This window comes from Neoarius graeffei, chromosome 7 (genome assembly GCF_027579695.1).
Source record: "Neoarius graeffei isolate fNeoGra1 chromosome 7, fNeoGra1.pri, whole genome shotgun sequence".
NCBI lineage: Eukaryota > Metazoa > Chordata > Actinopteri > Siluriformes > Ariidae > Neoarius > Neoarius graeffei.
In genome coordinates this window covers 13,899,413-14,043,591 of record NC_083575.1, presented here as the reverse complement: position 1 = coordinate 14,043,591, position 144,179 = coordinate 13,899,413, and the positions used below count along the sequence as shown (strand labels likewise).

Genomic DNA, 144,179 nt, shown 5'->3' with positions numbered 1-144,179 from the left:
TTCCCCCACAGTCCAAAGACATGCAGGTTAGGTTAACTGGTGACTAAATTGACCGTAGGTGTGAATGTGAGTGTGAATGGTTGTCTGTGTCTATGTGTCAGCCCTGTGATGACCTGGCGACTTGTCCAGGGTGTACCCCGCCTTTCGCCCGTAGTCAGCTGGGATAGGCTCCAGCTTGCCTGCGACCCTGTAGAAGGATAAAGCGGCTAGAGATAATGAGAGGAGATGAGATGAGACGTACTAACTGAGAGAATTTAAAGTTTTTCCTTTTCTTTTTAAATTTTTACTTCTGAAATTACAATCTGGAATTAAAGCCACTAGCGGCCTTGACGGGCCCTCGCACATGTGGTTCTGCAACCCAGGTCATCCCGCCCATAGATTTACATAGAAGACTAGATTCCTCACCGCGTATTCCAGAACGTCTGCACAGGGCGGCCATCTTACCACAGACAAGCTTTTCCACAGAATTTGCGGTACACTGAGGTAAACTGAGGTAAGACCATTGAGGTGCTTAAATGTTTATACTCTTATCTCGCTGAAATTTTGACGTATATACAAATGGTTTGATTTCTTAAAACATTATTAATGTGGTTGTAATTCTGGGTGCTTGAGCATGCTAAAATCGTACCTTTTCTCTTCAAAAACGACTTACTGCAGCTTTGTCAAAGTTGTGTTTCATGCTAGGCTAGCTCGTAGCACCAAGTAATTTTACATGGAAGGTCATGAGATATTAATAACTGAAGTTGTACTTGCACATGGTTTTCATTTTCGGGTTGGTTAATTGAAAACAACTTACATTATGATTTCTAGAGGAAATTAAATTACTGACTGTGACGAGATGCCAGACTTCTGCACAGCCTTTGGTTGCTCGAACCGGTGATGTCTGGAAAGTAGGGCACACGGGATCACCTTTCACCAGTAAGATAATACATCATTTTTTTAAGGATAATCATTAGCGTTATTTACTTTAAATATATTGACAGCCACCACCACACTCTGCTAACACTGGTTGTGTCCCTATTTTTTAAGCTTAGACTCCACCACATTGCCAAGATGACAACCCTTTCCTTACAGAACAACAGCATGAGACAGAAGCACAACAAAGCAATACTGTTTAAAGGGCATTAGCCAAATATACAGTGTAAAAATTTTCAAGGGGTATGAAGACTTACGCAAGCACAGCACTCACATTATGATTTACAGGAAATCAAAGTACTGATTTTGATGACAAGTGTGTGTCTGTGTGTGTTTTAATTGTAGATGTTTATATCAGTATGTTTAGTTTTAACTGCACATTGGAGCCTAGTCAAATGAAATTTCAATCTTCTGTGCTAACATATATTGACTTTGACATGATAATCAGCTTTGAATGTTCTTTTTGTAAATGTAAAGATATCTTTTTATCCTTGGAAGTATAACCACAGTGATTAATTAAATGCTTTTTTTGTCACAAACTACCATGAGTCGCTGTCACTGTTTTATACTATTACTTACTCGGGCAGTGCATTTGTTATTATGCTATGATGTGAGTTTACATTTGTTATTATGCTATGATGTGAGTGCATTAGGTTTTTGAGGTGGATGAAGTATTTCTGGAGTTTCAGAAGTGAGTAAGCTGTTTATTTAACTTTAGCTTCCCCTACAGCCCTATCACATGTAAAAATATTTTCACTAAAAATTGGAAATAAATTGTATGGTTATTTGTCCTAAGGCCGCAGTTTTCCATAAGTATGCAGTGTTAGGCTTCTCACAGCATAGGAATTTCAGCATGCATCCTGTCTTACAGTCTGTAGTATACTGAAATATTTTCGCCAAGCTATGCGTATTTTTTTAAAACATAAAATGATTATTCATCATTAATATCATAAATACATACTTCCGTTTGGTTTTTTTATATAACAAACCAAACCGTTTGAATATCGATTGAAATTTGAGGAAGTTACGGTCATCTGAAAAGTACATATCGCTACCAACACAATGTAATGGGTAAGCCAGCTGTCTGAGGTAAGATGGCCGCCATGTGCGGACGTTCGACTTCGTTGACGGGCAACGGGGACGAGGCATCTAGTCTTCTATGTAAATCTATGATCCCGCCACCCAACAAAACAGTCACATGTTATATATTCATCAAATGTTCATCAGACAGGCCCATAACAGCTAAAGAGTATCAGAATCAGAATCAGTCATATTACAAGATATCGAGTTCAACATTCAGCAATATCCTACAGATATCAAATTCAACATTCAGTAATATCTTGGCATATTATATGTTATAATATTTCAACATATTACAATATATCAAAAATCATTGTGCATTTTGTCTGCAACAAAATGCACAATGATAGAAGGTCACTATTATTGTGTGTGTGTGTGTGTGTGTGTGTGTGTGTGTGTGTGTGTGTGTGTGTGTGTGTTCGATTTTTTGGTCTGCACCAGGCAGTAAAATTGTTACATTGTAGCATACAGACTGCATGTGGTCCGCATTCACACATGCAAACGAACCAATGCATCAGAATCAGAATCATATTACAAGATACCAAGTTCAACATTCAGCAATATCTTGACATATTATGTTATATTATCAAAAATCATTGTGCATTTTGTCTGCAACAAAATGCACAATGAGAGAACGTCAGTGTGTGTGTGTGTGTGTGTGTGTGTGTCTGTTTGATTATTTGGACCGCACCAGGCAGTAAAATTGTTACATTGTAGCATACAGACTGCGTGTGGTCCGCGTTCACACATGCAAACGAACCAATGCATCAGAATCATATTACAAGATATCAAGTTCAACATTCAGCAATATCTTGGCATATGTTATATTATTTCAACATACAACCCCGATTCCAAAAAAGTTGGGACAAAGTACAAATTGTAAATAAAAACGGAATGCAATGATGTGGAAGTTTCAAAATTCCATATTTTATTCAGAATAGAACATAGATGACATATCAAATGTTTAAACTGAGAAAATGTATCATTTAAAGAGAAAAATTAGGTGATTTTAAATTTCATGACAACAACACATCTCAAAAAAGTTGGGACAAGGCCATGTTTACCACTGTGAGACATCCCCTTTTCTCTTTACAACAGTCTGTAAACGTCTGGGGACTGAGGAGACAAGTTGCTCAAGTTTAGGGATAGGAGTTAACCCATTCTTGTCTAATGTAGGATTCTAGTTGCTCAACTGTCTTAGGTCTTTTTTGTCGTATCTTCCGTTTTATGATGTGCCAAATGTTTTCTATGGGTGAAAGATCTGGACTGCAGGCTGGCCAGTTCAGTACCCGGACCCTTCTTCTACACAGCCATGATGCTGTAATTGATGCAGTATGTGGTTTGGCATTTTCATGTTGGAAAATGCAAGGTCTTCCCTGAAAGAGACGTCGTCTGGATGGGAGCATATGTTGCTCTAGAACCTGGATATACCTTTCAGCATTGATGGTGTCTTTCCAGATGTGTAAGCTGCCCATGCCACACGCACTAATGCAACCCCATACCATCAGAGATGCAGGCTTCTGAACTGAGCGCTGATAACAACTTGGGTCGTCCTTCTCCTCTTTAGTCCAAATGACACGGCGTCCCTGATTTCCATAAAGAACTTCAAATTTTGATTCGTCTGACCACAGAACAGTTTTCCACTTTGCCACAGTCCATTTTAAATAAGCCTTGGCCCTGAGAAGACGTCTGCGCTTCTGGATCATGTTTAGATACGGCTTCTTCTTTGAACTATAGAGTTTTAGCTGGCAACGGCGGATGACACGGTGAATTGTGTTCACAGATAATGTTCTCTGGAAATATTCCTGAGCCCATTTTGTGATTTCCAATACAGAAGCATGCCTGTATGTAATGCAGTGCCATCTAAGGGCCCGAAGATCACGGGCACCCAGTATGGTTTTCCAGCCTTGACCCTTATGCACAGAGATTCTTCCAGATTCTCTGAATCTTTTGATGATATTATGCACTGTAGATGATGATATGTTCAAACTCTTTGCAATTTTACACTGTCGAACTCCTTTCTGATATTGCTCTACTATTTGTCGGCACAGAATTAGGGGGATTGGTGATCCTCTTCCCATCTTTACTTCTGAGAGCCGCTGCCACTCCAAGATGCTCTTTTTATACCCAGTCATGTTAATGACCTATTGCCAATTGACCTAATGAGTTGCAATTTGGTCCTCCAACTGTTCCTTTTTTGTACCTTTAACTTTTCCAGCCTCTTATTGCCCTTGTCCCAACTTTTTTGAGATGTGTTGCGGTCATGAAATTTCAAATGAGCCAATATTTGGCATGAAATTTCAAAATGTCTCACTTTCGACATTTGATATGTTGTCTATGTTCTATTGTGAATACAATATCAGTTTTTGAGATTTGTAAATTATTGCATTCCATTTTTATTTACAATTTGTACTTTGTCCCAACTTTTTTGGAATCAGGGTTGTATTACAACATATCAAAAATCCGTTAGCAATTCAACTTCAGCAATATCTTGGCATCATGTTTGCCAAGTTTGAAATGAATTTGATGAACCGTCTAGGAGGAGTACGTTAAAAATGACCATATGTAATTTCACTCCAAATGGCCTTATGACATCATCATTCCAAAGTTCTACCCATTCAGTTCAATGGGAAATGGAAAAAGGGGCGCTATGAATTCCCTGGGCCATGCCCGGGGCCAAAAGTCTGTGGCTGAGTAGCGAGGACAATGACTGATGTGTGTATCAAATTACATGAGTTTTCGTGCATGGGAAATGCCTCAAGTAAGGCCAAACACGGCAGAATAATAATAATAATAATAATAATAATAATAATTCGAAAAACAATAGGGTCTTCACACCAAACGGTGCTCGGGCCCTAATAATCCTTCGAAAAACAATAGGGTCTCGCACCAAACGGTGCTCGGGCCCTAATTAGTCTGATAATGGATTTAGGAATAAATGTCACATTAAAAAAACAGCTTGTTTCTTGCTGTTATATTGGAGTTTTAACTGCAGCTGGTTGTATGTGTGTGTAATTACATGGACCTACTTATATCATCGCAACAGGAAATGTATTCAAAAGGAAAAATGTAAAGTACATTAATCCCCTTTTCAATTAAACACACATGCAATTTATTAATAATTCAATAATAAAATATTTACAGGTTTTATACTGTTTTTACTATTGAAGACCTGTGTGATTTCCTGTTAAATACTTTTCCTCACTCCCCGTGTCCGCGTGGGTTTCCTCTGGGTGCTCCGGTTTCCCCCACAGTCCAAAGACATGCAGGTTAGGTTAACCGGTGACTCTAAATTGACCGTAGGTGTGAATGGGAGTGTGAATGGTTGTCTGTGTCTATGTGTCAGTCCTGTGATGACCTGGCGACTTGTCCAGGGTGTACCCCGCCTTTCTCCCGTAGTCAGCTGGGATAGGCTCCAGCTTGCCTGCGACCCTGTAGAACAGGATAAAGCAGCTAGAGATAATGAGATGAGACACTTTTCCTCATCATTACTGCTCATTTATTGTTCATAAACCACAAAGAAATCTATTGCAATATTTGGGACCCACTGTCTCTAATACCTCTGTGTGTGTGTGTGTGTGTGTGTGTGTGTGTGTGTGTGTGTGTGTGTGTGTGTGTGTGTGCAAATAAATTCCACTGACTATTTTACATTTGGTAATCATTTTATTGAAGAATGCTGATAAAAATTACAGAATATAATTTCAGACAAAGCATACAGAGACATGAACTAAGGCATTTTTCAAAAAATAATATTCCAGTTCTCCTGTCTCCATCATACATGTCAACCTATACAGAATGTCCATATTTTATACGGATTTGATTCAATAAACGTAGTATACGGGCGGATAAATAAAGTTATACGGATTCTTTAAAAAAACTTCAATATTTATTTAGAGCTATAATCAATTCCCATGATGATAAAAGAGCGCATAACATTTACAAACGTACTGTACAGCACAGATAGCCAGTAAAGAGTCTTATGAAATCACACATTATCTTGTGGTAGCGAGACTTCATTCCACTTTTGATCATGCACACACCGCATTGCGAGAATCCCGCCAACCGTGAAGTCATAGACATATAAACATAGACGCCGCCTTCTGCATAGAATCATACGTCATCCTCGCCGCCATATTGGATGTGGCAAAGTAGAGATTCTTCAACTGTCTCTGGTATAGCGTCTAGACAGTAGCCGAGAATAAAGATGCCTCATTCATGTGCTGCGTTTAACTGTACCAACAGGTTTACCGTCCAAACGAGATCACATGGGATTACCTTTCACAGGTGAGACTGGAAAAATACTTTTCATTGTATTTGGTCATTATAACATAATTTTATGAACAGATTTTTCTGACTTTGTGGCTAACATGAAGTCTCGCGCATAATAGCCGCTCGGTGAAACCTGTCTCCAAACACCGAAGTATTTCCTTCGTAACTACGCTGATAACACTTTGTGTTTTTGTCAAACATTGGAGCTTTGTATTCATTCTGAAGGTTTATTGTTATTAATATTGAATAAAAAGTAACTGGGATATATCATTGTTAATTATCATTCAAATTTTAGGTAAATTATTTTAATTTGCATCTTATACGGATTTTATAAGGGAAATACGGATTTTGGAGGTTGGTTATACAGGTTTGATTGACCAAAAGTTGACATGTATGCTCCATGCTCATGACTACAGGCAGTACATCCATTTCTCCAGGTGTCTAGCTGCACTTTTCAGCACTGGTGCGCTAACTCAGCGGTGCTGACAGAGCCGGGTGGTTCAGGTGGCACATGTAGGTTCGTCCAGAGCTCCAGCACTCTGGGCTGAGTTTCAGCATGCTGCTTTGGAAGAAGGTGCCATCAGATTGACGCTGAGATGGACTCGTCTGCACCTCAGCACCTGATACAGCGCTGCCATTAGCAGACTAGGTCAAAGTGGCACTGTCAGGATGGAACCCCTGCGCCAGACACACCACCTTGATTTCATCACCTGAGGAGAGAAACTGAGAGGGAGTCAGCAGAACAAGGGACGGAGGAGATGGAGAAGCTGGAGGAGAGACCGGGGGGGAGGCAAGGGAGCAAATAATAGTTATTATTTATAGACGGAGTCTCCATCATCAGCACTTTATAAAAGTCAGAAGTAAAGCTGTAACTTGAGGTTTTCCACCATAGGAAAGTCTTCTGGACCTTGCACTTCACAGTAACAAGACAAACTGCATTTTATTTTATTTTTTATCTTATTAACTTCAAGAGAGAGAAAAGAGAGGCTGGTGAGAGACTGCTTACAGCTGACATCAAGTATAAAATAACAGGAATTGACTTGTTTCAACAATGTTCTACAACATTCAACACAACTATAAATGCAAAAAAAAATCACACCATTTTAATCAATAAATAAACACTGCTGTGATATGAGAGGAATAGTACCCTTTGGGATGTGCTGTTATAGAAAAATAATCAACTTTGGAGTGGTAACTCTGCATCCTTCAAGTCCACATAACTGAAGTGAATTAATGATACATTTCTGGTGCAAACATTTCACAATATTGAAATAATAATAATAAAAAAGGTTCTCAATAATGATCACATCCTTGCGCTCATTTGTAGTTTAAAAGTGCAAACTCCTACACTTTTAGCATTTCTTGATTATTTATTTATTAATCTTTTGTTGAGGTTGTTGTTTGGAATTAAAAATATTATTTGGAAAGTAATATATAATCAACCATAAATATGACATTATTTAAAAAAGAAAAGTAGATTGTGTATAACTACAAAAATGTCTAAAAAGCATGTACACTATAAATACTCATCACATTTATTTAATGATATATTTGTTCAGCTTTACTTCACACTTCTGTGTCATTAAAAATGAACACAAGATTTTACTCACCAGTAGTGACTTCAGTTCCTCCACTGAAAACTACAGTGTAGCACAGTGTGAGAGCTCAGTACAAAAACCTCAGGGCCAGAGCTCACTGTTCCTGCTCACACTGAACACTTCACTGATCACGACTATAGAACCTAAACACGCTAAAGAGGACAAAATTAGCAGAATACATAGTTTTCACTGACGTCACAGCATTCCGGGGAAAGCCCTCCAGCTGCCATCTTGTGGGGCAAACAAAACGGATCATCACCATTACCGGCTACGTTATCTCGGACGAATTTATGAAGTTATATAGTCAGTTTTCTAAAATAAAGATCAATGTCGGAAAAATCAAGCAAACAGAAGTATATAGATACATTAGACGACTGTGGCAGCGGGGGCGTGGTCTAGCATCGGTCTGTGACAGGAGGGCGGAGTCGGGGAAGTTAAGTGGCAGAATCATTACACCTGTTGTTAATTGATGTGTTTGTGTGTCTTCCCAGTGACCGCGCCCTTCTTAAGGAGAGAGAGTGAGAGCAGAGGGAGGCTCTCCACAGCAGATAGCTGATGTGTGTGCGTGTGTGTATTTACAGCTGAAAAGCTGAATAAAGAGTTTTTTTTGTATTCTCAGTTCTGTCCTGCCGTCCTTCTGTGCTCCACCCATTTACACGAACTGCCACAGTGGTGCCGAAACCGGGAAATGAGCACAGAAGACAACAGCCCCATGGAGTCCTCCACCTTCGCCGACCTGATCCACGCCCTCGCCACGGCCCAACAGAGCCAGCACCAGGGGCTGCTCGCCCTCCGAAAGGAGCAAGAACAACAGTTCGAGGCCCTGGTGCTGGCGCAACAGGAAGATCGTTGGGCGTTCCGGTACCTCCTCGCGTCGGCGGGGTCCACCAACTCCACCGCCGCGGGCCCTTCCCCCCTCACCCTCATGAAGATGGGCCCACAGGACGACCCCGAGGCATTCTTCACGCTCTTTGAGCAGGTAGCAGAGACCTCGGGGTGGCCGGTGGAACAGCGCGCGGCGCGCCTCCTCCCCCTGCTAATGGGAGAGGCGCAGCTGGCCGTGCTACAGCTCCCCGCCGACCGCCGGCTGGCCTACGCGGACCTTCGCCGGGCCGTCCTCCAGCGGGTGGGACGCACCCCGGAGCAACATCATCAGCGTTTCCGCGCTCTGCGCTTGGAGGAAGTCGGCCGGCCGTTCGCGTTTGGCCAGCAACTCCGGGACGCCTGCTGGCAGTGGTTGAGGGCCGACAGCTGCGACGCCGAGGGACTCATCGACCAGGTGGTACTGGAACAGTTCGTCGCGCGTCTACCAGCAGGAACCGCAGAGTGGGTCCAGTGCCACCGCCCAGTGTCGCTGGATCAGGCAATCGAGCTGGCGGAGGATCATCTGGCGGCTGTCCCGACGGCAGGACAGCAGACGACCTCTTCTCTTCTCTCCTCTCTCTCCTCCTCCTGTGTCTTCTCCTCGCCCCATTCCCCCACCGCGGAGACGGGGGCCGGCGCCACCTCAGCCGGCCCGCCGCACCCGCGGTGCCCTTCCGTGTCTCCCGTCTGTGTCTGTCTCTCCCCCCCCCTCAGGTGAATGAGCCCCAGAGCACTAGTGCAGAGAGGAAGCCCGGGCCGGTTTGCTGGCGCTGCGGGGAACCGGGCCACCTCCAACAGCAGTGCTCGATAATGGAGGTGGGCGCGGTGGTTCGGATCCCCAACGCGCCAGGAGCCGCCCTCGATCGGGCCGGAGCGTATCGCATACCGGTGAGTATCCAAGGGGATACATATCAGGCGTTGGTGGATTCGGGCTGTAATCAGACCTCAATCCACCAAAACCTGGTGCAAGACGAGGCATTGGGGGGAGCACAATTGGTGAAGGTGTTATGTGTGCACGGGGATGTTCACAACTACCCTTTAGTGTCGGTCCACATTATTTTCAGAGGGGAAAAATTTATAGTAAAGGCGGCGGTTAATCCTCGCCTTACCCACTCTTTAATTTTGGGGACGGATTGGCCGGGATTTCGGGGTTTAATGACACACTTAGTCAAGAGTGGGTCCTGCCATTTGACAGGGGGAGGTCCCAGTGTCGCTTTGGTGGGAGCAGCTGTCACAGAGCCGTCTACGTCATCTCCGTGACAGAGTGAGGAGCCGCTGGCTCCTCCTCTCTCTATTGGGGAATCCCTCGCGGATTTCCCATTAGAGCAATCGTGAGACGAGACTCTGCGGCATGCTTTTGACCAAGTGAGAGTAATCGATGGTCAAACGCTCCAGCTGAACGCCACCCTGTCCTTCCCCTACTTCGCGATTATGAAGGATAGATTATACCAAGTGACGCAGGACACTCAAACGAAAGAGCGAGTCACGCAGCTTTTAATTCCGAAGAGCCGCCGGGAATTGGTATTCCAGGTGGCTCACTTTAATCCCATGGCTGGACGCTTAGGGCAGGATAAAACACTAGCCCGAATAATGGCCCGATTCTATTGGCCGGGGATTCGCGGCGATGTCCGTAGGTGGTGTACGGCATGCCGCGAATGCCAGTTAGTAAACCCAGCGGCCATTCCAAAAGCGCCTTTGCGCCCTCTACCGTTAATCGAGACCCCGTTCGAAAGAATTGGCATGGATCTCGTCGGGCCATTAGATCGGTCAACACGAGGGTACCGCTTTATATTAGTTCTGGTGGACTATGCAACACGATACCCGGAAGCGGTGCCTCTTCGCAATATCTCAGCACGCAGTATTGCGGAGGCACTCTTCCGCGTCATCTCCCGAGTTGGAATCCCGAAAGAGATTCTGACTGACCAAGGCACCTCGTTTATGTCACAAACACTGAAGGAACTGTATGGGTTATTAGGTATTAAGCCGATCCGCACCAGCGTTTATCACCCACAAACGGACGGCTTAGTGGAACGGTTTAATCGCACCCTTAAAAACATAATTAAGAAATTTGTAAGTGAGGACGCGCGTAACTGGGATAAATGGCTCGAACCCTTGCTCTTTGCAGTGCGAGAAGTCTCCCAAGCCTCCACGGGGTTCTCCCCGTTTGAATTACTATATGGACGTAAGCCGTGCGGCATTTTAGATGTGCTGCGAGAAAATTGGGAGGAGGGACTTTCACCAAGCAAAAATGAAATTCAATATGTTATTGACCTGCGCGCAAAACTCCACACACTCACACAACTAACCCAGGAGAATTTGCGGCAGGCCCAAGAACGGCAAACCCGCCTGTACGACAAGGGTATGCGCCTTAGAGAGTTTGCACCGGGAGAGAAAGTACTCGTACTCTTGCCCACATCGAGCTCTAAATTAGTTGCCAAGTGGCAAGGACCCTTTGAGGTCACACGGCGAGTCAGGGACGTCGACTATGAGGTGAAACGAACGGACAGGGGTGGGGCGCTACAGATTTACCACCTCAACCTACTCAAACTCTGGAACGAGGAGGTCCCCGTGGCGTTGGTGTCAGTGGTTCCAGAGAAGGCGGAGCTGGGGCCGGAGGTTCAAAAAGGAACATTGGCATCACGTCCCTCTCCGGTCCCCTGTGGAGACCACCTCTCCCCGACCCAACTCGCGGAGGTTGCCCAGTTGCAGACCGAGTTTTCGGACGTGTTCTCACCCCTGCCCGGCCGCACTAACCTCATAGAGCACCACATTGAGACGCCCCCGGGGGTGGTAGTGCGTAGCCGCCCTTACAGGTTACCCGAACACAAGAAAAAGGTGGTTCGGGAAGAACTCGAGGCCATGCTCGAAATGGGCATCGTCGAGGAGTCCCACAGTGACTGGAGCAGCCCGGTGGTCTTGGTACCCAAGGCCGACGGGTCGGTCCGGTTCTGTGTGGACTATAGAAAAGTCAACGCGGTGTCTAAATTCGATGCGTACCCAATGTCTCGTATTGATGAGTTGCTCGATCGGCTAGGCACGGCTCGTTTTTACTCGACACTGGATTTAACAAAGGGTTATTGGCAGATCCCCTTGACTCCATTATCCCGTGAAAAAACGGCCTTTTCCACACCATTCGGCTTACACCAATTCGTCACACTTCCTTTTGGGCTGTTTGGGGCGCCTGCTACGTTTCAGCGGCTGATGGACAGGGTCCTCCGCCCCCATGCCACCTATGCGGCTGCGTACTTGGATGATATTATTATTTATAGTAATGACTGGCCGCGGCACCTACAACACCTGAGGGCCGTCCTTAGGTCGCTGAGGCAGGCGGGTCTCACGGCCAACCCGAAGAAGTGTGCGATTGGGCGGGTGGAAGTACGGTATCTGGGCTTCCACTTGGGCAACGGGCAGGTGCGTCCCCAAATTAACAAGACTGCAGCGATTGCGGCCTGCCCGAGGCCCAAGACCAAAAAGGGGGTGAGACAGTTCCTGGGGCTGGCTGGCTATTATCGTAGGTTTATACCTAATTATTCGGACGTCACCAGCCCGCTGACTGATCTGACTAAAAAGGGGGCACCAGATCCGGTCCAGTGGACGGAGCAATGCCAGCGGGCTTTTTCTAAGGTTAAGGCTGCACTGTGTGGGGGGCCACTTTTACACTCCCCTGACTTTTCTCTCCCTTTTATGTTGCAGACGGATGCATCAGACAGAGGGCTGGGGGCTGTTTTGTCCCAGCAGGTGGAGGGGGAGGATCGCCCTGTCTTGTACATTAGCCGCAAGCTGTCGGTGCGTGAGGGGCGCTACAGTACCATTGAAAAGGAGTGCCTAGCAATCAAGTGGGCGGTCCTCGCCCTCCGGTACTACCTGCTGGGACGCACTTTCACCCTCTGTTGACCCCCTCTGTTTCACCCTCTGTTGACAAATGTGTGCAGCTTTCAGATTTAAACTGTTTTTTTCTCATCCTTATACTTCCTATGTTTCATGGACTGTAACGGATTTGCTTATTTAGTAATTTTAATACAGAATTTACTTTGAAATTATAATCAGACACTCCAACGCCCCCCCCCCAAAAAAAAAATCGGATCTGCGCCATTCAATCGTGAAAAAGGCGGCATCCACCAAAAGGCGCACTGTTTGCATCCCTGGTTGATTAAACACAAATCAAATCATACAGAATAGACCTAAAATGTTTTTCAAAAATGACCCTTGCGTGAGTGAAGTGACAAGTGTCAAATAGAAACGTGACAAACGAGCAATATTAAACGTACATTACAGTGTAAACATACACTCAGCGGTTCCAGTTAGGCATTCTCCAGAGATTGTTTACATGATGTTTTGGTTTCCAAAAACAAACTTACACAATTGATTGTTTATTTAAACGACTTACCACTTATAAAATGATCGGAGCAGACTTTGCTGTGTTTGGAAGGCTGATAATCCTTGCAGTTCATTCTCGCAAGCCATAGATTTCTCCTTTGTATGCTGAGTTTCTTTGTTTGCTCGCCTTCGTGCTCCCATACAGTGGGAATTCCATTAAAGCTCCGCTTGACATCATCATCTGACCTATTACGACAGCCGTGAATACAACAGGTGTGCACCATTGCTAGCTTTAAATAGCCTGCTTGGGTTCTTTTGAAGACTTTGTACTCACGCGTTACAATGTGTGCTCAGTGACCCGTACGGTAAGCTTGACCCACAAGATTGCCGCTATTAGGGAATCCCCGACTCTGTGACGTCATGTGCAAACTATGTATTGGGACAGGAATTAGTGTAGAACTTGTGACTGTGCTCATACTGAACATGACAGTGTGGGTCTGTGTGGAACTGGGAGAGGTTTAACTCATTTATGTCCAGTTTAGGTCATGTTGGTGTAGCACCCCTCTATGCTACTAGGAAAAATATAAGTACATTTAAGAAAGGTGCTATCTAACTAATATCAGGCAGTTCATTTAGTTTAGGCCAGTTCTAGGTACGGCATTACAGGGGGAGTGAATTGACAAAAGGCAACCATTTAAAAGGTAGAAAAAACAGTATAATATTTATTAAATGATGCAGATTAAATTTGACCCTTTCTCTTAATAGAGAATAAAGAAAATAGTAACAAAAAGATTCAAATAATAAATACACCAAAAAATAAATAAAAGAGAGCTCTTCAAATTCAAAGTATCAAATCAAACAAAATGTCCAAAAGAGAAGAAAAGTGCGGGTGTAAAATATCAGTGCGTATGTGCTTAGCATAATCCAGCTGATGGCGCTGATCTTCCAGATGGTCCAGAGGAGGTTCCAGGATCCAGGGACTGACTCGCCATCCAATTTCAATTCACATCAAAAACCAATCTGCGGTATAGCAGTTTAATCAGAAATCAACATTTCACTCAATGAGGCTCAGCTACAACATACCGTCATTCACTCACGTAATGAGAGAGAAGAGGTGCCGTTCTCTCTCTCACACACACAGGCTACTGTGCGCATGCCCCCTAACATTCCACACCGCTTTTTAACGTCTCCCATTTCTGAGGAGTCCGGTACTATTAGCATTTACATAGATCATAAATACAATATATCACACTGACAATAATAAACTCATCCCAGAACATAAACAAACATACACTAGTAGAACAGCAAAAGAGTAAACATCTCCGATTGTTTTTTTTTTTAACATCGATAAAATATCTGTCCATAAATATTACCCTAGCACGCTAATATGCTAGCCCCATACAATTCAATGCATCGCCAAGGGATGCTAACGGAAACAAAAATCAGAATAACTCACTGGAGAGATCCAGAAGGAAATTAAACAAGGGAAAGATGAATGTTCAGGCAGTATAAAGAGTGAAGTAATTTGAGAGTGTAAGTGATCTGGGAAATAAATGCTGAAAGATAATTTAAGGTTCAAGAGAGATCAAGTTATCCACTATTAAAGCTATCGAAGGAATCAAGCGTCAAGAGCGGAAAAAATAATACAATGCCCATCCTAAGCAACAAGAACAACCTTGCCAAAATAAAAGCCCTGCTTCCTGTTAACAGCAAACAATATTCATAAACTTCTAAGTAGTTCTATTAATCTATTTATCCATATGTATATATTTATGTATTTAAATATGTATCCGTATATTTATCATATTTACTCAATATATTTAGGTTTAGTAACCAAATCTTTAGGTGGGTTACATCCTCCCCCCTTAAATCACCCTAAGTCCCTTGGGTGTCTATAGGTCTAACTAGTTCAGAATTAGATCTGCAGGAGTGAGTGGTCCTCCAACTCATTAAATGAGATCAAAGCTCTATTAAATCCCTCTAACACTGTGTGTGCAAAGGAGATAAGGGGGTTCTCTAACTGTGTGTACTGAAAGCGGCTGGGAGCTCTCCTGAATCTTTCAGATCTTCTCGGAGGACCATCTTCAGTGCTCCCAGCAGACACTTCAGTTCCATCAAGCACCTCATGGCTTGTACTGCTGTGTGTGTCAGTCACTCCTGAGGGCTGTCTCTCAATTGGCTCTGCCCAGTTTCCAGAGAGGGGGTAATCTAGGAATTCTCCAGCCGTGTCTCTCGGACAACTGTCGACAGGTGCAGGTAAGTCGCTTCCATGGTTAGCCAGTTCTCTTGTGGGAGCAGCATGGATGGGACTTTGGACAACAGCAACAGGACTCTCAGCATCACCATCAATAGGACCTTCAATGGCAGCAGCGTGGACAGGAATTTCAACAGCAGCAACAGGACTACCAGCTCCGTCACCATGAACAGGTAAGGTATCGTCATCCATGGATCCCACAGGAAAGTATCTGTCCTGGCAACCAAGTCCATCTGGGCAAACAGCTGGGGACACATTGCAGCCTTTGGGAATCTTGAAAACTCTGGAGAATTTTGTCTCAGGAAATGGAGGGCTTCCAGAGTAAAATGAGTCATCACTCTCAGAGTCTGAAACTTCACTTTCAGATTGTTGAATAGGGTGGTTTCTTGTTCGGGGCTGACGCTTTACTCTGACTTCAGCGTCTTCATCTTCCTCATCCCTCAAGACTCCACAGGACAGCAGCAAGTCTCTGTGCAGGGTACGGGTAAGACCATCTGTCCCCTTAGGTTGAACCACATAGACAGGTATGTTGTCCACTTGCTTGATGACCCTATAGACAATTGGTTCCCACCGGTCAGCCAGTTTGTGTTTGTTCCGTAGCCGCAGGTTACGAACCAAGACACGGTCTCCCTCTTCTAGAGTGGACTCCCGGACAGAAGTGTCAAAACCTCTCTTGTTTCGGCCAGCCACCTTCTCTGCATTCTTCATGGCCAGTTTGTAACTCTCTTTGAGGTGAGACTTCAGCTTACTCATGTACTGAGAGTGGGAGGTTGACTGGACTCCTCAAACTGGCAATCCAAATGCGATGTCGACTGGGAGGTGAGGTTGTCTGCCAAACATCAACTCATAAGGGGAGAAACCGGTGACTTCATTCCTAGTGCAGTTGTAGGCGAGTGAGAGAGAGGTTTTACAAAGTCACGCCATCTGCTCTTCTCCTTATCCTTCAGAGTTCCCAGCATACTGAGAAGTGTTCAGTTGTACCTCTCCACGGGGTTACCTCTTGAATGGTATGGACTGGTCCTCACCTTCCTGATTCCAGTGATGGCACAGAGCTCCTTGATGGTGTGTGACTCAAAGTCTCTTCCCTGGTCACTATAGAGTCTCTCTGGAAATCCGTAGTGGACAAAGAACTGCTCCCACAGACATCTAGCAACAGTGCAGGCTTTCTGGTCTTTCGTTGGTATAGCAACTGCATATTTGGTGTAGTGGTCGGTGATCACCAAGATGTCTTTGGTGTTCTTGCTGTCAGGTTCAAGCAACAGGAAATCCATACACACCAGCTCCATTGGCCTTGTGGTTTGAATGTTCACAAGTGGTGCAGCTTTCTCAGGCTGAGTCTTTCGTCTGACACACCTGCCGCAGGACTTAATTCTTCTCTCAACCTCAGCAGCCATTTTAGGCCAATAAAACCTGGATCTGACCAGTTCCAGGGTGCGTTCAACTCCCAGATGCCCCATGTCATCATGAAGACTCTTGAGGACAGCCGGTCTTAGCTGTTGAGGTAGCACAAGCTGACAGACAGGATGGGAGTCACACTGACGGTTCCTGTACAAGACTCCATCCTTCAATTCCAGGCGGCTCCACTCCCTTGCCATCAACTTGAACTCAGGAGGATCGGCTAGACCGGATATGGCCTTTTGACCTGATTCAAGCAGGGAGATGATTTGTCCAATGACAGGATTGGCGTTTTGGTGTCATCGCAGCTCATCTTCAGAAAACGTGGGGATGGTGACTTGTCCCTCCAGTTCTTCATTTTCTTCAAAGACATCTGGCACCACCTCAGGATGGAGTGCGAGGGATTCGACCAGTGTCATAGGTATGGAATCTGGCTGGGTTTGGCAGAGATGCCTGTGACAGGCAGTGGTGACTACGTCTACAGGCAAGTTCCACTGTTCAGCTGAAGACGGCAAGTGCTGAGAGGTGAACTGCTCGATCCTCTGCCTTTCCTCCTGCGATGCCCAATCATTTCTCACCTCATCATGAGGACGTCTTGAGAGGCCATCTGCATCCTGATTTTGCTTTCCAGCTCGGTACTTGATGTCAAAGTTGAACGTTGAGAGGGCTGCCAACCAGTGATAGCTTGATGCATCAAGTTTGGCTGAAGTCAGGATGTAGGTCAAGGGGTTATTGTCAGTTATGACCGTAAAGGTGTTTCCATACAGATAGTCATGAAATTTTTCAACAATAGCCCACTTCAAGGCCAAAAACTCTAGCTTGTGTGCTGGGTATCTTGATTCACTGGATGACAATCCTCGACTGGCATAGGCAATGACACGGCTTTGTCCATCCTGTATCTGATACAGAGCTGCTGCTAGGCCGCTGGTGCTGGCATCTGTGTGGAGCACAAAGGGTAGCTTTTGATCAGCAAACCCAAGATTGGGGATGTTGTCAACTTGTCAATGAGGGTCTCAAAGGCCTGCTGACACACTGGGGTCCAGCGCTCCACAAACGGCTCCTTGGGGTGGAAGTATTTCCCGCCACTGCCAGTTTTGTTCTTAAGCCCCTTCCGGGCTGGTGGATAGCCGGTGGTGAGGGCAGTCAAGGGTTTCACGATCTTTGAGTAATCACTGATGAAGCGGCAATAATATCCAGAGAATCCCAAAAAAGATTGCAGCTCCTTCAGAGTTTTCGGTACTGGCCAGGTGGTTAGGGCTTGTATCTTCTCTGGGTCAGTATGAACTCCATCTCTTGAGACAACATGTCCCAGATAATGCACAGATGTCTGGAAAAAAGACACTTATCTGGGGACAGCTTGAGGCCATTTTCTCTGAGTCTTGAAAGGACTTTGGTGAGTTGGATTTCATGATCTTCTAAAGAGCTGGAAAAAACTATCAGATCATCAATGAATACAAGAACTTCCTTCAAATTGATGTCTCCCATGCACTTCTCCATGAGCCATTGGAAGGTGGAGGGGGCATTGGTTATCCCCTGTGGCATACGATTGAACTCGTAGAAGCCCAATGGGCAGACGAAGGCAGTTTTGGACTTGTCAGACTCTTCCATCTCAATCTGATAGTATCCAGACTTCAGGTCCATGACTGAGAACCACTGGGATCCAGAGAGAGCAGAAAATGAGTCCTCCATGTTGGGCAAGGCATAGGCGTCTTTGATGGTGAACTTCCTGTAATCGACGCACAGCCTGACATCCCCACTATTCTTCTGGACAACCACGATGGGGGAAGAGAAAGGAGACTCAGACTCACGTATGAATCCAGCATCAAGGAGTGTCTGGAGATGTTTTCGGACAGCTTCATAGTCCTGTGGGTGGATAGGCCTTGAACGCTGTCTGAATGGTGTCTCATCTTTGAATTTGATGTGATGTTTGACTTTGGTCGCATGACCGTAATCCAACTCATGGTGGGCAAAGACATCAGAAAACTGATTCAATTTCCTTGTGATTCTGTTCTTCCAAGACTCTGGTAAAGGAGAATCACCGAAGTCAAACGTCAAGTCAGGTGCTTGAACTGAACCTGGCTGCTGGCAGGACAGCTGACAACACTTGACTGTTTCAGGTTGCTTGAATCCTGAAGAAGGGTAGGCAATGATGTCGTGGGGGATGGTCAGCTCAGCGATGACACAATTGGCAGGCAGGGTGATGTCGTGATCTGTTTCATTTTGGACCCAAACAGGGAACTTGAAAGGATACTGTGATGGCAAAGTGACAAGGCAAGAGTCCACAAAGATTCCACCTGGTAGGGCTGACATGGTTGGCTGCTCAATCAGAGCACATTGTTCAGCGGTGACATTGCTGGTTCTTACATGACCCTCTAATGGAACCTTCCATCCAGCTGGGATGACTTTGGGCTGCTTCTCTCTCATTGATATTCTCCCAAGGTGTCCACTGGTGCGCTGTTCCTTCCGAAGTGCCAACATTTTCAAAATCTGAGAGTATCCAGGTAAGGCTGAAGTCAAGCTGGACTTGTTATGGTCACAGTGCTCATCATACAGCATGTCAAGGGTGTTGGTGCCAATCAGCACAGGTGTGTCACTGCTGGAGCAGATGTCAGGGGTGACTAAAGCCAAGGTAAGTATTTCAGGGGCAGCCTGAATGAACTCTTTGAGGAAAACTATCCTCAGCTCTATATACCCAAGGTATGGAACAGACTGACCGTTAGCTCCCTCAACTTCAAGAAGATGGCTCATGGGCTTGATGGGCTGATGTGACAAGTGGTCTCTGTAGAATGACAGAGACTGTGGTCACCTGAGAGCCCATGTCAAGCAAGCTGTTGCAGTGCATTCCAGCAATAATGATGTTAGCAGTGCACTTATGGCCTGTGAGCCCTCTTGGAAGGTTGGAATATTGCCTTGAATCTGTGTAGCAAAGCCTTGCTTTGGTTGTGGTGGTGGATGTGGGGCAGGGGGGTGTTGCAGTTCCTGTTGGCCCCACAACAGGAACTACTGATCGTTTAAATGGGAGGAGCCGATACCACTATGAACTTTGTCCCAGGCCTGCTGCTTTTCCCCAAGTTCCTTTCTCTTTGTGTCGACAAGCGCTGGATCTGCCTGGCCACTGCACACTGAGGAGACATGGCCATCTTCTCCACAAATGAAACAGTACCAGGGCTTCGGTCTCTTGGGAACAGACTCACTTTGAGTGGCTACTGTAGAGTGGGTCAGAGCACTGTTGACATCTTTTTTTCTTCTTCGAATAAGCTCTGGAATGCTCCCCTGGTGAAGCTTTGGGGGAGGCAAGTTGAGCAATCTCTTTCTGCATCCGTTGCTCACCAGCAGAGAGTGTTTTGGAGAACTGAGTGTCGAAGTCAAGCTCATCTGCACTGTGGTCACAGACATGGTGGTGTTTAGCCTGGACTTTGGTTCTTGAGATGCCCAAGTGCTGTGACATTCGAGAGGATTTGGCAGCCTGTCTATCCTCTTCGGTCCGGAGGAGAAGCAACAGGTCAGAGAATGGAGGCGGCACACTCTTCTTGTGTTCAAGCTGAAGGTTTGAGATGAGGGTGTTGTTCCAGCAGCCTCTACAGAACTGTTTCAGCAACTGGCAGTCAAAATCACTTGCCACAATGCCTCCTCTCCTCATAATCTGGTTAAGTGCTGTCTGTAATCGACTCAGGTGAGCAGAGGACTTCTTGCCAGCGTCCTGGTACGTGCTCAGAAACTTTGTGAAAAGCTCATCACCATCTTCAACAGTGCCGTAAGCTGAATCAAGAATGTGCAGATAGACTTTCACGTCTGTATGCGGCCCTAAGTGCTTGATGAGATTCGAAGCTGGAGGCAACAAACTCTCCACAACCTTCCTCGTTACGTGCCGTGCAGCTAGACTTGGGTCGGCAAGCAAGAAATCAGTGTGGCTGCACCATGTTTCATAGTCCACTTCATGGTGCTGTGTAGGCAGTCTACCAGAAAAGAACCTGAGTTTTGTGCTGCTGTGAGAGGAGGCCTCAGTGCCTCGAACAATGTGCTCCACCACAACCCTTTGAACTTCAGGTGTAGTAAGCTGACTTACAGGCAGTGTGTAGGTGGATCTACTGTTGGATGGGGAAACTCCAGCATCAAGCAAAACAGAGGTATGATGGCCATCCAGAACGTTGACCGCTGCAACAGATGGTGGAGCTGAACTGGTGCGGTCAGGAGATGCTTGAACATGAGAGAACACTGCTGGGCTCTGCATGGTGGAGATGCCAGAACTTTCATGATCCTTGGAGGGAGATGAAGTGCATGCTTCAGTTCGAACAGAGCCCTGAATTCGAGTGAGCTCTTCACTCAGTAAAGATTGCAAATCCAGGCCACTCAGATTAGCTATGTCTTTAAGTGAGTCCAAGTACATCTGGGTTAAACTGCTATCTACATACTTAGAATACACACTAGATAGCTATCTAATTCAGTGAACTGTATGAGGATCATCTGGGGAAGGCCTATAGCATGGTAGCTGACCAAGCTTTTCTATCGTAAGCCCTGACTCAAACTCAATGATGACTGTGCTCTTTAAGTCTGGATCAGAGCTACTTATGTGAATCACCCTTGAGAATGTCCCATGCTCCTCTAAGAACCTCAAAATTTCCCCATCTGCATCACTATCACTTAAACCACTAACACAGAGTTAGGTATCTTGATGTTTTAACTCTAACAATTTCCATTTTCAAACTGTAACATTTCAAGTAACACACGTATCTTCAATGAGAAAAAGAAAAAAATTTGTAGAAAGAAAAATATACACTTATGTAAATATATTCACTAAAATGTGAATAAGTACACTAAAATATTCAAATTCAATTGCAACTTAATTGTCAACACTGCCCCCTCCTGGCTAACTCGCCAAGTTTTATGTAGCACCCCTCTACTCTACTAGGAAAAATATAAGTACATTTAAGAAAGGTGCTATCTAACTAATATCAGGCAGTTCATTTAATTTAGGCCAGTTCTAGGTACGGCATTACAGGGAGAGTGAATTGACAAAAGGCAACCATTTAAAAAGGTAGAAAAAAAACAGTATAATATTTATTAAATGATACAGATTAAATTTGACCCTTTCTCTTAATAGAGAATAAAGAAAATAGTAACAAAAAGATTAAAATAATAAATACACCAAAAAATAAATAAAAGAGAGCTCTTCAAATTCAAAGTATCAAATCAAACAAAATGTCCAAAAGAGAAGAAAAGTGTGGGTGTAAAATATCAGTGCGTATGTGCTTAGCATAATCCAGCTGATGGCGCTGATCTTCCAGATGGTCCAGAGGAGGTTCCAGGATCCAGGGACTGACTCGCCATCCAATTTCAATTCACATCAAAAACCAATCTGCGGTATAGCAGTTTAATCAGAAATCAACATTTCACTCAATGAGGCTCAGCTACAACATACCGTCATTCACTCACGTAATGAGAGAGAAGAGGTGCCGTTCTCTCTCACACACACACAGGCTACTGTGCGCGTGCCCCCTAACATTCCACACCACTCTTTAACGTCTCCCATTTCTGAGGAGTCCGGTACTATTAACATTTACATAGATCATAAATACAATATATCACACTGACAATAATAAACTCATCCCAGAACATAAACAAACATACACTAGTAGAACAGCAAAAGAGTAAACATCTCCAATTGTTTTTTTTTAACATCGATAAATATCTGTCCATAAATATTACCCTAGCACGCTAATATGCTAGCCCCATACAATTCAAAGCATCGCCAAGTGATGCTAACGGAAACAAAAATCAGAATAACTCACTGGAGAGATCCAGAAGGAAATTAAACAAGGGAAAGATGAATGTTCGGGCAGTATAAAGAGTGAAGTAATTTGAGAGTGTAAGTGATCTGGGAAGTAAATGTTGAAAGATAATTTAAGGTTCAAGAGAGATCAAGTTATCCACTATTAAAGCTATCGAAGGAATCAAGCGTCAAGAGTGGGAAAAATAATACAATGCCCGTCCTAGGCAACAAGAACAACCTTGCCAAAATAAAAGCCCTGCTTCCTGTTAACAGCAAACAATATTCATAAACTTCTAAGTAGTTCTATTAATCTATTTATCCATATGTATATATTTATGTATTTAAATATGTATCCATATATTTATCATAGGCGGCACGGTGGTGTAGGGGTTAGCACTGTCGCCTCACAGCAAGAAGGTCCTGGGTTCGAGCCCCGGGGCCGGCGAGGGCCTTTCTGTGTGGAGTTTGCATGTTCTCCCCGTGTCCGCGTGGGTTTCCTCCGGGTGCTCCGGTTTCCCCCACAGTCCAAAGACATGCAGGTTAGGTTAACTGGTGACTCTAAATTGACTGTAGGTGTGAATGTGAGTGTGAATGGTTGTCTGTGTCTATTGCCGCTTTTCCACTACAAACGCGGCTGAGCCGTGCCGTGCCGAGTCGAGCTGAGTCGAGCTGAGCGGGGCTGTTGGAGTTGCATTTCGACTACAACCGCGCTGAACCATGCTGGCTGGAAGTGGGTGGACACATTGGGTGGAGTTAGTGAAAGTGGGTGGACGTCACGTGATGTCGTTAAGCAGCGCAAACAGTGACATCAGTGACAGTGGCGGAACAAGTCAGAGCCGGGCCGGGGCAAATGACTGGGCACTTTATTAAAGCTTATCATAACATCATTTTAGGCTACAAAATGTCCGCAACTGCGGTGTTTACCAATTTCAACACTACCGGGTGCAACTATATGTTATTTAGTACATCAAGTCCTTCAAACGAACATGTAACTCAGAAACAAAAAACATTAGGATACTGTACATGGCTCATAATAAAACATCAATAGCCTATACTGCGCACATTATTTGAAGGGCATACGAATGAGCGCTCAGAGTGGTGACAGGAAGAGTCAGAAATAAAAGGAGGGCGGTGCAAACCTCACTGAATGCACTGTGTTTACCAATTTCAACACTCCGGGGTGCAACTATGTTATTTTGTACATTAAGTCCTTCAAACGAACATGTAACTCAGAAACAAAAAAACATTAGGCGACATACTGTACATGGCTCATAATAAAACATCAATAGCCTACTGCGCGCATTATTTGAAGGGCATACGAATGAGCGCTCAGAGTGGTGACAGGAAGAGTCAGAAATAAAAGGAGGGCGGTGCAAACCTCACTGAATGCACTGTGTTTACCAATTTCAACACTCCGGGGTGCAACTATGTTATTTTGTACATTAAGTCCTTCAAACGAACATGTAACTCAGAAACAAAAAAACATTAGGCGACATACTGTACATGGCTCATAATAAAACATCAATAGCCTACTGCGCGCATTATTTGAAGGGCATACGACGAGCCTTGCGCTCCGCGAACTCGTGCACGATGCTCTGTATGTCACTGATTCAGTGAGCTTTTAAGCGGTAGTCTCACGACCCGAATAGTAAACAATAAACATGGAGGACATGGAGTCGTTAGTGTTGCTGGTCTTGGTGCTGTGGCTTGTTGTCACCGACAACGCCAACAGATACTGGCAAGAGCGTATAGATGAGGCGAGGCGCATAAGGCTTCAGAAATTCTCGTAATTCGTAATTATTCTCCTTCCGGGTTTGCGGTGTTTACAGATCCCAGCGCGCTCGCGGGGCGTGTGTGGGTATGTGAGGACACTCCTCCTCACCAATCAGTGCACAGGGGAGTGTCTGCTCACGCCCCCAACCTCAGTCGGCACGGCTTGGCTCGCTTCAGCCCCACTCCAAAACGGTGCGAGTTTTAGGGGCTAAGCAGGGCTGAAACGAGCTGAGTCGTGCCGGTTTTTGGTAGTCGAAACGCGAGCCGTGTCGGGCTGAAGTGAGCTGAAGCGAGCTGAAGTGAGCTGAAAAAGGGTAGTGGAAAAGGGCCATATGTGTCAGCCCTGTGATGACCTGGCGACTTGTCCAGGGTGTACCCCGCCTCTCGCCCATAGTCAGCTGGGATAGGCTCCAGCTTGCCTGCGACCCTGTAGAAGGATAAAGCGGCTAGAGATAATGAGATGAGATGAGATGAGATATTTATCATATTTATTCAATATATTTAGGTTTAGTAACCAAATCTTTAGGTGGGTTACATCGGGGTTTTTGTACAAGAGATTCAGTGAACTGCAGCACTGTGCTGCTTCCCTCACAACTGTGACAAGCGCTGTAATAGACGGCTTCATCTTCAGCCTGAACACTATTAATATGCAGATATTCTTGTGATCCAGATTCACTGTAAGTGAATGGACTTGGCAGTCCACTCACTCTGGTGTTATCGTAGAGCAAGAATGTTGGAGATTTTCCGGGTTTCTGTTGATACCATGTTATGACCCAGCTACCTGTACTGGGTGAACACAGAATCTTGACATGTTGCCCAGCCTGAACAGACCTTCTCCTGAGTGCTGACAAGAGCTTTCAAACCTGTTCAAACAAACACTTTGCTTTGATTCCCACATTCTTCTCATGCAGCATCATTAAAATTCAGAAATCACACAAGATTATGATCAATTTTGGACAAGATACTTTTTTTTTGCACTAGAAAGCGTGTTGAAATTTTGAGTAAAGTTACCTGAGAGAGTGAGCAAGATGGTGGTGAGGGAAATGGTGTTGAGGATCATCATGTTCAGATCTCTAAAGGATAGGGTTGCCACCTGTGTCTGACAAAAATCCTGGACATTTCGACCATCCAGTCGACCTTTTTGCTTGTAAGCAACGGCGCCCTTCGCACATCTAACCCAAGACAAAAATCGCCCTTCTACGCTGAAATTGTATTGCTCTAATTAGTAAAAATGACGCTTTTGCTAGTTATTTGTTTAGTTAATTGCTTTACATAATATAGCAGGTCTTCATTATTTTGGTTTATTTCCAACAGTTTTTGGTTGTGGACACCTGGGGGCAGTAGTGGGCACAGGTAAAAGGGGAATACATAATTAAGTTCTGTTTGTTTACTTATGTGGAATAAAAATAAATAATCTAATTTTTCATTGTATCTAAGAATACCTGAATGTAGCAATGTAAGGTGTAGTGTCAAACAGCTTACCTGATTGCTTAGAGTGTGGTGTGTGCTTTGCCTGTGCTTCTGCTGCTCTTGGCTAAACAAATACATAGGAGGACATGTAACTGATATAACTGGGCACATACAGTACATACAGGAGTATGTACTACACCAGGGCTTTTCAAAGTGTGGGGCGTGCCTCCCCTAGGGGGCGCCAGAGTTCGGGGGGGGCGCAACGTGAGGAAAAATAAACCAGAATAAGTTACTATTACGGACACTTGGCGAACTTCAGCTAGCCTTTGCCAGAGACAAAATGGATCGATTTTTAGTACCTAAAGCTACAGTGAGTGAGGAGACAGAGTCTGGGCCAAGCAAAAAAAGAAGGAAGTATGACCACGATTATTTAAAGTTTGGATTTTCATGGACTGGATCTGAAGATGCTCCACTGCCACAGTGTGTTGTCTGCCAAGAGGTGCTAGCTAACGATGCTATGAGATGTTTAAAATGTGTAAAACAAGATGTTTTTTTTAAAAAAGCACAGGTGTTTAAAATGTGTAAAAAAAAAAAGTTTTAAAAAGCACAGATGTTTTAAATGTGTAAAAAAATGTTTTCAAAAAGCACAGATGTTTAAAATGTGTAAAAGAAAAAAATTAAAATGTGTACAACCATTTTTTTAAATAAGAATGGAACATTCAGTATAGCAATAAAAAAAATTGTAAGGGGGGGGCGCTGTTGTTTATTTGCTCTCTGAGGGGGGGCTGACTCTCCCACACTTTGAAAACCCCTGTACTACACTATATCATTTAATTCACTAAAACCTTACCTAATCTTCCATTTATATTTGGTGTTTTTCTTTGCTGCTGCTATGAGTCCTGGCTGATTTTCAATGAATGTCTTGAACTCAGTACAGGACAACTGAAAGTTTAGCCTGACTTGAAGCTCAGCCTTCACCATTGCAACAGAGAGTCTGTTTCTTTTATCAGTCCAAGCCGGTTCCAGGCTAGCACCAACTCTTTGCTGGGCCAGAGGAAAGAACCACTTATGTCAGTGGGGGGGGCGGAGTTGTTAAGACCAACAACAATAGCAAGACCGCGAAAGATCGCCATTTTTAAGCACCGAGAAGCAGTAGCTGTACAAACGGGAAGTCATCCATTATTATTATTATTGTTGTTGTTGTTGCTGCTGCTTCTTCCGTGTTGTTTTTGCCTCGACATTCGTGCCAAGGTTTATGTAAACGTGGCGCCGTAACTGACGTATACAGCGACGTAATGACGTGGCTCCGCTTAGCATGGCGAGCTACGGAAAAGCAAACTGGTTCTCAGCTGGCTCGCAAGTTGAAATACACATTTTGCCCATCATGTACAAAAAACCGGGACATTCAGTGTCCCGGATTTTTATTTTTTTTTCCGGGACAGACCATGAAAATCCGGGACAATCAGGAAAAACCGGGACAGGTGGCAACACTACGTAAAGGATGAGAGAAAAGATACTCGGGCTTAATTCTTTTGAAAGCAGATTCAAGCTGCACACACACTGAAACACTGCTCCTTTTAAACAGAGTACAAGGATTCACAGAAAACACACCTCCATGAGCACACACACTGCACTTCACATTAACAAAGTGCAAGACATTTGCATTGACATTGTTGACTTGTATCACATGACTTGTATTTGAATCAGCTATCAATAACTTGAAGAAACATTAAATATTACAGGAAGTTAAGTTTCAGTAGTTATTCATCACAAAACTTTCTTCATGCAGTGAAGCATTGCAGTAAGCAAGCTGAAAATAGGCAGTTTATGGAAAGAGTCTCCATTCCTAGAAAATTTTCCGACAAAGGAAATTCTGTTTTTTTGTTTTATTAACTTTAAAAGAGCAGAAAAAAAAAAGTTAATGTAATGAGTGTTTATAGCTGCTATAAAACAAGTAATAACTGTAACTAAGTTGTCTTGCTAACATTCCACAACATCAATGTAACTATGAACAGATAAAAAGCACAATACATTGTTCATTCATACATTAACCATTACCAAATTGCTGTAAAATAAGTGGAATAAAACACTTTTGGACATGTCCTTATTGGAAAATAAATCAAATCAAGTTTATTTGTACAGCGCTTTTAACAATAAACATTGTCGCAAAGCAGTTTTACAGAATTTGAACGACTTAAAACATGAGCTAATTTTATCCCTAATCTATCCCCAATGAGCAAGCCTGTGGCGACGGTGGCAAGGAAAAACTCCCTCAGACGACATGAGGAAGAAACCTCGAGAGGAACCAGACTCAAAAGGGAACCCATCCTCATTTGGGCAACAACAGACAGCCTGACTATAATATTAACAGTTTTAACAGGTATAACCCTCAACTGTCCTCATGGGGCCGTCCTTCACAGGAGTGGGGCGATAAAACTCCGACCAGACACAGGGCACCAGGATGGATCAAGCAGGTCCGAGGGGCAGAAGAGGCCAGCATCTCAATCCCAGGATCAACATGTAACTCAGAGGGACAGATGGGGGGGGGGGGGGGGGAGAGAGAGAGAGAGAAAGAAAACACGTTAGGTATGCCCTAAAAATGACAAGTATTAAATCTGTGTGGTAGGCTTGCAGAGACGAGAGTCTTGACATCAGGCATAACACACAATGGCATGTTAATATGGTAAAAAATATATCATGACCTGCTCTGGCTGGATGCTTGATTGGGTGATGGGAGCACACTCCTCAGCAATGATGAGATGCAGATGGGACCCTTAGGCCTGGCCAAGACAATTCAGTTACATTTCACCGGGTCTGGGACATGCGACAGAATGTCTGACGGCCGATTCCCTGCAGGCTACGATAGCCAGTCGAGGTCCCCACCGTCTCCACCAAAATAACCAACTTCAGAGTAATAGTAGTCAGTTGGCTTCATGTCAGGATGTATCACAAAATGTTATCGTTGATTTTTTTTTTTTTTGCCTGTAACAGCACATCCCCAAGTGTTTATTCCTGACTTATAGAATCAAGAAGTGAGAGAAAGAGTGAAACTGGACTGTTAGGGTTTTGCTGGGATTCGAACCTGGTTCACTGGTGTGATAATCCAGCAAACCCCCACTAGGCCACCAGGGGGATGACCCAAATGCAGAGGCGTGAGGCGGAAGTAGAAAAAGTATCAAAAGGTTTATTTACAATATTTACAAAAAAATCCAAAAAGTATAATCCAAAACGCTCAGAAGATCTAAGGGAAAAAATAAAAAAATCCAAAAGTTCAAAGTCAATACAAAGCCAAAAAACTAGAAAAGAAAAGGAAAAAAATACCAAATGCTCAGAAGATCCACAAAGTCAAAAACAAAAGCAAAAATATAAAGAACACAAGGACATAGATGAGGAAATCGGAACAGAGGTAACTGGAGCTTAAACATAACAGCACAAAGACTCCGTGACAAGAGGACTGAACTCAGGGGGTATAAATACACAAAATAAATTGGAAACAGGTGACACTAATGAAAACAGGCAATCAACACCAACCCAAAACACAGTGGCGACCTCTAGAGGCCAAAACAAACAGACAAAAAACAGGAAATAACAGCGGCCTCTAGAGGCCAAAACAGTCCCAGTCCTAACAGGACACCCCCCCAGGAGCGTCTCCTGACGTTCCCAGGGCGATCCGGATGGGCCAAACGGAAGTCCCGACAGTTCTTTATCTAAGACATCCCAAGCGGGAACCCAGCAGTGCTCCTCAGGACCACAGCCCTCCCAGTCCACAAGATATTGCAGCCCGCCGTGGACCTGGCAGGAGTCAAGCAGGCGATGCACGGTGAACACAGTCTGACCCTGGAAGATGTGGGGGTGGGGGGTTCCTAGGGATAGGGGCATACGTGGACGTCAGTATGGGCCGCAACAGGGAAACAGGAAACATGGAATGTGGGGTTGATCCTCAGAGTCCGGGGCAACTGGAGCCGGTAGGAGACAGGGTTCACCCTGCGCACCACCTTGAAGGGGCCAATGTTGCGAGGAGCCAGCTTGCGGTTCTCCACCCGCAGCGGAAGGTCCTTAGTGGACAGCCAAACCCGCTGCCCAGGGCGGAAAGCGTGGGCAGGTCTTCTATGGCGGTTGGCCTGAGTCTGGTTGGTTCTGGAGATCTGGATGAGGGTCTTCCTGACCTTGCTCCAGGTCTTGCAACACCGTCTCACATATTGGTTGACCGAGGGCACCCCCGCATCCTCCTCCTGGTCCGGGAACAGAGGTGGCTGGAACCCGAATTGGCACTGGAATGGCGACAGCTTGGTGGCTGATTACTGCAGGGTGTTGTGGGCATACTCTGCCCATGGCAGCCAGGTGCTCCACGAAGTCAGGTTATCCATAGCCAGGCCTCCCTTGATGGGGTCAGACAGACCATGGTGGAAGGCTGACACCAGGGCAGTCTCGTTCCATCCACTTACTGCTGCGAGCGTCCGGAACGAGATGGCGTAATCTGCAACGCTTCCTCCTTGCCGGATGGACATGAGCTTTCTGGCTGTGTCGGGACTGATGTCCGCCTGGTCGAAGACCCAAAGCATCTCTTCAGTAAATAGTTCAAAATCAGAGCACTCGGGTCCCCGTCTCTGCCAGATAGCTGTTGCCCAAGCTTGTGCCTTACCAGCTAACAAGTTTATCACAAAGGCGATCTTGCGGCGATCCGTAGTGTAGGTGGTAGGCTGGAGCTCAAAAGGTGAGTTGGCACTGGGTAAGGAACTCCCGGCACTCACCATGCTTGCCATCATACCTCTGTGGTGCAGGAAGGCTGGGTTCGCGAGGTGAAGGAGACAGTGTGGCGGGAGGCACTGGAGCAAGAACAGGAGCTGGATCAGGATATGCAGGCAGAGGTGTCAGCTGTGCCAGGGTTTTCCCAATTTGCTGAAGCAGTTCCTTGTGGCGAGCAAGGGCCTCACGTTGGTTGGTGAGCGTTCATCCATGAGCATCCATGGTCGCGCCAAAGCATGTCAAAGCTGCCATAATTCCCTGAAGGTTGGCTGGGTAGACAGTTGAAGCAGCCTCTGCTGAGTCAGTCATGACGGAGTCTTTCCGTTAGGGTTCTGCTGGGATTCAAACCTGGCTCGCTGGTGTGATAATCCAGCAAACCCCCACTAGGCCACCAGGGGGATGACTCAAATGCAGAGGCATGAGGTGGAAGTAGAAAAAGCATCAAAAGGTTTATTTACAATATTTACAAAAAATCCAAAAAGTATAATCCAAAACGCTCAGAAGATCTAAGGGAAAAAATAAAAAAAATCCAAAAGTTCAAAGTCAATACAAAGCCAAAAAACTAGAAAAGAAAAGGAAAAAATACCAAACGCTCAGAAGATCCACAAAGTCAAAAACAAAATCCACAAAGTCCAAAAGAAAGCAAAAATACAAAGAACACAAGGACATAGACGAGGAAATCGGAACAGAGGTAACTGGAGCTTAAACATAACAGCACAAAGACTCCGTGACAAGAGGACTGAACTCAGGGGGTATAAATACACAAAATAAATTGGAAACAGGTGACACTAATGAAAACAGGCAATCAACACCAACCCAAAACACAGGACACAGTGGCGACCTCTAGAGGCCAAAACAAACATAGACAAAAAACAGGAAATAACAGCGGCCTCTAGAGGCCAAAACAGTCCCAGTCCTAACATGGACGAGTTAAGATCAGTTTAAAAAAGAGAACTTGAACAGAAACTGTATTTGCCAGTGTAAAATATGCAGTGTCAAAGTATTTTAATTCTTTCTGAGTTCTTCCAACAATGGACAGAGTAAAATTGAACAAGATAACTTCCAGTGTTGGTAAAAATAATTGGAGTTAACAGAGGTTTTACACTGTCAGTGTCATATATTTAGTGTTAAAGTAAATTGACTCTCTCAGAGTTAATTCTACACCAATTAGAGCACAATACCTTCCAGTGTAAAAAAAAAAAAATTACTCTGAAAAGCCCCGCCCACCAACTTCCCCAGTCAAACTGACAACGTCGACTCTGGCATCGCCATCTTCCTCGCATCAAAAGATTGTGGTAAGTTTTTCCAAATAAACTATTAGTTGTTGTTTTTTCATTCAAGCAGAATCTGTGTGTAAGAATAAAGGTACGTCATCATTTACCATACCTGTCAATGTTGGGTACGTGTCTTCAAATACTGAATTTCAAATGGCTAACATGATATTGGGTTGGCGGCTAGCTTAAATGTACCAGCCACATGGAGATAATTAAGGCTGACCACGCAACGCCAAACTGAACAAAAACGGCATGAGGTAACGTTAATGTCAGCGAGGATGGGCTGTTGTGTTGTGTGTCATGCTTGCACATTTATTCCAGTAAAATAGCCAACACTGCACGTGTTAGGAGTCAGCTAAAGTAGCTAACATTAGTGACTTGGTGTCTGTGGTGGCTAACGCGGTAATGCTGCAGGGAGATAAACGTGCATGCTGGCATGAAGATTTTAGTCGAACGTGGCCTTGAATGAATCAGTTTCCGGTGTCGGTCGGTGCAGTCGGTGCTCCGGATGTGTTTACATGCCGCGCACCGTGGCTGCTAAAACATGGTCGCTGCCGCTAAAATTTCATATGCCAATCAATATCAATGATTTTTGTTATGTTTTACTAGCGCGGTGTGAGCACATCAGCACAGGATGTCGTGCCGTCAGCTGTGGGGGCTGGGGAGGTGGTGGTGCGTGCAGAATGGCTTTAATTGTAAATTGTGAGTCACAATAAATTGGACAGAAATACTGTGTGTGTTGGACTTTGAAATATTTTCATACCCACATTTGAGATGGCTTTGTTTTCCTGGGTTTTTTTCATAATATGCATATTTTCTTTTCTTTTTTCTTTCAGATTGTTCTGTAATGTACTGTGGTGCTCTGGTGGCAAGTAATAAGTTGATGCACTTGATACAAAATTGAATTGTCTTTACTTTTATCTGACCCCTCTTTCTGTGAATTAATTCTTCATCCATTGATACTTTCCTTTGGATAAACAAAACTCCTAACACGTCTTACTCTTTACTATGGGATACCCTCAAAGATTACCTTAGAGGATACATCATATCATATGCATCGCACCAAAATAAAATTAGGAAAGCTAAACAGATGGACCTTTCTAATGCCATTCTTAACATTGATCGTCAGTATGCACTGAATCCATCTCCTGAGCTCTATAAACAACGCCTTGACCTTCAGGCCGAGTTTGACCTCCTGTCAACAGGGGCAGCAAAGAGGTTATTGCTAAAGTCTCGTGGCTCTTACTACAAATATGGTGATAAAGCAAGTCGCCTTCTAGCACATCAGCTAAAGTGTCAGGCAGCAGAGCGCACTATTCCACAAATTAAAAACCTCTTGGGAACATTAACTTTCGACCCTGTTGAGATAAACTCTACTTTTAAGTCCTATTATTCTTCACTTTATACCTCTGAGTTCCCAACCAACTCCAACAACACGATCCATTTTCTTAATAGCTTGGATATCCCTAATATAAATTCCACTCTAGCTGATCAACTTGATGTCTCTATAAATTTGGATGAGGTTGTGGGTTCTATCATGTCATTGCAATCAGGCAAAGCTCCTGGTCCAGATGGTTTTCCCCCTGAATTTTATAAGAAATTTCACATTCAATTAGTCCCGTTGCTTCTATCTGTGTTTGAGGAATCTCTAAAGCAAGGTTCACTCCCCCCCACTCTAAGACAAGCTTCAATTTCTCTTCTGTTAAAGGAGGGGATCTGTGTGGCTCCTACAGGCCCCTGAGTCTCCTCAATGCCGACATAAAGGTCCTGGCTAAGCTGTTAGCTACCTGCATTGAAAAATGTTTTTCCCAGTATAATATCTGATGAGCAGACTGGTTTCATAAAAGGCAGGCATTCATTTTTCAATATTAGAACGCTGTTTAATATTATCTACTCCAAAGACACAAGTCAACTCCCTGAAGTAGTCATCTCTCTGGACGCTGAAAAGGCTTTTGATAGAGTCGAGTGGGAGTACCTTTTAACTGTTCTGAAAAAGTTTGGCTTTGGGGATACACTAATATCCTGGCTGCGCCTCTTGTACACCTCACCCCTAGCCTCTGTCAACACCAATAATATCAGGTCTGAATATTTCAATTTATCTTGTGGCACTCGCCAGGGTTGTCCACTCTCTCCCTTGCTTTTTGCCATTGCTATAGAGCCCCTCTCTATAGCTATCAGAAATTCACCTTCATTCCTGGGGATAACCCGTAGGGGCACTGAACACAGGCTTGTGATGTATGCAGATGACTTGCTTTTGTACGTTACTGATCCTCTTTCTCAACTACCCAACATTCTGTCTTTATTACAAAACTTTGGCTCTTTTTCTGGGTACAAGCTCAATCTACAAAAGAGTCAATGTCTCCCTATAAACTCAAAGGCTCTCCTGCTTTCTCAGTCTGACCTACCATTTAATCTGAATAACTGTAGCATCAAATACTTGGGAGTAACTGTTACTTGTACACTGTCTGCTTTATTAGATGCAAATTTTACCCCACTACTCAGCCACATGAGGGCTGCTTTCCAGAGGTGGCATAATCTGCCCCTGTCTATGCTTGGTAAAATTAATGCAGTTAAGATGAACATTCTTCCAAAATTTCTGTATCTTTTTCAATGCATCCCTCTATTTTTGCCAAAATCATACAACCCCGATTCCAAAAAAGTTGGGACAAAGTACAAATTGTAAATAAAAATGGAAAGCAATGATGTGGAAGTTTCAAAATGCCATATTTTATTCAGAATAGAACATAGATGACATATCAAATGTTTAAACTGAGAAAATGTATCATTTAAAGAGAAAAATTAGGTGATTTTAAATTTCATGACAACAACACATCTCAAAAAAGTTGGGACAAGGCCATGTTTACCACTGTGAGACTTCCCCTTTTCTCTTTACAACAGTCTGTAAACGTCTGGGGACTGAAGAGACAAGTTGCTCAAGTTTAAGGATAGGAATGTTAACCCATTCTTGTCTAATGTAGGATTCTAGTTGCTCAACTGTCTTAGGTCTTTTTTGTCGTATCTTCCGTTTTATGATGCGCCAAATCTTTTCTATGGGTGAAAGATCTGGACTGCAGGCTGGCCAGTTCAGTACCCGGACCCTTCTTCTACGCAGCCATGATGCTGTAGTTGATGCAGTATGTGGTTTGGCATTGTCATGTTGGAAAATGCAAGGTCTTCCCTGAAAGAGATGTCGTCTGGATGGGAGCATATGTTGCTCTAGAACCTGGATATACCTTTCAGCATTGATGGTGTCTTTCCAGATGTGTAAGCTGCCCATGCCACATACACTAATGCAACCCCATACCATCAGAGATGCAGGCTTCTGAACTGAGCGCTGATAACAACTTGGGTCATCCTTCTCCTCTTTAGTCCGAATGACACGGCGTCCCTGATTTCCATAAAGAACTTCAAATTTTGATTCGTCTGACCACAGAACAGTTTTCCACTTTGCCACAGTCCATTTTAAATGAGCCTTGGCCCAGAGATATTGTCTGCGCTTCTGGATCATGTTTAGATACGGCTTCTTCTTTGAACTATAGAGTTTTAGCTGGCAACGGCGGATGGCACGGTGAATTGTGTTCACAGATAATGTTCTCTGGAAATATTCCTGAGCCCATTTTGTGATTTCTAATACAGAAGCATGCCTGTATGTGATGCAGTGCCGTCTAAGGGCCCGAAGAGCACGGGCACCCAGTATGGTTTTCTGGCCTTGACCCTTACGCACAGAGATTCTTCCAGATTCTCTGAATCTTTTGATGATATTATGCACTGTAGATGATGATATGTTCAAACTCTTTGCAATTTTACACTGTCAAACTCCTTTCTGATATTGCTCCACTATTTGTCAGCGCAGAATTAGGGGGATTGGTGATCCTCTTCCCATCTTTACTTCTGAGAGCCGCTGCCACTCCAAGATGCTCTTTTTATACCCAGTCATGTTAATGACCTATTGCCAATTGACCTAATGAGTTGCAATTTGGTCCTCCAGCTGTTCCTTTTTTGTACCTTTAACTTTTCCAGCCTCTTATTACCCCTGTCCCAACTTTTTTGAGATGTGTTGCTGTCATGAAATTTCAAAATGTCTCACTTTCAACATTTGATATGTTGTCTATGTTCTATTGTGAATACAATATCAGTTTTTGAGATTTGTAAATTATTGCATTCCGTTTTTATTTACAATTTGTACTTTGTCCCAACTTTTTTGGAATCGGGGTTGTATTTTAAATCTATTGATCAAGCTGTCATTTCCTTCATATGGGGAGGAAAGACTCCTAGGATTAGGAAGTCCCTCTTGCAGCAGTGCTCACTCAGTGGAGGACTCTCATTGCCAAATTTTATGTACTATTACTGGTCAGCAAATATCCATAAATTTCTGTTTTGGGTACATAACCCCCAAACCCTGTGGTGCCAACTTGAGTTGAGGTCTTGTGTGTCGTCCTCTCTTCCTGCTCTTCTCTTCTCATCACTCCCGACATCTCCCTCTCATTACACAGATAACCAAATTGCCTCCTTGAAAATTTGGTATCAATTCAGGCACCATTTTAAGTCATACTCCCCCTCTACTCTTATGCCTATAACCCGCAATCATCTTTTCCCACCTTCTGTTTTAGACCCTGCATTTCGCTTGTGGGAGAGAAGTGGCATACAGACGTTCAACGAATTATACACAGGCAGAGTTTTTGGTAGCTTCACAGATCTATCAGCTTCACATGATTTGCCCAAAACACATTTATTTAGATATTTTCAAATTAGGCATTGTGTCTTAAATATTTTTTCTGACTTCCCCTCTCCACCCCCTAAGCAGCCATGGGAAGACTTCTTTAAACTTAAACCCAATCAGAGGTCACTTGTTTCCCTAATTTATCAAGGTCTTCTGTCATTTAACACAGAGCATTGCTCTAAAAGCTGTGCTCTCTGGGAGCAAGAGCTGGGCATAGAGTTTGAGGAAGATTTCTGGGAGAGAGCCATTAATGGAATATATCATTCTTCATCATGTGCCCGTTTGGGTTTGATTTAATTTAAAATTGTGCAAAGATTGCATCTGTCGAGTTCAAGGCTATCAAAAATATACCCTGACATTGAGGACACCTGTGTGAAGTGTGAAGGCACACCTTGCCACTTGACTCATATGTTTGCATTATGCCCCAAACTTGAATATTACTGGAACGCCATCTTTAAAATCCTCTCAGAAATATTAGGAATCACTCTGGAACCTTGCCCTCTTGTAGCCATATTTGGTGTTTCACCCAGCCCACATGTTCTCAGCAAGACCCATGCAAATGTTGTGGCTTTCGCCACCCTACTGGCTAGGTGTAGAATTCTACTTAACTGGAAATCACCACAGACCCCTCTTCTATCTGTCTGGTTGAAAGACCTCATGTTTTTCTTAAAATTAGAGAAAGTCCTTTTACAGAATACTTTACTGACTTACATACACTCCCATGATCTAGTATGTTTAAGACTACTTTCCAACCCACCAATTTTTAACTGTTCTCCTTCTATACCAGCCTAGTACTTAGGATATATATCTAATCTCCTCAGTGGTGCTGTAAAGTCTTCCTATTCTTCACCTTAGGGCCTCTATTACTCTTTTGTTATGATGTTATCACAAATACACCATAACTGTGATTGTTATGCAGACAACCACCAAGGATCTGGCATATATATAATGTGTGTGTAACCCGGTTAAAAACATGCAGGATCATTAAGTATTATAAGCACATAAATAGTGAGATTAAAAAAGGTTGAAATTCCTTAAAACACTATGATAAAAATCTTAAGGTTAAAATTCATTAAAATGATATTAAAAGGTTGTTAAAAGCAGTTTAAAAATTATTACATGTTTATTGTTTTATTTAAAAGATAATGTATCTGTGAAAACTCTCATAACTAGCATTTATGGGGTTAATATCAATTGGCCGGAACGCCAGATCCGGGGGTTTTCTGCACGGACAGGTAGAGGGAGACACCAGGATGAGAGAGCGGCCAGAGTAAGCTAGAGAGTGAGCGTGACTCTGAGATTTTCGGAGTTAATTAGTGAGTCACAGTGCACAAACCAGTGTTTAGCTCGTTATCTTGTGATTGTTTGCACAACAACCAAAGAGAAGGGTGACGGACTGCATTGGGAGAAACGGGAAGGATTTCTACCCAAAGTTCAAAGACTGTTTAAGTTTGTGCTACTGCTCATGCTAACGCTTAGCTATCTGGAAGTATAGACCCTTTTCAGTCACGTGACCTTTGTAAACGCGACCACCATTTTGGACAACATTTTGGACCCTTTCGGTTCTCGCTCATCTAGCTGCTACAATGACTGCTTAGACTGCAACAATAATACCTAACACACATTTAAGTATCTGTCGTAAAGACGTGAAACTCGTCGAGTGACGAGTGTGTTCATTGATAAGCTAACACAATCTAAAAGGAGACATACCATCACACTGCCCTGGCGCTGTGTACAGTTTCCCTTCTATGGTTTGTGCACTCACTATTTGCCATTACTTTCTCCAACCGTTGTGACAGATTACAGGGAACGGCCTGGATTTAAGAGACAAATACATGTTCCTCTTATTTTGAACACTTATTTGTAGGCAGTGCTTAATTTGTAAAGTGGGAGGTCCCGGAGCGCAGAGGATGAGCGGCTCTGGTGCGGAAAAAAAGAGAAGAGGAGAGGGGCGCGGCGCTGCGCTTCTGGGCATGTTTTGTAATAACACTGCAAATTAAGTTCATCTGCAGATATTTTGTGGATGTTGTTTCATGAGAGAAATCACCAACAAGACAGATATCAAAATCAGACATTAACACTAAATAAACTTGCATTTTTTTATTTAATTATTATTATTATTTTTGTTACATAGTCAAAAGAGGTGTCGGATCACCGGATCCAGTGTAAATAGCTGCCGGAGCCAACGCCCGAGGTTCCGGAGCGCGCTCCGGCTTGCTCCCCCTCAAATTAAGCACTGTTTGTAGGACACTGCCTCTGATCTGTCCTACAGTCTACCAACAGCAAAGGAACACAATGCTAGCTAATAGCTACTACAGAAGAACAAAGAGGTTACAATGGGTTATTTTAGCCTATTTGGTTACACACTCGCCGCCACAGAATGTTAACAGCAATGTAATGCCTTTTCTGGCTAATTTTATTCGTCTTACCTCCAACAAAGTGGTCACTACACAAGCGCTGGTATGCCGCTATCCATCTTCTCCGTCGGTCAGCATCTACCGGGATCCGATAAAATGATAACCCTTGCCTTGTTTGTTGATGGTTACTACATCCAGGTGCACAACAATATAGTAGCATGATGGAAGTCTTGCTGAAAATAAACACTTTCTTTGCTGCCGTTCCTCAATGTTGACTGTGGTAAACTACTGGTAGTACACGTCCAAAATGGCGGCCGCGTTTGTCGTGACGTCACGTGAAAAGGGTCCATAGGCCCGCATCAGGTCATTACCACTGAACGGACATTTTCAAGTTAAAGTTTGATTTCCTCAGTTGAACTGTTTAAGGGTTTTAGCCAGGGCTGCCAATTTTTCGAAATTCCTTGGAGTGAGATTGTTTTTTTGGGGGGGGGGGTCGACGGCAAAATTTTTCCGCACACCATGCAGTAAGTGGGAATTTTGTATTCAGTTTGATATTCACTTGTCCCCCTGCATTCTGGTGTTTTGTTTGTGGGTCATCCAGCTGGAGATGGACAGTGGGGGGGGGGGGGGGGGGGGGGGGTTGAGATTTTGGATTTAGTAGATGTTCCTGCATTCTGGTGGATTTTTGGAGTGGCCTGCTGTGCCATACCTACATTCTTACACACCCTGACTTGCCAGGCCTTCAGCTTGTGGCCAACAAAAGCACCAAGTTTTGGCTTAAAAGCCCCCACACTAGAAAACTACAGATGACTGCCAATGTTCCTGTAGCCCTATAGACCTGTGTTTCAGATTTAAAGGCAAGTTCATGTTTGAAAATATTTCATCAGCTAAGCCTAAACACCTTCTGAATTGAAACTAAATGTTAAGTTTTTAATAACTGTTGCAAAAAATAAGATTGTCCCTCACTGACTATTCATTATGCATTTAAGGGCTTTCCCCACCACTGGGTTCAGCAGAAGATTGGCATGGGGAAAAATATCAACAGCAAAAGAACAAATAAAATGCTTAAACAGTAAGCAAAATGTGCATGTGCTACAAGAAACATTAAAATGATTAAGTTTGAACAGTATTGAAACACAAAAAGCTGAACCTTGGCCATAAGTGGGACTGTGCACACAAAGTTGGGCTTAAAAATTTTGGTGATACTTAAATAAGCTATATTAATATCTCATCTCATTATCTCTAGCCGCTTTATCCTTCTACAGGGTTGCAGGCAAGCTGGAGCCTATCCCAGCTGACGACGGGCAAAAGGCGGGGTACACCCTGGACAAGTTGCCAGGTCATCACAGGGCTGACACATAGACACAGACAACCATTCACATTCACACCTACGGTCAATTTAGAGTCACCAGTTAACCTAACCTGCATGTCTTTGGACTGTGGGGGAAACCGGAGCACCCGGAGGAAACCCACGCGGACACAGGGAGAACATGCAAACTCCGCACAGAAAGGCCCTCGCCGGCCACGGGGCTCGAACCCAGACCTTCTTGCTGTGAGGCAACAGCGCTAACCACTACACCACCGTGCCGCCCCCTATATTAATATATTTCTTATTAATTTATTTCTTATCTATGTTTCTTATTAGTAATAGAGCATTCGTCAGGGCCTGTTATCTGACAAATATTCTCTACCTGTCTTGCCCTCTTTGAAACCCTGTCTCCTCAGTATATTGTTCTCTGTCTTTTTTTTTAATTATTCACAAGTTCAGGTTCTTTGATATTACAGGTGACCATGCTTTATTTACTTTAACTGAGCAATTACATGCATCATAAATAATTAAAAATAAATACCCTGTAAATAAACAATAGGTATGGTGGCTAATGGCTCTTCTTGCATTTGTAATATTATATCTTACTTGCTTTATTTTACAACATTTCCAGTATGGCTTCAAATAAAGTCATAAAGTATGATAACATACAGTAAACAAACTAAAAATGCGCCTTAATAAACGTGTGCTAAGGAGGTGCTCTCCCGTGCTGCTTGTTGGGGAAAATAGAGGCTGTGGCATGGCAGTAGGCCTATAATGATTTAGCATGCCTAGTACACAGCTCTCGATATGGCATTAAATATTCTCACAACACTTATAGGCTAAAACGATTAAGAAACTTTATATAAGTTCATAATTACGCCAGTAACACCACACATTAGCGTGCATATGTACAAACCTGTCTGAGACACCCGTCTTCAACTCGGATACCTTCTTCTGTCTCCTCTTCCTCTAAATTGATGGTAGGCAATTATCCAACTTCCGGCGAGTGCAGCATCATTAGATGTGCCACCTACCATAGGGGAGTGTGTACAGAAGGGAACACCTCTCTGCATGTTTAGCCGTGCGTAAGGCGTAATTGATCAATCACAAGTGGTTGGCGCGACGCAATGGGTAACCTAGATCAGATAGATAAACTACAGTAGATTTTTTTTCTAGCGTGAGAAATCGGAGGTATGGCGTGTGAGCGTGTGAAGACAATCAAATGCATACCTCACGCTCATTGCATGAGAGTTGGCAGCCCAGTTTTAGCTGCTGTTTCCGACTGGGAAACAGAGAAGAGACTCAGACAGAGCGTGGAGCAACAAAGACTTTCACTCGTGAGTGTTCTGGCAATGTGGAGGAAAAAAGAGAGACAGACGGATTCTCTGTGGAAAAGCTGATTGGATGTTGAGTCTGCGCCTGCGAGAGAAAGGACGGGACAGACACATAAACTCAGGTATTATTCATTTATTTTGCTCGCTGAAGAGTGAAGCGGCCATTAAGTTTTGGGCCACAACGAACACAAGCATCACCTCAGGCCTGCTACGGTACATTTTAGTTTACAGTAATTTTAGTTGCCGGCTTTAGTACAGTACTTTAAGGCGTGCGTGGGCCCACATATTGGTTTAAGTGATTTTGAAGTGAAATTAAGGTTTTCTGAATTACTCCATTGAAGGGTTAAAGGTGTTATATTGTGGGGGTTTTCCATTTGCATATGGTACAGTATTTCCTGTAAAAAGAGAGAGAATTCATTTACAGTGTTAACCTAAAGAAGAAGAGGTATATTTAATTTAAGTGGTTTCCTGGAAAAGGAGGGACATTTTGTTTTGGAGAGTTAGAAGAATATTCACATTATTCAATTTTCTTAATGCATTAATCATTTTTATTAAGTAAATAGTTGAGAAGTATTTTTCTAAAGACCTTGTGTTGTGTACTTTATTACTTACCTAAAAAGAGAAAATAATTTAATTCCAAAAGAGATACATAGACTCATGGGTTAAAAATGTTTATTAAAAATATAACTTAGGTGAATTCCTAGGTGATTTAAAAACAGTCCATGTGTGTAGCGTACTTTAAAAACGAAATCCAAAATAATATTTAAAACTGACTTAATCAGGGTTAAGACATTTGATAAGTTTTTTAAAAGAACCCAAAAGCCCTGCCCTCATCCACATAACTACTGAGGGGAGCGCTACATATACAAGTACATGGTGGTGTAGTGGTTGGCGCTGTCACCTCACAGCGAGAAGGTCCGGGTTTAGGCCCCGTGGCTGACGAGGGCCTTTCTGTGCGGAGTTTGCATGTTCTCCCCGTGTCCGCATGGGTTTCCTCCAGGTGCTCCGGTTTCCCCCACAGTCCAAAGACATGCAGGTTAGGTTAACTGGTGACTCTAAATTGACCATAGGTGTGAGTGTGAATGGTTGTGTCCATGTGTCAGCCCTGTGATGACCTGGCGACTTGTCCAAGGTGTACCCCGCCTTTCGCCCATAGTCAGCTGGGATAGGCTCCAGCTTGCCTGCGACCCTGTAGAAGGATAAAGCGGCTAGAGATAATGAGATGAGATGAGCTATGGGTGTGTATTTATTCTTTACAGTTTATTTGTCTTGTTTTTGCTTTGTTCTCATTTTTTTGTTCTCCTTTACTGTTAATGTTTTAGATGTCCTTGCTTGTGATTTGTGTGCCTGTGATGTATGTGTATGCCTGTTTTGTGAAAGGATAGGAATGGTTGGGTGGGGGGAGTTTGTGCTCTGACTTTCATATGAATATTTGTACTGTAAATGTAAATTTTACATTTGTGCTTTAAAAATGAATAAATAAACCTTGACCAAAAAAAAATTTGAATTGTGTGTTTGTGATTTTTAAAGCTGAAATAGGTCATTTCAGTTTGTCTATTTACCTTTTGTGCCACAGCTTATACTGCTGTGTTGTGGATCATAATGTTGATTTCAGTTTGCTGTCTTTGCAGATACCATCATGTTAATCAAAACCAGAATCTACAATACACAGAAATATGTCAAGATAAACGAGCCAAGCCTTGAGGAATTCTTAAATTCTGGTAAGCCACAGTCAGTATGATGCTGTCAGTTACACACCATTTGTTAAAACTAAAGGAACTAAGAGTGTTGGTGTGTTCATTTTTTAAAATTGAAAATAATCTTTGTCTTCACCTTTTTGGCAAGCTACCCTATGGGCATGTTTAGGGGTCAGCAATTAAGATCTGAGTTTTGTGGTCGGTTTAGTTGAGTTGTATTTACAGTTGTACACCACTGAAAGATTCAATGCATGGCAGCATCAGTGCATTAGTATGTATGTTAGCACCTCAGACCATGCAACACTGATGTGTTTTTGGAGAATGGCCTTGGTTAATCTTGAGCATTTTGTATGGATTGAAATCTTGTTTGTTTGTTTGTTTGTTTTTTGGTCATAGTTTTCTTGAAGTTCTCAGTTCCACCAGTCAGTGAAGGTGTCAAGGTTTTTGATGAAACAGGAACTGAGGTGGATGCGGAGGTCTTCTCTGACATAGCGCAGCAGCCTAACACTGGCATACTTACCATCAAATTTAATGACAGTATAATTGCTCTTTATTGATTCTATTTAAGTCACTATAATCAATGGAATGTACTGATAAATTGCTTTTGTATTGTTAAAAAATAAAACAAATTGGTGTTATTTTGTCCTGTCTCTTTCTGCTGAACTACAGATTTCAAGGAAATTTTGTCCAGCAGTTCCCAAGAAACAAATTCCAGTGCACTGTCTGCTGGTAGTATTTTATGTTTACTTTTAATGCCAATATTTCATGTTTTCTTTGAATAAATTAGTATTAAAGTTATGGATATAATTGTGTCCCCCCCCCCCCCTGCAAGCATAAGTTTTGTGTTATAGCTCTAGTCAAGTCAAGTTTATTTGTATAGCACTTTTAACAATAAACATTGTCGCAAAGCAGCTTTACAGAATTTGAACAACTTAAAACATGAGCTAATTTTATCCCTAATCTATCCCCAATGAGCAAGCCTGTGGCGACGGTGGCAAGGAAAAACTCCCTCAGACGACATGAGGAAGAAACCTCGAGAGGAACCAGACTCAAAAGGGAACCCATCCTCATTTGGGCAACAACAGACAGCCTGACTATAATATTAACAGTTTTAACATGAGGACAGTTTCGTTGATGTTATAACTCTTCATTGATGGAAACTTGAGTGCAAAACTGATTCATGATAACTGCAGTCCTAAAGTTAGCAAGACAACTGTAGTCCTCAGCCATAAAAGCATTACTGTAAGAGTTAAGAGCATCCTCCAGGTATAACCCTCAACTATCCTCATGGGGCCGTCCTTCACAGGAGCGGTGCGATAAAACTCCGACCAGACACAGGGCACCATGATGGATCAAGCAGGTCCGAGGGGCAGAAGAGGCCAGCATCTCAATCCCAGGATCAACATGTAACTCAGAGGGACAGATTGGGGGGGAAGAGAGAGAGAAAGAAAACACATGTTGTTAGGTATGCCCTAAAAATGACAAGTATTAAATCTGTGTGGTAGGCTTGCAGAGACGAGAGTCTTGACATCAGGCATAACACACAACAATGGCATGTTAATATGGTAAAAAATATATCATGACCTGTTCTGGCTGGATGCTTGATTGGGTGATGGGAGCACAGTCCTCAGCAATGATGAGATGCAGATGGGACCCTTAGGGCTGGCCAAGACAATTCAGTTACATTTCACCGGGTCTGGGACATGCGACAGAAGTCTGACGGCCAATTCCCTGCAGGCTACGATAGCCAGTCGAGGTCTCCACCCTCTCCACCTAAAGATTTCCTGTTGACTCCATGTAACTCAGAGGGACAGATCTGGGGTGGGGGAGGGAAAGAAAACCCAGGTTGTTAGGTATGCCCAATGTCACCTGAATAAGTAGGAGCAGTATACATATTGCACCGAGTACAAGCAGGGACTCCGGCAACTAACTAATGCCGCTTTTCCACTACAAACGCGGCTGAGTCGGGCTGAGCCGTGCCGTGTTGAGTTGGGCTGAGTTGAGCTGAGCGGGGCTGTTGTAGTTGCATTTCGACTACAACCGCGCTGAACCGTGCTGGCTGGAAGTGGGTGGACACATTGGGTGGAGTTAGCGAAAGTGGGTGGACGTCACGTGATGTCGTTAAGCAGCGCAAACAGTGACATCAGTGAGCTTTTAAGCGGTAGTCTCACGACCCGAATAGTAAACAATAAACATGGAGTCGTTAGTGTTGCTGGTCTTGGTGCTGTGGCTTGTTGTCACCGACAACGCCAACAGATACTGGCAAGAGCGTATAGATGAGGCGAGGCGCATAAGGCTTCAGAAATTCTCGTAATTCGTAATTCTTCTTCTTCCGGGTTTACGGTGTTTACAGATCCCAGCGTGCTCGCGGGGCGTGTGTGGGCATGTGAGGACACTCCTCCTCACTAATCAGTGCACAGGGGAGTGTCTGCTCACGCCCCCAGCCTCACTCGGCTCGCTTTGGCTCGCTTCAGCCCCACTCCAAAACGGTGCAAGTTTTAGGGGCTAAGCAGGGCTGAAGCGAGCTGAGTCGTGCTGTTCTTTGGTAGTCGAAACGCGAGCCGTGTCGGGCTGAAGTGAGCTGAAAAAGGGTAGTGGAAAAGGGCCATAAGACAGCATAACTAAAAGGAGAGAGCCAGAAGGTAACACAGGCATGAGGGAGCCCCGGGACATAAAGCAGCCAGCCACTACACCGTCAACAAACTCGAGTGAGCAAGCGAGTGGGGACTGACAGCATCCATACATCCCAGTTTACCAAAACACTCTATGTCTGAGGACCCTCTAGATCTACACCTTTACCTCATAAACACCATTAACAAATGGCTTGACTAAACAGATATGTTTTCAGCCTAGACTTAAATGCTGAGACTGTGTCTGATTCCCGAACATTACTTGGAAGGCTGTTGTTGGAAGGATGTTGGTGAGGGCTCCCACTTGTCACGAGTGCGCCTGACTTGCTTCACCCACTTCGCATGCAGCTCGGGATCTCTGGGAAACTTGAATAAACTTACCCCATCCTTGTGGGTTTTGGAGCAAAAGTTGGCAACACAACGTGAAGGCATAATAACTATATATATATATATATATATATATATATATATATATATATATATATATAATAATAATACTAAACTGAACACCTCTCGCATCAACAACAAACTGGTAAGTTAGGAGGAAGATTCTTTCGCTGACGTCATATAGCCCCTCCTCTTTCATCTCCTGGGTGCTGCAGCCCCGTCAAATTTGCCCAAATAGCTACGTTTTTTTATCATAACTTGTAAAATAGGCGCCTTCGTGAATTAATATATGGATCATCGGGAATTACTTTTTATGTTATAAAACATCGCCAAAGATGTCAAAAACGTGTCATCAGCCCTTTAAGTAGGTTTAACACTGGAAAAGTTATTTCATCACACTTAACTCTTCAGTGTTGAATGTGAATAACACTATGGGTGTTACTTCTCACATAATGTAAAACTTGATTGACACTTCTTAGAGTAGTATAAAATATTAACTCTTACCGGAGTAAAATTGACTCTGGAAATTTAACTCTATGTTCAGTGTACATTTTACACTCTGTAGATAGGGACCATATGTTCACTGAGGTAGTGTTGAAATTAACTCTAAGTGTTATATTAAAGGTGCCCTTCCACCAAAAACGTTTAATACTGGCTCTTTTTGAAATACCATAGTTCACTCCAAGTTGCATATGCATGCTGCATGTGAAAATGTAATTCTACCCCCATTCCCTGTATCAGCTTATGAAAGAAAATAGTCGGAAAAACGAGCGGATCTGAAAAAGCCATACGATCTTACGTCACTTCGTAAATTAGTATTCATGGCCTCGCCTACCTTGGCTTGCGACAGCCCATGGGAAGGAAGTTCGGATTTAAGCGCAAGGAGAGATAGGAGAGCCAGTGTTGCCAGATTGGGCGATTTTGAACATGTTTTGGGCTGGAAAACGTCAGCAGTATCTGGCAACACTGAGCAGAGCCCATCTCGTCAGTAGCTAACAAAGAGGACCTAACAGCAAGTTGAAAACATGTCTGAACAAGTTCGTGCCTGTGTTATTTGTGGCAGTAAGACATCAACATTGCATTTCTTGCCCAAGATAGAAGAGGTGAAGAAGAAATGGTTGGAATTTATCTTTGGAACACCATCAGCGAAGTATAATGCAGTGTTAGTACTGTGTTCTGATCATTTCAACCACAGTGACTTTTCAAACTTCGGTGCCTTCAGTAGTGGTTTTGCTTCGAGGTTGCATTTAATCCCTGGATCTGTACCGTCGACCACCAGCTCACAAGCTCTAAGTAAAACATTAACTTTTTGCTCAAAGGTTTTTGTTACAAAATAGCATGTTCATATTCTCCACGTTAGCATGCATGACATGGTCACAAGCTAGGCAGGGATGAGAGTTTTCCGCTTTTTCTGAGTAAAAACCGACCTTTTTATACTATGCCAAATCCGTTGAGAATTTTTTTAATTAATTTCAGGGGGTTGGGGTATGTTCCTTCATGCTGTTCAAACTTTAACTCCAACGATGTTTACACATTATTTGTAAGTTGCCATCTTTAGTCGCGTTTAATGCTGCCTTCACATGGTATGGGAAAGATGATCCTTTCCACTTGTGAAGTGGAAATTACGAGTGCATTGTGTTCAAGTGCTTTTGTTGTCGGAGTTAAGTGAAACATGGCGGACCCAGAGTTTGCCCTGACCTGTTTCTTGCTTGCAACTGCATCTCGTTGTGCGAACGGGCACTCACCTGATCCAGCAGATCTGGGTGGAACTATTTGCAGAGCAGTGGTGAAATCCTGATCCATGAACAACCTGCCATCTCCTCCTTCCCGTTGATAGAGTTTGGGCTATGGGCTGGGTCATGTCCTGGTCCCAGTACAACATACTGTCTCTGGCGTACACTACAGACCAAATAAAGTCACGTGAGAAAATTGCATTCGAGCACAGACTGCACAGTACTAGCCTACGGGAGGCTATAACGTTATCCTCGACTGACTGCTAGCTTGCATCTGCTTTTTAAAACCAAATAATAACAGTATTTTTAAAGATGGCAACAAGTATAAATGGTGATGTTATTACAATTGTGTATGCCACAGCATTATGTAGGCTACAAACTAACAGCAGTAGAGGACGTTTAACAATGCAATGCTTACCATTCACGAAACTTTCGCTACTCTCCCCCATGTTGAAAGGTCAAAGTTTATCTCATCTCAGCAGTTCGTGTATCAAAAAATTCTTCCAGCTTTCCAGTGGAAATTATGACGTGAGTGGGTGTTCATGTGCAATTTTGACATCGGTTTTTGGTATTGTAATGGAAATTTCTAATAAACACTTCAGAACGCTTAGCAGTTGTCTTTTCAGTCATTTATTATAGTAGATCATATAAAAGATATATAAAAAAGGAAAGGAAGGGGGCGTCATGGCTCAGGTGGATGGGGCGCCGTGCCATGGGTCCGGGGACCCGGGTTCGATTCCGGCCTGGGGTCGTTTCCCGATCCCTCCCCGTCTCTCTCTCCCGCTCATTTCCTGTCTCTACACTGTCCTATCCAATAATAAAGGTGAAAAAAGCCCAAAAAATATCTTAAAGGGAATAGAAGAAGACACCACTTCTGATGATGCCTCTGAGTTGTGTTTTAGTGGCTGTTATCTATTATACTCTAAAGGCATTCGTTTACTGCTTGCATCTTCACGTGACTGGCTCAAGATTTTCTATGAAGCTTTGTTAAAGCGTGCACCTCTGGTATGTGCAGGTGGATGCATAGTTATGGAGAACTCAGGCACCCTGCTTATCACCAAGGCCACAGAAAAGCGATTACAGCATGTGGAAAAACATCTCTTCTCAGTAACTAAGCCACTTTAGCTCAACATACAGAAACACAGAGAATAATAATGTTCGTCCATTAAATTTCCCTCACATTCTCCCCCCTTTTTATCCTACAGGATAATAATTGTTAAAAGGAAAAGAACTGTACACAGTTTCAGTGATAAGAGTTCTCAGAGATATTCGACTTAACACGTCATTGAGTGTGCAGGGATAATGCTAAGGCTATTTTGTAAGACATAGACGTCTTAAGTTAATGCTAGCAAGCTATATACATAGATCAGGAAACAATAGAACAGGAAACAACCACAAATGAAAATGTTTTAAGTTCAGGCTAATTTCATGTCAACTGTGCTGATGTCATCGAACGGTGGGTTGTGGTCTTTGTGTGGGTTTTGGAGGCCAGTCAGGTAAGTCGTCTGAGTCTATTTTCCCATCTGGTAACCAATATTTGTTAGCTGCCTCTGAAACACAGACATACAACATTGACAGAAAACAGGGAGCAAACAGCATCACAATCACTAAGCCCAGGACCGGTATGGTGGATAGAATTAGAGTCTTCCATCCACTAAACCAACATGATCAGCTGTCTTCAACTCCTCCATGTTCATCTGCTCATAACTGTTCAGCAACCTTGCACATCTTGTTCAGTGCCTCAGTAATGTTACCGAGTTAACCCTTGCCCTTCTTGACGTGTATTGGTGCTCAGAGGGCGGGCACGCCCTATCAGCCCTCGTCCTACCTCACCGGGACTTGGAGGAAACTCGAAACCCGAAGGCTTATCTATCGGCTAGACACTGAAGTACTCTCCCTATTGAGGGTGCATGCGTGATTGATGTGATACTCGCGCTGTTCCATGTAGTGATGCCTTTCTTCCTCACGAGCTTTACCAGCATCCAGGTCACTTAGGCCTTCCTTTTCCTCCTGCTCAGCCGGTTTAGGAACCCTCCTGCAGTGGCTAGCGTGGATCCACATCACTCTGCCTGTGACCTTCACAGGCAGAGTTGGGGTCGTGAGCAGGACCTGGAATGGGCCATTCCACCGTGGCTTGTTCCACTTGGTTCGTCGGAAGTCCTTCACTACTATCCAATCCCCTGGTTGTAGATCCCTCAGCGAGTTTGGGAAGTGCTTCTTTTACCTGTTTATGGATAAATTTCAAAGCAGAGGACAACGTTGCACAGTAATTCAACATTGCATCATCACACAGTCTGCTGTTCGGCAGTGTTCCTTGAACTGGCCCTATCCCCGTGTTGGGTACTCGTCCAAACAGAATTTCAAAATGGGCTTAACCCATGTTTAGGTCTAGTTTGCATCCTCATTTGTGTGAGTACTATAGGGAAGACCTTTGTCCATCCTAGCCCTGTTTCTGCATAAGCTTTACTTAGTTTATTTTTAAGGGACCCATTTTCCCTCTCTACTGCTCCCGCACTGGCAGGATGGTAGGCACAGTGTTGTTTCAGGTCTATCCCTAGGAATGCTCCTATTTTCTTTAGGGCTGCATTAACAAAGGGTGTTCCATTGTCACTTGAGATTTTGCTAGGTATACCCCACCTACGGTAGGAATTATATCTCTCAGGAGTGCTTTGACTACCGCCTCCGAGTCTTGTTTAGCTGTGGGGAATACTTCAACCCATTTTGAAAACGTCAACTATTACCAGGCAATACCTTTTCCCTTCACTAGGTGTCAGTTCAATGAAATCCATTTGGAGATGATCAAATGGTTTGTCTGGTATTGGGTGTGCTGCTTGAGTTAGTCTGATACCTTGACCTGCATTATGTTGTGCACATATCAAGCATTGCTTGCAAAATTTCGCAGCATAATTTGAAAACCCCTTTGTGAACCATCTCTTTGTTACTTCTGCTACCATCCCCCCTTTTGGCACATGGGTGAGCCCATGTGACAATTTTGCATAGAAAGGGAACATGTATTTTGGTAGACAGGGACGGCCCGAGGGACAAACCTAGACCAAGTTTGCTAAGATACAGCCTGCCTGTTTCCAGACTCGTCTCTCGTCCTGAGTGGCAGTGCTCTGAAGGTCCGCTAGCTGTAAACAAGGGGTAGAAACCTGAGGAAAAGCAAGGTTAGAGGGTGAACTGGAAGCTGAGGCTGCACACTTAGCTGCTGTGTCCGCCCTGGCATTCCCTTGAGACACAAGATCAGTATTGTTAGTATGGGCAGCACACTTACACACAGCAATGGCTCTAGGGAGTAGAATAGCATCCAACAACTCAGAGACCAGTTTATGATGTGCAATGGGAGATCCTGTGCCAGTGAGAAAATTTCTGTGTTTCCAAATGGTGCCAAAATCGTGCACAACACCAAATGCATACCTACTGTCCGTAAAAATATTGACAGATTGCCCTGCAGCCAATTTGCATGCCTCAATAAGGGCACAGAGCTCTGCGGCCTGCACTGACAGGTTTGAGGGCAGACACGACGCCTTGAGAATCTCGTGATCTGAGACGACGGCAAAACCTAGTTTGTCCTTTCCCGTCTCTGGGTCTCTGGAGGCTGAACCATCCACATAGAGGACTATGTCTGGATTTTCCAAAGGGTCGCCCTGGGGGAACAAAAATCGTTAGTGAGAGCAACACAGTCATGTGGCTCTCCATCATCCCCTATAGGGAGAAGAGAGGCAGGATTCAGAACAGTACAACATTTCACAATGATGTTAGGCATATCAAGCATGACCGTGTTATACTTCAACCATCTCTGTGCTGACAAATGTGACATCTTTTTCTCCAACAGAAGCAGGGAGACAGCATGTGGGACCAAAAGGGTGAGGTTAGAATACCCCACAATATTTTTGGAGGCAGTTACCGCCTTTTCAGCTGCAGCAACTGCAGGCAGGCAAACAGGAAGTCCAGCCACCACTGGATCCAGCCTGCTGGAGAAGTAGGCTACAGGTCTCAATCTATCCCCATGTTTCTGCAAAAGAACAGAGGTCATAAAAACCCTTCTTTTCATCTACACTTTGAACAAATGGTTTATTGGGGTCAGGCAGTCCCAGAGTGGGTGTGGTCTGCAGAGCACTCTTTAGGGACGTCAGGCGCGCACGGGACAGCCGCAGCATTGACTGCTTGCAGATCTTGGACAAACCTCCACTCATCGGGCTGGGACGGTTTTCTTGTCTTCTTAACTGGAAAAACAGGAGTGCGCACTGGAGAGTCCGGGCAAGGGACAATTACACCTGCCTTCAGCAACGAATCAAAGACCGGTTTTATACCTGCGATTGCTTCTGGTTTTAGTGGGTACTGGGTCTGTCTAGGCCTGAAATCTGATTTGGGGGTGATCACCGCTGGTTCAGCATTCTTTATTAGGCCCACATCATGTTTACCCTTCGCCCAAACGGAATTTGGAACTCCTGCCAATTTGGGGTGCACCTCTGCTGGAGTTATGCCTGTGGAAACAGAGACAAACAGGCCACTATGGCTGGGGTCCCCAGGACCCTGGTCATCAGTGGCTAATATTACGCTACGCTTAACATACACACACATAGCATGACTTTGTTTGTAGACCCCAAGCTTTTGGCAAAACAACACACTAGGGTCCTCTGTTTGGGACCACTCATTGCCATTGGCTGCGCACTTCTTGACACACTTCCCCACGTCTTTCCAATGGGCGGCTCGCAGTTTTGCTAATGAGACATGGGGTATAGAATTAAAGATGTCAAAGAAATCATACTGGCAGCAGTCAACCTCAGAGTCCTCTGTCATGAGGCCACGTATAACATGTTTGAGAACACTGCGATGAGCATTGTTGCAGCTGTTTGGACAACGAGTAAAATGGACCTACACAGCGCAATAATGTTTAGACCAATATGTAGTTTTGAGGGTCAATCTTTCACGTACATGGGGGTCTGCAAACCAAGTCTTTTCAAACTCCACATCTTGACCTTGGTGAACATGTGCTGTGCAATGTAAATCTTCCTCTTTCATATAATCTGTGTCAACTGATGAGGTGTTCAAGTGTGCGAGCTGTACAAGGTGTTTTGGAGTTTGTGTGAGTTGATCTGAGCAGAGCCGCCAGACATACACATACAGAGGGCTTCCAAACCCATACTGTACACCGCACATTTCACTTACTTCAATAGTTAGTCCATCTGGAGTGGACGTGAGATTTACTCCTAATTTGCACATTAAATCACGTGCTAACAAATTTACTGGACATGTATGTGAGATGAGGAATCAATGGGACGTAACTATTCCTCCCTCGCTTTTACACGGGAGGTTGACTGAGAAAGTTTCAGTTACATGTCATCCTGAGATGCCCATCATCTGAATAGAATTTGAGCTGAGCGGTGGGTCTACTGGAAGTGCCCCATGTTGTATCACTGAGTGTCCTGCTCCAGAATCTACTAAAAAGGTTAACACATGCCCACATACAGTGAGGGGCATACAAGGGAGTTTAGAAAAGGGAGTAGTTGTGTATTTTAACAAACTTAATGCAACTTCAGGTGTATCTATTTGGACTGGTGTATTGGGTGTTTCTATGCAGGTGCTGCTACTAATGTGTTTAATGTTATGTGAATGCTCCTGTCTATGTGTATGTGTATCATCAGGTGTGCGTGTGTATGTGTTACCTCCCCTGTTCTCTGTGCGGGGCCCGTTCCCGGAGTCCACCCATCAGTCTGCTTTTCTGTACTCCTCACAGGGCCTCTGGCTGCTACTGTGGAGACAATTTCGAGCAATGTGTCCCTTCTGATTGCAGTTGTAGCAGGTTGCACCTTTTATCCAGGACGAGTAACTCCAGGTCATCCTGTCTCGGCCCCTACTTCGACCTCTTCCTCCTTGTCCAGGCTGAACAGTCTGGAAAAGAGTGAGAGTGGCGGCGTGTAGGTCTTGGTCTCTTTGTGCCGACTTTGTCTTCTCCTTCTCTTTCAGCAGCTTTCCTGCATGCACAGCATACTGCTTGATCTTGGTGAGGCTCAGGAGTACCCTCCACTGCAGCCAAGTTCACGGGCCTGGTCAGGCCACTGTGGGTTTTTTCTCATGCGCAGCGGTGAGACGGACGAGAAACACTGACACACCTTCTCCATCTTCTTGCTTACACATACTGATCTTAGTAATGTCTATGTTCAAGGGAAAAGCACTGTCCAGACGAGCACAGAGAGCAGTGAGGGTATTTCTGTACTCACGATTACCATCCGCTGGTCAGCTTCTGGCCACTCTTTGGAAACCTTATTCCAATCTATACCCATCTTGATCATGAGTAGGCGGCGAAGCTCATGGGTGGTTGGTCGGAATTCTCTGCAAAATATCAACAGCTCATTACCAAATCTCTTTCCTCCTACCTCTCTCACGTTGGGAAGAGAAGCCATGCTTTCCTTCATGTCAGCTGTCATCCAGGGTCTGTGGACTAAAAGCACGCCGTCAGCTCCAGCCACTTCCATCATTGGAAGATGAAGGACTTCAGACTTTAGATTATAGCCTTGTGGACCCACTGGTGAGCACGTGGTCAGGTCCAGGAGAGTGTCTTTTCCATCGCCATATGCAAGACCGGATCTCGTGTGTGATGGAGAAGCGCTGAGAGGTGCTGGTGCTGGAGGCGGCTGGTAGGCTGGAGGAGATTCCAGAGGCTCAGTTTTTTCTTTGTCTCGACTTCTCCCCTTCTCTGTGGGTGAGGCGCTTGTGGGAATGATGCTCTGCCTTGCTGAGGAGGCAGTGTGTGTCGGGGTGGTGGGGCAGACTCCAGGTCAGGGTCCATCTGAAATTTCAAACACTGAGAAGAGGGTGAGAGCCCTGCCTGTCATTTCTCTCTTTTGTACTCTCTCTTAAGTGTTTCTTCTTTCCATGCAGAAAACACCCTCCAGTCCCCTAAGAACTTAACATTATCTGCAGACTCTTCTTTTTCCTTCCGTTTCAACTTTTCTTCTAACCGTTCTATCTGCCTGGGACTAAAACTGCCCTTCTCAGGGAATCCTAAGTCCTTTACCCATATGTCAAACTGTGCCAAATAATCCTCACCATACGAGGTTTTCATAAACTGGATGTTTGGGCTGTCATAGGAACACCCAATTCTTATTATAGCACATGTAGCTTCACACTTACTTGCTTTTTCTTTTCTTTCCCTAACTTACTGTTTCTGTTCCTCACTGTAGACTGTTATATCAATAGGTTATGACAACAATGGCTGAGTTTTTATTAGGATCACAAGAAGAACAAGTTGGACTATGTCCAAAAATGCGACACAATAATCCTTTAGGTGTGTTCTTATTAGTAAACAATTTATCTGACATTTGCCTTAAACTAAAGTAGGTATCATTTAGCACAACAACCTCAAAGACAACTCATACATGTGTACAAAATCTGTTTCTCTGTTTCAGAATTTGGAGGAGGACAGTACTCTGTTAATTCATCAATATTTTGCGTGCACACCGGTGTGTCTTTGCAACTTCATGATCGAACCTCTCTATCCCGTTCCTCTGATGGGCCAGTTGTTCACACAGAACAAAGGGAGCAAGATTCAATTCTTTCCAGTTATGAATCGCTGAACGTGAGTCCGTCAAGACATGCACCCGTACTTCCTTTGCTCAAGTAGGTGAGCCGTTACCCAGTTGTCACTTGGGCGGATAATTCTCTTACACAACCCAATAAACTATTCACAGTTTACACTACATTCAGACTGCAACCTGAAACGACCCATATCCGATTTGTTGTGAAATCCAATTTTTTTGTTAGGCCGTTCACATTACCAATTATATGAGACTTATATGCGATCTCCAATATGAACGGAAAACGACCCAAAAGTGTCCCGCATGCGCAAATTGACACGTAATAAGCACATCTACGTAATATGTAAACAAAAAAAAGCGCACTCTTCAAGGAGATGAGGCGAGACCTGGCGATGTGGTTTTGGCGGCGGAACTCACACAATAACCTGGTATTGTGGAGGCGAGTGAGAAGCAGGAGGGCAAGGACTTTGGTCCAGGCGCTGTGTGGGGTCGTGGCAGCAACCTCCGTTGAAAGGAGGGTATGGATGCGGAGTCGCAGCCAGGAGTGGTGGGATGTTAACGTGCTGCGCTTCTCTGATAATGATTTCGTCAACAACTTTCGGCTTACGAGAAACACCTTTACCTACCTCTGTGAGCGACTGCGTGTGCCACTGTCGCGGGTGGAAACGCAACTTCGGCAGCCAATTTCCATGAGTAAACGCGTTGCCGTCGGGCTGTATTGGCTTGCAACAGGTGCATGTTACCGCACAATCGCAAACCTATTTGGCATAGCCAAGTCTACAGTGTGCTCCATCATCAGAGAGTTCTGCGAGGCAGTTCGACAGGTTCTGATGCCAGAGTACATCAAACTGCCTCGGGGAGCTGAACTCCAAGAGGTTGTGGAGGGCTCTGAACACAGATGGGGCTTCCCCCAGTGTGGAGGCGCAATAGATGGGACCCACATCCCTATCCTTGCACCTGAAGACCACCATGCTGACTACTTTAACCGAAAGGGGTGGCACTCAGTCATTCTGCAGGGTGTTGTTGATCATCGATACTGGTAAGTACTCACAGTACAATGTAAATGTTTTATTTTTATAGTTTATATAACAACTGTGGCTATGACATTCATCTCAATGTCTGACAAGTGTAGTCCAGCCATAATATGTAGTGCAACACTGCCTTAAATAAAATATATTAAAATTTTACATTATATTTAGGAATGAACTACCAACATCTTCGTCTATGTCTTCCAACAGCTTCACCAACATAAATGTTGGATGGCCAGGGAGCGTCCACAATGCCAGAGTTCTCAGAAATTCCCACATCTATTCACTGGCAGAGAGAGGAGAGCTTTTTCCCATGGTGAGTGTGGAGCAATCTAGTAATGTGTATCCCCTAGCAGCTGTTTCACCTAAGACCTCACCACCACACCGTTGCAGTTTTTTGCATTTATTTGGCCACAAAGATGCCTACGCATGTCGGCCTAATAGGCCTTTTCAGGGCTTATCCTGAAAAAGGCATAAGGCTGAAATGCGTAGGCATCTTTGTAGCCAAATAAATGTAAAAAAAAAACCCTGCCATCGAGTGCCTCGGACTTCCTTGCCTAAACCAAGTTTGAGAGTCCTACTCCCAACACTGATGAGCACCAAGGAGAAAAGGTGAACACCCTGAAGCACTCCTAATTATAATTATACTCCTAATTAATCAGGGGTGTCTCAAAAAGTGCTGTGTAAAAACCTGTGTGTTGTTATTGATGGCATTGCACTGAGTCCTAATGATGACTTATCTGTGTACCTCAAGACCACTGAAGACATCATGGGTGTTGAGGTGCCCATCCTGCTTCTGGAAGATCCTGCCTACCCTCTGCGAACCTGGCTCTTGAAAGGGTACTCCGACACAGGAAACCTCTCAGCACAGCAGAGGTACTTCAATTTGCGCCACAGCAGAGCCAGAATGACCGTGGAGTGTGCGTTCGGGCGGCTGAAAGGGCGGTGGAGGTGCCTTGGTAAACGGCTGGATGTGGACATCTCCATCGTCCCCACGGTTGTCAGTGCATGCTGCACACTCCACAATGTGTGTGAAATTCATGGGGAGGCCTACGAAGAACCCAGTGGAGCTGCTCTCAATGTTGACAGAGGGCCTGAAGGAGGGGCCTTGCCAGATATGCAACCAGCATTAGTGAGGGAAGCACTGATACAACTGTTCTATAGCCAGCTGTAGCCATATGTATCCTATTTGTCAATATAGCACGTTAAAAATGTGCAAATACATTGATATCTGATTCCTGATTTAAAAAGATAAACAGTACATTTCATTTCAACATATTTTTGTTAGTTTATTTGCTACCACTGCTTTAAGAATTAATAAACGGTTCACACACTTGTTTTGGTGTTGCTTGTGTATTTATTACACCATAGTTATAAAAAAAACCCAACAACTTCAAGTTGAAAACTGAACATGGTATGTTGCTTGTGTATTTATTACACCATAGTTATAAAAAAACAACAACTTGAAAAACTGAACATGGTATTAGCCCTTACTATTCATCCTCAGGTCTAAAGGAGGGGGGGTGATCCTGGGGGTGGAAAGCATGTGGCAGTGGCTGGTTGAGATCCTGAAGGAAAGGCTGAGTTGGAGATGGGGATAGGGACATTGGATAGGCTCGGGAATGATGTGGATAGTTTGGGTTGTAAATTGGGGCCTGGTAATGTGGCTGGGGTGGCTGTCGGTCCATAAACTGGGCGAACATCTGGAACATCCTGCGGTCATGCTCATGTTGAGCCGCCTGCAATTTCAGGAGCAGGTCATCTTCAGCCTTAAAGGCTTTACTGATTCTGTCAGCAAACACCTCCAGAGTACTTTCCATTTTTGACTTCCTCTTACAAGTCTTTGCAGGTGCAGCTACAAAGGGAATAACATAGGAATGGGTTAGTAGCCCCCCTCTGGCCCAGATGAAAAACCAGCTCAAAGCATACCTCTTCACAGAAGCCTTTGTCCCTCTATCCCACACACTCCCTGTACATACACACATGCATGCACACACAGTACATACTCATGCACACCATGTAAAGTGACCTTGGGTATTTGGAGAGGCGCTTTATAAATCAAAGGGTTTTTTTTGTTCTTGTTGTATTACTATTACTATTACTTTTATTATTATTATTATTGTTATTATTGTTGTTGTGTTTTCAGGTAGGTTGTTGCCAAAAGATGTAGCTTAAATTATAATGACAAAAAACGGCAATACTTACAGCCAATGGATGTAGATGCAGAAGAGTTGCGTGGTGCATCAGTAGCCCTACTGTTTTGTGTCTCTTCCGCGATGGAACCAGGGGAACCTGGGGACAGTGATGCTGGCCCATCCCCTGTGCATGTAATCAATAACACAATACAGTTAATGTTACGCTAGTACAGTGTTTTTTTATAGAATTACTGGATGTTATTAAAATAAGCAACAAAGTTTCATCATTTTCAACCATTTCAAACCACTGCGGTAGTATTTCGAACTGCAAAACAACCAGTTAACTCGGACAGCATGTGCACCCACCTGTATGGGAGTTGGTAGGGCTATCTGCCCTAGCAGCATGACCTGCGCTGTCGTCGGTGCCCGCCTCGGTGCAGGCTTCCTCCGCACTATCCAGCAGCAGTTCTGTAGGGTCCACGCGAGGTTTGTCACCCAGAATACGGTCGAGCAGGTCGTAATGTGGACATGTCACACGACGCCGGCCGCTTCTTTTGTTGGCATCCATAGCTTCTTTATATTTAGCATGAAGGCTCTTCACCTTTCGCTGGCACTGAAGCCAGGACCTTGTGTACCCGCGGTCGGCCAGTGCTTTCGCTATCGTTTCAAAAACAGCGCGATTTCGGTATGACCCCTCCAATTTCGCCTGCATAGCTTTATCCCCCCAAATGTTAAGTAATTCAAGCACCTCACAGTCCCTCCACTGGGTGCCCTCGGAGGTTTCTGCAGCATCTCCATGGCCGCCTGCCGAGTTCTCGTCCGCCATTGTTGTTGTTTTGAGGCGGGATTAGCCAATGCAGAATAGTGACGTTTGTCTCTTGTTGATGACGTGTAGGTCGCATGAATGCGACCTGTCCGGTCAGACTGCAGTCGCATGTGAAAATATCGGATATGCATCGGAATTAGGACCACATATCCAAGCGGCCTGGGTCGCATGTGAAAAAATCGGATCTGTCGTTCAGATTGTCAATAACAAATCGGATACAGGTCGCATATGGGCAAAAAAATCGGATATGGGTCGTTTCAGGGTGCAGTCTGAACATAGTCTTATTGTCTCAAAATTGTGTTTTATCCGTTTTCTGCAAACATATTGATGGCATCACAGCTTAGCAGTCCTCCTGGGCTCGGACAAACTTCTGTCCGTCTCATATCAGTCTTCCTTGACTGGGACAATCTCTGTCCATCTCTTATATCATTCTTTAAATACTAGGACAAATCTCTGTCCATTTCTTGTATCATTCTTTAAATACTGTTTCCACTGATTTCTTTACACAAGAATGCAAAGTTATCACTTACTGGTTCGGTGAGCCCTGACGGTCTGGTCTCTCGTCTGAGTTCTCAGCTCCACACCGTAGCCTTGGGAGTGTCCCGTCGTCTGAGGATCAGACGCGTAGGGCCCACCCAGGGGACACCAAATTGTAATGGAGATTTCTAATAAACACTTCAGAACGCTTAGCAGTTGTCTTTTCAGTCATTTATTATAGTAGATCATATAAAAGATATAGGAAAGGAAAGAGAAGAATAGAAGAAGACACCACTTCTGATGATGCCGAGAGTATGCGCACTCTGAGTTGTGTTTTAGTGGCTGTTATCTATTATACTCTAAAGGCATTCGCTTACTGCTTGCATCTTCATGTGATTGGCTCAAGATTTTCTATGAAGCTTTGTTAAAGCATGCACCTGGCATGCTCTGGTATGTGCAGGCGGATGCGTAGTTATGGAGAACTCAGGCACCTGCTTATCACCAAGGCCACAGAAAAGCGATTACAGCATGTGGAAAAACATCTCTTCTCAGTAACTAAGTCACTTTAGCTCAACATACAGAAACACAGAGAATAATAATGTTCATCCATTACATTTCCCTCACAGTATTTACTATAATTACCAGAGGACGTGAAGGCACCATAAATCTAGTTGAATGTGATGTAAAATTAGTGTTATCTACACTGTTATTGGTCAAAACATCGACGTCGAGACCATAATAGCCAATCAAAACAGTTTTTACAAAGACACCCACATTCTTTTTTTTAAGTCACTCGTTCATTTTATTCGTTTTTGTTCAGTAAAAACCCAAACATTTGTTGAATTTTTCTTATTTCCTCGCGTCGTCAGTGCGCGGTATTTTTCCCTTCACGGTTTGTTCCTTCTCTCTCGCCACATCCTCTTGTTCTGACTCACTGGAGGTAGCGTCACAGTGCTGTTAGCCAATCAGAGGTAATATGTTTACATCATGAATATTAATGAGTAAGAGCTGAAACCCTGTCATTCTCCCGCCACCCACTCCTCCAGCAAACTAGAACAGCCTGAAACAGGAGAACCACAGCATTTTTTTTTTCACCAAAACCGTCTCACAGGGCATTCATTCATACTAGAGACCACCGCACAATTAATGAAAAAACGATGCAAGGAGACCTTTAACACCGGCGAGTTTACTGTGTATATAAATGAGATCTCTTGGGATTCCAAAAGGAGACTTTGAGAATAAAACTCTATTGGAACATAAAAATTAACATCACATAAAATAAAGATTCATCTGAAGTAAAGAAAACACCACTCATGAATTTCATATTGAATATAGACACCTGTAGTGAAAAAGGTGAACAACGTGTGTGGTGGTGTTTTTGTGTTAAACCATCCCTGATTGGACATTTTCTTTTTCTAATCTGTGAAAGTACTTCAGTATGGCATTTCAAAGTTGAAATGAAGTTAAAATACTAAAATGTTTCAATAAGTTTAATTTTGTCTTTTCATGTCTGAGCTTACTTTAACTGATTCAATGAATCCATGTTCAATGAGATGGGCATTCGATAGTGTGTATACCTCCACCAAGCCACAGATTAGAATATCCAGATGTTTACTAATCTGGGATGTTGATGCTGATCCGGATCAACGTCAAAATCAAATCACTTGAACCTTGGATCAAGTGTACACCACCTAAAGCTGTACACCAAATTTCATCAAAATCCGTTCACTACTTTTTAAGTTACATTGGGAACAGACAAGAAAATCCTGGGTCCACATACATATCTGGATTTGTATCAAAATAATCTCATCAACTGTTCATTGGCCCATGGCCCACCTTTCCTCAAAATTTCATCAAAATCCATTCAATACTTTTTAATGTTGAGAACAGCGAACAAACAAAGAAAGAAAAAAACACCAGAATTGTGTGTTTCAAAGATGTGTTGTAAAGTTCCACACACCATTTTGTCTCATCATTTTACTGTGGAAGTCTGTTGGGATGAGCAAAGCACCTACAGGAACATGAAACGTTCTTCATCGCCTCTAAAAACACAGCAAACCTCAGAATAGAAAACACTGTGACATGAAGTAAAGCAGCTGTCCGTAAAGCATATGATTTAATCGCTTTACCCTCTCTCCATGCTGATGACTACAGGCAGCACATCCATTTCTCCAGCTGTCTAGCTGCATTTTTAAGCACTGGCGCTCTGACTCAGTGGTGCTGACAGAGCTGGGTGGTTCAGGTGGCACATCGAGGTTCGTCTGGAGCTCCAGCACTCTGGGCTGAGTTTCAGCATGCTGCTTTGGATGAAGGTGCCATCAGATTGACGCTGAGACGGACTCGTCTGCACCTCAGTTCCTGATACAGTGCTGCTGTTATCAGACCAGGTCAAAGTGGCACTGTCAGGACGGAACCCCTACACCAGACACACCACCCTGATTTCATCACCTGAGGAGAGAGACTGAGAGGGAGCCAGTAGAACGAGGGATGGAGGAGAGGGAGATGCTGAAGGAGAGACGGGGGGGGGGCAAATAATAAAGCTATTATTTATAGAAGGAGTATCCATCAGCACTTTGTAAAAGTCAGAAGTAAAGCTGTAACTTGAGGTTTTCCACCATAGGAAAGTCTTCTGGACTTTGCACTTCACAGTAACAAGACAAACTGCATTTTGTTTTATATCTTATTAACTTCAAGAGAGAGAAAAGAGAGGCTGGTGAGAGACTACTTATAGCTGACATCTAGTATAAAAGAACAGGAACTGACTTGTTTCACCAATGTTCCAATTCAACACAACTATAAATGCAAAAAAAATCACACCATTTTTTAATCAATAAATAAACACTGCTGTAATATGAGAGGAATAATACCCTTTGGGATGTGCTGTTATCGAAAAATAATCAACTCTGGAGTGGTAACTCTGCATCCTTCAAGTCCACATAACTGAACTGAATTCATGATAAATTTCTGATGCAAACATTTCACAATATTGTAATAATAATGATAAAGTTTCTCAATAATGATCACATCCTTGCACTCATTTGTAGTTTAAAAGTGCAAACTCCTACACTTTTAGCATTTCCTGCTTTATTTATTTATTTTTTAATCTTTTGTTGAGGTTGTTGTTTGGAATTAAAAATCTCATCTCATCTCATTATCTGTAGCCGCTTTATCCTGTCCTACAGGGTCGCAGGCAAGCTGGAGCCTATCCCAGCTGACTACGGGCGAAAGGCGGGGTACACCCTGGACAAGTCGCCAGGTCATCACAGGGCTGACACATAGACAACCATTCACACTCACATTCACACCTACGGTCAATTTAGAGTCACCAGTTAACCTAACCTGCATGTCTTTGGACTGTGGGGGAAACCGGAGCACCCGGAGGAAACCCACGCGGACACGGGGAGAACATGCAAACTCCACACAGAAAGGCCCTCGCCGGCCACGGGGCTCGAACCCGGACCTTCTTGCTGTGAGGCGACAGCGCTAACCACTACACCACCGTGCTGCCCCGGAATTAAAAATATTATTTGGAAAGTAATATCTATAAATCAACCATAAATATGACATTATTTAAAAAAAGAAAAATAGATGGTGTATAACTACAAAAATGTCTAAAAAGCATGTGCACTATAAATACTCCACGTTTATTTAATGATGTATTTGTTCAGGTTTACTTCACACATCTGTGTCATTAAAAACGAACACGAATAAGATTTTACTCACCAGTAGTGACTTCAGTTCCTCCACCGAAAACTACAGTGTAGCAGTGTGAGAGCTCAGTACAAAAACCTCACTGTTCCTGCTCACACTGAACACTTCACTGATCACGACTATAGAACCTAAACACACTAAAGAGTACAAAATGAGCAGAATTGGGACACAAATTAGTGTAGAACTCATGACCATGCTCATACTGAACATGACAGTGTGGGTCTGTGTGGAACTGGGAGTGTTTTGACTCATTTATGTCCAGTTTAGGTCGTGTAGGGGTTTTTGTACGAGAGATTCAGTGAACTGCAGCACTGTGCCGCTTCCCTCACAGCCGTGACAGGCGCAGTAATAGACGGCTTCATCTTCAGCCTGAACACTATTAATATGCAGATATTCTTGTGATCCAGATCCACTGTAAGTGAATCAACTTGGCAGTCCACTCGCCCTGGTGCTATTGCAGAGCAAGAATGTTGGAGATTTTCCTGGTTTCTGTTGGTACCATGCTAAATAGTAATCTCTAGAAGCATCTGATCTGCAGGAAATCTTAACATGTTCTCCTGGTTTGACTGGCATCACTTTCTCCTGTGTAATCACAAGTTTCCAAACCTACTGGAAAAGAACACATTCTGATATGAAATTATATTACAGAAACAAAGTACAACCCTGATTCCAAAAAAGTTGGGACAAAGTACAAATTGTAAATAAAAACGGAATGCAATAATTTACAAATCTCAAAAACTGATTGTGGCAGTTCGTACAAGTGGGCGGAGCAAAGAAGACGGCAGGACAGAGCTAAGTTTTGTAAACCTTTTTATTCTGAACACTTTTCAGTGGTCTCTCACTAATAATACACAGACACAAGCGCACGCACACACATCCGGTGTCTGGTTCAGGGGAGAGCTCCCTCTGCTCTCGCTCTCTCTCCTTAAATAGAGCGCGGTCACTGGGGAAGACACACAAACACATTAATTAACATCAGGTGCAGTGATTCTGCCACTTACCTTCCCTGACTCCGCCCTCCGGTCACAGACCACTGCTTGACCACGGCCCCGCTGCCACATACCCCCACTGCCCGACTCAGGCCGGGAGGCTGTCCGGCCTGCAGCTGACTCCCCCCCCGAAGGGAGAGGAAGTCCGCCACGACCATCTGTGCCCCCGGCCTGTGGATCACCTTGAAGTTAAAGGGTTGGAGTGCCAGATACCAACGGGTGATCTGCGCGTTGGCATCCTTCATGTGGTGGAGCCACTGGAGGAGCGCGTAGTCCGAACAGAGGGTGAAAGGGCATCCCAGCAGGTAGTAACGGAGGGCGAGGACCACCCATTTGATTGCTAGGCACTCCTTTTCAATAGTGCTGTAGCGTCCCTCATGCACCGACAGCTTTCTACTGATATACAGCACTGGGCGGTCTTCCCCCTCCACCTCCTGGGACAAATCAGCCCCCAGCCCTCTGTCCGATGCATCCGTCTGTAACATAAAGGGGAGAGAAAAGTCAGGGGAGTGTAAAAGTGGCCCCCACACAGTGCAGCCTTTACCTCTGAGAAAGCCCACTGGCATTGCTCCGTCCACTGGACCGGATCTGGTGCCCCCTTTTTTAGTCAGATCAGTCAGCGGGCTGGTGACGTCTGAATAATTAGGTATAAACCTACGATAATAGCCAGCCAGCCCCAGGAACTGTCTCACCCCCTTTTTGGTCTTGGGCCTTGGGCAGGCCGCAATTGCTGCTGTCTTGTTAATTTGGGGACGCACCTGCCCATTGCCCAAGTGGAAGCCCAGATACCGTACTTCCACCCGCCCAATCGCACACTTCTTCGGGTTGGCTGTGAGACCCACTCGCCTCAGCGACCTAAGGATGGCCCTCAGATGTTGTAGGTGCCTCGGCCAGTCATTACTATAAATAATGATGTCATCGAGGTATGCGGCCGCATAGGTGGCGTGGGGGCGGAGGACCCTATCCATCAGCCGCCGAAATGTAGCAGGCGCCCCAAACAGCCCAAAAGGAAGTGTGACAAACTGGTGTAAGCCAAACGGTGTGGAAAAGGCCGTTTTTTCTCGGGATAATGGAGTCAAGGGGATCTGCCAATAACCCTTTGTCAAATCCAGTGTTGAGTAAAAGCGAGCCGTGCCTAGTCGATTGAGCAACTCATGAATACGAGGCATTGGGTACGCGTCGAATTTAGACACCGCGTTGACTTTTCTATAGTCTACACATAACCGGACCGACCTGTCGGCCTTGGGTACCAAGACCACCGGGCTGCTCCAGTCACTGTGGGACTCCTCGACGATGCCCATTTCGAGCATGGCCTCAAGTTCTTCCCGAACCACTTTTTTCTTGTCTTTGGGTAGCCTGTAAGGGCGGCTACGCACTACCACCCCCAGGGGCATCTCAGTGTGGTGCTCTATGAGGTTGGTGCAGCCGGGCAGGGCTGAGAACACGTCCGAAAACTCGGTCTGCAACTGGGCAACCTCCGCGAGTTGGGTCGGGGAGAGGTGGTCTCCACAGGGGACCGGAGAGATACGTGATGCCAATGCTCCCTTTTGAACCTCCGGCCTCAGCTCCGCCTTCTCCAGAACCACTGACACCAACACCACGGGGACCTTCTCGTTCCAGAGTTTGAGCAGATTGAGGTGGTAAATCTGTAGCGCCCCACCCCTGTCCGTTCGCCACACCTCATAGTCAACGTCCCTGACTCGTCGTGTGACCTCAAAGGGTCCTTGCCATTTGGCGACCAATTTGGAGCTCGATGTGGGCAACAGTATGAATACTTTATCTCCCGGTGCGAACTCCCTAAGGCGCGTACCCTTGTCGTACAGGCGGGTTTGTCGTTCTTGGGCCTGCCACAAATTCTCCTGGGTTAGGTGTGTGAGTGTGTGGAGTTTTGCGCGCAGGTCAATAACGTATCGAATTTCATTTTTACTTGGTGAAGGTCCCTCCTCCCAATTTTCTCACAGCACATCTAGAATGCTTCGCGGCTTACGCCCATATAACAATTAAAACGGGGAGAACCCCGTGGAGGCTTGTGGGACCTCTCGCACTGCAAATAACAAGGGTTCGAGCCATTTATCTCAATTACGTGCATCCTCACTTACAAATTTTTTAATTATATTCTTGAGGATGCGATTGAACTGTTCAACTAAACCGTCCGTTTGTGGGTGATGCACGCTGGTGCGGATCGGCTTAATACCCAACAACCCATACAGTTCGTTCAGTGAACGTGACATAAACGAGGTGCCTTGGTCAGTCAGAATCTCTTTCAGGATTCCAACTCGGGAGATGACGCGGAAGAACGCTTCTGCAATACTGCATGCTGAGATATTGCGAAGAGGCACTGTTTCCGGGTATCGTGTTGCATAGTCCACCAGAACTAATATAAAGCGGTACCCACGTGTTGACCGATCTAGTGGCCCGATGAGATCCATCCCAATTCTTTTGAATGGGGTCTCGATTAATGGGAGCGGTCGCAAAGGCGCTTTTGGGATGGCCGCTGGATTTACTAACTGGCATTCGCGGCACGCCGTACACCACCTACGGACATCGCCGCGAATCCCTGGCCAATAGAACTGGGCCATTATTCGGGCTAGTGTTTTATCCTGCCCTAAGTGTCCAGCCATGGGATTAAAGTGAGCCGCCTGGAATACCAATTCCCGGCGGCTCTTCGGAATCAAAAGCTGCGTGACTTGCTCTTTAGTCTGAGTGTCCTGTGTCATTTGGTATAATCTATCCTTTGTAATTGCGAAGTAGGGGAAGGATGGGGTGGCGTTTGGCTGGAGCGTTTGACCATCGATTACTCTCACTTGATCAAACGCATGCCGCAGAGTCTCGTCTCGCGACTGCTCTAATGGAAAATCCGCGAGGGATTCCCCAATAGAGAGAGGAGGAGCCAGCGGCTCCTCACCCTGACGTGGAGATGACATAGACGGCTCTGTGACAGCTGCTCCCGCCAACGCAACACCGGGACCTCCCCCTGTTAAACTACGGCAGGACCCACTCTTCACTAAATGACTCATTAATTCCCCAAATTCCGGCCAATCAGTCCCCAAAATTATCGAGTGAGTGAGGCGAGGATTAACCGCCGCATTTACTATAAATTTTTCCCCTCGAAAAAGAATGTGGACCGACACTAAAGGGTAGTTGTGAACATCCCCGTGCACACACAACACTTTCACCAATTGTGCTCCCCCCAATGCCTTGTCTTGCACCAGGCTTTGGTGGATTGAGGTCTGATTACAACCAGAATCTACCAACGCCTGATATGTATCCCCTTGGACACTCACCGGTATGCGATACGCTTCGGCCCGATCGAGGGCGACTTCTGGCGTGTTGGGGATCTGAACCACTGCGCCCACCTCCATTACCAAGCACTGCTGTTGGAGGTGGCCCGGCTCCCTGCAGTGCCAGCAAACTGGCCCGGGCTTCCTCTCTGCACTGGTGCTCTGGGGCTCACTCACCTGAGGGGGGGTTGAGACAGACACAGAAGGGAGAAACGGGAGGGCACCGCGGGTGTGGCGGGCCGGCTGGAGTGGCGCCGGCCCCTGCCTCCGCGGTGGGGTAACAGGGCGAGGATGAGGCACAGGAGGAGAGGGAGAGAGAGAGAGAGAGAGAGAGAGGAGAGGGGAGAAGAGGTTGTCTGCTGTCCTGCCATCGGGACAGCCGCCAAATGGTCCTCTGCCAGCTCGATTGCCTGATCCAGCGACGCTGGGCGGTGGCACTGGACCCACTCTGCGGTTCCTGCTGGTAAGCGCGTGATGAACTGCTCCAGTACCACCTGGTCGATGATTGACTCCCTCGGCGTCGCGGTTGTCGGCCCTCAACCACCGCCAGCAGGCGTCCCCGAGTTGCTGGCCAAACACGAACGGCCGGCCAACTTCCTCCAAGCGCAAAGCGCGGAAGCGCTGTCGTTGTTGCTCAGGAGTGCGCCCAACACGCTGGAGGACAGCCTGGCGAAGGTCCGCGTAGGCCAGCCGGCGGTCGGCGGGGAGCTGTAGCGTGGCCAGCTGCGCCTCTCCTGTTAGCAGGGGGAGGAGGCGCGCCACGCGCTGTTCCATCGGCCACCCCGAGGTCTCTGCTACCTGCTCAAAGAGCGTGAGGAAGGCCTCGGGGTCGTCCTGTGGGCCCATCTTTGTTAGGGTGAGCGGGGAAGGGCCCGTGGCAGTGGAGTTGGTGGACCCCGCCGACGCGAGGAGGTGCCGGAACGCCTGTCGATCTTCCTGCTGAGCCAACACCAGGGCCTCGAACCGTTGCTCCTGCTCCTCCCAGAGGGCGACTAGTGCCTGGTGCTGGCTTTGCTGGGTTGTGGCGAGAGCGTGGACCAGGTCGGCGAAAGGGGAGGACTCCATGGGGCTGTTCTGCTTTTGCGCTCCACGTCACGGGTTTCGGCACCACTGTGGCAGTTCGTACGAGTGGGCGGAGCACAGAAGATGGTAGGACAGAGCTACGTTTTGTAAACCTTTTTATTTTGAACACTTTTCAGTGGTCTCTCACTAATAATACACAGATACGTGCACGCACACACATCCGGTGTCTGGTTCGGGGGAGAGCTCCCTCTGCTCTCACTCTCTCTCCTTAAATAGGGCGTAGTCATGGGGGAAGACACAGAAACATTAACATCAGGTGCAGTGATTCTGCCACTTACCTTCCCTGACTCCGCCCTCCAGTCACAGACCGACGCTTAACCACGCCCCCGCTGCCACACTGATATTGTATTCACAATAGAACATAGACAACATATCAAATGTTGAAAATGAGACATTTTGAAATTTCATGCCAAATATTGGCTCATTTGAAATTTCATGACAGCAACACATCTCAAAAAAGTTGGGACAGGGGCAATAAGAGGCTGGAAAAGTTAAAGGTACAAAAAAGGAACAGTTGGAGGACCAAATTGCAACTCATTAGGTCAATTGGCAATAGGTCATTAACATGACTGGGTATAAAAAGAGCATCTTGGAGTGGCAGCGGCTCTCAGAAGTAAAGATGGGAAGAGGATCACCAATCCCCCTAATTCTGCGCCGACAAATAGTGGAGCAATATCAGAAAGGAGTTCGACAGTGTAAAATTGCAAAGAGTTTGAACATATCATCATCATCTACAGTGCATAATATCATCAAAAGATTCAGAGAATCTGGAAGAATCTCTGTGCGTAAGGGTCAAGGCAGGAAAACCATACTGGCTGCCCGTGACGGCACATACAGGCATGCTTCGGTATTGGAAATCACAAAATGGGCTCAGGAATATTTCCAGAGAACATTATCTGTGAACACAATTCACCGCGCCATCCGCCGTTGCCAGCTAAAACTCTATAGTTCAAAGAATAAGCCGTATCTAAACATGATCCAGAAGCGCAGACAATATCTCTGGGCCAAGGCTCATTTAAAATGGACTGTGGCAAAGTGGAAAACTGTTCTGTGGTCAGACGAATCAAAATTTGAAGTTCTTTATGGAAATCAGGGACGCCGTGTCATTCGGACTAAAGAGGAGAAGGACGACCCAAGTTGTTATCAGCGCTCAGTTCAGAAGCCTGCATCTCTGATGGTATGGGGTTGCATTAGTGCGTGTGGCATGGGCAGCTTACACATCTGGAAAGACACCATCAATGCTGAAAGGTATATCCAGGTTCTAGAGCAACATATGCTCCCATCCAGACGACGTCTCTTTCAGGGGAGACCTTGCATTTTCCAACATGATAATGCCAAACTACATACTGCATCAATTACAGCATCATGACTGTGTAGAAGAAGGGTCCGGGTACTGAACTGGCCAGCCTGGAGTCCAGATCTTTCACCCATAGAAAACATTTGGCGCATCATAAAACGGAAGATACGACAAAAAAGACCTAAGACAGTTGAGCAACTAGAATCCTACATTAGACAAGAATGGGTTAACATTCCTATCCCTAAACTTGAGCAACTTGTCTCCTCAGTCCCCAGACGTTTACAGACTGTTGTAAAGAGAAAAGGGGATGTCTCACAGTGGTAAACATGGCTGTCCCAACTTTTTTGAGATGTGGTGGTGTCATGAAACTTAAAATCACCTAATTTTTCTCTTTAAATGATACATTTTCTCAGTTTAAACATTTGATATGTCATCTCTGTTCTATTCTGAATAAAATATGGAATTTCAAAACTTCCACATCATTGCATTCTGTTTTTATTTACAATTTGTACTTTGTCCCAACTTTTTTGGAATCGGGATTGTAGTTTCTCAACAAGAAACTTCATGTGCTTCATTTCAAGTTTCTCTATCAACATGACGTGATAAACAGCCTCACCAGGAAGAGTGAAGAGGAGAGCCAGAGTGCACTATGAATGTTTAAATCAACAAATATACTTTTAGAGCTAAATTACACTTGCCGTGTTCCTCAGGGCTCTATCATGGGAACTGTACAGTTTAGTTGTATATGGTTCTTCTTTTGCCTAATTTACACTGTATCTCCTGAAAATAGTTCTATGCAACTTCTACTTGATTGTCTCATGGCTATTAAATGACAGATGAAGTTAAGATAGAATGTGAGGACTAGTTAAAACTGCACAAGATTCACAAATGGAATATATATATTTTTTAATTCAGCCAAATCGTTTGCAATGCTGTAGTCTTACTCACTGGGTGAAGTATTGATCATGAGACAGCCAGGGGGTTAATACTTAAATCTTGCTGAAAGTAGAAAGAAACTGAAAATGGGTATTTAGTTACGGTACAGCTCACTTGGCACACTTTTGGGAATGGCTCGACCTATGGAATCAAACTGTGCCATAAGACAATGTCCAGCGGAAAAGCTCTAATAATAAATGCTTTGAGGTTTTAGATATATCACATTGGCTCCGACTTGGCAGCTCTTTATACAACCCCCCATAAAACAGCTTCATCATTGTCATCATGATGTTCTTCCAGATATGGACAGAAAGGATCAGAGGTTAATCTTCAGGGCAAGACACCCACTCAGTCACAGATTGCTCCTTATGAAGAGACACAGCACACTGGCAGACAACCTCTCCTCCTGCACGTATGCACACAAAGGAAAGATTAGGAGACGTGATGTGTGAATGAATGGAAACTATGCAAGTCTCATATCTGGGGACTCTATAGATCTCTGCGATTTCGACAGGTGTCAACCAACAAAGTGCAACTACTTACATCTGATTTTAAGTTTTAACCTGACAATTTTAAATGTTTAGTTTCTATATTTTAAAAGAAACAAAATCTTTACTTTCTACTGCATTTACACTACAGTACTCCCAGAGATATCACCATTTTAATCTTCTGATAAACATGAACAAACCTGATTATCTTAAATGCACATTTCATAATGAAGTGAAGAAATCACCCACGCCATATTTAACCCAACTCATATTGCTCTGTGACTGCTTTTCCACCTGCACGGAGTATTTCTCTGACAAGAAATACAAAACAGAAGTGATCATTACTCTCCTTTTTTAGTGCTACTTAAAAGCACCAGATTTGCTTAATCATCCGAAACCTGAGAATAATCATTCTGAAAGCTTAAAAAAAAAAAAAAATCCAGACAAATATCCAGGTTAGAAATAACTGATTTAATCAACAAAAAAGAAAAAAAATTATATAAAATCATGCAAACATTTTATCAACAAATTTTATTACAACACATTTGTATTAGAAAATGTTTTTCAGGGAGAAAACAGAATGACCTCAGATGTTCTGTTTCCTGAATACTGATCGTGGATTCATAAGGACGCTTTGTATAGAGAGCTCACAAATACTATTTTCTTAGAAAGTGAGCTTCATTTACATTTACCCAGGTTGACTTGTAGTGTGAAGACAAACCTTGTCTCAAGCCCATAGAAAGCAACAAGATATGGATTACTTGGTTAAAAAGCAAAAAAGCTCAACCTTGCTTAATAATCAAAAGAACCACTTGCTGTAGTGTGTACTGGTGATTTGGAGGAACAATTGCAAAAAGTGTTACAAGTGAATATGCCAGCAGTAAAAAGTAAATATATGTATGCACACACAGAGTATTGTGTTAAACTCAGACTATGTGACTTGTAAGGCTTTGAAAAAAATAAAATCAACTGTGAGACTTGACGAACGTATTTCACTGTGGAACATGTGCATTTCCTCTATATATGTGTATATATACATTGCACTAAACTCAATGGTTAACTTGGTCCACCCTACTGGAGTGACGGACGAGTCATATGACCAATCCGGTTTGTCCAAATGGGAAGCAGAAAGCAGAGGTCCGATTGAAAGCAAGTAGGCATTGTGGCGTACACCCGAGTTTCTAACCAACACACATCCCTCTTTTTTTGTCTCAACACTCCTCCGTTCCTCTTTCGCCCTGTGCCTTGACTTCAGTTATTTTATTGGTCCCTGGACTCATACAGCAGCTTGGCAGCCTGTTGATGAACAGAGATAAAAGCACACGACAGTTTAGACATGACTGAATAAGATACTGGACAAGATGGATACCAATACGATATCAGTCACAATAGCATGAAATTTGAGGTGTGGTATTCATTAAAAAAAAAGAGAAAAAAAAGTTACATAAATACATCCAGCACAATAGCTTTTTAAACCATTTCTAAAATAATTACAAACTAACTGGAGGCAGCTGATTGGGGGGGGGGGGGAATAATACTGAATGGCATGAAATTTTTTACAGTTAAATAAAATTAAATGTTAAATTTACAATTAATGTTATTTTACTGTGATTATATTTGTTTTATTTGCTCTTGTAAAGCACTTTGTGACTTTTGTCTGTGAAGTGCTATATAAATAAATTTTACTTACTAAACATAAAAATTAGATACAATCACTACACATTTGTTTCTTAATAATGAACACCTATTATTTTTACTGTGTCTAACATTTTTAAATGCAACACTCCCACAGGCAGTCTGTGAGCAAATATACTGGATGTATACATCCTGACACATACGTATGTATCAGAGGTCATATTTCCTGCCCTGACAGCCATGATAGAAACACCCAGAGTTCTTTATTAATTTTATAACTACATAGGTAATTCATTTTCTATAGTTGTCAGGGTTCCTACACATTTTCCATTTAAAAATTCCATACTTTATCCATACTCAAATTTCCAGACTTCATGGTATGTTTTTCAGACCAAATTTGACACTACAGTACAAATAACTAGATTTTTATTATTTAAATAAATTTCAAAATCCAAAAATGTTACTATGCATGTTACATTGTGAGTATGTAAGCTTGTATGTTGCCAAATAATTGCTCAAAGCAAGCAAGTAATTGCTGATGTATTCTTTCATAGGGCCCAAAATTTCTAGTGGCACCCTGTGGCAAGGTACTGCAGCTCATACAAAATCAATTAAAACCAAACCCATACAAGTTCAATACACAGAATTTTATTCAAGCTGCAATGCTAAAACAATGCAATGTTATTCTGTCTCTGCCATATAAATTTGAAAAACTAAACTGATATTTTCTACCCGTAACAGTAACAGGAGGGATGTTGATGTACAACTCATCAAAAGAAAAGGGAACAGAAGTCCACTGACTTTGCTCCATTTAATATTAGATAGAATTCAACTGTTTACTGTAAACACTGTTCAACAAGGAACTATAAAGTCTCATCTCATTATCTCTAGCCGCTTTATCCTGTTCTACAGGGTTGCAGGCAAGCTGGAGCCTATCCCAGCTGACTACGGGCGAAAGGCGGGGTCGCCAGGTCATCACAGGGCTGACACAGACAACCATTCACACTCTCATTCACACCTACGGTCAATTTAGAGTCACCAGTTAACCTAACCTGCATGTCTTTGGACTGTGGGGGAAACCGGAGCACCCGGAGGAAACCCACACAGACACGGGGAGAACATGCAAACTCCACACAGAAAGGCCCTCGCCAGCCACGGGGCTCGAACCCGGACCTTCTTGCTGTGAGGCGACAGCGCTAACCACCGTGCCGCCCAACTATAAAGTCAAATAATTAAATCATACATTAAAAGAACGTATTTTGAAAACTTAACATAGAACTGAGAGTAAAATGTAAAAAAAAAAAAAATCACTGGTCACAAAAAGTTTAGAGCACTCTCCCCCTGTGTCTTTTTAGGTCTCTCCTTCTGTCATAAACGCGCTCTCACACACACACACACACACACACACACACACACACACAAAATGGAAACAGAGGAAACTAGTTGCATCCTGCTGCAAAGACTGGTTTAGTCTTTGACTGAGACATCCATACAAACACGTACAAATATGAAAAACAAAACATGGTAGTAAGACAGATATTAGGCTAAGAAGCCTTGTGGGAGTGTGCCATACACAAATAAGTAAGGGCAACCATGTTCTCGCTCGCGCGCGCACGCACACACATCTGTTCTAACACATACACACACGTAGGAACTTACAGACACACACAGAGACAAAAGGCAAATGCATGGTCATGCAGATACACAAATACACACACAGACAGACAGACAGACATACAATATTTGCCATCAGTCACGCCTGGGGGCGGCTCCACAACACCAGCAAAACTTGCCATCTCTCAGAAAACTTGCAATTACCCAATCTTACATTTGTAGTGTTGCAATACACATTTGTGCCGATTTTTTGTAGTTCTGCAGAGGTGCGATGTAGCTCAACATGCTAACGTCAGACAGTTCATTGATGGCAGATGCCACAGAAATCACCTCAGGACACATCACGAGCACATCTTACCTCGCTTAAATTAAACATCAAATCATACTCACACTGGTTTGAATATTTTAACTAAATTTTATGTTCTAGAAAAGAAAGTAGGGGCAATCGTCTGAAAACAGAAGAAATATTTTCCATACTCCATTTTCCATACTTATCCAGACCTGGAAATTACTAAAATGAAATTCCATACTTTTCCATATTGCAAAGGAACCCTGTGCTTTTTTTGTGCCAATTTACTGCTGCTTGGCCTTTATTAAGAGGTCATCACAGGATGACCTCTTAATAGATATCTGGTCACTGCACAAAATAAAGGTGCAATCTTTAAACCAGCTTAAACTGTTCACTGGTAGGACTGATCATTCCAAACAAATACCCTGCTTCAAAATACATGAGACGACAGCACCCTCATGTGCTGAAGCACAAAATATCACTCATTGCATGTTATTTTGCTTGCTTTCATGACCGGTGCCCTTCAAGGAGCTAGCCTTTTGATCAAGTTTCATCAGATTGATGTACACACAGCAAATGTCCTTTTTGCAAGTTACGCAGCAAATTAATTCGGGGGGTGTTAACAGCCTGGATTTGTTAAGCTGCTAAAAGTAATTTGTCTCTGTGTTTAATAATCTATACTTAAACAGGGGCATAGCTGGGGGGGGGGGGGGGTCCTGGGGTGCCTGTGACACCCCCCTTGTCGGACCATACATTTTTTTTCAATAGCCGCATAAGAATATTAGAAAAGCGCCCACTGTAATTTTAACTTTTTTTTTTTTAAACTAGATTGTCACCTCAGCCTCATTAGGGTTTCTATAACCTTGTATGGACTTCATGTGGTTTGTTTGCGAAAACCCAGTTCTGCGCAAGCTGAGTACGATCGCACTAGAAAGCATGGTCAAGCTGCCAGTGTAGCTGCAGTCTTTTTAGTTGCGAATAACGAGTATATCCTTATCTTAATAATTCGCCATGTCAAAACAAGCGAAACTTTCCTCCTTCTTTTGACGTGAAGAGAGGTAAGCAATTTATTATATTTCTTTCCATCAAAGTTGCATTTTGTGGTTTCGAAACCAAGTTTAGTGTGCCATTTCTAGAACACATCAAGAAAACGTGGAAGAAACAACAAATACGTAATGGAAGAGCCGGTTACTAAACTACCTAAAACCACAGGTAACCCAGGCTAACGATTTGTACAAGATGTATGTACTGTATACACACACACACAAAAAAAAAAATTGTCTAAATTTCACAAAGCTACGGAGCCGTAGAGGGGACATGGTGAATAAAAAAATAAAGCGTGGGAACGACTTAAGGCGTGTGCACGAGATATTAATGCGCGCGCACGAGTTATAACCCGTGCGCACGCTTTGCGTTAAGGCGTGCGCTCGGGTAGTTAAAAGTGAGGGGACGAGTTACAAATCGTTCCCTCGCTTTCATTAAGGCGTGTGCACGATATATTAAATCGTTCCCTCGCTTTCATTAAGGCGTGAGCACGAGATATTAATACGTGCGCTCGAGTTATAAAGGCGTGCGCACGGGTTATTAAAAAGTGAGGGAACGTCTTTAAACGCGTTCCCTCGGTTTATATCCAAGGCGTGGGAATGATATCCTATGTCGTTCCCTCGACTTATTAAAATATTCCCACAATATCCTTGTTTTCGTTGATCTCGTTGCCTACACACACACACACACACACACACACACACACACACACGTACACACAGGCTGTAGGTCACCATGGTAGCTCCGGAAATACTAGACGCTATTTTATTATATTTTAATACTGGACTCAGATACACAGAAATCCTCGATGCACTTGCATCCCAATATGGCTTTATTATAAGTCTGAGACACCTCAAGAGAGTTCTGAGAGAGAATGGGCTTCGCCGTCGTAGTTTTTCTGACCTAGGAACGACTATAGATAGCCCAGGTCGCCTCCACGGGTACCGCTGGATGCACGCAAAGTGCCTGGAACATGGCATTCAGGAAAAAACAGAGGATGTACGGATTATCCTTCAACTACTGGACCCAGAGAGTGTTGCGCTACGCCGTCGTCGTACACTTCAGCGCAGACAGTACTTTTCCAAAGGACCCAATTTCATTTGGCATGTCGATTCTTATGACAAACTAAAACCGTTCGGAATCTGCATAAACGGATGCATAGACGGGTTTTCCCGTAGGATCGTCTGGCTGAAAGCCGCACACACAAGTAGTAACCCGCGAGTGATTGGCAGTTACTATGTGGATGCAGTGGAGAGGTTAGGTGGATGCCCGAGAATCGTACGAACTGATTTTGGAACTGAGAATGTGACTGTGCGAGACATCCAGAAGTTCTTCAGGCGTGACGGAGAAGACGACAGGGCAGGGGACCGAAGCTACATCTCCGGGGCCAGCACTGCAAATCAGCGTATTGAATCTTGGTGGGGCCAGTTGCGTAGACAAGGGGCTGAATACTGGATCGAGTTCTTCGGAGAGCTGAAGAACTTCTGGATGTCTCGCACAGTCACATTCTCAGTTCCAAAAAGTTCGTACGATTCTCGGGCATCCACCTAACCTCTCCACTGCATCCACATAGTAACTGCCAATCACTCGCGGGTTACTACTTGTGTGTGCGGCTTTCAGCCAGACGATCCTACGGGAAAACCCGTCTATGCATCCGTTTATGCAGATTCCGAACGGTTTTAGTTTGTCATAAGAATCGACATGCCAAATGAAATTGGGTCCTTTGGAAAAGTACTGTCTGCGCTGAAGTGTACGACGACGGCGTAGCGCAACACTCTCTGGGTCCAGTAGTTGAAGGATAATCCGTACATCCTCTGTTTTTTCCTGAATGCCATGTTCCAGGCACTTTGCGTGCATCCAGCGGTACCCGTGGAGGCGACCTGGGCTATTTAGTTGGCTGATGATGAAATCTATAGTCGTTCCTAGGTCAGAAAAACTACGACGGCGAAGCCCATTCTCTCTCAGAACTCTCTTGAGGTGTCTCAGACTTATAATAAACAGAGGTGTCAAAAGTATTACCATTTATTACTCAAATAGAAGTATAGATACTATGGTTTAGAAATACTTTTCATGAAGTAAAAGTATCAGCTGAAGCTTTTTACTCAAGTAAAAAGTATACTGATTTCTAAACTACTTTAAAGTACAAAAGTAAAAGTAATGAAAGAGGAAAAAATGCTATTAAGGACAAAGGCGCAGCCTAGAAGTCCACATACAGTCCATTCTCCTGACCCATTAAAATGTGTTTCATGGAGTAATAATGACTTGTTGTCTGTAAGTGTTGTAATGGTGTAAAACTTCATACCTCAGAAGTAAGTTATCAATACATTTTTATTGAAAATGTATATATTAAAACACACACACACACACACACACACACACACACACACACACACGTCTCGACCACATCACCCCATCCTACTGATCCACACAGATGGAAAAAACAACTAAAGTAATACGATTTATTTGAAAAGATTGCAGCATTGTAATGTCCAAAATATTGTATAACGCAATATTTTTGCAGTATGCTGGCAATCATTTTGTGTCCAAAGTTGCATTGCATTCACTGTCTAAACGGCAGTAATACAGTATTTGAATGCTATGAATGAATGAATGAATGAATACTACACTAACACTACTGTAAAATTACAGTTTTTTTCTTTTTCATATGGGACGTGCAGTAGAGGCAGCAGGTTCCAGTTAAAATGCAAGAAAAACACTTTCTCATCCCTACTAGTTACTGGCTCACCGAGAGAAGTCAACAGAATGTTTGTGTTCCAGCAATGCGAGGCTGAACACAGGCGAGGAGAGAAAGGGCGGCCGCTGGAATGCCGACACACTACAAGCTAATATAACGTTTACTAAGCTAAGACCTGTCACTTTACTCACTAACCCCCACCAAGATACCATAACTGCGTTTGTAAACTTAACCTGACTCAGAAAAGAGAATGCCGCATGGTTCGTGGGGGGGGGGGGGGGGGGGGGATTCCACTCCTGACAAACGAACGAGAGCCCGCAATTTACTAACGGTGTTGAAGTCAGAGCTCTGATTGCTGTGTGCTTGGAGCGCCCTGAGTGGCAGTTTATTAGGTGGACAAAGTAATATAAAGATTGGCGCAATGAAATGCAAGTAACGAGACTATTATAAACGTAACGAAGTAAAAGTAAATGCTTGAAAATGTAACGAGTAGAGATAAAAAGTAGGTTGAAAATTATTACTCCAGTAAAGTAGAAAGTACCAAAATTTCTACTTAAGTAAAGTAACGAAGTATTTGTACTTCGTTACTTGACACCTCTGATAATAAAGCCATATTGGGATGCAAGTGCATCGAGGATTTCTGTGTATCTGAGTCCAGTATTAAAATATAATAAAATAGCGTCTAGTATTTCCGGAGCTACCATGGTGACCTACAGCCTGTGTGTACGTGTGTGTGTGTAGGCAACGAGATCAACGAAAACAAGGACATTGTGGGAATATTTTAATAAGTCGAGGGAACGACATAGGATATCATTCCCACGCCTTGGATATAAACCGAGGGAACGCGTTTTAAGACGTTCCCTCACTTTTTAATAACCCGTGCGCACGCCTTTATAACTCGAGCGCACGTATTAATATTTCGTGCTCACGCCTTAATGAAAGCGAGGGAACGATTTAATATCTCGTGCACACGCCTTAATGAAAGCGAGGGAACGATTTGTAACTCGTCCCCTCACTTTTAACTACCCGAGCGCACGCCTTAACGCAAAGCGTGCGCACGGGTTATAACTCGTGCGCGCGCATTAATATCTCGTGCACACGCCTTATAAGTCGTTCCCACGCTTTGTTATTTTTTTATTCACCATGTCCCCTCTACGGCTCCGTACAAAGCTTAGATTGCAAGAAAACAAGCGCACTTACAGTGTCATGCACGTATTTGGTCATTTTAAGCGTATTTTAGACATTTTTGGGTTCCTCATACTTTTGTTACCTAAAATGAAGGTTGCAAACCACCACGCCAAGTCACTCTGCTTCCACCTTATTTTGACTAAAAATGAGGATTCTTCCAGATTTAAACTCACCAGGCAAAAGAAGAATGTCTAAGGATAATCAGGAGGTATTTCAATACAAAATCTCTTTTAACTAATAGCATAAATTTCACCGTTTAATTACAAAAAGCAACAGGCCAAACTTCTTGCCCCGGAAAAGCTGGACGGAAACGAGTACGTTACGCCACAGGAAACCCGAAACCAAACGTTATCTCGAAGTTGATTGGACCATTACGAACAATAGGTAATACAAACAAACATTCTCTTACTATGGGGGAGTACCGAGGGCAAAGTAGTCCGACAAATCAAAGCTAAGCGGGGGAGGGTACAATATTACCCTGGCAGCCAATCAGAAACACACCTGACGAAGCAGGGAAAAGTGTTGGCAATTTTAAATCCCAAACCGGCTCTGTAATAAATTGCAAATAAACCAAAAGCAAGCTACGATTCTTCAAGCAGTCAGCAGTGGCCACAGTAATCTTGTTAGCAGCCCTGCTGGGACTGGAAAGCCATTCCTTGTAAAACATACTAGTTAGGTCACTACGATCTCAGGGGGAAAAAAAGTGGTTGTTATCTTGTGCTCCACTGGTATCGCCTGCACTGTCTATGGTGAGGAATTTCGCCATTTTGTCTGGACACTGCACAGTTTCTTTGGCATTGGAATGGCTGATCTCCCAAGCTCAATGGTCGTAAGTCATGCTCTCACCAAAAATCTAGTTCGTGAACGTGTAAAAGAGACTGACGCTATTATAATTGAGGAGATAAGTATGGTGAGTCGCAGAATTTTTGAAACCGTAAATCGCATCATCCATGAACTTTGTGACGATGAATCGCCTGTCAAGTTTTCGCCTTTTGGTGGGAAACGGCTTGTTTTGGTCGGGAATTTTCTGTACCCTCCCCCACTTAGCTTTGATTTGTCGGACTACTTTTGCCCTCGGTACTCCCCCATAGTAAGAGAATGTTTGAATTACCTATTGTTCGTAACGGTCTAATCAGCTTCGAGATAACGTTTGGTTTCAGGTTTCCTGTGGCGTAACGTACTCGTTTCCGTCTAGCTTTTCCTGGGTAAGAAGTTTGGCCTGTTGCTTTTCGTAATTAAACGGTGAAGTTTATACTATTAGTTAAAAGTTATTTTGTACTGAAATACCTCCTGATTATCCTTAGGCATTCTTCTTTTGTCTGGTGAGTTTAAATCTGGAAGAATCCTCATTTTTAGTCACAAAAAAAAAAAATCAGGTGGAAGCAGAGTGATTTGGCACGGTGGTTCACTGGAGTCTCCAACCTTCTTTTTAGGTAACAGAAGAGTATGGGGTAACCAAAAATGTCTAAAATACGCTTAAAATTACCAAATACGTGCACGACACGGTAAGTACAATCTAAGCTTTATTTGTGAAATTTGGACAATCTTTTTTATATTAATTTGTATACAGTACATACATCTTATACAAATCGTCAGCCAGGGTTACCTGTGCCTAAAACTAGCAATGGTGTTATTTTTTTAAACATATTTTTCATAGTTCTATTCTAATACCAAGTCAATTTATGATAAAACAGACTCAAAACAAGATGTAAAGGTGCTGATTGCAAAGTTGCATTCTGGGCAAAATGTTCTATGAACTGTTGGAGTTTCCCAACGAACCCAGGAAGATGAGAAAAAGAGAGAGTTGCAGTTAAACAGGAAGACTGGATGATAAAGGCGTTCCTGTGTGTGTGGAGAACATTTTATCAGGTTGGTGTGAAAGCTCTGTGCAACGTTAAAAATGCATCTCTGGATGTGGGCCTTGAACATATTCTATTAGACCTAATGCTTGACTTGCAGCATGTTTGCCATGTACGGATAATGTAGACTCAGCTAAACACCATAAAATACACTAGATCTAGGCTCTGGATTATTACTATTAAAATTTTAATAAATTACTGAGAATTTCCCGTAACATGCACAAAACCTGCCTCAAAATACTGATAGGCATCTGTACTTTTGTGAGCCTTTAGCATCTCTGGTGTACTTAGAAGTCCCAAATACTAAATAGGTCAAGATGTCGTAGTGTCCCAAATCCGATAACTGGTTTGCCAAACACTAAGTGGAATAAATACATTTGTGGGTAAATTAAGAAGTCGTCTTTATTTTTGTCACATGTACACTCGAGCACAGTGAAATTCCTCCTCTGCATTTAACCCAATCTGGAGCAGAGAATGCGTACACGCACAGAGAGAGCACCATAGGCAGAAGAAATAATAAATAAATTTGTGGGTAAATTATATATGATCTATGACGCATGCACGTTTGACACGATGTTTGACACGATGTTTTCCACACGTCGCCATCTTGGTGTGACATAGTTCCATAGTTAATGTTACTAAATAGGTTACTAAATGTTACTAAATAATGTTACTGAATAGTTAATATTACATAGTTAATAGGGGTGTTCACACGGCACATATTTGCATCGATGCTGCACCGATGTATTTTGTTGCGATATATCTTACACCGGTGTAAATTTTGCGCAGCGTTCACACGTCACAACCCTGCTTACTAGAGAGAAGCGTGTCAGCACCGGTGCAGCCCCACTTGCGGTCACACGGCAGTTTCTGCGACCGTGTTATAGTAGCAAAAACTTTATTACTATCATTTCCGATAGTAATAATGCGGAAATGAAATATGCGCATGCGTGAAAATGTACTTCTTTTTCCCGGTTGTCATGGCATCACCAAGCGCCGGGAAAACAACGTGGATGAAGACACCAGTGTTGCCAGATATTGCTGACGTTTTCCAGCCCAAAATATGTTCAAATCCGCCAAAATGCACTTAAAACTGCCAAATCTGGCAACACTGGAAGACACGCAGTTCTGTTGTTGTTGATATTCGCCATTTTGGAAGCGCAAAATACCAGGATGCAAATTATGCAATACCCTGATGTAATCAACTCTCCAAACGCGTAGCGAGTCTACCCCTGTAGCGTTCAGACGGCCCATTTTATATCGGTGCTGCCCCGCAAACTAGCATTTACTCCGGAGTAAATTTCTTAAACCACCTCCCGAGCAGGGTTAGATTTGCACCGGTTTAAGCAGCTTTCAGGGGCTGCACCGGTATAACTTTGTACCGTGTGAACGCTCTACCGGGGCAGCCCCGGTGCTACACCGGAGTAAAAGTTGCCGTGTGAACACCCCTAATGTTCCATAGTCTAATTACTTAGAGCTTCTCACTTTCCAAAAAAAAAAAAAAAACCCAAACCCTCCTTGCATCCTCGTTACTTCAAAAGGTAGGAAAACGGCCCCAAAACGGAGAAAAAAAAAAAGTGACCCTCAGCACATCAAAATTCACACCACATCCACACATTGTTCTTGCGAGACATAGTAAAATACCATACACACTTTTTTTGAAAATTTCAGAGGACTTTAGTCAGCACCTTTAAATAAGGGTGAAATATTCTTCTCCGTTTTATTAAAAAAACAGGCCAGGTGGTAGTATGGAGTAACTGTATATTCACAACTCCATCTTCTGTTTTATGTGAAACAGTTTTCACACTCCATTATCTCTTTACTGTCGACAACCCATCAGTGTAAATCACTTCCTAATCCAGACAGCTACAAACCTTGTGCATGGCAGCAAGCCAGGAGGAGGCGCTCTTTTTGTCGTCGGCTGCCTCCATGCGAAGCTGCTGAGATTCCTGTGAACCCGGGGGCTTATAGTGTAGCAGCATACCTGTGGCATGGGACACCCCTCCTGTGCAAGAGTTCAGAGCCAAGTGATTTGTCCTGAAATTATTTTTTATAATTTAAAAATATGAACAAAACAGGAATTGTCTGAAGTGGACTTGCAAAACATTTATGGAACACCACATCAAGGTTTGCAGTATATATATATATATATATATATATATATATATACGCTGCAGTTACCTTAAATGGCAATGACAGTGTTGGAAAAATTGTGTATAACAAATTTATTTAGAACCAGAAGCTTTCAGGGAGTAATTTAAAAATAAATTATGCATACTATTGTGGACAGTTATAAAAGCAATGGTGGTTAGTTGTTGTCTCATCTCATTATCTCTAGCCGCTGGAGCCTATCCCAGCTGACTACGGGCGTAGTTGTTGTAATAATAAAAATAATACAACCAAGGTTTATATATGATTTATGACTAACTTATCACAAATGTCATTTTTGCAAAAATAGTGCAAAAATAAGTTTGGCTTAAAGTGCATATCCTGGACCTATATATATATATATATATATATATATATATATATATATATATATATATATATATTTTTTTTTTTTTTAAATATGAAAGTATGTCCCTTTACACACTCATCCAGAAGGGTAATTTTGCACAAGGCCATCTGTCTACAGCAGAAAAAAAATTAAAAAACGCATCTGAAAAAATCCCAAGGGAGTCTGGAGCCAGATTCGTGACGTCACCTGCGGAACTGCCAGCAGGCTGCAAGAGCTTGCACGATTTCAGTGCACAGCCTGTGTAGACCAAGTTTAGCAGCTAGCAATTTTGCATTGAAATATGGAATTGTCACCTGAGTGCAAGGTTACTTCACCTTTGGATGAAAAATATAATGAGATGTCAGAATTATTTCTTACCCTGGCAACAGTCAACTTGTCAATTGCCAATTTTCTTGGTCTTTTTCTCGGCTCTGTTTGGTCCTTGGCTTCGAGGGCCTCAGTGGATGTAGCACTTCGCGTTCTGTTGGGAAGACGAACACGGCTGGCTCCTTTGGTGACGGTGACAGATGGAGACGGTGTTGCTTTGGGCATTCTGACATATGGAACTGTTTTTCAGATCAAGTTGTCTCGCGAAGCCCATTTCCCACTGCAAAGAGTTCTCAAAGTCGTCGGGTTTTATGAAGTGAGCACTGCAAATAATGCTGTAGTCTGTAGCCAGTTTTTCCAGGTGCCTCGCATGAAGCGCTCCCATTTCGCTCTCATTGTCTGGTCTTTTGGAAAATGATGAGTACTAATCCCATTAAGATTGGTGTTGCTACACCCTCCTACGATACATCTGTTAACCAATTTTAATAATTACGTGATAACATTGAAATTTGCAGAAAACCACCAGGTTGTATTCTCAAACAAACCAGCGCTGACGTAGGATTCAGAAGGAGGCGTCCCGCACATGACGTCACGAAAACCAATGCTTGCCAGGAAATCCAAATGCCAAGTTTTTCAGAGGCAGACGAATTCATCTCAAATGGCTTGATTTCAACTGAATTTTTCTGGTATTGCGCAAGGTAAAAAAAAAAAAAAAAAAATTGTGCAAAATGCAAAAATGTGACAGATATTTGACAAAGTTTAATATAAAATAGAATTACATTGATCTTGCTCCTGAATTTACAGTACCCATGATATGCACTAAATGCTAATTTCATTGAGAGGACTTGTCAAGGTGTGGCAACAGTTTTGGCATGTTGAATCTCTCATCAGAAGATCATACTGGATATAGGTGTTACTGCATCATAACATAAAAGCTAGTCACGTCCCAATATGCAAATCGGGAAGGCGTGGCATCATATTCGCCGACTCTTACTCAATTTGTTTCTGTGAAACTGCTTCAGTATTCATCAATTTGAGAAAATATGCTATGTTTGAGCATATTTAAGCTACTTATTGCTCCTGGAAATGTTCTCGTCTTCATTTCATTATCTTGGCATTTCATGATTGCACTAAGATGTGATAAAGGTTTATGGTATTGCATTATTGATTATTAAGCAAGAAAGGAAGTGGTCTAAGATACCAAGCCCATTACTGTATCACTGGACATTCTGCCAAGCCGTATTATAATATAGAGGACACATCCTTAATACCATGCAAAGCCATGCTGAGATGTACAATTTTATGAAAGGAGATGTCCACTGCACACAACAGGCTCTTAATATGGTTGCCTTTTTAATTTTATGCACAGTGTGTGTAATGAAAAGCAAATCCATTTAAAAGCGACAGTAAAAACAAGCAACATTTGGGAAGTAAAGGACAGAGAAAGAGACTGAGAGATGCTAACCTTCCGATATATAATGACTGTCCAGCAGAGTGGTGTAAGTGTGAATATCTTTCTCTGGGCCCAGAAAAGAAACAAGACACCAAGCAGCCCAGAGAAAACACAAAGGGGAGAGGGGGAAGAGCCCAAGAAAATGTTAACACATTACAAAAGCTGTCTCATTCCTGTAAAGAAGTTCACACAGCATTAATGTAAGTTACAGTAGCATTTAAATCCTGAAGCAGTTAATGTTCCAGGTTTGGGCTGGGTGATATGACGATATAATACAGATATTGTGATCAATTACTAGGTCATGGTATGCTTTTCTGAAATATTGTGGATTTTTATTTTAAATAATTACAGACAAACTACAAACAGCTGATGTTAAAGTCCTTAGCTTTTTAAACATAAAAAAAAAATCCCTAACTCCTTCATAATGTACTTATTTATAATATTAATAAATATTGGCAATTTGTAATATTGGCAAACCTATATATAGTGACTCACAGTTCAGGTATCAGAGAAATGCCTTCCAGAACCATGACAATGACATTTTTGTCACATCACCCATCCCGTTACAGACAGTGTTATAATGCAGCAAGTGCACACCACTTCAGCAAAACCAAACAGATTCAGCAGAGCTATGCTGACTCGTGTTCATTCGAAACAAGAATAAAACGTTACTTTCTGAATCAATAACCGCATGACATCCAGAAAACAATTAGCTTTTAGACTCGATGCTTCTTGAGAGCTCTTTGGCAAGCACACCAAATGTGAGATTAAGCATACTGTGCATGTGCAAAACACAATAAGTTAATCGCAGTTCTGAATACTGAATTTATTTTTTAGAACATTTTTACCTGGACTGAGTTTCAATGGGCAGAGTTTTACTTAACATGAACCTCAGCAGGCATGACATATGTCTGCATCAAGTAGCCAAAATAAAATCTCATCATGTCTGCATTGTGGTAGTCTTCTCTTAGCTTGCGATTCTTACTCATACCACATGGGGGCGCGTGATTAATACGCATTTAACCTCCTTCACAACTGAAATGAACACATATTCTGCAAGATAAAAGGACTGCTCAAATCATGTTACTGTAATGGCTTTCACTTATTTTGTGTGTTAAATGTGTTATGTTATAGACAGTTAAACATCATTAGTTCCAGTAAGCTCAGCTTTCACAGCAAACAGCTACAACCCCGATTCCAAAAAAGTTGGGACAAAGAACAAATTGTAAATAAAAACGGAATGCAATAATTTACAAAATCTCAAAAACTGATATTGTATTCACAATAGAACATAGACAACATATCAAATGTCCAAAGTGAGACATTTTGAAATTTCATGACAGCAACATCTGACAAAAAGTTGGGACAGGGGCAATAAGAGGCTGGAAAAGTTAAAAGGTACAAAAAAAGGAACAGCTGGAGGACCAAATTGCAACTCATTAGGGTCAATTGGCAATAGGTCATTAACATGACTGGGTATAAAAAGAGCATCTTGGAGTGGCAGCGGCTCTCAAAAGTAAAGATGGGAAGAGGATCACCAATCCCCCTAATTCTGCGCAGACAAATGGTGGAGCAATATCAGAAAGGAGTTTGACAGTGTAAAATTGCAAAGAGTTTGAACATATCATCATCTACAGTGCATATCATCATCAAAAGATTCAGAGAATCTGGAAGAATCTCTGTGCGTAAGGGTCAAGGCCGGAAAACCATACTGGGTGCCCGTGATCTTCGGGCCCTTAGACGGCACTGCATCACATACAGGCATGCTTCTGTATTGGAAATCACAAAATGGGCTCAGGAATACCTCCAGAGAACATTATCTGTGAACACAATTCACCGTGCCATCCGCCGTTGCCAGCTAAAACTCTATAGTTCAAAGAAGAAGCCGTATCTAAACGTGATCCAGAAGCGCAGACGTCTTCTCTGGGCCAAGGCTCATTTAAAATGGACTGTGGCAAAGTGGAAAACTGTTCTGTGGTCAGATGAATCAAAATTTGAAGTTCTTTATGGAAATCAGGGACGCCGTGTCATTCGGACTAAAGAGGAGAAGGACGACCCAAGTTATCAGCGCTCAGTTCAGAAGCCTGCATCTCTGATGGTATGGGGTTGCATTAGTGCGTGTGGCATGGGCAGCTTACACATCTGGAAAGACACCATCAATGCTGAAAGGTATATCCAGGTTCTAGAGCAACATATGCTCCCATCCAGACGACATCTCTTTCATGGAAGACCTTGCATTTTCCAACATGACAATGCCAAACCACATACTGCATCAATTACAGTATCATGGCTGCGTAGAAGGGTCCGGGTACTGAACTGGCCAGCCTGCAGTCCAGGTCTTTCACCCATAGAAAACATTTGGCGCATCATAAAACGGAAGATATGACAAAAAAGACCTAAGACAGTTGAGCAACTAGAATCCTACATTAGACAAGAATGGGTTAACATTCCTATCCCTAAACTTGAGCAACTTGTCTCCTCAGTCCCCAGACGTTTACAGACTGTTGTAAAGAGAAAAGGGGATGTCTCACAGTGGTAAACATGGCCTTGTCCCAACTTTGAGATGTGTTGTTGTCATGAAATTTAAAAATCACCTAATTTTTCTCTTTAAATGATACATTTTCTCAGTTTAAACATTTGATATGTCATCTATGTTCTATTCTGAATAAAATATGGAATTTTGAAACTTCCACATCATTGCATTCCGTTTTTACTTACAATTTGTACTTTGTCCCAACTTTTTTGGAATCGGGGTTGTATTATGTGGAAAATGTCAACAACCCACGGTTCGGAAGAAATCAGGCCCAGTGTGCCGACATGATTAAAAACATTTCCACATCATAGGCGAGTGCCCAATTCCTTTGTGGGTTTGCTAATAAAACTGACCTAAATTCCCTGAATAAGCCTATACATGAATAAAAGACAAAATAACCCTAGAAAATACATCTCTGATAAGAAAAATGTTCATTAGTCCTTTAGACAGAATCAAAAGTATACACCAATCAGCCATAATATTATGACCACTGACAGATGACGTGAATAACATTGATTGTAATGAAATAATGGCAATTGTCAAGGTGCCATTACTTCATATTGGGCAGCAAGAACGGTCAGTTCTTGAAGTCGATGTGTTGGAAGCAGGAAAAATGGGCAAGCGTAAGGATCTGAGTGACTTTAGCAAGGGCCAAATTGTGATGGCTAGATGACTGGGTCTGAGCATCTCCAAAATGGCATACCTTGTAGGATGTTCCCAGTATGTAGTGGTTAGTATCTACCAAAAGTGGTCCAAGGAAGGACAACCAGTGAACCGGCTACAGGGTCATGGGTATCGAAGGCTCACTGATTCGCATGGGGCACGAAGGCTAGCCCATATGGTCCAGTCCCACAGAAGAACTATTGTAGCACAAACTGCTAAAAAAGTTCATGCTTACACCTTTCTGTTTTAGCCAGCATTAACTTTAATGCTGGGTCCAGCATTAACCGGTTCACTGGTTGTCCTTCCTTGGACCCCTTTTGGTAGGTACTAACCACTACATACTGGGAACACTCCACATGGTGTGCCATTTTGAAGATGCTCAGACCCAGTCATCTAGCAGTCACAATTTGGCCCTTGCCAAAGTCACCCAGATCCTTACGCTTGCCCATTTTTCCTGCTTCCAACACATCAACTTCAAGAACTGACTGTTCTATTGCTGCCTAATGTATCTCACCCCTTAACAGGTGCCATTATAACATTCACTTCACCTGTCAGTAGTCATAATGTTATGGCGTGTGTGTGTGTGTGTGTGTGTGAGAGAGAGACATTACAACTATTTGTCACAAATACATTTGTAATAAACTGACTAAACCCTTGGCCTGAGCCTTACCTCCAGGGGTGGAACCCTCTGTCTCCGTCAGCACTTGCATCGTGGAGATCCGAGACAGCTCCACCTCAAAATGGCTTTCTCCATCCAGGAAAAGATATCTGATTGAAGTAGATATAACTATCTCTAGTTAGAGAGTGACATGTTTTCATGCATCTCTGGATGTGCATATATACACTACCTACCTGTGGTTATTTGACAGCCGGCACACCATGGTCTCCGATTTCTCTGAGAAGCCTACTGTGACCAGGAACGTACCTCCTAATGGAACCACAACATGAGAACAGGAATTGTGGGGATAATTCATAGCAGGCATGAAAACGGGTCAGGGGTGAAAAAGGTGAGAAGGGTGCGCGAGTGGTGACGTGGCCTCTGGTGTTGTTTTATTTTGTTTGGGGGGGTCCTCCCCCAGAATAAATATTATAGCCTCCTTACTAAGTATACTCTATTGACATTTGCACAAGGACATACAGTACAAATACATGTAGTTATAGTGAAATTATGCCCTGGAAAAAAATGTGAATAATAGAACGAAGAAAGTGGAGAACACACAAGGAATAGTGATAATTTTTTCCTTTTATTTGCCTGGACCACCAGTGTCTCCATGGCCCACTTTCGCTGAGTTGCCACATGTTTCAGCCTTGCCCGCTTCTCTCCTTCAGCAGTCTGTTTCTTGGCCTGCTGAGCACTGCAAGTTGCTTGAGAGCCATACTTGCTCTGCTGCTGCTCTTCCTCCTTGTTCACCCTCTGCTGGCGTTTGTATGCGGCTGCTACAGAGTTAATGTTCTTGCACAATGTTCTGTCCACTTCCCCAAACTTCACGTCCTCCCTTCTAAAGAGCTGCATAGCTGTCTTCCCCCTGGACATCAGCGTGTACTTGACCATCTGTATTGCATTAAATGTTTCCACATTCATGTTGCCACTCCTTTGATCAAGTACATCATTCATCAGACTAAATGAGGACTCGACTCTAGGTCCATGAAAGATGGAGAGGCAACGCTTAACCAGTGCACCCAGGGAGGGGTACTTGTCTGGTTTGTCGAAGACATGACCCCACCACTCCATGATGCTTTCTCCCTCCTTGAAGCTGGGGATGGTCAGGTCAACACTGAACTGCACAAGTTCCCTCTGGATATCCTGGTCTGCTGGCAAGAGGTGCCCCAGCATACCACTCAGCCTGCCAAGATATGGAAGTACCTGCAGCTTTCAGTTCTTTTTAAATCAAGGCTGAATACTTTCTTCTTTGCTGCTGTCTTTTATTAAATCAAATTTGAGACTTTTAATTTGATTTCTTTCAGCACGGACAGCACTACAAAATGGCGTCTCCACTATACAGTGCCCTATATAGTGAGTAGGGAGCGATTTCGGACACAGGGATTGTCAAAGGATGCGCGCGCCCTCTTTCGAATGCTGACATAATCAAGCTGGAAGTTTTGTTTGTTTTGATAGCAATCAGGAAAGTTTGAAAAAAGTAGGAAATTCAGTCCGATGACTCAATCCAGCTTCCAGCTTCTGGTGATCTGGTCTGCACTCTGACTGATGTGTGCACGCTCTGGCCAGCAGGAGAAGAGGCGCGAAATGATGCTGCTTGCCCTTCACAGCGAGATGTACTCGTCGCTATGGCGTCAATATCAAAGCAGGAGGAGGAGGCGCAAACCGGCACGAACTGTCTATGGGTGCGAAGCGACCTCCTTGCCCTTTTGGTCAATATCAAACACCCCCCCCACACACACACACACAATTTTTCTCATCGGATCTACATGATTCACGTAGGTCACCCATTTTGGTTTCAAAACGGCGAAGTTCGCCGAAAGGTGAGGGATTTTCATGTATGCATAGGCACGTTTCATTATTCTCAAGGGTTTTTTTTTTGGGGGGGGGGGGGTTGCATTTACATGGCAGGAAGTTTTGATGCTCTTGTGAATAATAACCTGTTTGCCATCAGAACACTACTGACTGGCCTCATTTGTAAAGAATATAAATGTTCCTAAATTTACATGTAAGCTTATTTCTTATGAACAACACACACAAATTCCACAACCCTTCCCCCTATGTTCACTGCCTCTTTTTGATGTGCAACAGAAGTCAATATGTGGTGTTTATCATTTTTAAGCACATACTAATTGAGCTTGAGACCAGACAGTGTTTTTGTAATCCAAACAAAAGCATTTATTCAGGGTTCTCCACGGATTGAAAATATAGGGGGGTGGGGGTCAATCGGATGACCTTGAAACAAATTTGCATAAATTTACATAATCCATTTGCATAAAATACTCTCAAATAGTAATCATTTAGAATAGAGGAATCAATTGGACTGGTACAAAACACATAATACATCAAACATTACACACACATTCAGACACATTGTTTGAAATGGAACTGGAAAAAATATTTTTTTATTTAGCAAACTACAAAAAAAAAGAACAGACATTTCGACAGAGTGTACGCACTTCAAGAGCTACAGTAACACTGACAGCCAGGTTATATCCTCACGGTTTTATAGGCAATATCACGCTTGCTGCACCAACTTTGAACTTTGTTTTTATCCTTTATTTCTCTGCCGACAATAACAATCAGTTATCTCGAACTTGGTGTCGATTCACACGTTATTATAAAGGCGTGTTATCTCCAGACGCAAGAACAATGTGTCAAAAACGCCGAAGTGTGAAACGCTTTTCTTAGACTATAATCGTCAGACTGACTAAACTAATTGCTGGTAAGTGAGTTTCACACTCGGGTAGGGCTGCACGATTTTAAGAAAAAATTGAATTGTGATTTTTCTGGCAGATATTGCGATTTCAACCACGATTTTTTTTCTTTAAATTAGGGATGCAAACAGCGCGCCTTTTGGCGGATGCCGCCTTTTTCACGGCTGAATCGCGCAGATCCGAATTTTTTTTAAGGGGCGGCGTTGGAGTGTCTGATTATAATTTCAAAGTAAATTCTGTCTTAAAATTACTAAATAAGCAAATCCGTTACAGCCCATGAAACAGGAAGTATAAGGATGAGAAAAAAAACAGTTTAAATCGGGAAGCTGCGCACATTTGTGCAGCCTGAGCGTCAGGACTGCGCAAATGTGCGCAGCTTCCCGATTTAAACTGTTTTTTTTCTCATCCTTATACTTCCTGTTTCATGGGCTGTAACGGATTTGCTTATTTAGTAATTTTAAGACAGAATTTACTTTGAAATTATAATCAGACACTCCAACGCCCCCCCTAAAAAAAAAATTCGGATCTGCGCGATTCAGCCATGAAAAAGGCGGCATCCGCCAAAAGGCGCGCTGTTTGCATCCCTGTTAAATCGAGTTTCAGTGCAAATGAATTAATACAATGAATTCCATAAAGCTAATGCAAGAATGAAAACTGAGGTCAACACATTTCAAATGTAGGCCTGTTTATTAACATTGAGTGCCTGAGGAACAAGTTATAATAACTTAAAATAAAAAAAGAGCCATCTTTAAGTAAACTTTTGCTTCTTTTACTTTTCCCATCTACAACATGGACATAAAAAAAAGGTTGATCAATGGCTCAGCAGCATCAAAATATTGCACTTTTGTAAAAGAATGTACATAAGCATTATAACTAGATCCAACAATTCCCCTGTGGGAAATTGAGAGTGATGCAGTGGCTGTAGCAGTCGCGATTACAGGAGCTGAGCTGTACTGTGTGAATGTGTGATTTGCCATGAAGCTACAAGCCTGTCTCTCTCTGAGGCCCTGTCCACACGGCAACGGATTCAGGTGAATCTGATACAATTGTTTATCGTTTCGGCCTGGCATCCACACGGCACCGGTGTTTTGGGTGCCCCAAAACGCAATCTTTTGAGAACGGGTCCCAGAGTGGAAAGATCTGGCAACGTTGCCGTTGCGAAGTCATCTGGATGAATAGAACGGATTTGTTTACGACGACGTCACAACCACATGACTGTGAGTGCTTCACGCCGGGTAGAAGTGTAACGAACTCGATGCGAGTTGTCAACAAATCCTATAACTTGGTTCATGAAACGCGCTTACAAAATATTTTCACTGTGAATATTTATTGTGTAATGGTGCAGAGAGAGAGAGAGAGAGAATAGCCCTTAGGGCAGAGTCAATCCCGCCAGTAAAAATAGGGAAAAAAGGAGCGATCTCACCTCTTCAGATGTTGGTTTAAGTCCTACAATACATTCCACAAAAAGGGCATAGAAGAACAAATTAATCCATCAACGTGTAGCATTCAATTTATTCCGGACCATTAAAGACGCCGCCTTCCGTGTAGAATCATACATCATCCTCGCCGCCATATTGGATGGGTCAAAGCGGAGAATAAAGATGCCACATTCATGTGCTGCGTTTAACTGTACCAACAGGTTTGCCGTCCAAACGAGATCACATGGGGTTACCTTTCACAGGTGAGACTGGAAAAATACTTTTCATTGTATTTGGTCATTATAATGTAATTTTGCAAACAGATTTTTCTGACTTTGTGGCCGCACCTCTAAAACCCCTCGTGGAGAACCCTGTTTATTATAACATTTATAATAAATATTTTCCCACTAGTCTGTGAAAGTACAAGAGGATTTGTATTAATGCTTTTGCCAACTCATTACATCACTTATCTTTGGAATAATTCCAAACAAATGAGCTTTCTTTGACTTATAGGCTGCAACAAATTTTAAACCTCCATGCCTGTGAACAAAATCAAGTTAACTGACAAAACGCCTTCAAATATTCTGATGACAAGAAACAGTTCAGTACTTCATTTTGAAATTTTACCACAAACATTAATTAGTTATTTTCAGCTTGTTTGCTTACCCATTTAATATTTCAACCCATGACGACATGACCACCAGTATGCTTCACCATTAGCATGAAGCCACATGTAATGCTTTGAACCAAGGCCAAAAATGTTTCATTTATTTATTTAAACACTGGCGTGTCAAAGAGCATGCATTCGTGTGTATTCTGTGAACTTATCAGCCTTACCTGCAGTGAGCACTTTGAGCTGTTTGTCGTAAAAGTCATGTTCTTTCTGCGAGATGAGGCTGCATTCCCCACACTGCCTGACTGGATCTACAAAGCACATCCTGGGCAAGGCGACCTTCTTACTGCAGCATTTATCACAGAAACACCGGCCACATCGTCGACAGTGGTGCTGCAGATGCACAAATGAAACATCTAAAAATGTTTGCACATAAGACTCATTTCTAACAGCAGTGCACACATATGGTATACACACACACTTGACAAATGCGGTAGTGGACAAATCAGGAGCAACTTGATTTTATGAATCCTAGACAACTATTAGGGCTTGTGAGAAATCACAAGGATACCTTCTTGTACTTGCATGCAGAGACCTTGCAACAAAACCATAAAAATACAAACACCACCTTCATAAATTACATTCATTCCGGTCATGTCTTCTGCATTTGAGTAAAATATTTACTAGAGAGTTTGAGGCAAAAAAAACATGACCGGTCATGAATTATTGTGCGCACACACACCACAAAGCCTTAATTGCATGCATATAAACATGAACTTAACACTGGGTTTATGGTCTGTGCAATTACGTTAGAAATTCCAACAGTTGAGAAATTGTTAGTAGTCCATAACATTCACCTAATGTTATAGCATGTGTAATAGTTTGTATTATAAGATTAAGTGTAGCTTTAAGCAGGGCTGGGAGAAACAAATGAAGTGATTCTCGGAGAGGACATTTTTTCTGACAATTCAGAATCCACTACTTCCATAGTGCTTTTAAATAAGGCTGTCAGCTTTGTTAGTTGTCTCTAATATTTATGTCCCAATATCTTGACCACATTTTAGGATAAAAATCATTTTAGATATGTTATTTTATATTGAAAAATTAGCTGTCTCGGAGAGGATATTTTGATACAATTACATACTAATTTGATCAAAATAGTCTGAAAACTTACTGGCATTCAACATTAAAACTTAACTATGTTTCCAATGATATGGAACCAAATATTTGTTTTATGGTATAAAGAATGATTTAAGTGCATCCCTTTTGGAGCTACCTGTGGTCAAAAAAAGCACTTTCTAAATGACATGAGTAATTTTGCTAAATATGACATTGCCATACATTCACCAAAAATAACGTTATCACCAATTTTTTTTTTTTTTTGCATGGTAAATAGAGCTATCACAGGGCTACAATAAACAACCAAGTTTATTTAGTCAAGCCTTTAGTCAAGATATTGAACATAAGTGTTAAATGTGATTTTTAGCTTGCGTACCCTGATTGTAAAACAACCCTTAACAGAAAAAGAAAAATCCTTTCACTGCGTACCTTTCGAGTGATGAAGTCAAATTTGGTGTCACACTGCATGCATCTGGGACACTGAAAGAGCAAAACACATAAGCTGGTGAGAAAACTACTGTTTCTAGCTGCAGGCAAATGTAACCATACAAAGTACAAGTCATAATTAACAAATTAAAAACTAATTGTTGGCTAGTAATCTAGTTTATCAAACTGTCTTACCATGGCATCCACTTAATCTCTGGAAAACAATACTGCTATTTTATCGACTTTATCAGAACATGCTTCCAGCACAAAACTAGAGGCAATGTTCACAAAATGGCTCCTACATTGACATTTGAAAGGGCACTCACTCCCCTGACTTCCCCACTCCCCATACACACTCCCGACTTCTCCGCACTCACACTCCTCACTATTACGTCCTCAGTCTCCATACTCACTCTCCTAACTAATCTACACTCAGACCCTACTGTCGCCTGGTTAGTTTTTGACAGTTATTGCCGTTTATCCATCAGCTGACTAGTCAGGACTTTTTCACAAAATACAATTTGCATATTTCCTTAAAATATTTACTCTGAAAGCAATCCAAAGCTATGCAGTTAGCGAATGAGACACTATAGCCAAAATCTCTTGAGCCTCATTTGTTATTAAAGAGAACTTTCCGCTCCAGACGGACTGAGCTAATAACGCTAGCTCGAATTAGCAAAACAACAACGCCCAAATAAGTCCAGTTTAGAGTAGTGCACGGTTATTCCGCTTCATACCTCTTTATCCGGAACCCACTGAGGTTCGTCTAACGAAAACGGACTGCTGAAAGCTCCATTCTCCGGCACCATACGCAGACCGCTTGGGCTTCGCACCAGCTTTTTACCATCGGGCACGGCTGACATTTTTACCTTCTGCGGAGTCGAATACAAGCAGCCCGTGCCACCCGTAAACCTCGCAAAGGTTTGGGTCAATCCCAAATCCTTCCTTACTTCCTACAGAGACACACTCTATAGGGTGGTATGTAATAGCTTCTGCACCCTATCTAGTGCCCTTGTTTACGACAATGACTCGCGTTTTGGATTCAGACACTACTTTTGTTTCTCAATCACGCGGGACGAATCTCAAATGACTCCGTGCTCTATACAAATGACAACTTCGTCAGATATGAACTCGTGGCCTGGTGCACCCTACGCAGGGCACTACATGTATACCAGGAAGTTGTTTGGGATGTGCTGTTTTACTCGTGAATATTTCTCGTCTCACGTGCAGATGAATGTTGTAATTAAAAACAACAACAAACGTTGACACAAACAATATTTACAATTTGACTGAAATATTTTTGTATTGGAACTTTTTTTTGCTGTATTTATGCAAACTCTAAGTACAGAAGCATGACTTATGCAAATAAATAAATGTGAAATATTTATTTCAGTGTGAAGGCACTCACTGTCAAAAGAAATACTTTTACAGCAAAGTTTATTTCTTTAATCAAGAAAAACACAATGCACTGTTTTTTAAATAATAATAATGTAATTTTAGTGTAAAATGTAACATAAATCCAAATGAAATTGTAAAGTAATGAATGTCATGCGTCATCTAGAAACAGATTTGTTTTAACCTGAAAGTAGATAAATACTTTATAAATAACAAATATTTCTCAAAAATAATAACATTTCACTTGAAGTGAAATTAGCAAAGTAAAACCATTAAATAAATATAGTGTCTGAATTATGCTTGTGCATCTTCATTGTCCGAATCCCAAATGACTGCCTATTGTACTTGTTGTGTAGTGCACTATAATGTCCAAGTCAACCCTATATAGTGCACCTATATAGGCAGTATGAAAGTATTCGGAATCGAGCCATCATCTCCCCACAGAGAGCCCGCTAGCGCCCTCTGGTGCTGCTCTGTAGGATTGATTCCTGCTTTTTGGCCATGAAAATGCCACGGTGGCTTTAGCTGGCAAAGGTGTGCGTGTGGATGTTTACTGAAATAAACACGTGTTTGGATTTCAGCGATTACTTTTCGTACTGTTCTTCGGCTTTTTTCTCAGTGTAAAGGTCGCTTTATGAAAGCTACAATCTGGATCGCGGCAGCGGAAACAGAAAGAAGATAGAGGAATTCTCTCGGTCTTCTCGCGAAAAACTTCTCCAATCCAAGAACAAAATGTTCTCCAAATTCACCTCGATTCTTCAGCATGCGGTGGAAGCGGTGAGCCTTTTGTGTTCTTGTGAAATGTTGTGTTTTAAGGACAAAGCCCGAGCGAGTTTGTCTGTGTTATTGGACAGAGCAGCGGGCCTAGCTAGCGAAACAAAACTAGCCTTAGGCTAGCTTGCTTTGACGTAGCCTTCACTAAGCGAGATATGACTAGAAGCCTTCTTTGACTGTTTAATTTACTTTAAAATTACAGAGTTAATTATAGAAGTTCGTAGTCACCACTAACCTTATCTCGTTATATTTGAAAATTTAGATAGTTAAACTAGCTTATTCGGGAGGTTAGATGCGAATGAGTAACAGGCTGAATCCCAAATAAACGCCGTATTTACTACACGTAGTGCCCTTCACAGGGTGCATCAGTTATTAGCTTATACTCAATGTCAACTTGGATCGCGCAAAAAAAGTAACGAGTTATTTGAGATTGAATCAACGTCAGTTACCCAATTGTTCCCGCCTACGCTGTATGCTAGCATATTTAGCTTGTTTACGTAGACTTCAAGCTGGATATGGCTACAAATCTAAATTAGCTAGCTGGCTATTTTGTTAACTTATTGAGGTTAAAACGTTAGGGAGGGATCTAGGTTTGTACTGTTACCTAGTTACCAAGCGAGCTAATCTAATCGACGGAAACGCCTGTGAGTCACAGACTGAATCCCAAATAGCATCCGTATTTGCTACATATAGTGCACTAGATAGTGTGTAGGGTTATTAGCTTAAACTCTGTGTAGTCAAGTAAGATAGGCGGAATGGGTTATTTGAGAGTGAACCAACGTTAATTAGCCACTATGAGCTAATGTTTTTGTTCAGGGCCGAGCTAACTGGCTAACGCTAGGTAATTCATTATTATGGGTAGTATTGTTGTATTGGGAATAAAGTATAACGCACACATCATAACCTACAGCTGTTAATGCGTCATTTTTAAGTACAAAGTATGCTTAAACAGTGTAGCTAAGTAATTGTCTTGATAGCAGTGTAGCTAGCGTGTAAACATTGTCTTCAGGTTGCACCATTTCTATACATAGTTGAGAAGTGTTCCAAAAAGATGTATGTATTTTAGAATAAAATTGCTCATAAACAGTAAAGAATGATGTTTAAACAGCTGGTGAAGAAATGAAACCCCTCTGAGGTAATGATGAGTTGAGAAACAGTCCTTCAAGGAAATTTGGACTTGAATACAAATTACACACATACAGTTGCACTAAATAACATCCAGTGTTCCCTTTCTATTAATGGATGGGGTAGAGCCCAGGTTCTTGATCCTGGTCCAGGAGTACACACTGTCCTGCACCCGCTTCAACTCGTTTAAGGGTTGTTTTACAATCAGGGTACGCAAACTAGAAATCACATTTAACACTTATTATCTTCAATATCAAAAGGCTTGACTAAATAAACTTGGTTGTTTATTGTAGCCCTGTGATAGCTCTGTTTACCATGCAAAAAAAAATTTTGGTGATAACGTTATTTTTGGTGAATGTATGGCAATATATGTCATATTTAGCAAAATTACTCGTGTCATTTAGAAAAAGTGCTTTTTTTGACCACAGGTAGCTCCAAAAGGGATGCACTTATGGCCCTTTTCCACTACCCTTTTTCAGCTCACTTCAGCTCGCTTCAGCCCGACACGGCTCGCGTTTCGACTACCAAAAACCAGCACGACTCAGCTCGTTTCAGCCCTGCTTAGCCCCTAAAACTCGCACCGTTTTGGAGTGGGGCTGAAGCGAGCCAAGCCGTGCCAAGTGAGGTTGGGGGCGTGAGCAGACACTCCCCTGTGCACTGATTGGTGAGGAGGAGTGTCCTCACACGCCCACACAAGCCCCGCGAGCGCACTGGGATCTGTAAACACCGCAAACCCGGAAGAATAATAATTACGAATTACGAGAATTTCTGAAGCCTTATGCGCCTCGCCTCATCTATACGCTCTTGCCAGTATCTGTCCGCGTTGTCGGTGACAACAAGCCACAGCACCAAGACCAGCAACACTAACGACTCCATGTCCTCCATGTTTATTGTTTACTCTCCGGGTCGTGAGACTACCGCTTAAAAGATCACTGAATCAGTGACATACAGAGCATCGTGCACGAGTTCGCGGAGCACAAGGCTCGTCGTATGCCCTTCAAATAATGCGCGCAGTAGGCTATTGATGTTTTATTATGAGCCATGTACAGTATGTCGCCGAATGTTTTTTTGTTTCTGAGTTACATGTTCGTTTGAAGGACTTAATGTACAAAATAACATAGTTGCACCCCGTAGTGTTGAAATTGGTAAACACAGTGCATTCAGTGAGGTTTGCACCGCCCTCCTTTTATTTCTGACTCTTCCTGTCACCGTTGCAACCTCTGAGCGCTCATTCGTATGCCCTTCAAATAATGTGCGCAGTATAGGCTATTGATGTTTTATTATGAGCCATGTACAGTATCCTAATGTTTTTTGTTTCTGAGTTACATGTTCGTTTGAAGGACTTGATGTACTAAATAACATAGTTGCACCCGGTAGTGTTGAAATTAGTAAACACCGCAGTTGCGGACATTTTGTAGCCTAAAATGATGTTATGATAAGCTTTAATAAAGGGCCCGGTCATTTGCCCCGCCCCCGGCCCGGCTCTGACTTGTTCCGCCACTGTCACTGATGTCACTGTTTGCGCTGCTTAACGACATCACGTGACGTCCACCCACTTTCGCTAACTCCACCCAATGTGTCCACCCACTTCCAGCCAGCATGGTTCAGCGCGGTTCAGTGCGGTTGTAGTCGAAATGCAACTCCAACAGCCCCGCTCAGCCCGACTCAGCTCGACTCGGCACAGCACGGCTCAGCCGCGTTTGTAGTGGAAAAGCGGCATTAAATCATTCTTTATACCATAAAACAAATATTTGGTTCCATGTCATTGGAAACATAGTTAAGTTTTAATGTTGAATGCCAGTAAGTTTTCAGACTATTTTGATCAAATTAGTATGTAATTGTATCAAAAAAAGTCCTCTCCGAGACAGCTAATTTTTCAATATAAAATATCATATCTAAAATGATTTTTATCCTAAAATGTGGTCAAGATATTGGGACATAAATATTAGAGACAACTAACACAAAGCTTACAGCCTTATATTTAAAAGCACTATGGAAGTAGTGGATTCTGAATTGTCAGAAAAAAATGTCCTCTCCGAGAATCACTTCATTTGTTTCTCCCATCTTATAGCAGATTACACAAAACTACCATACACATATGTCAAAAAATTACCTGAAATCTGTTCTCTAACTTGTCCTTCACTTAAAAACTGGTACAAGAACCAGTTTGAATCAATTTGAATTTTGAACCCCTGTGACACAAACTTTGTACCCTGATTGTAAAACAACCCTTAAGTATCTGGCTGGTTAAATCAGGTGTGTTTGGACTGGAGAATAGTGAACCCTAAAATGTTTTGGATGGGAATCATTCACAAATTAAAGAGGTTGTCGCATCCAGAACTTGAGTTCGAGAAAAAAGTAGATTGACACTGAAATGTGGCTTTTTTTTGTTGTTGTTCTGTATACCTCTTTTTTTTTTTTTTTTTTCAGCTTGCACCATCACTGCCCTTGCAGGAAGACTTTGTCTACCACTGGAAGGCCATCACACATTACTACATAGAGACTTCAGGTAATATTTCTACAGCCTCACAAACTCTGTCAAACAAAGGAAATACAAGAGTTTGCCAATCTTCTGTGCATGCACTTTTTCAGGGTTCCCCTGGGTTCTGAAAAATATTCTCCACTTTATTCCTTGAAAAATAAAGTCAAATAAGTATTCTTAACTTTTTCTTTGTCTGTATTTTTTCTTAGTTACTGACATATCAGCGTGGACTTAATACAGGTTTATACCAACCAAACTGGCACACTTCAAATATTAGTACAGGTACAGCAAGGCCTCTCCATTCCATATAAAATTTGGGCTCCACTCCAGCCTCTAATAAGAGATTTGATTCAAGCTAAAATAAACCTCTTTAGTTTGAGCTTACGTAAGGTTATTTTAGCATGGAATTATTCAAAAGAGGTATTGGGACTCCCTTTACTTCAATCGAAAACTTGATTTGCAATTGAACATAGTCGAGAAGAATCTTGGAACAACTAACAGTGAAGAAATTCAAATTTCCCACCATTTTACAAACTGAACACAGAATGACACTGCATTTTTCATCATACGTTAGTTAGCACCCACAGGAACTCAACACGACGTGACCCCTGAAACATAGCGCCTTTCAGTTTCTTGCTGGCTGATGGCACTTTCACCTTGGCGATTTTTACCGACCCCAGTATTACTGACATTGTCCGATGTGCTCGGAGACAGTAGGGGCTCGGAGTGTGCCTTCCCCGTGCCTGTTTTAGCCCTTAAATCATCTTCAGTGCTTGAAGAAGCCCAGTCAAAAACTTCATCAGCTTAGACTGCACTGTTGTTTGATTCATGCAGAGAGATTTACACTACCACACCAGGCCGATTAAGGCTCACTATGATTGGTCAAAAGCTTGGTGCTCATTTGGTCATTATGTGTAGTCTTTTTCTTTTCTTCTATTGGTCACAAACACATGGTCATTGTTTACACTCTGGCCTTCTGGGAAGTCTGTTCACTGGGGTTGGATTTCAGCAAACAGAGGGATTTCTATAAAAGATGACTTATGATAAAGATGACAAATATATTTGTCACTGTAACAACTGCTATTCATTTTCTCTTCATCACTGATGGATTATGTTCGTCAGTTACGAGCGCTCGCGAGAACCTTGCTTTTTGAAATCACTCATGATGCATCGTATTCACATGTAAAGTAGTATCATGCCATGATATAGTCTGCATGTGTCAGCCCTGTGACGACCTGGCGACTTGTCCAGGGTGTACCCCGCCTTTCGCCCGTAGTCAGCTGGGATAGGCTCCAGCTTGCCTGCGACCCTGTAGAAGGATAAAGCGGCTAGAGATAATGAGATGAGATATAGTCTGCATTATTAACGTGACTAACTAAACAAACCACTTTTTTTTCCCCCTCCTCCTGTTTGCAGATGATAAAGCCCCAGTAACGGACACTAACATCCCTTCCCACCTGGAGCAGATGCTGGATATCCTGATCCAGGAGGAGGAAGAGAGGGAGTCGGGTGAGACGGGGCCCTGCATGGAGTACCTGCTCCATCACAAGATCCTGGAGACGCTGTACACTCTGGGCAAGGCTGATGTGAGCATTGTTCTCTTGGTGGTGTTGGGTTTGAGTTGCCTGGATATTTATTCTGGAAATATCCCAGTATTGAATGACCTGGCATTGTGGTTAGATTGTAAAATAGTGGTGTAGTATTTGGGTTCTCGATTTGTAGATAGTTAAACTGTTCAAAAATGTTTTGTTTGTAGTGTCCACCTGGTATGAAGCAGCAGGTTCTGAGCTTCTACACCAAGTTACTGGGCCGGATTCGCCAGCCACTCCTGCCTCACATCAACGTGCACAGACCTGTACAAGTAAGTTGTCACATGTGCTGCTGGATTTGTGGCTCACTGTTCAGTCCAGTCACAGTTTGTTTTTTCTGTAGGGTGTAAGTAGATTTGGTTAGAAGAAAAGCAGAACTCCGATAATTAATCACTGACGATTTCTGGAGTGACAGTGTAATCAGCCAATTGCATTTGGGACTGTTCAGTACCATATAAATGTTGTTTGACCTCAACCTAAAATGCACTCAAAGCTATGTTAAGTGTATTCCAGTGTTCTCTGATTTCCACAGAAACTGATCCGTCTGTGTGGCGAAGTTCTTGCTGCTCCGACAGAGAATGAAGAGATCCAATTTCTCTGCATAGTCTGTGCCAAACTTAAACAAGACCCCTACCTGGTGAACTTCTTCTTGGAGGTAAGCATTGTGCCAAACATAGTCTGTTAAAAAACATCCAGAAATCCAGTAATTAATGTTTCCATGCACAGAAGCAGTTGGATAAGTCTTAGGGTTTACACTGATCAGATCTTAATTGGACTTGGCGGCTAAAGAATTTCCTGAAGTGAGATCATGGTGTGCTTAGTTTTAAATCCCGTTTTGTTATACCCCCGCTCCGGAGGAGGGGGAATGATACTGGTTTACCTCTGTCTGTCTGACACACCTTTTTTCTCAGCAACCACAAATCGTAGCTACTTGGTACCGAGCTTCAGCTTGAGGTTCTATACCGTGTATACCATTTTCAGGTCTGTCGCACATCAACTTCCTGTTTACCGACTGAACGTATTTATGAAGCATATAAGGTCAGGGTCTCCGCGGATCCTTAAAAAGTCTTAAAAAGTCTTATTTTTAATATGTGTTTTTTAAGGTCTTAAAAAGCATTATATTTCGCTATTTTTTGAGCTATGGTATTAAATTTCACATGGGAGGTATTAAATTTCATCCGGGTAGCCTACGGTAAATGAAAAAAAAACATATGTCTGGATTTTTTTTCCGCGCTAACGTTATTTATTCAACCAGCGTCGTTTGTTATCAAGATGCTGAACAAGTAGCACAAGAGCCGTTGTGTGTCTAGCACTAGTTCTAATAGCGCAGGAACCACGCCACAGGGGGCAGTGTGTTCTTTTATCCATGTAGTAGAACCACTGAGAGTAGAGCAGACGAGGAAGAAGTGGTTGAACTTGAACATGAGCGGAGATGGGGAAGTGTAAGTTTAGTAACAAGTGGCTTGAGGAGCCAAAATACAAAAGTTGGCTAACAACAGCAACTTCAGAATATGAAGCGAGATGTAAGGCATGTCGGAAAGACATCAAGTTAACAACAATGGGCTGTAAAGCCCTTGACGCTCACCAGGGGAAAAGCATATGCGCTATGCTGCTAGTCGGGCAACAACAGTCCCCATGCCAATGTTCGCCTCTACGGTCACAAAAAGTGCAACGCCAGCTTTAGCGTCTCCGGCAGCGCTCGAAACTAACGGTGTCCCGACGTCCCGGGGACCATAAAAAATGTCATCGGGACACAAAATTATCATATCTGGGACAATCCCGGGACAATGGAAAAAAATAGATCTAGAAAAAAAGTTCTACATTAATATTATTTACAAAGCCGTAAACCATACGTAGACATTCACCTAATTTGTCAATTTTAATTTTAAAACGTTAACAGCGAAAAATACATAGTAGCTACACTTTGGATGCACCTGCATCAGTAGGCTACAGAGCAGCGCATTCTGTTCTAGAATCTTCGGCCGGAGTCCGCATTATATGGACTTGGAATGGAATTGCTACCGCACACGCTGCGCCGACTCTTGCCAGAACAAAAATGCTGAAGTGGTTGAAGCGGACCGACCGCGGGGAAGAAACTGAAAGCCCAGACATAACGTCTCCGGGACCTTCAGGATCCAAAGTGTCATCGCCTGGTCTGCAGGCAACGCTAGCAACTGAATGAACTTAATGAACACTGTTAGACACGTTATAAAATACAACAGGAATGATGTGGCTGGATAACGGAAAAAATGGATAAAATGGATAACGGAAAGTTCATAAAATGGATAACGGAAAGTTCATAAAATGGATAACGGAAAGTTCATAAAATGGATAACGGTAATGGATAACGGAAAGTTCATAAAATGGATAACGGTAATGGTGAAAATTATAAGTTGGCCTTATAAGTGCCAACAGATATTCAAGGTATAAGTAGATGAAATGAACATAAAAGGGGATTTATTTTCAACTAAAGTGTACTGCAGATGTAGGGAGTTGAAACATTTTCTGAATGAGCTAGTTGGCCCCTTTAAATAAACGGGTATCTATTCATACAGTGAGATCGCCAAAGTTTAATAAACTGAAAATGCAATAACTGTAATTTTGAAGTAGATGATGTATAGGACATGTGTCGCTTGTGTCTTGTGACTTATTGTAAAAATGATATAAAGGGTTCAAAATCGCATAGTTACAAATATAATAGTAACTTCATATGATAATATTAACCACTGGTTATTTCAGAGAGGAAAAAAATGGGGACACTGTTGCTTCCATTCAGGACAATACAACACAGAATTCGGGACCACTGGGGGACACAAAGAAAAAAAGTTAATTTCGAGCCCTGGTCTCCGGGTCCCAGCACAAGTGCTTTCGCGGTATTCGCCCCAACCGCTACGCTGAAGGCAGAAATACTGTGGGTTCTGCAGAAGATGCACTTATTTATTTAAAAAAAATGCTTTGAACTTAACCTAGAGTGTGCTTTTTTTTTTTTTTACTGTACGTATTTGTTCCGCGGTAGTGGTCTTATTTTTTATACTCAGTTGTCTTAAAATGGTCTTAAAAAGTATTATTTTTGCTGGTCAGAAATGTGCAGAGACCCTGAAGGTGGATTTTGATGCTATTTCAAGAAGCAAAGTGCTATTTCAAAATGACAGTTTACCAGGATGCTATTTGAAATACCTGGTGAGAATGCTGCTCTTTACTTACTTGTTTCAGAGTTAATTATTTGTTGAAGTCAACATTCATAATAAGTGTCCTATTCCTTCGATGGCTTGCATTCTGATATAACTTCTGGACATCGGCACAGTTCATAATGAGCTTAAACATCGCCTGTTGGACTTGACTTTCTCCTGCGTCTGGACCCAGCCAACTCCAGCAGGCAAGACACGGCAGTAGCGGCACCGCCGGCAACCAGAGCGCCTGAGGCGGAGAGGCAAGAGAGGGGGGGCTACATGCTAGGCTAAAGGCTAGGGCTACACGACTACCACTACCTAGCCTGCTGCTAGTGAATGTACACTCACTAGAAAACAAGATGGATGAGCTGAGAACCAGGACTACCACCCAGCATGAAATAAGGGAACGTTGTGCTCATATTTTCATGGTAACCTGGCTTTTGGACTGCGTGCCAGACACTGCTCTCCTGCTCCACACACACTCCATCTACCGCGGAGACCGCACATTGGTCTCGGGGAAGATGAGCGGAGGCGGTGTCTGCGTGTACATCAACAACAGATGGTGCGGGAATGTGCAGGTAGTTGAAAAACATTGCTCTACGGACATTTAACTGTTAATGGTAAAGTCCAGACCTTTTTTAATTTACCTGGGGAGTTCAGTGCTGTGTTTCTGCTGGCTGTTTACATTTCGCCTCAGGCGGATCACGTGACAGCGCTGGGGACACTGCATGACATCATCAGCACGCAGGAGACAGCGCATCCAGATGCTGTGTTCGTTGTGGCCGGTGATTTTAACCACTGCAACCTCAGGAATGTCCTCCCCCAGTACCATCAACATGTGTGCTTCCCACCAAGAGAGAATAACACTCTTGATCAGATGTAGAGCAATGTGAAGGACACCTATAAGGTTGCACCCCGGCCACACTGGACAGCCAGACCACATCTCAGTGTTCCTCTATCCGTCCTACAGACAGCTCCTCAAGCGAGGACCCCCCCAGTAAGTAAAACTGTTAGTGTGGGCTGAGGAATCAGATCTGGTGCTTCAGACCTGCTTTGATAGCACAGACTGGGATGTGTTTAAAACTGCTGCTATGAGGGAAGACGCTACTGTCGACAGTATGCTGCAGCTTTAACTGGCTATATCAGCACATGCACTGAGAGCATTATTCCAGCAAAATGCAGTAGGACCTACCCCAATGACAAACCCTCGATCAGCGGGGAAGTGCAGTCCATGCTGCGTGCTTGCACCACTGCATTTACCTCAGGTGATGCTGAAGAATATAAAAGGGCCAGATACAACCTGCGCAGCTCCATCACACGGGCCAAGAGGCACTATAGGCTGAAGCTGGAGGAACATTACACTGCTGCAGATTCCCGGTGCATATGGCAAGTGCTGCAACACATCATGGAGTACGGGCAGAAAAATCTGGGGGCCATAACTAACAAAAGCACGCTCCCAGATGAACTGAACCAATTCTATGCTCGCTTCGATGCCCTTAATTCCAATACTGGGATTCTGACTATGCAGAGCAAGCTGGGAACACTGTTCTCTGTGTCCTCAGCAGAGTAAGCACAGCTCTAAGGAGGATGAACCCACGGAAGGCAGCTGGCCCAGATAACATCCCAGGGCGAGTGTTCAGGGCTTGCTCATCTGAGCTGGCTGATGTGTTTACAGACATCTTTAATCTGTCCCTCGCTCAGGCCTTGGTGCCCATCTGCTTTAAAACACCTATGGTGCCCATCCCCAAGAAAAACACAGTGGCCTGCTTAAAGGGAAACTGAAGGCAATTTTATTATTATTTTTTTAAATTCTCAATTCTATTTATCTCATTTTATAAAATGTAGGAATGCATTTCTGATAGCTATTTTGTCACTGCTTTAGCAAGTTATGAGTGTTTGAAATATGCTATGTAATATATTGGTCCGTATGTCAAAACAATGGCCGTAAACGAGATTTGCTGAGACCTGTGCGAGACATCATAGGACGAAAGTAAAACGTACAGCGGAAATCAAAGTGACCAACATCTGCCAACGTTGTCAAAAGACGCATGTGCCGTCTTTCAAATGATGACGTAATCAAGCCGGAAGTTTTCCCTGTGTCCGAAATCGCTCCCTACTCACTATATAGGGCACTATATAGTGGGGACACCATTTTGTAGTGCTGTCCGAAACCTTAGTGAGGATTATGTGGGGAAATGTGCTCAGTATAATATGTATTTATTACTTTGAAAACCCACCAGCCACCTGATCTGGCACATTTTAATTGTGCGACAGTAATGACGTAAATACCAGCGCAACGGACTAGTCCTTATCCTGTCGTCTTTCCAACTCTTCGAATCAACGTGGAGTAGAGAAGTTGTATGGAATAATCTCCATCGCTGATGAAGCTGGCAAATCTCGAAATTAATCTAAATTGGAATGATATGGCGATCTGGCCGCTGTGTAAAATTTAAAAAATGGCGGCGTTGACACTTCACGTTTTGAAGTCTCGCGCAAGTCTCGTGAAGATTACGCTGATAAGCGACGCCTGCCGTGGACCATAGGAACTACATTCAACATGGCTAAAAACCGAAAAGGCCGATAAGTGTAATATCATGACTCGTATTGGCATATTATATAAGGTTAATAAAACCGAAAACGTAATTGAATAACACATTAATTCAGAAATAAAGCAAGTTTAAAAATGACTTCAGTTCTCCTTTAAACGGTTATCGCCCCATTGCACTTACTAAAACTGTAATGAAGTGCTTTGACAAGATAGTCATGACATACATAAAAAGGACTATACCACCCACTTTGAACCCCTTACAGTTTGCATATAGACAGAACCGGTCCACTGATGATGCTGTCAACACTGCCATCCATACAGCCCTCACTCACTTGGAGAACAAGGACACATATGTTAGAATGCTATTCATAGACTACAGCTCAGCATTTAACATAGTCATACCACACAGACTGTCTGAAAAGTTCCTCACCCTTGGAGTGTCACCGTCCCTCTGCAACTGGGTGCTGAACTTTGTCAAACAGTCAGAGTAGGAAACTGGACATCAGGCATCAGAGCTGTGAGCACAGGGCCCCCCCCCCCCCCCCCCCCCCCGGGTTGCGTGCTGAGCCCTCTGCTGTACACCCTCTTCATTTATGACTATGTGGCCTCGGAGTCCAATACCAGCATTATAAAGTTTGCGGACGACACCACGGTCATTGGACTGATCACTGGTGGAGAAGAGACAGCATATAGGAGAGAGGTGGCAGGACTGGTGGCCTGGTGCCAGGAAAATAATCTCTCCTTAAATACAGACAAGACCAAGGAGATGATTATTGATCCTAGGAGGAGGAGGGAGCAGCACACCCCAACATACATTGGGGAGACAGAGGTGGAGAGGGTAAGAACTTATAAGTTCCTTGGCACTCACATTAGTGAGGACCTCACCTGGTCTCACAACACTCAGCAGCTTCTGAAGAAGTCACAGCAGAGACTGTATTTCTTGAGAAGGCTGAGGAAGTTTGGCATGCCAACCAAAATCCTCAGCAACTTCTACAGGTGCACAGTTGATTGTTTATACCAGCTCCATCACAGTGTGGTATGGAAACTGCACTGCTCAGGACAAGAAGGCTCTCCAGCGGGTGATAAGGACTGCCCAGTCCATCTATGGAACAGCCTTCCCATCACTACAGGGCATTTATAACACCGGGGTCATCAGGAGGGCCCATAATGTTATTAAGGACAACACACACCCACAACACAGTCTCTTTACACTCCTGCCATCAGGGAGACGCTACCGGAGTGTCAAGTCAAGGACTACAGGACTCTCAAGCAGTTTCTATCCACAGGCTATCAGGCTCCTAAACAATACAACACACTAAATACTGCACTCCCCATTCTCCAGCATCCCCACTGCAGCTACCTGTTTGCACAAAGCACAGAGTCACTTTACAAATTAACTCAGGTTTTTCTGGCACTTGTTTTACCTATTTTAGTTTTAATACATTTACTACTTTTATTACTTCAGTTTTAGTTTTTACTTTAGGGGGTTTTAAGTTTTTTGTTTAGTTTTACTACTTTTATTATTTTTATTCCCTTTTTGGGCATCTTTTTTGTCATGTGTTTGAGTGTATATGTTATTGTTGTGTGTAAGGAGAGCAGCAAAGTAAGAATTTCATTGCATTGTCTGAACCTTTGTATTTTTACTATGTATATGACAAACTTCTTGAATCTTGATAGAAGCGAGAGCGGGGTATACATAAGTGAGCAGTAGCTCACAGTTGATCTTGTTATTCATGTATTGTGCTGTGTGCAGAATAAGGGAAAACGAGCAGACAACAGAGAATCGGGAGCTGACTGGTTTAAGGAGGATCCGTCATCTCCAGATACAGGTCAGCAGCAGAGTGCTGGTGTGGCGTGTGACATGAGCAGCCCTGCAGACGGGGCCGGAGCTACAGTACATGCCAACAACAACGGTAGCTACAACCTGGTCAGCTCTCTGCTCAACCTGACCAAGAGCCCAGTGAGTCAGCCTCATGTTCAGTTGACTGTGTGCTTGTGTTGATGAAATGACAATCTTTTTACTAAAAGCACCACGGTAACATGGTGCTATGACATTGTGTTCCTGTTCCCCACAGGATGCCCGCGTGGTGGTGAAGGCGTGTGAGGGTCTGATGCTGCTGGTCAGCTTGCCGGAGCCTGCAGCGGCAAAGACGCTAACGGAAAGCACAGAGCTGTGTGAGCTGCTCACGTCTCGCCTCACCGTGTTCTATCAGGCATTGCCTCAGTCTATGGACCCGCTTGATATCGAGACAGTCGAATCTGTCAACTGGGGGTGGGTTGCACTTTTTTTTTTCTTAATAATATTTCTGAACCCAGATTCTGGATGATGAGATTACTTTGTTTTTGGTTTTGCTTTAATGTATTTGCTGTATGTATTCATTCATTGATTTTCAATATTATTTTTTTGGCAGGCTGGATGTATACAACTTGAAAGAAGATGCTGCTGCTTTTGCAGGGAAGCGAGCGCTCATTTCCTTCCTCTCTTGGCTGGACTACTGCGATCAGCTGATCAAAGAGGCCCAGAAGGTAATCAGGATGGAAACATAAATTAACAGCAAGCTCACAGTAGAGCCTAAAGTGCTGCGCGTGTGTGCATGTGGTCGTTTATACACTTCTTTCCATGTTGACCCGTAGACCGCGGCAGCAGTTTTAGCTCGAGCAGTGCGAGAACGCTTCTTTCTACCTGTGATGGAGCCACAGCTCATGCAAACGTAAGTGACTTACACAGTGATGGAACTAGAGTTAGGGAAACAGGTATACTTGCATGTAACCTGGGGTGCTTGCATCACTCTGCAGTCACACGAGTAGATGTCAAGTCACTCATGTCACTTGCAGACGGACTCTTGTGGGTGGGTGTCGCACCACAAGTGCTGAAATGAGAGTAACTAAAGTGTATACACTCTACTGCCAAAATTTTATATGAATTATGTTATGCATGATTGCACCCAGGAAGACACAATAGTATAGTTTTTTTTTTTTCTTTCTTTTTCCTGTTTTGAGTATCAAATCCAGGTAGGAAATGCAAGTTGATATTTTGCAGGAGCCTGCACTGTCGGATTTTGTTAGAGGCATTCACTGGAGCTGGTTGCTCAGATTTATCCCTTTACAACTTCCCTTTTAATATACACACACTCTGCTATGTGTAGTTTCAAATATTTCAATAAAGGTAATTACAATGATGATATCTGTGGTCCTCCATTACAAAACCAGTCATATGGGTCAATTTTTCAAAAACAGGTTTTTTTGTTATTGTGCTTGAAAGGCCTTTCAAAAGCTTTCCATTGGTGCATAGATCAAGAAAATTGACCAATGCGCCACTGAGTTATGGGCATTTGAAAGAGTCAGTTTCTACTTTTAATGAAAAGTCAGAAATTGAGAAATCTGCTTGAAAGTTTAGAATATAAACTCTTTTGCAGCTCATATTTCAAGTGAAGACATTAAAGTGAAATTTGGGGCACATATGTATTATGGCTTCACAGATGTGCACACCAATATTCCCCCCCCCCACCCACCCACCCACCCACCCCCAAAGTGTACCTTTTTAGGAACATGTTATTAACATGTATTTCCAAAATGTAGATTTTATTTTTTACAGGATTCTTTCCCTTTGTCTCCTCAATACATAATTGGGGTTCCTGAAGTTCTGGATAAGTATGGAAAAAGGAAAATGGAGTATGGAAAAATGTTTCCAGACTGTTGCCCCTACCGTGTTTTCTAAAATATAAATTTAAGCCAAAATGTTCAAACCAGTGTGAGTATGATGTTGAATTTAAGTGAGGCATGACATGCGTGCGATATATCTGAGATGATTTCTGTGGCATCTGCCATCAGTGAACTGTCTGATATTAGTACATTGGGCTACGTTGTACCTGTACAGAACTACAAAAAATTGGCACAAATGCGTACTGCAACATTACAAATGTAAGATTAGGTAATGCAGGCCTTTCAGTTACATAATTTGGGCTACACTCTGTGTTTCTGAATTTGGGCTTTTTCTGTCGTGATACAGGGTAACTTGGGCTTTTCTGCATGCGCAAAGTGCTGTTTTCCGAGTGCTGTGTTTAAACCTGCTGCTGCTTTTTTAGCTACAAAGATATGAATAAATAAAGAAATCTATGAATGTTATTTTTACCTTTATTGCAAAATGTCTACAGTATTAATCCCTCTTGATGTACATGACCAAAAATAATTAGAATACAGTTAGTATTTAAAAGATGTGTTGGAGCCTGAGGAGAGCCTGGAGGAAAGGAGCCAGTGAATGAAAAAACAAGTTCTGCACCGTTGCCATCAAAGAGACAAACCTGTAATTATCAATAAAATCTTCTACAAATTCCTGCAATAAAAGCAGAAACCTTAAATTATAATTTCTGGTGTACTTAAGACAAAAAACAAAATACAAATTGCTGCATTCAAGTCCTATTACACAGAATACATCTTTACTATATACAACAAAGATAACAAATGTGATTCGGCCAACTCTGAAGATTAATATTAAATATATACAACTGAAAATAGATACCTTTTAACAAGTTTTGATTTTACGAAATATACATAATGCAAATGTTGCCTCACAATGTTAGGAATCATTTTGATTCTGTTAAAGTGCAATAAACAGGAGTTTAAAAATAAGTGAAATTAAGTTACAAATGAAAGGAAATTTTCCTGTAGTTTCTAGGTACTTGAAACGTAAATACTCTAAACAATATAAAAAAATTAAATAATGGTAGTTTATGAAAGTACTATTTAAGATAATGTAAATCTTGGTGAAAGTGATGATCATCCCATTACCATGTCAACAGTCTTTTTATGAATGTGGAAGTGGGCTCTCAGTGCGCCAAGTCCAGTGTGACTGAGGAAGGTGACAAGTTTTGTGTCATCTAATTTAGGTCATTTAAAAACTATATTATTTGTCACTGGACATATAGGAAAGTGTAAAGTTTATCATGCTTGTATGATTTAAAAAACTCGAAGATATTTATCTAAGTGCATGGCCTACTCGTTCTTCGCTGCCGAAGCTCTCAAAACTCATAGTATTTTGCTTCCATTCGAGCCTCGTTTTGAAGTCTGACCAATAAGAACGCTTTCCTATATATACACTTTCCTATATTTTTTTGGTGGTAAATTTGATTTTCTCAATTTAACTTCGATGTATGGAAAGCACGTGCACCGGGCATGCCCCGGGAAACTGCTGACCATTGACAAAAATGTCCACAGAAATGCACAAAATTGCTTCACAAAACAACAAAATTTCACAACTTTGGTTGGCAAGGGTTAGTATAAAACTTATAGGCCGTGTTTGGGGATTTATGGCCGTGTTTTTTGAGAATTGGCCACGTAAAACACGGATCTCTAGCTAAGCCTGTGGAGCAGATGTGTGTGAGAACATGGTTGCCCTTATGTGTATGGCACACTCACACAAGGTTTCTTAGCCTAATTTCTGTCTTACTGCCATGGTTTATTTTCATATTTGAACGTGTGTCTCTGTCACTCAACCAGTTTTTGCAGCAGGATGCAACTGGTTTCCTCTGTGTTTCCACTGCTATGTGTGCATGTATTTGAGTGGTGTGTGTGTGCGCACGCTTATGACAGAAGGAGAGATGACAAAGGAGGAGAGTGTTCTAAACTTTTTGTGACCAATGATTTTTACATTTTACTCTGTTCTATGTTAAATTTTCAAAATGCATTCTTTTAATGTATTATTTATTAATTATTTGACTATTTATAGTTCTTTGTTGAACAGTGTGTTAGTGTTTACAGTAAACAGTTTTACGGTAGAAGGTATCAGTTTAGTTTTTCTGATTTACATGGCAGACACAGAATAACATTGCATTGTTTTAGCATTGCAGCTTGAATAAAATGCTGTGCATTGAACTTGTCTGGGTTTGGTTTTAATTGACTTGTATAGCTGCAAGACCTTGCCACAGGGGTGCCACTAGAAATCTTGGGCCCTATGAAAGAATATATTATCAGCAAGTACTTGCTTGCTTTTGGCAACATACAAGCTTACATACTCACAATGTAACATACATAGTTGGATTTTGAAATTTATTTAAAGTGTACCTGTAGTGAATTTTAATTACTAGCTATTTCAAAAGATCGCGTATGATACCAGTGGTTCCATCATGTAACGTTCGTCATAAACTCTTGTCAAGTACACGTGAGTTTTAAGTCACTGCTCCGCCAGTCAGGCATGGTCAGCGACATGTTGCCTCCTTCATGGGCTGTTCTGGCACTGGTAGTGATGCACAGGCATTGGTTTGTCCTATTGGCTGGGCTACAGTGGACTGGTCACTGACCCCGTGTTGCAAACACCAGTCTAAGATAACACATTATCAACCGATCTGCTCATAAGAAATAGAAGAAATATTTACACTTACTCAAGCTGATCTTTGGCTGGATCAAGTCGAAGTTTTAAAAAAAAAGCACTGTTCATCAGTTTCGCAGTTCTCGAGATTGAACCAAATTGCTGTCCTGAATCATGAACTGAATCATAAATTGACTCGCTGTCCTGAATCAGCCGAAGCACATAAAATCCGCGTACCATCTTGAAACAAGTTTTACCTCCAAATAGCCTGAACTATGTCAGACAGATTTTATCCTGTTTACAGTGGGCGTTCCCACCGCGAAAGAGAACCCAGTCAAAACCGAAAGGGTGAAAGTGATTATCATGCCATTACCATCCCTGTGTCAGAAATCGCTTACTTGTTTCCTACTCCCTATATAGGGAATTACTATATAGTGAGCTCATTGGTAAAATGAAAAAACACTTTCGGACACTAGTCCGTCGCGCTGGTATTTTCGTCAATACTGTCACACAATTAAAACGTGCCAGATCAGCCGGCTGGTGGGTTTTCAGAATAAAAATGCATGTATTTATTGTGATAAATGCATCTTATACTGAGCGTATTTCCCACATTTAATCAATACAAAGTACCTGTATCTTTTCAGTTTTGTTTTGTTTTTTTAAATCAAGGCTGAATACTTCCTTCTTTGCCACCTGTCTTTTTATTAAATCAAATTTGAGACTTTTAATTTGATTTCTTTCATTGCAACCGCAATGCATGATGGGATATATTGCTTGGTTCGTGACCGTTGGTTGTACACTACTTTTTCATGATGCATTGTGGGATACTTTGAGTGCACTATATAGAGTGTAATAATCCTCACTATTGTTTTGGACAGCACTTCAAAATGGCGTCTTCACTATATCGTGCCCTATATAGTGAGTAGGGAGTTATTTCGGACACAGGGCATGCGAATAGTCTTTTACGAATGTGGAAGTGGGCGCTCAGCCCTCCAACTCCGGTGTGACTGAGTAAGGTGACAAGTTTTGTTTCATCTAATTTAGGTAATTTACAAACTAAAGTGGGCACATATGAAAGTGTAAAGTTTCTGTCAATATGTTTATCATGCTTCTATGATTTAAAAAAATAACTCGAAGATATTTATCTCAATACATGACCTACTCATTCTAAACCTATCGAGCTTCGCTGGTGAAGCTCTCGACCCCAAAGTACAACCATATCTACTTGCACATAATGCCATGAAATAGTAGATATGTGCCATAAAATAAAGATGTATTACAAGTATTAGATCTATATTTATTCAACATGTTCTGAAGTTACTTGACTGGGAACTGGGAATCTCAACCCACAGAACACTGCTTGTTTACTCGCACCCAATAACCCGGAATCAACAACTGTACACCACTTCCAGCCGGCAATGGCTGCTCCCCGTGGTCCTGCCTCCATGGGTAATTCATGGAATAAAATTGTCCACAAAAGTGCTTTTACAGTGTTTAATTTTTTTTTTTTTGGACTGGATTTGCACGTCTTTTTTTGTTTATAAGTAAATACATAAAGCATGATTAATGTTGTAAGCATGACCAGTACTGGTACACTTTTTTAAATAATAAACATCTAGTTATTTGTACTGTGGCATCAAATGTGGTTTGAAAAATGTAACGTGAAGTATGGAAAAAGTGTAGGAACCCTGTGTATTCCCCCCCCCCATCTTAAAGCAGATATGCAGAACCTTTATTTTTAAATAAATTTGAGTGTATAGTATCTCCATCCTTGACTCTTGTATGCTGCATAAATGGGAATAAAAAACTAGATATTTTTAAGAGTTAAAATCGACCGCAAAGTTGGCATTTGAGCTGAGCCAGCCAGCTCTGAGTGCATGACGTTACAGTGGTAACTGGTTTTAAGGCCGAGGCCTTTGACAGCTATAGACCAAAGTCATATAAATAAAAATTTATGGTGAAAGTAAGAAATACCGTGACCGACTTGCTCAACTAAGACTGATTTGACTTCAGTGATTGTGGGTTGACTCTCATTAAAACAGGATGGGTGTTATAACTTATGCAACATGCATGCATTTTCACTGATAAAATGGAAAAGGCTAATTAAATAATTGGATGAACTGAGACAATCACATTCTGAAGCAAATTAAATAATCTTATACTGGTAACTTAAACACAATGCAAGTTACATGTATTAATCTAAATGGAGGTAAACAACATCTTTTTGTTGTTCTGTATCCAAGTGAGAGTCGGAGCTTACCCATCTGTGTTCTCGCTTCTTGAAGGCCGATCTTGTGGCCGATTTGTTTCAAAACAAGCTGACTTTTCAGTTGTTCGTTCAGTTATCCGTTCATTCGCTTCTTCTATGTAAGGGCAAGATGGCAGCAATATCCAGCAGAGAAATCAGACGACTGCTCCACTTATTCTCTGTTTTCTCCATACGGAGTACTCTGCCATTACTGCTCGGCTCAGGCAGTTACTAAAACCCAGGATGGGACGTCACCGGTTTTAGCAACAACCGCGGGGAGGTCACTGCCTGAGCGATAATATTCTGTCCCGGGTTTTACCAACAACCCTCGACTCACACTCCAGGAGAACTGGTGCAACTGAACTTGCTTTCCTTTAAAAAAAAAAAAAACCTTTTATTGTAGTTTGATTTAATTGTTGGTACTGCACCCTCTTTCAATACGGGCTTATAGCCAACGCTCCTCAACAGATCAGAGGTCTCGTACGAGTCTTCAGTAAAATGTGCGGAGCAGAGGAGACACCACTTCGTAGCCGCCCAATGTGCCCATGAACTTCTCGCAAAACATGTCCAAATCTTTGCAGTTTGAACATTCTTGGGCCATAAATCCACCTTCTGTCGTGTTGCTGCACCGGCCAGCAACACATCTACGTGGCATGGCAATAAATTAGCTCAAAATGGAGGATCGGAGTTGCAGTCAGCTCTGTGTTTTAGTATAGCGGAAATGGCGATGAGACCAATAGACTTTCTGCTGTGATGTTGCAGACGTCAAGGTCATTCACTCAGACCGCTACCTGTATGAATCACTTTAATTGTATAAATTACTATATTAGATTTATTGTTAACGCTTAAAACTATTCCTGTGCCATTCTTGAGGTCTCAAGGCATTTATAAACGAAAGTGAGACCATGGTTCTGCTTTAAAGGAACAGTCCACCGTACTTCCATAATGAAATATGCTCTTATCTGAATTGAGACGAGCTGCTCCGTACCTCTCCGAGCTTTGCGCGACCTCCCAGTCAGTCAGACGCAGTCAGACGCGCTGTCACTCCTGTTAGCAATGTAGCTAGGCTCAGTATGGCCAATGGTATTTTTTGGGGCTGTAGTTAGATGCGACCAAACTCTTCCGCGTTTTTCCTGTTTACATAGGTTTATATGACCAGTGATATGAAACAAGTTCAGTTACACAAATTGAAACGTAGCGATTTTCTATGCTATGGAAAGGCCGCACTATAATGACAGGCGTAGTAACACCTTCTGCGCGCTTCAGCAGCGCATTGATATCTGAGCTCCGTATCAATGCGCTGCCGAAGCGTGCAGAAGGTGTTAGTACGCCTGTCATTATAGTGCGGACTTTCCATAGCATAGAAAATCGCTACATTTCAATTTGTGTAACTGAACTTGTTTCATATCACTGGTCATATAAACCTATGTAAACAGGAAAAACGCGGAAGAGTTTGGTCGCATCTAACTACAGCCCCAAAAAATACCATTGGCCATACTGAGCCTAGCTACATTGCTAACAGGAGTGACAGCGTGTCTGACTGCGTCTGACTGACTGGGAGGTCGCGCAAAGCTCGGAGAGGTACGGAGCAGCTCGTCTCAATTCAGATAAGAGTATATTTCGTTATGGAAGTACGGTGGACTGTTCCTTTAAGGCTATGGCCACATACATGCATTGCCCACATCCATTTTCCGTGGTACTGTCCTCCTTGTCCTTTATCTACCTGCATCTGTATCTCTTCTGCCTCTGACCTATCAAGAGGTAGCACATCTGGTTTAGGCCACCCTATGTCCTTGTAGGGCTTATAGGGTTAGGAACAAAGGCTCAATGTGTTTGTAGAGATGCTGTTGCCTAGCTTGTGGAAGCCCAGGTGAGGGAAGTCTGACTGGACGACTACCTGGATCATTTCTTTGGGTACAAAAAGGTGATAACACAGTGTTCCATCAGGCCTGATCTAACATGCAGCTGGAAAAAAGGAGTTCATTGAGCTGTAGGAATCTAATACAACAAAAGATATTTGGCCGATTTCATTAAATTTGGTCTCATCTGTCATGTGCAGCCACTGTAGGCACTCAGTATCACAACCCATGCTCATCCTTGAATTCATTTTCATTGTTATTGATATCAGTGATTTTAATATCCTCTTTCCAGAGGTGTACGAATAAATCCATTGCAATTTAAGTTTAAGAGCTTTGCGATTTCTTGTGCTTTATACAGGAACTATGCTATGCATGATGTATAAAGAAGGCTTCTGATTGGCTGCAGTATGTCTTCATGTATGCAGTTCACAACACCTAGCCAATCAGAAGCCTTCTTATAGATCATACATAAGGGTTTTGTATCTCATAAGACAAAATTTGTTTACACAAAGATGAGTTTGTTTTATACTGTTTGTTTGGCTGCTTGTTGAAAGTATGTCAGAAGGAATACTGAATCGAGTGACTGGGAAATCTGGATTTTGATACCAGACATAAAGGGTTTTCCTCAGAAATACATGATCACTGGTACAAAGTCTGAAGCTCTTTTTACAAATTTCTACCAGGATTTGAATATCTCATCTCAATAAAAGCATGTTTTAAAGGTCATAAGGAATTAATTTCTGCACAATTCTTTCAAAGCATGAAAATATCAGAGTGTAGTGTCTACATTTATGCAAATCTAAAATTCAGCAGTTTTAGCCCACGCAATATATTGTATTTCCCCATTTTTCTCAAAATTGTGGCTTGAGACTTCCAGCCGGTTTTGTACTGGAGGGTCACGTTTTGGAATAGAATCATGGACAAAAAATGGTTATTGGTGTCTGCATTTTTCCTTTTTTTATTGTGTGTGTGTGTGTGTGTGTGTAGGTCAGAGGTGGGTATCCTGACCTCCACAGCACTGTTGAACAGGATTATCAGGCAGGTCACATCGAAGGCCTTACTGCAGGAGACTGTTTACTTCCTGTTGGGAGAAGAACTGGGTCCTGAGACGCCGGCCAGCATTACTCAGAATCCCCTGAGGCACAGACTTGTAGGGCACTGCGACCACCTTTCAGATGAGGTACACGTGCAGTCATGGCACTAGATTCGCAGCGATGATGACAGATTTTTCTCTTATTCATGATCATTAGTAAATTGTATGTAAGTGTGGTTTGGGGCTTTTACATAAACTGCTGTCTTTTTAAAACAGCAACAATACAATTTAGTCAAACTATTTCTCTAGCGGAAAAGACGAGTGCAGTTTTGAAACCCACTGTATGATCTTCCAAATTTTACTGACATCCCTGGACATTTGTTGTTTAGATGTACAGTGGTGCTTGAAAGTTTGTGAACCCTTCAGTTTTCTATATTTCTGCATAAAGACAACCTAAAGCATCATCAGATTTTCACACAAGTCCTAAAAGTAGATAAAGAGAAACCAGTTAAACAAATGAGACAAAAATATTTTACTTGGTCATTTATTTATTGAGGTAAATGATCCAATATTACATATCTGTGAGTGGCAAAAGTATGTGAACCTTTAGGATTAGCAGTTAATTGGAAGGTGAAAATAGAGTAAGGTGTTTTCAATCAATGGGATGACAATCAGGTGTGAGTGGGCACCCTGTTTTATTTAAAGAACAGGGATCTATCAAAGTTTGATTTTCACAGCACGTTTGTGGAAGTGTATCATGGCACGAACAAAGGAGATTTCTGAGGACCTCAGAAAAAGTGTTGTTGATGCTCATCAGGCTGGAAAAGGTTACAAAACCATCTCTAAAGAGTTTGGACTCCACCAATCCACAGTCAGACGGATTGTGTACAAATGGAGGAAATTCAAGACCATTGTTACCTTCCCCAGGAGTGGTTGACCAACAAAGATCACTCTAAGAGCAAGGCGTGTAATAGGCTGCGAGGTCACAAAGGACCCCAGGGTAACTTCTGAGCAATTGAAGGCCTCTCTCGCATTGGCTAATGTTCATGATTCCACCATCAGGAGAACACTGAACAACAATGGTGTGCATGGCAGGGTTGCAAGGAGAAAGCCACTGCTCTCCAAAAAGAGCATTGCTTTTCGTCTGCAATTTGCTAAAGATCACGTAGACAAGCCAGAAGGCTATAGATAGTTTTCACATGACATCACAGAGTCGGGGATTCCCTAGTGGCGGCCATCTTGCGGGTCAAGCTTACCATACGGGTGACTGAGCACACATTATAACGCGCGAGTACAAAGTCTTCAAAAGAACCCAAGCAGGCTATTTAAAGCTAGCAATGGTGCACACCTGTTGTATTCACGGCTGTCGTAATAGGTCAAATGATGAAGTCAAGCGGAGCTTTTATGGAATTCCCACTGTACGGGAGCACGAAGGCAAGCAAACAAAGAAACTCAGCATACAAAGGAGAAATCTATGGCTTGCGAGAATCAACCACAAGGATTATCAGCCTTCCAAACACAGCAAAGTCTGCTCCGATCCTTTTATAAGTGGTAAGTTGTTTAAATAAACAATCAGTTGTGTTTAAGTTTGTTTTTGGAAACCAAAACATCATGTGAACAATCTCTGGAGAATGCCTAACTGGAACTGCTGAGTGTACGTTTACATTGTAATGTACACTTAATATCGCTCGTTTGTCAAGTTTCTATTTGAAACTTGTCACTTCACTCACGCAAGGGTCATTTTTGAAAAACATTTTGGGTCTATTCTGTATGATTTTGATTTGTGTTTGGAATGCAAACAACGCGCCTTTTGGCGGATGCCGCCTGAATCGCGCAGATCCGATTTTTTTTTTTTAGGGGGGGCGTTGGAGTGTCTGATTATAATTTCAAAGTAAATTCTGTATTAAAATAAGCAAATCCATTACAGTCCATGAAACAGGAAGTATAAGGATGAGAGAAAAAAACAGTTTAAATTGGAAAGCTGCGCACATTTGTGCAGCCCGAGCAGTGTGCAGGACTGCGCAAATATGCGCAGCTTTCCGATTTAAACTGTTTTTTTTTCTCATCCTTATACTTCCTGTTTCATGGACTGTAATGGATTTGCTTATTTAGTAATTTTAATACAGAATTTACTTTGAAATTATAATCAGACACTCCAACGCGCCCCCCCCCCCCCCCCCCCCCCCAAAAAAAAATTTGGATCTGCGCGATTCAGCCGTGAAAAAGGCGGCATCCGACAAAAGGTGCGCTGTGAATATATAAAGTTGTATATATCAGACAGCCTTTAAAGTTCGATGAAGTCAGTTTCAGGCTTTGGAGCAGGCTTTGGCAGTTTCAGGCTTTGGCAGCCCTGCATAGTCACTTGAAAATGCATCTTTGTCCACTTCATAGGGGTCAATTCCCCCAATCAAGGCCAGTTTGGCTGCATACCATTGTCGTGAGATGTTGTCTAATGTATCTATATACTTCTGTTTGCTTGATTTTTCTGACATTGATCTTTATTTTAGAAAACTGACTATATAACTTCATAAATTCGTCCGAGATAACGTAGCCGGTAATGGCGATGGTCCGTTTTGTTTGCCCCACAAGATGGCGGCTGGAGGGCGTTCCCCGGAATGCCGTGACGTCAGTGAAAACTATCTATTGGAAAAATGTTTTGTGGACGGATGAGACCAAAATAGAACCTTTTGGTTTAAATGAGAAGTGTTATGTTTGGAGAAAGGAAAACCCTGCATTCCAGCATAAGAACCTTATCCCATCTGTGAAACACAGAGTTGGTAGTATCATGCTTTGGGCCTGTTTTGCTGCATCTGGGCCAGGACGGCTTGCCATCATTGATGAAACAATGAATTCTGAATTATACCAGCGAATTCTAAAGGAAAATGTCAGGACATCTATCCATGAACTGAATCTCAAGAGAAGGTGGGTCATGCAGCAAGACAACGACTCTAAGCACACAAGTCATTCTACCAAAGAATGGTTAAAGAAGAATAAAGTTAATGTTTTGGAATGGCCATGTCTAAGTCCTGACCTTAATCCAATCGAAATGTCGTGGAAGGACCTGAAGCAAGCAGTTCATGTGAAGAAACCCACCAACATCCCAGAGTTGAAGCTGTTCTGTACGGAGGAATGGGCTAAAATTCCTCCAAGCCGGTGTGCAGGACTGATCAACAGTTATCAGAAATGTTTAGTTGCAGTTATTGCTGCAGAAGGGGGTCACACTAGATACTGAAAGCAAAGATTCACATACTTTTGCCACTCACAGATATGTAATATTGGATCATTTCCCTCAATAAATAAATGACCAAGCATAATATTTTTGTCTCATTTGTTTAACTGGTTTCTCTTTATCTACTTTTAGGACTTGTGTGAAAATCTGATGATGTTTTAGGTCATATTTATGCAGAAATGTAGAAAATTCTAAAGGGTTCACAAACTTTCAAGCACCACTGTAATTAAATGTCTATTACTTTCATAGTGAACATCATGTTTGCAGTAAACCTAACAATAAATACATGACACTTTTCTATTCTCTGTGCAGATCAGCATCATGACTCTGCGGCTGTTCGAGCAATTGCTGCAGAAGCCGTGCCAGCACGTGCTGCACAATCTGGTGCTGCGCAGCATCGATGAGCGCAACTACATCGAGAACAAGGTACAAGACGAGCGCGAGGAACGCGAGCACATGGAGAACGGGCAGCCTCACGACGCTGTGTAAGACATATGAATGCAGAAATGGTTCCACAGTGCACAGTAGTTATAGGCCCAGTTCACATGTTTTGGCTAGAGTATCGCTTGAATTGGGGGAGTTTATATGATTTCAGAAGAACTCTTCATGAATACTGCAAAGCGTTCACCCCTGCCCTCCCAATTAATTCACATTTTGTAACATTACGATCTGAAAATTAAATCTACACAAAATGGCCACAAATAATCGTTTGTAGCTTAAAAAAAAGAAAAACACCACCACAAACCTTGAGGTTGCATACTGTAAATATTCACCCCCATTTCTGTAAAACCTCTCACTCAGTTTTGGGGTAATCAAATGCCATCAGAAGTTTTGTAATTCTTTTAATGCGATCAGTCCACCTGTGTGCAGTTAAAATGTTCTGTGATGGCAGTACAAATACACCTGATCCAGAATAAGTTGCATTTAAATTGAGATCGGGTGACACTAACTGCATGCAGGTGAACTCCATTCAACTAATTAGCAGATTGCTGGGGTTTGCACATGCAACTTGGGGGTTTCACAGAAAATATACACATCTTTTATATATATATATATATATATATATATATATATATATATATATATATATATATATATATATTTTTTTTTTTTTTTATCAATTTTCAAAGTAACAAGGAATATACACACACACACACACACTAAATAAATAAATAAAAACTAGACACAAACCATAACATACCAAAACAAAATACTCAATACACAAAAATAATAACAACAACAAATAATTAACACAAACCATAACATGTCAAAACAAAGAACACACAAAGAGGCTTAATATAATGTCAGAGTTGAATGACCACTTGAGTGCATCAAATATGCCAGAATAGGTACTCTTTAGGGGGGGTTAACTACAGGTTCAAGTACTCCAGGATAGGCCTCCATACACCATAGAATTTCTGTAAGTTGTCAGATATCTCATATCTCAGTTTTTCAATGTGGAGGACTCCTACCAGCTCCCTCAGCCAGGCTTCAAACTTAGGTGGTGAGTCAGATTTCCACACTTTGAAAATGCATCTCTTTGCTATGACCATACCATAAGCCACCACCGTACTAACATTTCGACCCATGTTGTCCAAAGTGTTAGAGATACCAAGTACAGCGGTTTCAGGGTCCAGATTTACTTTAAGTGCATGGGAATAGAGGTCTGCGCGGGACAGAATTTTCAGTCCCACTCCCGCCCGCGCCTGCCATATTTTGTCCTGCTCCCGCCCGCAAATCCCGCATGATGCAGACGTTCGCGTTATTTCTCACGAAAGTTTTTGTCATTGGTTTGGGGAATTAAACATGCTGAGCTTAGCTGAGCTCTCCACTGACCGATCCTTCACCTAGCGCACGTAGCGAGGGTGCGCATTGCCAGGCGGCATGCGCAGCTGAGGCTTTCCAGAGATACCTATTGTGAGCTTCACTAGAGGAGCTCTGCTCTTCTGCCATGATCGGAAATCTCAAACACGGAAGAGCGGAAAGGAATCGGAAACGTACGCGAGATTAGACCACTGTGGCAGCGGGGGCGTGGCCAAACAGCAGTCTGTGAATGGAGGGCGGGGTCGGGGAAGGTAAGTGGCTAGGTCATTACACCTGATGTCAATTTGTGTGTGTGTGTTTGTTGCAGGGATGGAGTATAAAGGGAGAGGAGAGAAGAGGGATTCGCTCCCCGACCACAACACGTGTGAGTGAGTGAACGAGTAAAGGAAAGAAAGCTGAAAAGCTCAATAAAGTGAGTGGGTGTGAACACGAACTCTCGCCTGCCGTGCTTCTGTGCTCCACCCACATCGGGGATTACTACAGTGGTGCTGAAACCCAGGACGCACACCACTCACTTTATTGAGCTTTTCAGCTTTCTTTCTTTCGTTCACACACACACACACACACACACACACACACACACACACACACACACGTACGTGTGTTGTGGTCGGGGAGCGAATCCCTCTTCTCTCCCCCTCCCTTTATACTCCATCCCTGCAACAAACAAACACGCACAAATTGACATCAGGTGTAATGACCTAGCCACTTACCTTCCCCGACCCCGCCCTCCATTCACAGACTGCTGCTTGGCCACGCCCCCGCTGCCACAACCACATCCGCAAATTTAGGCATCTTAAAATGTTTTTATTAATGCCAAATAAAATATCCAGCACAAATTATATATGATGGACATAAATTAATAATTTATAAATTTTATTTTAAACACGCTTTTAGTTAGCGGGACTGCAGCTTATCACCTCTTCCGCCCACGCCCGCATTGTGCACTCCCCCTCCCGCCCGCGCCCACAATGAGCTTTCAAAATTTGTCCTGCGCCGCACTGCTTTGCATCGGGTCCCGCGGGACTCCCGCGGGAGTGCAGGGCTCTACATGGGAATACCATCTGAAAATCGAACACCAGAAATTCTGAATCTCAGGGCACAGCCAAAATTGGTGTGCAAGTGTGCTATCTGATTTCTTGCACCTTTCACACAGGGGGGAAGTTTGGGGAAAGATTTTATGCAGCTTAACCTTTGAATAGTGTAACCTGTGTATGACCTTAAATTGAATCAACTGTAACCTAGCATTAACTGAGCAATGGTGAGTGTCATTTAAAGCTTGTTTCCATATTTCATCTTGAATCGTGATGTTAAGATCAGCCTCCCACATTTGTTTAAATTTAACAGCAGGTTCTGCAAGTTTGTGAAAGTACAAACCAATTTTGAAATCAAACCTTTCACTTCAGGTGGGCTAAGTAAGAGCTTAAAAATAGCATTTTCTTCTGGCAGGGAGTCAGATGATGAAATATTTTGTCTTGTGTAATGACGTAACTGTAAATACCTAAAGAAGTTTGATTTTGGCAGGGTTTTTTTTTGTAATAATTAAATGAACATAAGTGTTTATTAACATGGAGATCTTTTATAGACCCTATTCCTTTCCTACTCCATTCCTTAAAAACTGCATCTGTGTTTGAAGGAAGAAAGGCATGGTTATGCCATATAGGGGCGTGCACTGATGTCTTTGGGAGATCACAGAATTTTCTGATCTGCATCCAGATTTTTTGAGCATTAGATATCGTGTAATGCTCTCCCTTACAAGAGGCTCTTAGCCTTGGTGATGAAAAGAGAATTGCCCTGAGGGAGGTTTTTGGGGGTAGACTTTGTTCTATTGCTAACCAGGATGGTATCTCAGTCTGTGGATCAAGATTATTAGCCAGTTGCCAATATACCATCGCTCTGCTATTAGCGGCCTAGTAATAATATAGGAAACATGGTAGGCCTAGGCCTCCAAATTCCTTTGGCTTTTGAAGATGTTGTTTAGAAATTCTGCGTGCCTTATATCCCCAGATAAATGGTAAAATCACAGAGTCAATCATTTTGAAAAAGGACATTGGGATAGAAATTGGGATATTTTGAAACAAAGAAAGGAATCTTGGCAAAGAGACCATTTTAATTGTATTTATGCGGCCCATCAATGACAGAGGCAATGTTCTCCATTTTTCAATATTCTTTTTCAGGGCGTCTAATCTCTCCATGAAGTTATATTTAAAAAGTAACTGTTTTTTTAGTGAGTTTAACACCTAGGTATTTAACACATTTTTGCAATGTTCAACTGAGTTGAGGTCACGAATGAGGGGTCTAAATCAGTTATGAGTGACAGAAGGTTGCTTTTTTGCCAGTTTATGGTGTATCCTGAAACCATACCAAACTCATTTATCAGATCGAGCAAATACTGGACAGATTGTTCAGGGTCTGTCAAAAAAAAATAGCAATGTCATCTGCGTGGAGTGATATTTTGTGACTAATACCATCAATAATGATAGGTTTAATGAGCTTATTTTCCCTTATACTAATTGTCAGTGGCTCAATGGCTAGCGCAAAAAGTAATGGTGAGAGGGGATACCCCTGACAGGTGCCCCTCTCGAGCGGAAAGGGATGTGATCTGTTTTGATTCGTGACAATAGAAGCAGTTGGATTAAGGTAGGCCATCCATATCCAGGAGACAAAAGTGCCTCCCAGACCAAATGATTCCATCACTCCAAACAGGTACCCCCACTTCACCTGGTCAAATGCCTTTTCGGCGTCTAAACATAAAATGGCCTGTTTTGAACCTTTTAGCAAATTTGTAATACATGATATTTATTAGTCATCTTGTATTTAAAAAAAAAAAAAAGAAATCTGTTTGGAATAAACCCTGTCTGGTCTCTGTGAATAAGGGATTCAATATACTGGTTTAGTCTGTTGGCTAATATCTCATCTCATCTCATTATCTCTAGCCGCTTTGTCCTGTTCTACAGGGTCGCAGGCAAGCTGGAGCCTGTCCCAGCTGACTACGGGCGAAAGGCAGGGTACACCCTGGACAAGTTGCCAGGTCATCATAGGGCTGACACATAGACACAGACAGCCATTCACACTCACATTCACACCTACGGTCAATTTAGAGTCACCAGTTAACCTAACCTGCATGTCTTTGGACTGTGGGGGAAACCGGAGCACCCGGAGGAAACCCACGCGGACACGGGGAGAACATGCAAACTCCGCACAGAAAGGCCCTCGCCGGCCATGGGGCTCGAACCCGGACCTTCTTGCTGTGAGGCGACAGCGCTAACCACTACACCACCGTGCTGCCCCTGTTGGCTAATGTTTTAGTAAAAATCTTAAAATCCATATTGAGCATAGAAATTGGATGGTAAGAAGCCGGGTTTATGTCATCTCTATCCGGTTTAAGTATGAGAGCAATGTCCGCATTATATAATGTTGGTGGTAGTTTTCCTGTCTCAGTGGAGTGGGACAGCATCCTGAGCAGAAGTGGAGATATCTGCCGAGAAAGTTTTTTTTATAGAACTCTGGTCCAAAACCGTCTGGCCCAGGGGCCTTTCCATTAGTTAAAGATTGGATAGAATCTGTCACTTTGTTTATAGTTACTGTTGTATTCAAAGCCTCCCATGAGGCATCACCTAGTTTAGGAAGGGGAACATTTTTAAAGGGCTGATGACACGAACATGACTCTATGCAATTTCTTAAATAAACTATACAACATGGCAAACATGTTAGATTTCTGTTATAATTACGTGAAAAGAAGCTGTTGTTACGCGAATATCCAACTTTTAATTGCACAGCGCAAGAAGACTGGGTCCATGGCTCTCGGCCATGTTGTGACGTCAGCGGGAGAACACGCTGCGGTTCACTGGCTGTTCTACTCTGGTTCTACTCAATGGAAATGGCGTATGAAAACGTCAGTGAACTCTCTAGTGCTAGCTCTTCCTCTTCTGGGAGTCTAGAATTGTGTTGATCTCTTCCGAATAGAATCTATGATAGCCTACCCTCTTTACCCTTTGCCTCTCGTTGCTAGGCGGCAGTTACATGAAAGCCGCAAGCTTTCACAAGCAAATACATGACTGATATCACGCCAACTTTGATTACATTTATGATTATCATGTAGAATCTATACCTCTACGTACCTTTATCTTATGTCGTTTAACAACACATGTTCTGACAGGAGGACTGTCTTTGGATCCGGCATAGCTACTAGTAGACCCCCTCCGGAATACTGGCAGTGTTGCCAGATTGGGAGGAATCCCGCCCAGTTGAGCGGTTTCAAGTGCATTTTGGTGGGTTTTGAACATATTTTGGGCTGGAAAGCTTCAGCAGTATCTGGCAACAGATACTGTTGACGTTTTCCAGCCCAAAATATGTTTAAAACCCACCAAAATGCACTTGAAACCACTCAACTGGGCGGGAAACCTCCCAATCTGGCAACACTGTGTAGGCAGGCACTGCTGATGGTAGTAACACACGTTTGTGCTGAACTGAACACCCAAGAGATTCTTTTAAGCTGGGAAGGGTGTCAAAACAATCCAAATCGAAGTGTTCAGAGCACAGGACGGATGTTGGTGAGGGCTCCCACTTGTCACGAGTGCGCCTGACTTGCTTCACCCACTTCGCATACAGCTCGGGATCTCTGGGAAACTTGAATAAACTTACCCCATCCTTGTAGGTTTTGGAGCAAAAGCCGGCAACACAACGCGAAGGCATAATAACTGATTGATATATATATATAATACTAATAATGACAAACTGAACACCTCTCGCATCAACAACAAACTGGTAAGTTAGGAGGAAGGTTCTTTCGCTGACGTCATATAGCTCCTCCTCCTCTTTCGTCTCCTGGGTGCTGCAGCCCCGTCAAATTTGCCCAAATAGCCGCGTTTATTATCATAACTTGTAAAATAGGCGCCTTCGTGAATTAATATATGGATCATTGGGAATTACTTTTTATATTATAAAACATCGCCAAAGATGTCAAAAACGTGTCATCAGCACTTTAAGCCAAGAATCCACATCACCCCTTGCTTTTGACTTGTATAAATCTTGATAAAATGCCACAAAATGCTTATTTATTGGTTTTGGGTGGGTGAGTATATCTCCAGCACCAGATCTAATTCTAAGTATAGCCCTACTATTTTGCTGCCCGCTAAGTTATGTAGGTGCAATTGGTAATTAAGTGATCAATCTCATTAAATCAGTCTCATTGAATCAGTCTCATTAATTAATACCATTAATTTTGGTGCTTAATAATAAATTACCAAACAGCTAATTTATGGTATATTCCAAATGATTATGATCACTTACCGTATTACACAACTCATATGCACCTTGGAATTCTTTGAGGTTGGGCGACTTCAAAAATATCGGAACACAAATAAACACAGTTTCAATAATAAATGAATTTATTATAACAAAGATAAAAATGGATAATAGCAGTTGGAATCATTATATAGAGTGTGTGTGGTCGTGACCACGTGTTTCTAAGGGGAAACAAAAGAATTAGCTCTGGTAGCTAACTCCGTGTGTGTGTCCACGTGGTGTAGGCCTTGTGACCACGTGTTTCTAAGTAAAACAAGAAAAATTAGCTTTGGCAGCTAACTAAGACAAGGGAATGCTAGCTAAGGTGTGTTTGTGAGACCTGTGGCCTAAGCAAAAGGTTAGCCTAGCTTGCTAACGAGACAAAGGAATTAGCCGTGTGTTTGGCTAAGGTGTGTTTGACCACGTGGTGAGGCCTTACAGTCCCTTGAAGACAATACAGTTAGCTCTGGATGCTAATGAGACAGAAGAATTAGCCGTAGCAGCTAACCCACTAGCTTTATGACATTACCAAATTCACTGAAATCTTGATGAGGTCAAAATATGTGTAAATAATGAAATTAAAGTGTTAGAAAGAAAAAGGGGGCATGCAAAACCTATCTATTAAAACAACTGAGAGATCAAAAATAGAACAATGATAGAAACACAAAATCAGTGTGCACACTTAAACAGTTCCTGAGTTTAAATTCACACTACGTAAATAAACTAATTCCTAAGACTAGTCTTTTTGCCCAAAATGCCAGTCTCTTACTTCAGTATCTTGCCTCTATCGGAGGATTATGAGATGTTCCGAGACTTTTGGAGTTTCACCGTTGTGAAGGCCTCCGTGAAGCACAGAGAATTTCTTGGTCCGATGCGTGGTCGCTCGTGATGAAAAAGTCTCTGATTAAAACAATGTGCACAGCACTTTGTTAGAAGGATCCGGTCGCTTCTAAACTTTAAATGAACTGTTCTGGGCTGCAGTTCGTAACGTTACTGATAGAGTTACAACCGGTTTTGTTTGTCTATCTGAGTTTAAAATCGCGTGATTCTGGATTTTTACCGTGGCCAAAGGTAAGTAAAAGAAAAGCGCGAAACTCCTGATTCTTGCAAGAAAAGAAAAGACGTCTTTATCTTGGGTTTTCTGGTGCGGGGTATCTCTGTGTCCAGATGGCTTGACATCCAAGACACGAGAGAGAGAGAGAGACGGAAGCGTTGTTCCGTTACTTATGCCTTCAGGGAGGAAGTGACGTCATGAAGGACGTGACGTAGGTGATCCCGCCCAGGCGTTACGTAGGTCAACGCCGAAGTTGGTTGATGGGATTTGTAGTTCTTAGACGGACTGTGGTTGAGTCACTTGTGTGCTCATGGAGGAAGTGACGTAAGTGATCCCGCCCAGGTGTGACGTAGGTCAACTCGGAAGTTGGTTGGTGGGATCTGTAGTTTTTTTTTTTTTTTTAAAAGAGAGACGGGCTGTTGTACCTACAGTTGACAGGCTAGCAGCGTGTGTGGTTTGTCTCCAAGTTCAAAATAACTTGTCTGCAGACGGGACAGTTGATCACTGACTTGTTTTGTTAAGACTGTATTGTACTCATATTTAATAATTTCCTGCAGTATTTGATTATTGTTACTTTGTTTATATTGTGTCTCCAGTTGAGAACTTGCTATCTATTTCAACCAATCTTGAGTTTCTTGATTTTTTTTTTTAATGATGCCTCGTAAGAAATAGTATGACCCCTCATGACTACTTTTAAACGTTTCCCACAAGTTTGAGTCTGAAGTATCGGAGGTGTCGTTTGTTTCTAGGAATTCGTCAATTTTACCTGACAAGTATTTACAGAAATCTGCATCATTAATTAAGGACGGAGCCTCCAAGTCCTTTTTGTTGGTTAAAGTCTAAGTTAACACTAACTGGAGCATGATCTGAGATGACAATGTTATGGCATTTGGTGTCCAGCACATTTGATAGGAGCTTAGAATCTAATAGAAAAAAATTAATTCGTGAATATGAGTTATGCAAATTGGAAAAAAAGGAATACTCTCTATCTGTTGGGTGTTGCAATCGCCAAATGTCTACAATGTTGGATGAGGAGATTAGGTTGTTTAAAGTGACTGATGCATTCGAAGGACTTGATTGGTTTTTTTTGAAGATCTGTCCAGATGCCAGTCTAAAATCGCATTAAAGTCTCCAGCAATAATCAAATTTAGTATTTGAGAGATCTGGCAGTTTATCAAATATTTTATGGAAGAAGCCTGCATCGTCAACATTTGGACCATAGATATTAACCAGAGTGACATGCATAGAGTAAAGTTGTCCAGTTACAATTAGAAATCTGCCACCATCATCACTGATAGTTTTTACATGTTGAAAAGGTATATTCTTTTTGATTATAATGGCGACCCCTCGTGCCTTGCTAGAAAATGTAAATTGAAAAATATGTCCTGCCCAGTTGCACCTTAAATGAGACTGCTCAGACGGTCTAATATGAGTTTCCTGTAAAAAAAAAACATTAAGTCGGAAGATAAAGATCTTAAATGAGTGAAAACCTTCGCTCGTTTAATAGGATGTCCTAATCCCTTTACATTCCAGCTAACCATAGTAACCCCCTTACTTCAACTACTATTTACTGGTAACATGACATACTGTGACAGTTATTACTCGAATAGTGGATACACAGAAAGCCTCAGACAAAAACACGAAAACAAAAACATACAGGTGTACCGAACATGTACAAAACCCCACCCTCCCCCCAATCCCACTTTCCCAAACAAAGTAGGAAAAAACCCTGGTTAAACATACTGTTGAAGGGGGAACTCCAACTGGGCTTAGCCTGGCACTAAACTGTGAAAACGCTAAAAGCAACCTAACATCTTGCTTCCCCTCCGATATGAAGCTCATATAAGTGAAACACTCACACTGAAACAATTGAAGTAGATGTGTAAGGCAATCATTGTGAAATGAACAGTCAGAAAAGGAATATCATGGTGACCAACCATCACAGTCTCTCCTGGGACATCTTTATGTGGCGAGATTGTCTGCGAACATCTGATATTATACGCATTAGATACCTCAAAGTTTGCTCATGGTGACCAACCCTCACAGTCACTCCTGGGACATCTTTACGTGGCAAGATTATCTGCGAACACCTCCGCCTCCTCTGGGGTGTTGAATGTTGAGGTAACGTTGCCGTGGGTAACTCTCAGGCGAGCAGGGTAAATGAATCCCGTGCAAAGACCAGTAGACTTGAATCTTTTCCTGGTGTCTTCAAAGAGTTGACGCTGTTTCATAATCTCAGCCGGGAAATCCGGAAAGATATGGATGCGCTGACCTTGGTACATCAGAGGGGATTGTTGTGCTGCAAGCCTCATGATGAGCTCCTTGACGCGGTAGCTGTGTATCTTGGCTGTCAGCACACGGGGTCGGACTTGATTAGCGCCGTTAGCAAGTTGTCCACCCAGCCTGTGTGCACGGTCAACTTAAATGTGCTTTGGAAAATGTTCTTTCCCAAACAGATTTTCAATAAAGCTTGCCACAAACTCAACTGGGTGACCAGACTCAGCATTTTCAGGCAGGCCTATTATCTTTGTTTTGGCACCTGGAGCGTGCCTCAAGGTCCACAACTTTGTCTTGTAAAGTCTTGTTAGCATCCCCCAGGTGTTTAGCCTGTAGCTCGAGCACGGCTAGCCTGCGATCGTGGTCACTGGCCATTATCTCCACTGCAGAGAGACAGGACGCATGTTCTGCCAATGTAGTTTGACTGGCTTGCAGAGACTCTTGCAGGGAGTTAAATCTCTCAACCATTTGCTTACACATTTCATTTATAGCAGAGAGAATAGGTGCACTTTCTTGTGAGGGACTAGCTGTTAGCTCAGTTAGCAGGTCACTCTCATAAGATTCTGAAGCTTCTTCTTCGGTTTTCTTCGCTGTTTGCTTCTTTGGTGGCATCTTTAAGAACGTCCCGTACGAATTTTACAAGCTTACTGTACTGTCTTTGGTCAAAAGATGGTGTTTTTATGATACACTCGATTTATTGGAGCGGAGCCTCACCTAGGCACGTCTAGTCTGTCGTGCTCGCTCTAGCGCCCCAGAAAATATACACATCTGTCAATTTTATCATGACTTTACAATGAAATGGGCAAAGAGTGTGAACAAATGTAATGTAAAAGTGAGACCTTTGCAAATCCCTGAAATTGTTTTTAGTTACGTGGAATAAAATCATTATATACTGAAAAATTTAGTCATTCAAAAACAATCCAGTTATTCAGAAAAACCATTTTGCTTTTTTGCTTTGAGTTTAATATATTGTTGGAAAAGCTTATTGGTTTCATTCCTTTGAAGTGAAGTCATCAAAACATTTGCACTCATCAGAATGTCCACATTACCCCAAATTTTCGGTACATAACCTGTTTTGCTGACCTGTAGGCGTTCTTAATTATGAAACACTTGCACAGTCTACTTTTATTGTTAATTGACGTGTTTCTATGAATGTTGCTTTTCTGTGCCTCTGTGTAGTGATTTGGAAGAGGACCCGCTGTTCTCTGACCTGTCTCCAGATACCAGGCTGTCCAGCCCTGATTGGCTGAGCTGCTCACCTCCACCTAGCACAGAACACACAAAGCCTGATGGGAAAACAGAGGTCCACAAAATTGTTAACAGGTCTGACAGTGAAAGTGAAACTGTTATGAGATGGTTGTGTATGAACATGGCAGATTGAATAGTATACAGTCCAATTTCAAAGTCTTGTTGTTGTGTCTGTGGTTTTTGCTCAGCTTCTTGTGCTTGGTTCCGGATGAAGCAAAATCGTCTTATCAAGTTGAAGGCACTGGCTATGACACTTACCTGAGAGATGCACACAGACAGGTGAGTGTAAAACCTCCTCTGCTCAGGTTGTTGTATTTTACTCACTTTATTCACACACTTCATCTAAACCAAAGAGTTTCTGCGTATGTCTGGAATCGACTCTGATTCTAATACACAGTCACTCTTCTGTTAATGAAATGGTGATAATTAAATTTTACATGGCACCTTTCCAAAGCCAGACAAGAACGAAGAGGTACATTTTAAGCAAAACAGGGTTTGTGTGTATGCAGTTCCGAGACTACTGTGGCATCTGCCAGAGGTGGGACTGGCGCAGCAGCCCTAAGCCTATTGAGAAGTGTAATCTGGACATCCCCTTCTTCGAGGGACACTTCCTTAAAGTGCTGTTTGATAGAATGGGACGTATCCTAGACCAGGTAGGGTTATAACCTTTATCTATGTTCTTTACATGGAGTTCAGAATTATAAAAACATGTTAATGCTTAATAATTTATTTTTATTTGATTTTAGAAACATTTTACTGTGTATATGTAATTGGTGTAAACCATTTAGTCTTTGCATATACTGCTTTATGTGCCTTATGGTGAAGTCCATTATTTCACAACAGGCCTGAATGCAAAACGGAGAATTTTGATGGTGTTGCTTGAAGTCTCTGAATTTAAAAAGATTGATTTACCTTCTTAAAGACAGCAGTCTTTTAAGGGTTTTTAATGTGTGTCACAGTTTGAATAAAATCTGTCAAAAGATTCCCTGGCAGACTGTGATATCAGTTTTGTTTACATATGCTTTATGCTTTTTCTATAATAATTTATTATTACTATTACTACTACTACTACTACTACTACTACTAGTTAAATTTATATAGTGCCTTTCTCATACCCAAGGTTGCTTTACAAATATGGGGGGAGTCTACCAAAAGATGGTCAGGATGTCATTCCAGTCGTGTAGCAGCAAAAGGCGCACAAAAATAAGTCCCATACGGCTGCCGTGATGCCGCCGGGCAACATCGCTTGGAACACCACGTCATTGATCCACAAAGCGAGCACAGACGCACTGCCACACAGAGTGCTGGTCTGTCCCAAACCACCTGCACAGCCGCTGCAACGCCACCGAGCAACATTGCTCGAAACACCGTGCCAAGTACAAAAGCACTGCCGCACAAAGCGCTGGACAACCAGTGTTAAAAGAGCAGCGAGCTCACTGCAGTCCATAGTGAGGAGCACAGGCATCACCCACGGCGAACCAAGGCCTGGATGGAACCAATGCCCAAAAGTGGGTCCGGAGCTGTACCACAACCAGTGGACAAAAAACAAACATCAAACTACACAAAAAAGAAAAACAAAAGATAAAATAAAAAGCTCTGGTGAGAAGCGGCAGCCAGAATGCACACAGCGTACTCTCAACCTGAAACGGAAACGTTTCAATACAATTAGAATGTAGATTCTTTCATGATCATCATATTAGTGATGCACACTGTAATCGCTAATTTTGACTCCTGACCAAGGAATTCTTTCACAATATGCTGTTTTTGTTTGCGACAGTTTTGATTTGTGTTTTAATTGTTTGTGGACCTTCTCTTTGTCTCTTCTCCCTTTCTAGCCATATGATGTCAACTTGCAAGTCACATCAGTGTTATCGAAGCTATCTTTGCTGCCCCATCCTCACTTACATGAGTATTTGTTGGACCCCTACATCAATCTGTCACCTGGCTGTAGATCCCTCTTTTCCGTCATTGTGAGGGTATTGTTGTTGTTTCTCTGAGTTTCTTTTCCATTTGTGGTGTTTTTGCATTTGCATGTAACAGCAACAAAATCTAAGTGGTGCTAGTGGGAGTTGATAAGCTAATACTTCTTGTTGACATCAGGTGGTGGGAGACTTGATGTTGAGGATCCACCGTATTCCAGACTTCAACCCTAAACTGCTGCTAGTGAGGAAGAGGCTGCTTGGGATGGAACCAGAGGGATCAAGGTAGTACAGATTTCAGGGGAGGCTGATATAAATTTGAGATTATTTGATTAAGGTTTCATTTCTGGCATCCACATCAGATTTTAGTTTTCACTGTATCATGCAGCACCATGTCAAGCATTTCTGGCACACATATGATTGAATGTGTGCTGTTTCTTACACTGAGTTTTTGGGGTTTTTTCCCCATTTAGTATTGATCATGTGACATTGCTGGAGGGGGTCATCGTCCTGGAGGAGTTTTGTAAGGAGCTGGCAGCCATCGCATTTGTTAAGTTCCACGCTTCTGCGTCTTCATCCCCCTGAACTCCTGCCTGCTGTACCCTGGACACAAGCATCATTGGCACAGTTCCAACTTGACAGAGTGGGCAGCTGGCACCCACTGAATCCCATTCATCCTTCAGATCAGGTTCCTGTCTATAAAGCTCCAGAGGGTCTAGACTCATCTGTCTGAGAACATGCAGGAGAGGATGAGGATGGAGGAAAAATGCCCACAGGTCAAACTTGCACAGGTGTGAAGGTGAAAGGTGATTGTGGTAGCACTCATGATGCATATTCTTGTGCTTTGTCCCTCTTTTAATTCATCCAAATCATCTCCTCCGCTTTGTTCATTTTTGCCATTTTATGCATTTAATTTTAAATTTGCCTTTTATTGTCCTTCTGGCTTTGCACATGAACTTGAGGATTTTTTTTTTTTTTAACCCACAGCGTGTTTCACTTCACATTTGGAACACACCTTACTTATTTATTCTTGTCCAAAACAGATCTTAGTTCTGAAAGAACTAGAAAAAATATATATATTTACATCATGTAAAAATTTTACTGTTTGATTAGAGATACTAACTAAAAAAAGCTCTGAGCTTTATCTAAAAACAAATGTGTGTAAAATTGAATTGTAATAATCTGTAGTTACAGTAACACATACTGTGCTTATTATTTTCTTGTGGGGAAACGATACCAAATGATGCACGATGTATCCATTAATGCATATGCAACCTTAACCATTATGTTGATACTTTTGATAACTCAGGATTAGAAATCGAACTGTGCTTAAAAAAAAAAAAGTAGAATCCGCAAACTGACCTGCTGCACTACTCTTCATTTTATCAGTCCTGATCCCTCTTTCAAATTGGACTGCGCACATTTGCACATCAGACATCGGATTTCACTGGAGTGTCCTCGGAGAACTGTGCGTCACGTTCATGACAGTGTTTGGAAACCTTTCATTTTTAAGGGTTTAACTTCATTGCCTTATGTATGTGTGTTTAATTTATGTTGTGTGTGTGTCTTGTGCTTTATGCTAGGCTAGGGTGTAGTTATTCTCGTCACTCTTGGTTATTTATTGTGTGTAAGGACTTGCATTTTGAATTTGAGAGAGTTCAAGAATTTTTTTGCTCCTCTTATGATTTCAGTATTATGATATGACAGAACATCTGCCATATCCCCCCCCCATCAGCTACATTGAAATATACACCAGCAATAGTGTTCTCTAGTAGACTTTTTTTTTTCCTGTGAAATGCATAAAAAGGTTTACAATGCTGAAATAGTCCATTTCCTGTACAGCTGGATTTTTGACATAGTTAAGACCTGTTATTAAGGGAACTGTGCAGGATTTTAAGGGGTTTTTTGTTTTTTTTTGTTTTTTTTTTGTAGTATGTTTTTCCAGAACCTTGGATCTAGGCATGTGTTAATCAATTTTAATGATTACAGCATAACAGGGTGTGCTATTTATAGGAAAATAATCATAGATGGGAAGGTTACCACTCAGAAACAGCATGTCCTGAAATGTTTTATTCCTCTTGTACCACAGCCTTGAGCCTACGTATGCAGACAGCATTTTTGGCCAACATTTGTGCTCCTGAAATAAAAGGTCAAGTCCTTGACCTTAAGCCTGCTGTTACATTGGAATTTACAATACATTCGACATTATAATGTACAGTGGATGCTTAATGCCAAGTGTGAGTTCTGGCAAACATGCTGATATATAAAATTATTTTATTTTTTTTTTAAGTTAGGCAGTTATTGTGATGTGATTACCAGCACATGCCTATTTATTTCCATTTACCTTTGAGAATATCTTCTCCTCTGCAAATTGATCCAATTAATCAAACTTGTAGTTGATCTTTTTAATTAAATTGCACATTCATGGTAGACAACATTGTCCTATTTAAGTTGTACATACCTAATACTTTTACTTATTTTATATAAGCCTTTTTTTTAATTTTCTTTTGTTTAGTACCAAAGGGTCCTGTCATGTATAAGTGGCTTGTTTCTTGTAAAAATCCTTATTTCTTAAACTTGCACATTTTATATCATAAATGTCCCTGAGAGGTTTTCTCTAATCCTGTATATATGTGTACAATGATGTAAAATGCATGCAAACATTTTCTAATAGTATCCTTTCTTTGTTTCCATCTTTTTTTGCCATGCTTTTTAACCTCTTGGCTGCCAATTAATATGGCTGTGACTAGGCATTTGCAGATAATTTAAAAAAAAAAAAGAGAGAGAGATTCTCCAGTCTTGAAACAATGGGGATAGCTAGGCACCTCATGATTGACTTTGATTCAGATGCAATTACAACAAAGCTTTTGACAAGTTGTTTTTGTTCCAAATAATTTGCTGCTTTTAACATCTAATTAACCAGCATACAAAACACTAGGCTTAATGTATTTATATTAGAGCTGTGCAAAGAATGTCTTGTTTGGATCAAGAAATGCGACCTAGAAATTTTTCTTCATGTTAAATATAATGGAATTTCATAACTTATTTATTAACACATGCCTAGATGTGACACATGCCTTATTTGGGTGCAGCAGAGGATGGCATTTATGCCCTTTTGGGGTTTGGGTCTTACACTTAATGTATTTTCATTTTACTGATGATGTTTTGTGAGTAGTCTAATTAGAAAGCCACCAAATTCCATTTTATCAGTACTAGATGTGTTTTCCCTGGTTTTCATTTACTCAGACCAGTCACTGTTCTGTTTGACAGATTTGGTGGCAGCTTTTGTCGAAATGTAGCTCATGACATTGCATCGGATTGATACAAAAGGTCAAAAGTCACTGCCATGATGCAGCAATGAGCTGTTGTTTAGATCATTGCATTGCATGCTCACAATCTTGGTCCATTAAAGTAGGCAAGGCTGTGTATTAGAAGGGTGTTGCACTCTTTCAGCCCCCAGTAACAGACTGTACGCTGAACATTGTGATTCAGCATCAAATACATCTTGTTGCACCTTTCATCTATTTTGTACCTTTTAAGAAAAAAAGGGTTCTTGTATACTTTCCGTCCCAATTAAAATATTCTTTTTCTCCAAGAAGTCTGTATTTTGCATTATTTCAAAATAATTTTGCAGTGCTTTTATATCTACACATTGTTCCATGCATTTTAAAAAAAAAATCTTTTATTCTCTTATCTGAATAAGCGATCCATAAGCTATCTTTATGGTTCCAAAGAGTCCAGTCAACTTCTTGCAGTTGTCTTTTGTCCAGTTATCACTTTGTCTCTCTGATAAATCTATAACTTGAGTATCTCTATAAATTATCTTTGGTATTTCCAACCCAGATTATTAGCTCTGAAAAACACAGTCAGTGTCAATTTAAAGATTACAAATGTCTACACAAGATCCATATTTGTAGAACATCTGGAGCACAGTATGGGGAAACAAAAAACACTAGTTACATACAGGATGTAACTGTGCTTTCATAAACCCTCTCCCATGGGTACAGTGCCTTATGCACAGTCAACAGGGCACCCACCATGCTGTTGTGCACCCTGTTAGCTGACTTGCTAAGTGAGACTAGTTGTAGGTAAGTCAGCCTAAAGAAATGAGATGTTTGCCCTCATTTCATCCTGATGGTTTAAAAAAAACAAAACTGACCATCACATTGTCTGACAAAAAAAACTTAAGGGCCGGATGGACTGTGTAGTAAGCTCCTGATGTGGGTGGAGTACTGAGGCACGACAGGTGGAAGATGTTCACACCCAACTTTATTTCTTGTACTTTTGTTGCTTTTCAGCTTCACTCACTCGTTTGCTGCTCACACACACGTGTTCTGGTCGGGAGCGATCCCTCCTTTTCTGTCCTCCACCATCACTAAAAAACACACACAACATTAATCGACAACAGGTGTATTGACTGCCACTCACCTTCCTTGACCCCACCTTCCATTTACAAACTGACACTTGGCCACGCCCCCATTGCCACATAACCCCCCACTGCCCAACTCAGGCCTGGGAGCCATCCGGCCTGCAGTGGACACCCAACCCTGACACCCCTGACGGGACAGGAAGTCCCCCACCACTATCTGCGCCCCTGACCTGTGGTCCACCTCAAATTTGAACAGCTGGAGGGCGAGATACCAATGGGTGATCCGCACATTGGCATCCTTTATGTAGCGCAGCCACTGGAGGGGCATGTGGTCCGAACAGAGGGTGAAAGGGCGCCCCAGCAGGTATTGGAGGGTGAGGACTGCCCACTTGATGGCCAGACACTCCTTTTTGATGGTGCTGTATGTACTTTCACGCATCGAGAGTTTGCGATTGGTGTACAGCATGGGATGTTCCTCACCCTCTATCTTCTGGAACAAAACGGCCCCCAGCCCTCTGTCTGATGCGTCCATCTGCAAAATAAAGGGGAGAGAGAAATCAGGTTAGTGTAGAAGTGGCCCCCCACATAGTGCAGCTTTTACCTTCATGCAGGCCTGTTAGCACTGCTTTGTCGACTGGACTGGATCTGGTGCTCCCTTTTAAGTGAGATCAGTCAGTGGGCTGATAACATCCAAATAATTACATATGAACCTGCAATAGTAGCCAGCCAGCCCCAGGAACTGTCTCGCCCCCTTTTTGGTCTTGGGCCTCAGGCAGGCTGCAATTGCTACGGTCTTGTCAATTTGGGAACGCAGCTGCCCATGACCCAAGTGGAAACCCAGATACCATACTTACACCCACCCAATCGCACACTTTTTCGGGTTAGCTGTGAGACCTGCACGCTTCAGCGACTCTAGGACGGTCCTAAGGTGTTCGAGGTACCGTGGCCAATCGTTGCTGTAAATAATGTCATTGAGGTAAGCTGCCTTGTAGATGGTGTGAGGGCAGAGGACCTTGTCCATGAGCCACTGGAATGTAGCTGGCACCTCAAATAACCCAAAAGGAAGTGTGACAAGTTGTGTGGAAAAGGCCATTTTCTGTCGGGATAGAGGAGTCAATATCCCTTTGTCAAGTTCAGTGTCAAATAATAAAAGCAAGCAGCACCTAATCGATCAAGCAACTCATCAATGTGAGGCATTGGGGATGCATCAAATTTAGACACCACATTGACTTTTCTGTAGTCCACACAGAACCGGATCAACTTGGTCTTGGGAACCAGGACCACCAGGCTGCTCCAGTCGCTGTGTGACTGCTCGATTATGCCCATTTTGAGCATGGTCTTGAGTTCATCCCAAACCACCCCTTTTTTGTGTTCAGGTAAGTGGTAAGGGCAGCTGCGTGCCACCAGTCCTGGGGGCGTTTCAATATGGTGTTCTATGAGGTGGCCAGGAAGGGACGAGAACATGTCAGAAAATTCCTTTTGCAACCTGGCAACCTCTGTGAGTTGGGCCAGGGAGAGGTGGTCTCCACAAGGGACCGGAGCAGTTTGAGTCATTATTTATGTTTTTACCTCCAGCTCTGCCTTCTCTGGAACTGGTGAAGCCAACGCCACCAGGACCCCCTCATTTCAACATTTTAACAGGTTGAGGTGGTATATTTGTAGTGCCCCCATCCTTATCCATTCACCTCATCTCATAGTCTGTGACCTCGAAGAGTCCTTGCCACGTGGCGACTAATTTGGAGCTTGACGTGGGCATTAACATGAGTACTTTGTCTCCCAAGGCACGTGCCCCTGTTGTATAGCCAGCTTGACGTTCTTGTGCCTGCCGTAAATTCTCCTGGGTTAAGTGCATGAGAGTGTAGAGCTTTGTGTGCAGGTCGAAAACGTATTCAATTTCGTTTTTACTAGGTGAAGGTTGCTCCTCCTAATTTTCCCACAGCATCATCCAAAATGCCACAGGCTTATGCCCATATAACAGTTCGAATGGTGAAAATCCCATGGAAGTTTGCAGGACGTCTCGTACTGCAAATAGCAGGGGCTTGAGCTATTTATCCCAATTATGTGCATCTTCGCT

The 144,179-nt window shown here is 42.8% G+C and overlaps 4 protein-coding genes and 1 pseudogene across 8 annotated transcripts; 2 read left to right on the top strand and 3 right to left on the bottom strand.

Annotated features, from left to right (window-relative positions):
- Positions 1-6,732: 6,732 nt before the first annotated feature.
- LOC132888818 (immunoglobulin lambda-1 light chain-like) lies at positions 6,733-25,298 on the bottom strand (annotated as a pseudogene).
- A 30,599-nt stretch (positions 25,299-55,897) lies between these two features.
- Positions 55,898-57,575, top strand: LOC132888817 (uncharacterized). The gene is made up of 2 exons (XM_060924911.1): positions 55,898-56,390; positions 57,064-57,575. Exons 1-2 carry the CDS (start codon positions 55,898-55,900, stop codon positions 57,573-57,575), a joined length of 1,005 nt encoding a protein of 334 aa, XP_060780894.1.
- A 217-nt stretch (positions 57,576-57,792) lies between these two features.
- LOC132889127 (uncharacterized) lies at positions 57,793-63,168 on the bottom strand. Of its 3 annotated transcripts, none has more exons than XM_060925322.1 (4): positions 61,800-63,168; positions 58,903-60,793; positions 58,607-58,720; positions 57,793-58,256 (listed from the first exon to the last, which is right to left on the bottom strand). In XM_060925322.1, exons 2-4 carry the CDS (start codon positions 59,360-59,362, stop codon positions 57,895-57,897), a joined length of 936 nt encoding a protein of 311 aa, XP_060781305.1. In that variant the 5' UTR covers positions 59,363-60,793; positions 61,800-63,168; the 3' UTR covers positions 57,793-57,894. The 3 variants fall into 3 exon arrangements, with proteins under 3 accessions (XP_060781305.1, XP_060781304.1, XP_060781303.1); XM_060925321.1 differs by having other exon boundaries at positions 58,903-61,881; positions 61,969-63,168; XM_060925320.1 differs by having other exon boundaries at positions 58,903-63,168.
- Positions 63,169-72,074: 8,906 nt separating this feature from the next.
- zfyve21 (zinc finger, FYVE domain containing 21) lies at positions 72,075-97,301 on the bottom strand. 3 transcript variants are annotated; one of them, XM_060925316.1, is made up of 8 exons: positions 97,110-97,300; positions 96,376-96,426; positions 95,052-95,220; positions 90,274-90,349; positions 90,092-90,189; positions 86,238-86,291; positions 83,823-83,953; positions 72,075-72,920 (listed from the first exon to the last, which is right to left on the bottom strand). In XM_060925316.1, the coding sequence occupies exons 1-8, from the start codon at positions 97,233-97,235 to the stop codon at positions 72,885-72,887; spliced, it is 741 nt and encodes a 246-aa protein (XP_060781299.1). In that variant the 5' UTR covers positions 97,236-97,300; the 3' UTR covers positions 72,075-72,884. The 3 variants fall into 3 exon arrangements, with proteins under 3 accessions (XP_060781299.1, XP_060781301.1, XP_060781302.1); XM_060925318.1 differs by lacking the exon at positions 86,238-86,291 and having other exon boundaries at positions 97,110-97,298; XM_060925319.1 differs by lacking the exon at positions 72,075-72,920 and having other exon boundaries at positions 83,945-83,985; positions 97,110-97,301.
- A 949-nt stretch (positions 97,302-98,250) lies between these two features.
- Positions 98,251-141,334, top strand: fhip2a (FHF complex subunit HOOK interacting protein 2). The gene is made up of 17 exons (XM_060925315.1): positions 98,251-98,544; positions 102,097-102,175; positions 103,565-103,734; positions 103,905-104,009; positions 104,270-104,392; positions 111,209-111,415; positions 111,531-111,727; positions 111,867-111,981; positions 112,090-112,166; positions 120,854-121,046; positions 124,441-124,613; positions 135,749-135,892; positions 136,006-136,096; positions 136,327-136,470; positions 137,653-137,793; positions 137,918-138,021; positions 138,210-141,334. Exons 1-17 carry the CDS (start codon positions 98,500-98,502, stop codon positions 138,319-138,321), a joined length of 2,220 nt encoding a protein of 739 aa, XP_060781298.1. The 5' UTR covers positions 98,251-98,499; the 3' UTR covers positions 138,322-141,334.
- The last annotated feature ends 2,845 nt before the right edge of the window (positions 141,335-144,179 follow it).

Coding starts and splice junctions, on each gene's coding strand:
- zfyve21 (XM_060925316.1), bottom strand. CDS start 97,235: ATGTCAGCCGTGCCCGATGGTAAAAAGCTGGTGCGAAGCCCAAGCGGT. Junction 96,427..97,109: donor AGTGGGTTCCGGATAAAGAG/GTATGAAGCGGA, acceptor TTGCTCTTTCAG/TGTCCCAGATGCATGCAGTG. Junction 90,350..95,051: donor GCTCAAAGTGCTCACTGCAG/GTAAGGCTGATA, acceptor TGGTTCCATTAG/GAGGTACGTTCCTGGTCACA.
- LOC132889127 (XM_060925320.1), bottom strand. CDS start 59,362: ATGGCGGACGAGAACTCGGCAGGCGGCCATGGAGATGCTGCAGAAACC. Junction 58,721..58,902: donor CCCTACCAACTCCCATACAG/GTGGGTGCACAT, acceptor TTACATGCACAG/GGGATGGGCCAGCATCACTG. Junction 58,257..58,606: donor TGCATCTACATCCATTGGCT/GTAAGTATTGCC, acceptor TTCCCTTTGTAG/CTGCACCTGCAAAGACTTGT.
- LOC132888817 (XM_060924911.1), top strand. CDS start 55,898: ATGCGGAGTCGCAGCCAGGAGTGGTGGGATGTTAACGTGCTGCGCTTC. Junction 56,391..57,063: donor GCACTCAGTCATTCTGCAGG/GTGTTGTTGATC, acceptor CTAATTAATCAG/GGGTGTCTCAAAAAGTGCTG.
- fhip2a (XM_060925315.1), top strand. CDS start 98,500: ATGTTCTCCAAATTCACCTCGATTCTTCAGCATGCGGTGGAAGCG. Junction 111,982..112,089: donor TGATCAAAGAGGCCCAGAAG/GTAATCAGGATG, acceptor GTTGACCCGTAG/ACCGCGGCAGCAGTTTTAGC. Junction 112,167..120,853: donor GAGCCACAGCTCATGCAAAC/GTAAGTGACTTA, acceptor GTGTGTGTGTAG/GTCAGAGGTGGGTATCCTGA.